This window comes from Dysidea avara, chromosome 6 (genome assembly GCF_963678975.1).
Source record: "Dysidea avara chromosome 6, odDysAvar1.4, whole genome shotgun sequence".
Classification (NCBI taxonomy): Eukaryota; Metazoa; Porifera; class Demospongiae; order Dictyoceratida; family Dysideidae; genus Dysidea; species Dysidea avara.
In genome coordinates, this window is record NC_089277.1 from 24,578,496 (window position 1) to 24,718,381 (window position 139,886).

The following is a 139,886-nucleotide window of genomic DNA, read 5'->3' on the forward strand; positions in this document are numbered from 1 at the left end:
GAAAGCAACCCTGTGCCTAGAACCCAGTGAATTATTTGCTTATTACTGTGCGTACTTTTTAACTACATCAACTCTAGATAATATCTAGCTAAGCAGCAAGTTCTATCCTGTTCTTTGTGTGGAGCACGAAATTATAAAAATAGTTTTTGCTTCTCACGAAATATTAAAATCGATATTTCTGTGAAGACAACAATCGTGCCTCCGGTTTCATGGTGTATCTAGCAATGGGATACCACAATGAACATCCCACAATGGTAGGGGGATCGATTTGTAAAACTTGAATTTTCGGATTGCGGACCCTACGATAGGTAATGCCACGCCTAGTAACACAATCTTGGTTGATTAGTAACGATCGAGCACTGAGACCACACCTAAACAATCTATCACGATGACACACCCCGTTACTATTGGCCAAGTTGTACTCATAAAAATAGTGACACACTTCCTGGTAGGTTAAAGGCTGATTTGAGATACTCTAATACAGCATTCACCCTAATAGAACAGTCACACGATGATTATATCAGACCATGTAGTAATTTCACATGCAATTAACTTACAAATTGGGTGATTTGTTCAAGTGCTGGAACGGCTAAAACTTAGCCTTAGAAAATGATACATGGCATTTAATTGCAGAGAATACTTCTAATGTCTTTTAAAGTATTGTAGATGTTAAGAATGGAATTATTAGTGAACAAAATGATTTGTCACCATTAATCACCCACAGAACTCAATACATTACCATAAAAGTTAGTTTGTAATGTACAGGACAGAAAATTGGCTATTTCTCAGGAACACTAAAAGACTGATAAAATTTTAACATAAGATAGATGATCACCCAGTACTTCACATTTAAGCTACAAAACAGAAAATTGACCAATGTGCCAAAAACGTAGGTTTTCCAAGATCAGGTCACATAATTATTAGCTATATGTGACTGAATTCACTAAAAAGGGGTCTTTCACACACATTCAATTATAAACTACACAATTCATACCTTCAGTTAGGAAAAAGCTATAATATTATTGACTTGAAATTTGGTCGGTGGTGAACACAAGTAAAGATTATAAACTGATATTTGTCAGCCCGAACCTGTGAGACAACTACTAATTCAGGGAGTAACAGTTTTGACATCCCAATGGCTTGAAGTCTAGACAAGTGCCTAAAGAGTTTCCTCTGCTTTACCTGATGCAATTAATAGTAGCCATTATGTTATAATGCCACCATTACCACTGTTCCCTTATACCTTCATGATGACAATGTAAAGTTTCACACTGCCTATCATCTGTTATCTATACAGATAGCATTACATAAGCTGGAAGTCTGACATGACTATGTATACAATACAATTACTTCACCAACTTTAAACTTCTGTCTTGGCTTCTGTATATGTACATTTTGTTATGTCTGCTTAGATTAAGACTGGAGATATTATATCATTTCCTTCTGTTGCTGTTTTTGTGGAAAAATTACTTGTCAATGTGATAAAGGTGTAGATTAATATACAGTGTTATGTTGTGTGCACACACAAAATATACTAACACTGATTTCATCAACAGCCAAGAGCTTCATGCTGTTGAAGTATCACTTGTTTGTATACAGTTGATTCAACTGGGTGACTATATGTAAGATCCTACTAGATAACATTATATGTAATTTATAGATCTTGATCTTTGCCAATAAATTTAACTTCAGTGATTCTGACTTATGTAAAAAGAGAGTACTGGATATGGTTGTAAATTATTAACACTTTACAGTGACCAGCACTGAAGGTCTACAGCAACATGTGCTGCAGCCTTAGGATTACCTAACCTAATTTCAAGGACTTAGATTTAATGACTTAACGTATAGCTGGAAAGGTGTAACAGAAAAGGGGCCAAAGTAAGGAAAAAAATCCCTCCAACCCCAGGATTCGAACTGCAGGTCACCCAATGTCTAGTCGGGGCCACACTCAGTTTTCCTCCAGGAGGGATGGATTTTCTTCCTTAAACCTAAAGTATTTATTATTAACACTTTGTAGTGACCAGCACTGAAGGTCTACAGCAACATGTGCTGCAATATTGCCACAGCAAAGAATGCTATTTTTCCAATTTATGGAACCTTCTGATTCAGAATTAAGCATAAGCTTTTAGTCATGTTGTGCTGTTCAACTGTACAATAAACCTCTGTGTGTGTGTGTGTGTGTGTGTGTGTGTGTGTGTGTGTGTGTGTGTGTGTGTGTGTGTGTGTGTGTGCTGTGTGTTATGTGTGTGTGTGTGTGTGTGTGTGTGTATGTGTGTACTATTATAGAGTGGAATAATAATGAGACTAATACGTATGATACTTATCATTGTAGTTAATAATATTGACTTCAACCAGTGTTTGGTGAGCAATTATATACTTGATTGTCATGAATTGTAGTTTTTTTCTAAGCACAGCAACAAGGCTACGGTGAAAGGATAAATTTTGTGATGGTATAAATTTTGTTCTTGTAACTCAATGCACTAACGTATTCTTGTCTGTAATACATGTCATGTTAAATTTAGCTAAGTGCAATTCTGTACAATTTTATCAGACAGACTCAGCAGTGAGTATAATTATTTTAGCGATGCAGTGAAGCACACTGCCTGTGGACCATCGCTATGTCTTTGCACTGTTAAAAGTTTTTTTTTTTTAATTCTATGTATTATACAGTACACAAATACAATTACTGTGTTACAAAATTACATGATCATTATATAATAAATAAATGTATTATCACAGTTAATAAAAGTGTCTATTTTGACTCATTTGTGACTAATGCTGTTAAACACATTTTTTACAACACTCCTTTTCGCACAGATTGTATTGTTGTAATGGAGTTAGTTTAAATTGTGCCAGTAAAACTTTACATTTATCACAGCATTCTTTGGGGCATGACCCTAAACCATCCAAATGACAATATTCTTTTTTGCATACTTCTAAAACTGGGCATTTGGGACTACATCTTTGAAATATACTTGGTTTTCCAATTGGGCATCTTTCAGCAGGTAGTGTTTCATTTCCCAGTTTACATTCTATCCTTCTTCTTTGTGTGCCATCACAAAGAGCGCTACACTGTGAGAATAAGTACATAGCTTTATATATGTGTGTGTGTTTGTGTGTGCGTGTGCGTGCGTGCGTGCGTGCGTGCGTGTGTGTGTGCATGCATGCGTGTGTGTGTGTGTGTGTGCGTGTGTATTTACCTGACTCCATTCAAGTCCCTTCCACTCTGGTTGACATCCTTCATTCTTGTAGCAATCTTGGACGTATGGTGGTTTTGTGGCTGGATCACACTTAATGAAGTGATGTTCAAATGATGTCTTTCCTTCATAAACACAATATATATTTCTGTATTGTTTACCACGTTCATTGCATACAGCTACACACTACATAAGAAGAAATACAATATACAATATTCAACTAGTGATATACTTACTTCAAACCAGTCTGATGCAATCCACGTTCCTTCACAGTGAGGTCCTTGGCAAGTTCTATTTTTTTCAAGCTGGTAATGGATATTTTGTAGGCAAACATCGTAATCGACTATCCTTCCATAGTTTGCACAGCTTACGTTCCTGGTCTGGAAACCTTTACCACATCTCACAGAGCACTATACAGATAAGTATTATATAGTTTATCAGTGTGTGTGTGTATGTAGTGAGCATAGTAGTGTGCTGATTACATCTATGGTATGTATGCAGTCAAAAAACGTACACTGGTCCAACTAGACTCGACCCACATATATTCATAATGACAGCCATCTCCAGTGCATGTACTTTTAACTTTGTGCTCTGTCAACATACTACAATCAAGTTTGCTTATTGGCTTTCCACTACCATCTGTACAAATTGCATTACTTCCTTTCTCACACTCAGCAGAGCACTAAAGATAAGAAAAATGTAGTTTTCATGGAATGGAAAAATTATAGTGTAGCATACACTGCACAATGCAATCTCTTTCAAGCCAACAGTTGTCACAATTAAGGTGATAATTGCAAAATTATTTAACTTACAACACAATCGCCATCAACACATACACCACCAGTCAGACAAGGTGTCCCATCTACCACTAAACCTTTCTTTACGGGATGTTGTCTTGGTGAACTACACATTAGTTTGCAGGGATCACTTGCATTAATGAATGACATCATCTTCTCTCCAAACGTGTTGCATTGCTCACTTCTAAAGTCATCATCACCACCTGCACATTTCTGCATACAAAATCAAACAAACTCAATTACATTTTATCATTATATGCAGTACATCTTAAAGGCTGTACATAGGATGTGTCCATCAACCAACACTGTACATTATATTTTTGGTAATTGAAATTATGCATCTGTAAAGAAACCTATACAGACATGATTTTATTTCCTACCAAGAAATCAATTGTTGCATGACTGGATTAGCCAATTGTTATGCATATTGCTGTTACAACTGCAAGCAACATTAAAACTTGATAGGAGTTAATGATTGCAGTAAATCTTCAGGGTACAAAGTATCTAACAAAACTTTACCTTCACATTGCAAACTTTAAATTCCCTCTTCGTTCCATCACAGTTAGCATTTCTAAGAGTATTGCAGTAATATAGTTTATCGCAACACATCTAACGTGCTTTGCATTGATGTTAGCTTACTGGCATGGAATGGATCTTTGCATTATTCCTACACCACAGGTACGGGAACAAGCACTCCACTCGCTACTTAATGTCTAGAAGAGCAACAAGTTATGCATTTCCAATCACAATGTTGCTTACCATGCCAACGAAAGTGATCAGAATGCCAAAAATTAGCAGCTGTTTGCAATGCTCCATCTTCTTTATGTACATTTGAACTTGCTGAATAAATGGTGTCATGGCTAAGTGTTCACATATTTATACTGTCACAAACAGGAAATCTAGTAAACGTTGCTTAGCTATAGTCAAGATTCATGGACTATTTACAAATTACATACTAAACCACAACACTGTTGTAGTATGGTTTACTCACACTCTTTCAAGTGCAGTACTTAATATGGCTTACTAGTGCTTGTACTGAAATTATGTGATTGTCCATGCCATTGTCCATACCACTGTCTATATTACATAAGCTATAAAGCCCGATCCAGCTGAGTAGCCCAGACACTATGAAGATTGAAGAAATTACTTTTAGTGTCAGACAGTGTATTCAGAATCAATACAGATGATTGACTATTATCTGTATTTGTGACCGGGCCTGCGAAAACAGGACATGTGGGCACAAACTACACCTGGTCATGCTACAGGTCATATCTCAGTATTGGAACATAATAATTGCATTCTGTAACTTACATCATAAAGCCAAGTACATACTTACTTACTAAGAGCTGAAAATTGCATTGTTATAGCATAATGGTATTAAAAGTTATGGGTGATGGAAGTTTGAAAAAGTAGGCAATAATCATGTGCCCACATGCCCTATTTTCACAGGCCCAGTCACATTTTATCTATATTAGTGAAAGATATGTATACACGCCATGGCCAGACATAGACAGTCAGTAGTGGGTCTGGGAAAATACATATAAGTGTCTAACTAGACACCATTTAACGAACTATTATACTCATTATAGGCACTGAAGGCAATTGTCCCAATTAAGGTAAGCAAGTTCACATCACTACCAAAGAAGTATACCATAAAATGACTTTTCCATGAAAAGTTAAATCACCCCCCTTGGAATGTATGTACCATGAAAGTCATTTCATGGTATGCCATGGGTTGTTTTATGGGCCATGAAATGCCTATAGTTATGCACATCAGAATTTCATGGCATTTTCATGGCACTGTAGCTATACAGATTTCATGGGTGCAGCACTCATGAAAAGTTTAAATTAATGGGGAAAACCATGTGGATTTTCCATGATTCATGGCAACTTCATATGCTGTATCTGGTAGTGCATGAATCCTTCCTCCTCCTTAACAACTACCCAAGAACTTCAAAAAATTCTACATGATTTTTTTCTACTGTATTACTGAAATTGTTGATGTTGATAGTTGAAGAATGTAGCAGTTAGTTATAGTTAGTTTATGGAGTCAAAACAAAACTTATGTTGTGGAATATGTGTATAGCAGTGTATGTTTGAATGACAAGATACTATATTATAAAGAGGATCATTTAAAAAGGAAATTAAAACTCATATTTGTACATTGTGTGTAAACTTTAATTACAAACAGGATAATATATAAACACAGACATTCAGTTATTTAAAATCTCTGATATGTACTTTGGTATAATAGTTCCTCATCCAAACATTGTTACCAAATGGTATTGCTATGCTTGTTCACTGACCATAGCTTTACAAGACTGACACCACAAGGTGTTACAATTATATACTAGTTTAGAGAACAATGCCATAAAAAAAATGATAGTTACACTACTCAGAATCATTGCTTATATACTCTAAACAATAAATTGTGAATTTTGCTAGCTACAGTATGTACAAAACATGACCAGTATACAGTAGACCAATTTTTTTGGTTTTTTCTCTTCTGTAGGAGCCAGACTCAAGATGCTTGTTCTTGTGATGGAGGTTTGTTTACTCTGTATAAGCTAACTAGAGAGCTATACATATATAGCTTTATGTTAGTGAATAGTTGAAATGAATGGACCACATCAACCTACCTTCATTCCCCATCACAATATTGATCCCAATTTAAGGTACACGATTCTGCAATTTAATCAATTATTTTTTATGAAGTTGTTACATGTATAATGGGCCAATGTAATCCACATGTAATTTGTGACATGTAGTAACAATGCAAATTATTGTAACACCTGCTATCTAGTGTACGCAACCTAGCAACAACTACATTAGCTAAGTACTGCATATAAAAATAATAATTAATTTCAGACATCACTAATTAAACTGTAGTCATGATTACTTGTCTAGTAAAGTAAGCATGCACAAAGCATATGTGTAGTACCATTATCTTAATGACCATGTACCTATATACATGCATTGTGTGTATATACTATATACATTGTGTTATGTCTGTTTTGATTAGTTTGATTAGATTGTTTTTCCTCTGTTGCTACATGTATTGCTAAGTGATGACATCCAGTGAGAAAGGCATTTTGATTGTGTGCGTGTGCTGCACAGAGGCGTAGCTAAGGGGGGGCATTTGCCCCCCCATCACTAAATGATCTTTTTTTTTAAACCTTCGTCACAAGTTTACCAGTATTAAACTGACACGCAAATGACTGTAAATTATGTACACTACTACGCGGTATCACCAGGGGCTGCTAGTGAATGCGCACACACAACATTCAACTCGCTCGCGAATCCATCGAACGAAAATATTAGACACATACTTCTATATTTAGCCTAGATTACTCGCGTGATAGAACATTTTTGAATCTAAAAAGAGTGACCTGCTTCTCCACGGCAGGAGTCACAACTCAAAGGGGACCAGATGACGCTATGAACCTACTGTCTACGAGGTGATAAAGTGGTAGCTAAATAAATGTACCAAGTTTATTTTATCGAGTCGATCACACTGGACCTTTGTACGTACGGCAGTGCAGTCTGTTTTTACTTAGTCAGTCAGGTGGATCAGTCAAGCTTACAAGTTCTGCTAGCAAGACAGGTGGGATTTCGTGCAATACATGGCATTTGAATTTCGCTGAGTGAAGTGAGTGAATACGTCATCCTGTCAGCAGTGTGCTAGGGCTGCAGCACAGGCTGTGGCTAATGTAAAGTAACCTGTATTTGCACTAAAGTATTAGCTCTACCGGACTGTGGATGAATTTGTTGGAGTACAGTTGTGGCACGTGCGATGATGCTCGACGAATATAGCTACCTCGATTGGAAGCAGTCTGTACTGAAATGGTTACGTAGCTAGTTATTTAAGCTGTAATAATACAACAGTATGTTGGCTAGCCCACCATTGGGTCATTAGCCTTTTTTGCAATTATGAATGATTTTGAGTGTTTCGTGGGGGCATGCCTGCCCCTCCATTACCTTCTGGCTAGCTACGCCCCTGCGTGTGCATGGGTTTTATGGTTTAGCAGCTGCTTCATGATATAGCTACCTCATCTTGCAATCATCCTGTAGTTACACAGTGTGGGAGGGTCATCAGAATCTATCCTGGTTGGCTCTATAAAATATGATTGACCAGCAACAATGTTTTCACCTGATGGCTATTCATAAACTAGAATCACTGTGTATAGCTCACAGATGCAAACATCAGACTCATACAGATAAATCACCTGAAGCAAATAACAACTCTATTATTTGCTAGTATGTCAAATGTGTGGAAAAGGTACCTTTCACAAATCCGGTCACATATTCTATATAATTATCATGGTGAATTTAAATCAATAATTCAACATGCAGCTGGGTGTACGATAGGTCTAAAAATTAAACCAACTTGTTTTTATGACTTGCTGTGCTGATACAAAGTCACAATCTTGTATGACATATTTGTGTCAATGTTAACAGTTATGTTTATTAAAAGGTTTGTGGGCAACATGTGTCCACAGAAGATGTACTGGTGCACACAAACTTATGACGTCATCTAGTGATTTCCTCAGTTATTCATTCCCCAAAGTAGTGTACTGTAAAAGATTTACTTTTACTTGTTCAGTGTTGCTACGTATGCTTTTAGCTTGTGTACAGTGTACTGTGATTAGGAAATAAATAATAGAACTCAGTGTGGTCACTGTGGTGGAATGGTGGTATGTATAGCTAGACTACTATTAGCCATGCTGTGTATGTCCACAGGTGTAACCATTAATTGGTTTCCCAAATATTATAAATTCTTTATCATATATCCTAATAACTTTTATATACTTGCAGTATCATCAAAAAATTTTTAGAAGCAATTCTCTACACAATTATGCACCAGGCTAGTAATATCAACAGGATGGTCATTCAATAATCTGCTTAGATTTGTGATGTAATTAAAATTGCATAATGGGTAAATCAATGTATAAATTTTATTGCAATAGATGCACACTGTTTCTCTACAACTTTAGAATTTTGCTAGAAAGCTACATATTTAGGCACAATTAAAAAGAAAAAAGTTGAGGAGAAAATATTATTGTATGGTGGATGAAATACTGTCGTGGGAATATACATAGGTGGCTTGTTATAATACATTCTTATAAGGATCTGTATTTATAAAGTGGGCTTAGAGGTTAGTGATCCAATCAAAATGCATAGTTGTTTCCATTCATCTAAAAATTAATTTCAACTAAAACTACAAAAAAAATGTATGGTAAAAACTAATTGGTGCCAAAACCAAGGGGTAAACACATGATAATTAAACTTTTTACATACACCTTCCTATTGTATCTTGGTAATGTGTAGTTGCTCAAATTGTATAGTGCATGCCACCCAGTGTGTTGCCACGCTGATTAGTATGTTGAGTACATATTACTACTACACTGTACACTAAAAACAGTCAAGCTGTACTTCACCGTTTAATATTGAAACACTGTGGTAGACATCACAAAAATATAATAAAAATGTGTAACATACATAACTTTAAAAGCATGTGCTGTAGCATGCATAAGTAAACTAAAATTTAAAAAAAATTAAATGCATTGGCATTTTATTCATTTTTATTCTATTTATAGAGATTCTTCTGCAACACTGATCACCGGCTGTTCCACACTATCATATGTGACAAACTCATGAGTCTCAACAAATTGATCATCTTTTGTCAGGGATTGATCATCAACATCACCACCAACAAGATCATTCATTTTACTACAGATCAGCCTATCATCATCAACATTGTCATTGATGGATGGATCATCATCAACAATAATATCGTTACTGAGTTCTAAAGCTTTGTGTTCTGGAGGACAACACCTCGACTCACAGCATAGTGAGCACCCATACTGTTGTACCAGTAGCCAATACTGAACACTGACTCATCTGCACCTCCTTCAGGAGCCACTGCCACATTGTTCATGACTAGACCAGTTAAAATGATCACCAATCCTCCAATGTAGAATATTGAGAACTGCACATGGAAAAGAAAATCCTATAAATACCTGTACATATACACAATACATGCTACTGTAGTATATAAATTTACTGGTAAAGTGAGTAGCAAAATGCATAATATTTATCACGCAAAACAATTCTCATAGCAGCACAATGGTAACCGTGATAAGAGTTACTGAGTAGAAATATGTTTAAACTCCTCACCAGTGCATGTTGTTGCATGGAGTTATAGTGGAAAAGTGAACATGTTTTTCTACAATGTTCACTACTATTGATGTTGTAGATTCGAACTATGCACATATGATAGCAGCATAATATGTTTTACTCAAGATACACACTAACGGCATGCTATTTTGGTGGTAGTAAATTATCTCTTTTGTGACATTACATTAGGTGATTTTCTCTCAAAATACTGAGCTTGATTTTAAGGTTCTTCACACTTGTTCACATTTATGTAAAAGTATGATACCCATACGTGACTGGATATGCAATAACCCATGCACGCATTTTTCGAATTCCTGTTTATTATTATCTACGTGCTTAGCCAAGTGCATGTTCTGGCAAAGTTTCAACCTCATAACTTAGGGAGTTACAGTCCTACAAAGTAGCAGCAACAGAAAAACTGATTTTTACATCAAGTATAGGGAAAATAAACTGCAGGTGCTTACTAAAATGGTTGTAACTTATGAGTAAAATGACATCATGGAGTTGAAATTTCCACTATCATGTTCACCATGAGTAGGGAAATCAATTACTGGGTCCTTGTATCACCTTCTTTACTACATACAAAGGTAATAGTAGTAAAGAAAACTTTATCACGTACTATCGTTTCAACATGACACAAAAAAATGATCATAACTTCTGTATCCTTGAGTATACTTTATCTTTATCATTGTTACTGAGCAGACAGTACAGCTGATATGCTCAGGAAAAAAAAAGAAGGAGATCACAAAATGAATTTAGCTACGTAGTTACAAAAAATACAGTTATCAAGTTCCAAACAATGTTTGCAGTTCTGCTGAAAAAGAGTCAGTTTTGTTGCACTCAATTATGGTAGATGGTAAGTTGTTCCAATCCTTAATTGATCTAGAGAAAAAACTCCTTTGGTGTGAATAGGTGGATGAGTTTGGTAGAATGAAACGATGAGGGTGATATAGTCTGGTGGATCTTGTCATTGACTACAAGATGCACTAGTCTGGTGGATCTTATACTGCAATTTGTGGGGCTGTAACTCCAAAAGTTATTGACATATGAGGCAGAAACTTTGCCAGATCATACACTTGCCTAAGTAGATTACAAATATTTAATAATCAAGAATAATGCATGATTATGTCAGATTTTTGCAGATATATCAGTATCACATATCAGTATACGAATTCAGTATTATGTGACTGGATCTGCAAAATCCAACACAATTGCACAAGCCAAGAAAGAGCCTAACAATAAATCTCTAGATATCTTCCTACTCAGAAGGTACTTGAAAATCTTTGTTCATTAGCAACAACAGAAAAATCGATTTGTACAGGAAAATAAATTACAGGTGCTTACTAAAACGGTTGTAACTTGCGAACGCAGTGACATACAAAGTTGAAATTTGTACCATTGTGTTCACCCTGAATAGGGAAATCGGTTGCTGGGTAAGTTTTCCTTGTATCATCTTTCTTCACTACATACAGTACAAAGGCGAATTCAGTGAAGAAAGATTAATTGCATTTAACATGCTAACTTGAGCACATGCAAACATACCACGCCACATTACTGCATGCTTTCCTACACAAACCACCCTTCCACCACACCAAGCTCTATAACATTACAGCCCGACATATTATAACAACACATCACTTTACAGACCAGTATACAGACATATATGCACATATGCACACAACTCTTTGGGGAGATAGGGCAACTGAGGTATGTTACCCCAGCCTAAATAGGCAATGAGTATGTGTTATCACTGTCACAGCAAAACTTTACATAATGTATCCAGTATTACTTACATCAGCCCCAGCAGCAGCAACATTAATTTCAGCAACCACATTGCAAGCATACAATGATTAGCACATAGTATCACTTCGACCGGGTATACATAACTTACATATCCTTTGTCTAATGCAATGAAACAAAAAAAAATTGAACTCCTTTTGAGTAGGCAAATAAGATGATACGCAAGTTTTAATTGTTAGACCCATTCTTCACTAAGAACAAACATTCAAAAAAATTACAGAACTGTTTAATTATATGCAAGCATGTCACCCATTGTACTCAATGTTTTAACTGTAAAATATAGGCTTATATGATTATGTTAGTTTTAGCAGATATTAAAGCATCAAGCTTTGTTTTTAGCATACTGTGTAAAATGAAAAACGTAACTGGCACAATAGGGTAGATGTACTGCTATTGTATATATAAGATCAAGTAACACATGGTAGCCAAACTTCAATAACCCCAATAGACAGAATAAGTCATTTTAAAACATTCAGTCCAATATGTGTGTGACTCTGTGTATACATGATAGTAGAACCTGTAAGTAGAGCTACTAAAGCACTGCTGTGAGTGCTATACATCAAACATAGCATGTAAAAAGTGGGAGAGAGACGAAGATAGTACAAGAGTGCTATATTTCATCGTGAGACCACTTTTTGAGTGCTATATGTGACATATAGCACAAGCCTAGGTAGTGCTTTAACTGTTATAGAGAACCGTCACACACGAAACAATTAGGAACTCATGGAGTGCTCGCTCCTGAAATTAAATACCCTTGGTAAAATAGGCATTTTGTCTGTGTTGCCTCTGCATTATAACATTGTCCTGGACTTGGATGAGTCTAGTACCTTTCGTAATGGCAAAAAGTTTTCATTTGTGGTACTAATAAGCATATTTCTATGGCATCATCCGTTTATGTCAGAAAAACTTAGCAAGAATGTTCACTGCTGCTAACCACAAGCTACCATCATCGACGTCTTCAAGTATGTCTAAATCAAATCCAGTGGTTCTAATCGCACAGGTTGGGTTGGAAGTTCTATAACTACCTGGTATAGAACTGTGCACTACCCAATATAGAACAGTTGTGCTCTGTATGGCTATTATAGGAACTGTTTTTGTACTTTTATCCTCCCATGTAAGGTTCTTTATAGTATAAGGGAAGACTAGGAATTTTAAGTTCAATTAGGGATCAAGAATAAAAAAGTAGTAGGGAAACAAGGAATGTTGCCTACACCTGCAAATATACTAATGGACATTTATTCCCTAATTCATCTACTTTTTTCTATGATTCCTAATCAAACTTAACATTCCTAATACTTGTTTGTTTACTATTTTATAACATTATTATGACTGGTGAGCCCACACTTACCACATCAAAAGAAAGGATGGCACCAGAGTTAATATTTCATCTGAACACATGCCCCAGCTATCAATTACTGACTCAAAAGTGAAGTGGCCATTACACTTCGCTAGCTTTCAGCTATGTTCAGCCTGTTTCAAGTGAAGAACACTTGGAGAAGTGCCTCTGCAATCAATCTGTTTACCATGGAAAATATGAATGATTCCCATTTACAAATGTAGGGAAGCCATTCCACTACCTTGGGCTGTCAGCAAACAATGGGACACAAAGGAGGACAAAGGTAAGTCCATGATGCATGTATTGTACTGGGACACAAGGAGGACAAAGGTAAATCTATTATGCATGTATTGTATAAGTACTGGGGTGTGCAAAAAGACAATTTTCAGGATAAAGAGACATCAATCAAGCTTGTAGCCTTAGCCATTAGCAAGCAGTGTTGGGCAAGTTACTTTTTAAAAGTAACTAGTTACATATTACTTGCAACTGAACTATTTAGTTACAGTTACATATTACATATTACCCATAAAATAAAGTAACTGTAATAATATTACATATTATATTACTTTGTGTCCATAGCCTTAAGCTGTCACGTGTGAAACTACCACCTTATCACGTGACACGATTGCGTTGTTGGACAATGTGCAAGTCTTGATATAAGTAAGTAGCTGGTGAATAAGCCTCATTTAGTAGGCTTCATTACTTCGTTGTGGTTAGGCGTTACTCAGTGGGTTACTAACGAAATTAGTGACTTACTTTTAGTAATAATATTACGTAATATTAGATTCGTTACAGTAACTATATTACTTAGGTAACGCGTTACATTTGCAAGTAGAGTAACTTGAGTTATATTACCTGTTTTTATAGCGTAATTCGTTATATTACTTTGTTACCACAAAAGTAATAATATTACGTAACGCGTTACATAAGTAGCGCGTTACTCCCGACACTGTTAGCAAGTTATGCTATCCTGAAAGTATCAGGCAGGCTGGCAGGCATCCAGGCTGGCAGGCATCCAGGCTGGCAGGCATCCAGGCTGGCAGGCATCCAGGCAAGCAGGCAAAGTAGTTAGTCAGTAGAAAATTCCATAGATTTTTAAAACAAATTTGTAACAATCAATTGGAAGCATTTAGGGTTGCACTTTTGGGCCTGAATACACCTAACCAATACTGCCAAGGTGCCAGGATGGCATTGTGATACTGGCTTTTGGATGATATTTTTGGCCACAAAACCCCAAGCTTCCTAATAAAGAACTTTCATATCCCAGACATTGTTTCACTACACATATGAGTGCCTATGCTTGTATTGGTCTAGAGAGTTGGGACCAACTTAAACTGCTCACTGTGAAAATTTGCAAATCCACCAAAGTTAAGTTTTATCCCTACATTTACCTTGCAGGTAGAAGTATAATTAAGGTATTTTGAACAAAGGAATGATGGTGGTCTTGTTTACATCTATTACATCATATACAAATGTGTATGGCACACACATCCTGATATTTGAACTCTTCATGAGCAGGCATATAAGATGGTGTAAAGTTTTAATTCATTTGAGACTTACTTTCCTGAGTGATGGTTTAGCATATTTTGTCTTCATAGTTTCACTTATTTATTTAAAAGTATGGTTGAGCAAACTGTGTGGTTTTTCTATGATGGCCACATGATATGCTCACATAGCAACATTATAGTTAACACTGTACAGTGCTCCCTCAATTATTCAACCTATAATTACCCAAACACTCAGTTATACGAGTAGTAGAAATGACTGTTCTATTAGGGTATTTTGTCTAAAGTGTGCATTCTATATAGTAATTGAACAGGGCTCTGTATATAAATGGATGGGTTTCAATTATTCAAACTGTTTGATTATTTGAACACGTCTTGGTATCAAGGAGGTCAGGGAGCACTGTATAAAGTATACATGTCTGTATGTAATGACATACAGACAATATACAGTAATTTTGCATGGACAGTGAATACATATGTACACGATGTACTACACAATATGTAGCATGTAATATGCACACATACAAATACATACTTACGTACATACCTTATCATCAAAAAAGAAGACTGCAAACAGGACACTATAAGCAATGAAGGTTAAAATAGACAAGTTGGTGACCACAGCTGATGATGTTATTATTGTGATGCAGGGCCGTAGCCAGACTTTTATCTGGGTAGGTTCTTTTAGAAGAAAAGTGGACCTTTTCATATGACATGATTCAGATTATATTGTGGTGTGCGCACCCAGCATGCGAAGCGTGCTGAAACTAGGGGGGTCTGGGGGCATGCCCCCCCAGGAAATGTTTTGAAAATAGATACTAAAAGGTTGGATTTAGTGGCATTTCAGTCAATAAAAATAACAATTTTGTTAGGTAAGCTGAAGACCAGCTGTATGGATGATATCTGGAAAAATATCTCTACTGCTACTATAATAATTATACCATCTGCACATGCTTGTGTCTAAATATAATATATTGGAATGTCACAGTTAATAAGAATGGGAAAGATTGAGCACTCTCCCATGATCAACAGGGGCAGTGTAGCAGAACAAAGGGTGTCTTAAACAATGAAATTTACACATTGCATGGAGTTGAAGCATGGATGCTATTCGTGGGCTCTGCATGGAGAGACTTGTCCACCAAAATCTTATATTTTAATGAAAGCTCGGTTTAGACAATCTATTAAGTAGCTTTTAAAAGAAAATGTAATTGTGACTGTTATATTAGAGTGATTGTTCTATTAGAGCGGTTGACTGCTCTATTAGAGTATCTCGATCTTGCAATGCATTTAATACAAGCACTGAATGAGTTACTCGGGGCACTTAATTTAGCTTTTTATTAGTGGTATCTAGTAAACTGTGGCTAATGGACTTTTGCTCCTGAAAATTTGGACTTGTATACTAAATTTGTGAACCTTTTTCAGGGGCGTAGCCAGGATTTTTTGAAGGAGAGTTCCAGCACCAGCTTTGAGTTACTAGAAGCAGGGGTCTGGGGGCGCAGCCCCCAGCCGCTGAGAGACTTTCAATATTTTAATAAATCAAAACTCAGCAAATTGCTATATTTTATGCAAAAAGGACATTAATTATGATGCATTAAGTGCCCCTGGGATGATGGTAGTACTAGATAAAGTCACCTAGTGGAAACAGACAGCATAACACATAGAGACACATATAGTAATCTGTAAGTGATGGTTATATCTCACTGTGGTATAGGAGCCATGAATCCACTGATACGAATGACAATCAAAACAATATAACTATACAAATATGCATAGCATGAATTCATTTTGCATAACACAAGTGATAAATTACTGGAGCTCTATATCTTTAAACACTGCACACCAAAGCTATAGCAGTATAAGGTCATGCTAAGTTTTGCATTTAATGTTGGAATGTCTGAAAAACTTCATAATATGGACATGGATATTTAAATGCATGTTCTATTAGAGTTAACTGACTGCTCTATTAGAGTATATACCTGACTGCTCTATTAGAGTATGTCGATCTTTTTAACAATTTTTGAAGAGGGCTCATGTTACCTCTGTAAATCCTTCCCTCAGAGATGAATGTAAGTTTTATCAATTGTTTTGCTGTGCCATTACACTATATTGCTCACTCATTTGTCCTGCCACACTAAATGGTATGTTAGGATCCTGCTTGCAGAAGTCTAAATTTTACAGGGGGGGTTGTTATTGTTATTGTTATTATCTACTTTACCAGTTAGGCACTGGAGGGTGTACACAGAAGGCAGAGCCTGTTCGAGGGGTTCCGGCCCCCCCCTCCCTACGCCCCTGTTTTTGGTTAAATTATGGATCTATTTACTGAAATTGTGGACCTTTTTTCCAAGAGGGCGGTTCTTCAGAACCCCCGAACCCCCCCTGGCTACGGGCCTGCAGTAGAGAGTTCATCTAGATCAGCTACAAACAAGTTACTTTAGACAATGTTCTGCTACAAGTAAGTCACTCTGTAGAGAGTTCAGCTACAAACAAGTCACTCTGTAGTACAAACAAGTCACTGTGTAGCTGGAGAGTTCAGCAACCAATCAAAAAACCACTCTGTAAAGAGTTCAGCTATACAAACATGTTATAGTTCTATAGAGAAAGTTATAACTCTATAGAGAGATCAGCTAGAAACAAGTCATCTAGTAGAGAGATCAGCTAGAAGACATCACGTTATAGAGAGTTACGTAAGCTACAAAGAAACCACCATGTAGAGAGTTAAGCTGCAAACAAATCAACCTGTAGAGAATTCAGCCACCCTGTAGAGAGTTCAGCTAGAAACAATGAGATTTTCAGCTACAGTTCAGTTATGTAAGAAGTCACCTTATTAACTACAGTATGTGATAATCATCATTCAATGTTAAATATACAAATATTTCATCAGACAAAAGCTATACACACAATTACTTCCTTTCTTTCACAATTCCTTACAAGTTAAAAGGAAGTAGCATCAAAGCCACATGGCCAGCGTTGTGGCTTGCAATACAAAAAGAAGTGGTATCTAAACCAAAACAGCCAAGCTGTAAAAAGAAAGTGCGGCCCCCAAAAAGGCCAAGGTGAAAAAAGATGTGAAATCCAAGGTGACGGACAAGAAATGGCTGTGATGGTAGGTTAATGGCAAAAATTTTAATTACGACAATTCAGGTGAATTTGGTGCCAAATCCTAGTGGAGGAGGCAACACAAATTCACCTGAATTGTCGTAATTAAATGTTTTGCCATTAACCTACCATCACAGCCATTTCTTGGCCGCCACCTTGGATTTCACATCTTTATTCACTTTGGGGGCCGCACTCTTTTTTTACAGCTTGGCTGTTTTGGTTTAGATTCAATTATCAACTACACAATTCATAGCTTCAGTTAGGAAAAAGCTATATGTGACAGGGCCTGCAAAAACAGGACATATGACCACAAAATACACCCTGTCACTTTACAGGTTGTGTCTCAGTACTGGAAACGTATATTTCCATTCTGTAACTTGCATCATGATGCCAATTAAATACTTTCTAAGAGCTGAAAGTTGCAGTGCCATAGTGTAATTGTACAACAGTTATGAGACTAGGCAAAAATCATATGCCCGCATGCCCTATTTTTGCAGGCCTGGTTACATAATATTATTGACTTGAAATTTGGTGAGTGGTGAACGCCAGCAAAGATTTGAAACTGATATTTGTCAGCTTGTATGAGTAGCTTGTAGAGTGTGTGTACAGTCATGGCCAGTGAGCACAGAAATGCCATCAACAGGTACGTAGTTTTACTTGTCTAGACAGCTTTTCTTTCACCGTAGGTCTGCTGATGCAGTACAAAAGCGAAAAGTAGTTGAAGTAAATTCTATTACACTATGAACCTGTGAGACAGCTATTAATTCAGGGAGTAACAGTTTTGATATCCTAATGGCTTGAAGTCTACACAAATGCCTAAAGAGCTTCCTCTGCTTTACCTGATGCAATTAATAGTAGCCATTATGTTATAATGCTACCATTACTGCTGTTCCCTTATACCTTCATGATGACAATGTAAAGCGTTACACTGCTTACAAGTTATCTATACAGATAGCATTACATAAGCTGGAAGTCTGACATGACTATGTATACAATACAATTACTTCACCAATTTTAAACTTCTGTCTTGGCTTCTGTATACATTTTGTTATGTCTGTTTAGATTAAGACTATTATATCACTTCCCTCTGTTGCTGTTTTTGAGGAAAAAAATAACTTGTCAATGTGATAAAGGTGCAGATTAATACTATTATACAGTATTATGTTGTGTGTACACACAAAATGTACTAACACTGATTTCATCAACAGCCAAGAGCTTCATGCTGTTGAAGTATCACTTGTTAGTGTACAGTTGATTCAACTGGGTGACTATATGTAAGATCCTACTATAGTGTAGATACCATTATAATTATGTAATTTATAGATCTTGATCTTTGCCAATGGATTCAACTTCAGTGATTTTGGATTATGTAAAAAGAGAGTATTGGATATGTATAATGGAGTTGTAAATATTGCCACAGCAAAGAATGCTATTTTTCCAATTTATGGAACCTTCTGATTCAGAATTAAGCATAAGCTTTTAGTCATGCTGTGCTGTTCAACTGTACAATAAACCTGTGTGTGTGTGTGTGTGTGTGTGTGTGTGTGTGTGTGTGTGTGTGTGTGTGTGTGTGTGTGTGTGTGTGTGTGTGTGTGTGTGTGTGTGTGTGTGTGTGTGTGTGTGTGTGTGTGTTTGTTATGTGTGTGTGTGTGTCAGCGTTGAAACCGGGTCGGGTCATCCGGGTCACATTTTCTCGGGGTCATCCGGGTCTGGCATTTATCCGGGATTGGATCACGTGAGAAACGAAATTGTTCGTTTGACGACGTGGAAACTTATAAACGCTATCGCGAGCTCTTTCGTAAGCCACGCCCACTTATCGCATTACCAACATACGCTCAGCCACGCCCATTTGCTAGTTTTTTTGTTTTTTTTAAGATTAGAACATACAAATAAACAGTTAAACAATTAAATCAAAAACTGAGTCTCTGATTGCACCAAGGCCACAGGAGCACTTTTGATGTAAAGTATGTAGCACGAAACTGCGGGTATCTATGGTGAGAGGTAGCTATTGTCAGTAGGTGAAGACTTTCTTTTTTTTTTTTTTTTTTTGGTCTTCAACCTACAGCTAGGCTGAAGTTGCAATATTTAGTCAACACGAATCGAACGCTCAAAATGTAGACTCGTTCGCTCGCTCGAGACTAGCCGAAACACGTCTCGACTTTAATTAATCCGGGTCGATCCGGGTCACATCCGGGTCAGTGGGTCATCCGGGTCAGCAGTCATGAGTGACCCGGTTTCGACGTTGGTGTGTTGTGTGTTGTGTGTGTGTGTTGTGTTGTGTGTGTGTGTGTTTTGTTATGTGTGTGTGTGTTGTGTGTGTGTCACAGTGTGTGTCTGTGTGTTTTTGTTATGTGTGTGTGTGTGTGCGTGCATGCGTGCATTATGTGTGTTAATTGTGACTATTAAAGAGTGGGATAATAATGAGACTTATGTATGATACTTATCATTGTAGTTAATAATACTGACTTCAATCAGTGTTTGGTGAACGATTTTATACTTGATTGTCATGAATTGTGTTTTTTTCTAAGCATAGCAGCAAGGCCACGGTGAAAGGATAAATTTTGTGATGGTATAAATTTTGTTCTTGTAACTTAATGCACTACTGTATTCTTGTCTGTAATACATGTCATGTTAAATTTAGCTAAGTGCAATTCTGTGCAATTTTATCAGACAGACTCAGCAGTGAGTATAATTAATTTAGCCATGCAGTGAAGCACACTGCCTGTGGACCTACGCTATGTCTTGCACTGTTAAAGTTTTGTGTTTTTAATTCTATGTATTATTAACGCATATACAGTACACAAATACTATTACTGTGTTACAAAACTACATGATCATTTTATAATAAATAAATGTATTATCACTGACAGTTAATAAAAGTGTCTGCTTTATTCATTTGTGATTAATGCTGTTAAACACATTTTTTACAACACTCTTTTTCACACAGATTGTATCGTTGTAATGAAGTGAGTCTAAATTGTGCCAGTGAAACTTTACATTTATTACAGCATTCTTTGGGGCATGACCCTAAACCATCCAGATGACAATGCTCTTTTTTGCATACTTCTAAAACTGGGCATTCAGGACTACATCTTTGAAATATACTGGGTTTTCCAATTGGACATCTTTCAGCAGGTAGTGTTTCATTTCCCAGTTTACATTCTATCCTTCTTCTTTGTGTGCCATCACAAAGAGCACTACACTGTGAGAACAAGTACATAGCTATATTTGTGTGTGTCTGTGTTTGTGTGCGTGTGTGTGTGTGTGTGTGAGTGTGTCTGTGTCTGTGTGTGTATTTACCTGACTCCATTCTAGTCCCTTCCACTCTGGTTGACATCCTTCACTCTTGTAGCAATCTTGTACATATGGTGGTTTTGTGGCTGGATCACACTTTATGTAGTGATATTCAGATGATGTCTTTCCTTCATAAACACAATGTATGTTTCTGTATTGTTTACCACGTTCATTGCATACAGCTACACACTACATAGGAAGAATACAATATACAATATACAATATTCGACTAGTATACTTACTTCAAACCAGTCTGATGCAACCCATATTCCTTCACAGTGAGGTCCTTGGCAAGTTCTATTTATTTCAAGCTGGTAATGGATATTTTGTAGGCAAATATTGTAATCCACTATCCTTCCATAGTTTGCACAGCTCACGTTCCTGGTCTGGAAACCTTTACCACATCTCACAGAACACTATACAGATAAGTATTATATAGTTTATCAGTGTGTGTGTATGTAGTGAGCATAGTAGTGTGCTGATTACATCATTCTATGGTATGTATGCAGTCAAAAAACTTACACTGGTCCAACTAGACTCGACCCACATATATTCATAATGACAGCCATCTCCAGTGCATGTACTTTTATCTTTGTGCTCTGTCAACATACTACAATCAAGTTTGCTTATTGGTTTTCCACTACCATCTGTACAAATTGCATTACTTCCTTTCTCACACTCAGCAGAGCACTAAAGATAAGAAAAATGTAGTTTTCATGGAATGGAGAAATTATAGTGTAGCATACACTGCACAATGCAATCTCTTTCAAGCCAACAGTTGTCACAATTAAGGTGATAATTGCAAAATTATTTAACTTACAACACAATCGCCATCAACACATACACCACCAGTCAGACAAGGTGTCCCATCTACCACTAAACCTTTCTTTACGGGATGTTGTCTTGGTGAACTACACATTAGTTTGCAGGGATCGCTTTCATTAATGAATGACATCATCTTCTCTCCAAACGTGTTGCATTGCTCACTTCTAAAGTCATCATCACCACCTGCACATTTCTGCATACAAAATCAAACAAACTCAATTACATTTTATCATTATATGCAGTACATCTTAAAGGCTGTACATAGGATGTGTCCATCAACCAACACTGTACATTATATGTTTGGTAATTGAAATTATGCATCTGTAAAGAAACCTATACAGACATGATTTTATTTCCTACCAAGAAATCAATTGTTGCATGACTGGATTAGCCAATTGTTATGCATATTGCTGTTACAACTGCAAGCAACATTAAAACTTGATATGAGTTAATGATTGCAGTAAATCTTCAGGGTACAAAGTACCTAACAAAACTTTACCTTCACATTGCAAACTTTAAATTCCCTCTTCGTTCCATCACAGCTAGCATTTCTAAGAGTATTGCAGTAATATAGTTAATCACAACACATCTAACGTGCTTTGCATTGATGTTAGCTTACTGGCATGGAATGGATCTCTGCATTATTCCTACACCACAGGTACGGGAACAAGCACTCCACTCGCTACCTAATGTCTAGAAGAGCAACAAGTTATACATTTCCAATCACAATGTTGCTTACCATGCCAACGAAAGTGATCAGAATGCCAAAAATTAGCAGCTGTTTGCAATGCTCCATCTTCTTTATGTACATTTGAACTTGCTGAATAAATGGTGTCATGGCTAAGTGTTCACATATTTATACTGTCACAAACAGGAAATCTAGTAAACGTTGCTTGGCTATAATCAAGATTCATGGGCTATTTACAAGCACGTCAAATTACATACTAATCCACAACACTGTTGTAGTATGGTTTACTCACACTCTTTCAAGTGCAGTACTTAATATAGTTTACTAGTGCTTGTACTGAAATTATGTGATTATCCATACCACTGTCCATACCACATAAGCTATAAAGCCTGATCCAGCTGAGTAGTCCAGATACTATGAAGATTGAAGAAATTCCTTTTTAGTGTCAGACAGTGTATTCAGAATCAATACAGATGATTGACTATTATCTGTATTTGTGACCGGGCCTGCGAAAACAGGACATGTTGGCACAAACTACACCTGGTCATGCTACAGGTCATATATCAGTACTGGAACATAATAATTGCATTCTGTAACTTACATCATAAAGCCAAGTACGTACTTACCTACTAAGAGCTGAAAATTGCATTGTTATAGCATAATGGTATTAAAAGTTATGGGTGATGGAAATTTGAAAAAGTAGGCAATAATCATGTGTCCACATGCCCTATTTTCACAGGCCCAGTCACATTTTATCTATATTAGTGAAAGGTATGTATACACGCCATGGCCAGACATAGACAGTCAGTAGTGGGCCTGGGAAAATACATATAAGTGTCTAACTAGACACCGTTTAACGAACTATTATACTCATTATAGGCACTGAAGGCAATTGTCCCAATTAAGGTAAGCAAGTTCACATCACTACCAAAGAAGTATACCATAAAATGACTTTTCCATGAAAAGTCAAATCACCCCCATGGAATGTATGTACCATGAAAGTCATTTCATGGTATGCCATGGGTTGTTTTATGGGCCATGAAATGCCTATAGTTATGCACATCAGAATTTCATGGCATTTTCATGGCACTGTAGCTATACAGATTTCATGGGTGCAGCACTCATGAAAAGTTTAAATTAATTGGAAAACCATGTGGATTTTCCATGATTCATGGCAACTTTATATGCTGTATCTGGTAGTGCATGAATCCTTCCTCCTCCTTAACAACTACCCAAGAACTTCAAAAAGTTCTACAAGATTTTTTTCTACTGTATTACTGAAATTGTTGATGTTGATAGTTGAAGAATGTAGCAGTTAGTTATAGTTAGTTTATTTAGTCAAAACAAAACTTATGTTGTGGAATATGTGTATAGCAGTGTATGTTTGAATGACAAGATACTATCTTTTAAAGAGGATCATTTTAAAAGGAAATTAAAACTCATATTTGTACATTGTGTGTAAACTTTAATTACAAACAGGATATATAAACACAGACATTCAGTTATTTAAAATCTCTGATATGTACTTTGGTATAATAGTTCCTCATCCAAACATTGTTACCAAATGGTATTGCTATGCTTGTTCACTAACCATAGCTTTACAAGACAGACACCACAAGGTGTTACAATTATATACTAGTTTAGAGAACAATGCCATAAAAAAATGATAGTTACACTAGTCAGAATCATTGCTGATATACTCTAAACAATAAATTGTGAATGTTGCTAGCTACAGTATGTACAACACATGACCAGTATACAGTAGACCATTTTTTTTGGGTTTTTTCTCTTCTGTAGGAGCCAGACTCAAGATGCTTGTTCTTGTGATGGAGGTTTGTTTACCCTGTATAAGCTAACTAGAGAGCTATACATATATAGCTTTATGTTAGTGAATAGTTGAAATGAATGGACCACATCAACCTACCTTCATTCCCCATCACAATATTGATCCCAATTTAAGGTACATGATTCTGCAATTTAATCAATTTTTTTATGAAGTTGTTACATGTATAGTGGGCCAATGTAATCCACATGTAATTTGTGACATGTAGTGACAATGCAAGTTATTGTAACACCTGCTATCTAGTGTACGCAACCTAGCAACAACTACATTAGCTAAGTACTGCCTATAAAAATAATAATTAATTTCAGACATCACTAATTATTGTAGTCATGGTTACTTGTCTAGTAAAGTGAGCATGCACAAAGCATATGTGTAGTACCATTATCTTAATGACCATGTACCTATATACATGCATTGTGGTTATATACTATATACACTGTGTTATGTCTGTTTTGATTAGTTTGATTAGATCGTTTTTCCTCTGTTGCTACATGTATTGCTAAGTGATGACATCCAGTGAGAAAGGCATTTTGATTGTGTGCGTGTGCATGGGTTTTATGGTTTAGCAGTTGCTTCATGATATAGCTACCTCATCTTGCAATCATCCTGTAGTTACACAGTGTGGGAGGGTCATCAGAATCTATCCTGGTTGGCTCTATAAAATATGATTGACCAGCAACAATGTTTTCACCTGATGGCTATTCATAAACTAGAATCACTGTGTATAGCTCACAGATGCAAACATCAGACTCATACAGATAAATCACCTGAAGCAAATAACAACTCTATTATTTCATTGCACCTATAATTGGTAGATGGCAGAGGGGATGGTGTATGCAGTAGAGAGTGTCTTAAATGTACCTATCATATGCACACATACAATAGTTCTTAGATGATCAATACAATAGTTCTTAGATGAAATTCATTATATCATCACAAGAAGTTAGCATGGGTGTAGAAGATAAACCAACTTTAGACATGTACCAACCTGTTTATTGTACATGTGACCGGATTTACGGAAAGGTACCTTTTTCACACACAAAACTTGACCCATTTTTTTGGATTTTAAAGCATCATACCTTTTTTGATCATGGCATATAATTGCTTGAAATTTTCAATGAATGTAGCTACAGTATCTGGCTACATTTTAATACTAAAAGCAAGTAATTGGTATAAGGAGTCAAATGTTACATCATTTTGTTTGCTGGTGTATATGTCAAATGTGTGGAAAAGGTACCTTTCACAAATCCGGTCACATATTCTATATAATTATCATAATTATCATGGTGAATTTAAATCAATAATTCAACATGCAGCTGGGTGTACGATAGGTCTAAAAATTAAACCAACTTGTTTTTATGACTTGCTGTGCTGATACAAAGTCACAATCTTGTATGACATATTTGTGTCAATGTTAACAGTTATGTTTATTAAAAGGTTTGTGGGCAACATGTGTCCACAGAAGATGTACTGGTACACACAAACTTATGACGTCATCTAGTGATTTCCTCAGTTATTCATTCCCCAAAGTAGTGTACTGTAAAAGATTTACTTTTACTTGTTCAGTGTTGCTACGTATGCTTTTAGCTTGTGTACAGTGTACTGTGATTAGGAAATAAATAATAGAACTCAGTGTGGTCACTGTGGTGGAATGGTGGTATGTATAGCTAGACTACTATTAGCCATGCTGTGTATGTCCACAGGTGTAACCATTAATTGGTTTCCCAAATAGTATAAATTCTTTATTATATATCCTAATAACTTTTATATACTTGCAGTATCATCACAAAATTTTTAGAAGCAATTCTCTACACAATTATGCACCAGGCTAGTAATATCAACGGGATGGTCATTCAATAATCTGCTTAGATTTGTGATGTAATTAAAATTGCATAATGGGTAAATCAATGTATAAATTTTATTGCTATAGATGCACACTGTTTCTCTACAACTTTAGAATTTTGCTACAAAGCTACATATTTAGGCACAATTAAAAAGAAAAAAATTGAGGAGAAAATATTATTGTATGGTGGATGAAATACTGTTGTGGGAATATACATAGGTGGCTTGTTATAATACATCCTTATAAGGAATTCTGTATTTATAAAGTGGGCTTAGAGGTTAGTGATCCAATCAAAATGCATAGTTGTTTCCATTCATCTAAAAATTAATTTCAACTAAAACTACAAAAAAATGTATGGCAAAAACTAATTGGTGCCAAAACCAAGGGGTAAACACATGATAATTAAACTTTTTACATACACCTTCCTATTGTATCTTATCAATGTGTAGTTGCTCAAATTGTATAGTGCATGCCACCCAGTGTGTTTCCACGCTGATTAGTATGTTGAGTACATATTACTACTACACTGTACACTAAAAACAGTCAAGCTGTACTTCACCGTTCAATATTGCTGCAGACCTTCAGTGCTGGTCACTGTAAAGCATTAATACAATAATACAATATTGAAACACTGTGGTAGACATCACAAAAATATAATAACATGCATAACTTTAAAAGCATGTGCTGTAGCATGCATAAGTAAACTAAAATTTTAAAAAATTAAATGCATTGGCATTTTATTCATTTTTATTCTATTTAAAGAGATTCTTCTGTAACACTGATCACCGGCTGTTCCACACTATCATATGTGACAAACTCATGAGTTTCAACAAATTGATCATCTTTTGTCAGGGATTGATCATCAACATCACCACCAACAAGATCATTCATTTTACTACAGATCAGCCTATCATCATCAACATTGTCATTGATGGATGGATCATCATCAACAATAATATCGTTACTGAGTTCTAAAGCTTTGTGTTCTGGAGGACAACACCTCCACTCACAGAATAGTGAGTACCCATAGTTGTACCAGTAGCCAATACTGAACACTGACTCATCTGCACCTCCTTCAGGTGCCACTGCCACATTGTTCATGACTAGACCAGTTAAAAATAATCACCAATCCTCCAATGTAGAATATTGAGAACTGCACATGGAAAAGAAAGTCATATAAATACCTGTACATATACACAATACATGGTACTGTAGTATATAAATTTACTGGTAAAGTGAGTAGCAAAGTGGATAAATATTTATCACACAAAACAAATCTCATAGCAGCACAATGGTAACCGTGATAAGAGTTACTGAGTAGAAATGCGTTTAAACTCCTCACCAGTGCATGTTGTTGCATGGAGTTATAGTGGAAAAGTGTACATGTTTTTCTACAATGTTCACTACTATTGATGTTGTAGATTCGAACTATGTACATATGATAGCAGCATAATATGTTTTACCCAAGATACACACTAACGGCATACTATTTTGGTGGTAGTAAATTATCTCTTTTGTGACATTAGATTAGGTGATTTTCTCTCAAAATACTGAGCTTGATTTTAAGGTTCTTCACACTTGCTCACATTTATGTAAAAGTATGATACCCACACGTGACCGGATATGCAATAACCCATGCACGCATTTTTCGAATTCCTGTTTATTATTATCTACGTGCTTAGCCAAGTGCATGTTCTGGCAAAGTTTCAGCCTCATAACTTAGGGAGTTACAGTCCTACAAAAGTAGCAACAACAGAAAGACTGATTTATACAGCAAGTATAGGGAAAATAAACTGCAGGTGCTTACTAAAATGGTTGCAACTTATGAGTAAATGACATTATGGAGTTGACATTTCCACTATCATGTTCACCAAGAGTAAGACAATCAATTACTGGGTCCTTGTATCACCTTTCTTTACTACATACAAAGGCAGAATTAGTAAAGAAAACTTGATCACATACTATTGTTTCAACATGACACAAAAATGACCACAACTTCTGTATCCTTGAGTATACTTTATCTTTATCATTGTTACTGAGCAGACAGCTCAGCTGATATGCTCAGGAAAAAAAAGAAGGAGATCACAAAATGAATTTAGCTACGTAGTTACAAAAAATACAGTTATCAAGTTCCAAACAATGTTTGCAGTTCTGCTGAAAAAGAATCAATATCATTGCACTCAATTATGGTAGATGGTAAGTTGTTCCAATACTTAATTGATCTGGAGAAAAAACTCCTTTGGTGTGAATAGGTGGATGAGTTTGGTAGAATGAAACGATGCGGGTGATATAGTCTGGTGGATCTTGCCATTGACTACAAGATTCACTAGTCTGGTGGATCTTATACTGCAATTTGTGGGGCTGTAACTCCAAACATTATTGACATATGAGGCAGAAACTTTGCCAGATCATACACTTGCCTAAGTAGATTATAAATATTTAATAATCAAGAATAATGCATGATTATGTCAGATTTTTGCAGATATATCAGTATCACATATCAGTACACGAATTCAGTATTATGTGACTGGATCTGCAAAATCCGAAACAATTGCACAAGCCAAGAAAGAGCCTAACAATAAATCTCTAGATATCTTCCTACTCAGAAGGCACTTGAAAATCTTTGTTCATTAGAAAAATCGATTTGTACAGGAAAAGAAATTACAGGTGCTTACTAAAACGGTTGTAACTTGCGAACGCAGTGACATACAGAGTTGAAACTTGTTCCATTGTGTTCACCCTAAATAGGGAAATCGGTTGCTGGGTAAGTTTGCCTTGTATCATCTTTCTTCACTACATACAGTACAAAGGTGAATTCAGTGAAGAAAGATTAATTGCATTTAACATGCTAACTTGAGCACATGCAAACATACCACGCCACATTATTGCATACTTTCCTACACAAACCACCCTTCCACCACACCAAGCTCTATAACATTACAGCCCGACATATTATAACAACACATCACTTTGCAGACCAGTATACAGACATATATACGTACATATACACACAACTCTTTGGGGAGATACAGGGGCTGATTCAGGGGGGGGGGGGCTTTGGGGGCTGAAGCCCCCCCTTCACTTTTAGGCTTTACTTGATCAATATACTGAGTATTATAATGACATTTTGTCTTAGCATAATTAGATGATCACTAATAATACAAATACTCATAAAACCACCTTATAAACATCTTTCCAAGGTATTATCAGTGGATTTATGCTAAAGTTTATGCAACAAGGACCCGGATCAGCATTGCAGGTGTACAAGATCGAGATACTCTAATAGAGCAGTCAGCTAACTAGCTCTAATAGAACATTCACTGGAAGCATAATTATAGTTGGTTCTGTTATGGAATTTTTCCAGATCTACCTGCACCTATACATACAATGAAGTGCATTTGGTCTGTTTAAGGGCTTCATTCATCTACTTGTGTAGTTAATATGTATGGCAATACTTAATCCAGGTAGACAATTTCCATTGAAAATGCTCTCAGATTCAATCTTGTATTGTTCAAATTTCAAAATTTTCCACTTTCAACATTATTATTCTAACATGCACCCATTAAGTGTTGTGCAATTGTGAGAGGGTGCATCGTGTACTTGGTTGTCTGTACCTACCCAAATGGCTTTTCCATTAACAAAGTGCTTTAGAGATCCATACCTTAGTAATCTAAAGGCAGTATATAAAATATCTACAGGCAGAAAATATCATGAATTTTATGTGGAAATGTCTCCACATTGCAGTATTTTTGCATCTATATTTCAAACTTTTCCTGGGGGGGGGGGGGGGGGGGCATGCCCCCAGACCCCCCTAGTTCCAGCATGTTTTGCACACCTCTACCCAAGAAATTAGTACCTTGAATTAGCCCCCCCCCCCCCCCCCCCCCCCTTTTATAAATCCTAGATCCGCCCCTGAGATAGGGCAACTGAGGTATGTTACCCCAGCCCAAATAGGCAATGAGTATGTGTTATCACTGTCACAGCAAAACTTTACATAATGTATCCAGTATTACTTACATCAGCCCCAGCAGCAGCAACATTAATTTCAGTAACCACATTGCAAGCATACAATGATTAGCACATAGTATCACTTCGACCGGGTATACATAACTTACATATCCTTTGTCTAATGCAATGAAACGAAACAAAATTTGAACTCCTCTTGAGTAGACAAATAAGATGATACCCAAGTTTTAATTGTTAGACTTATTCTTCACTAAGAACAATCATTCAAAAAAATTACAGAACTGTTTAATTATATGCAAGCATGTCACCCATTGTACTCAATGTTTTAACTGTAAAATATAGGCTTATATGATTATGTTAGTTTTAGCAGATATTAAGCATCAAGCTTTGTTTTTAGCATACTGTGTAAAATGAAAAACGTAACTGGCACAATAAGGTACGTAGATGTGCTGCTATTGTATATATAAGATCAAATAACACATGGTAGCCAAACTTCAATAAACCCCAATAGACAGAATAAGTCATTTTAAAACATTCAGTCCAATATGTATGTGACTCTGTGTATACATGATAGTAGAACCTGTAAGTAGAGCTACTAAAGCACTGATAGTACAAGAGTGCTATATTATATAGCGAGACCACTTTTTGAGTGCTATATGTGACATATAGCACAAGCCTAGGTAGTGCTTTAACTGTTATAGAGAACTGTCATACACGAAACAATTAGAAACTCATGGAGTGCTCCTGAAATTAAATACCTTCGGTAAAATAGGCATTTTGTCTGTGTTTCCCCTGCATTATAATAATGTTCTGGACTTGGATGAGTCTAGTACCTTTTGCAATGGCAAAAAGTTTTCAATTGTGGTACTAATAAGCATATTTCCATGGAATCATCCGTTTATGTCAGCAAAACTTAGCAAGAATGTTCACTGCTGCTAACCACAAGTTACCATCATCGAAGTCTTCAAGTATGTCTAGATCAAATCCAGTGGTTCTAATCGCACAGGTTGGGTTGGAAGCTCTATAACTACCTGGTATAGAACTGTGTACTACCCAATATAAAAGAGTTGTGTTCTGTTACAGTATGGCTATTATAAGAACTGTTTTTGTACTTTGATCCTCCCATACAAGATTCTTTATAGTATTACAAGTACATATAAGTGAAGACTAGGAATTTTAAGTTCGATTAGGGATCATAGAATAAAAAGTAGTAGGGAAACAAGGAATGTTGCCTACACCTGCAAATATACTAATGGACATTTAATCCTTAATTCATCTACTTTTTTCTATGATTCCTAATCAAACTTAACATTCCTAATACTTGTTTGTTTACTATTTTATAACATTATTATGACTGGTGAACCCACACTTACCACATCAAAAGGAAGGATGGCACCAGAGTTAAATATTTTCATCTGGACACGTGCTCCAGCTATCAATTACTGACTCAAAAGTGAAGTGGCCATTACACTTCGCTTTCAGCTATGTTCAGCCTGTTTCAAGTGAAGAACACTTGGAGAAGTGCCTCTGCAATCAATCCGCTTACCACGGAAAATATGAATGATTCCCATTTATAAATGTAGGGAAGCCATTCCACTACTTTGGGCTGTCAGCAAAAAATGGGACACAAAGGAGGACAAAGGTAAGTCCATGATGCATGTATTGTATTGGGACACAAAGGAGGACAAAGGTAAATCTATTATGTGTGTATTGAATAAGTACTGGGGTATGCAAAAAGACAATTCTTGGGATAAAGAGACATCAAACTGTGAAAAAATCAAGCTTGTAGCCTTAGCCGTTAGCAATTTATGCTATCATGAAAGTATCGGGCAGGCTGGCAGGCATCCAGGCAAGTAGGCAAGGCAGTTAGTCAGTAGAAAATTCCATTGATTTTTTTAAAAAAATTGTAACAATCAATTGGAAGCATTTAGGGTCGCATTTTTGGGCTTGGTTACACCTAACCAATACTGGCAAGGTGCCAGGATGGCATTGTGATACTGGCTTTTGGATGACATTTTTGGCCACAAAAACCCAAGCCTCCTAATAAAGAACTGTCATATCCCAGACATTGTTTCACTACAAATATGCATGCCTATGCTTGTACTGGCGTACAGAGTTGGGACCAACTTAAACTGCTCACTGTGAAAATTTGCAAATCCACCAAGGTTAAGTTTTAGCCCTACATTTACTTTGCAGATACAAGTATCTAATCCAAAACAACCAAGCTGTAAAAAAAGTGTGCGGCCCTCAAAAAGGCTATGGTGAAAAAAGATGTGAAATCCAATGTGGCGGCCAAGAAATGGCTGTGATGGTAGGTTAATGGTAAACATTTTAATAACGACAATTCAGGTGAATTTTTGTGCCACTTCCATAGCCTTTTTGAAGGCCGCACACTTTTTTTACAGCTTGACTGTTTTGGATTAGAGCGCACACTTTTTTTACAGCTTGACTGTTTTGGATTAGATTTCAAGCCGGCCATAGGCCGGCTTTGGGACTTTTTTAACCTATCTTTTTTTCTTCACCACAGGAAGAAGAAAAGATGAAGTAGATGTACTTTAAATATTTCATCAGTAAATGTATAAATTATATTTATAATACATATATTGATTACAGAAATCTCCATGGTGGTTTCTTTGTAACTGAACACTCTACAAGGTGATTTCTTCTAGATGCTCTCTCTACAGGGTGAATTGTTTGTAGCTGAACGAAGGTGATTTCTTCTAGCTGATCTCTCTACAGGGTGATTTGTTTGTAGCTGAATTCTGTACAGGCGATTTGTTTGCAGCTGAGCTCTTTACAGAATGGTTTCTTTGTAGCTGAACTCTCTACAAGGTAACTTCTTCTAACTGATCTTTCTACAGGGCAATTTGTTTGTGGCAGAATTTTATACAGGGTAATTTCTTTGCAGCTGAACTCTCCACATGGTGGTTTCTTTGTAGCTGAACTCTCTACAAGGTAATTTCTTCTAGCTGATCTCTCTACAGGGAGATCTGTTTGTAGCCGAACTATCTACAAGGTAACTCCTTCTAGCTGATCTCTCTACAGGGTGATTTGTTCGTAGCTGACTTCTGTACAGGTGATTTGTTTGCAGCTGAGCTCTTTACAAAATGGTTTCTTTGTAGCTGAACTCTCTATAAGGTAACTTTTCTAGCTGATGTCTCTACAAGGTCACTAGTTTGTAGCTGAACTCTCTACATGGTGGCTTCTTTGTAACTGAACTTTCTACAAGGTGACTTCTTCTAGCTGATCTTTCTACAGGGTGATTTGTTTGTAGCTAAACTCTCTACAAGGTAACTTCTTCTAGCTGATCTCTCTACAGGGAGATTTGTTTGTAGCTGAACTCTCTACAGGTGATTTGTTTGAAGCTGAACTCTCTAAATGATGGTTTCTTTGTAGCTGAACTCTCTACAAGTTAACTTCTTCAAGCTGATCTCTCTTCAGGGTGATTTGTTTGTAGCTGAACTATCTACAAGATAACTTCTTCTAGCTGATCTCTCTACATGGTGATTTGTTTGTAGCTGAATTCTGTATAGGTGATTTGTTTGCAGCTGAGCTCTTTAAATAATGGTTTCTTTGTAGCTGAATTCTCTACAAGGTAACTTCTTCTATCTGATGTCTTTACAGGGTCACTAGTTTGTAGCTGAATTCTCTACATGGTGGTTTCTTTGTAACTGAACTCTCTACAAGGTAACTTTTTCTAGCTGATCTTTCTACAGGGTGATTTGTTTGTAGCTGAATTCTGTACAGGTGATTTGTTTTCAGCTGAGCTCTTTAAAGAATGGTTTCTTTGTAGCTGAACTCTCTACAAGGTAACTTCTTCTAGCTGATGTCTCTACAAGGTCACTAGTTTGTAGCTGAGCTCTCTACATGGTGGTTTCTTTGTAACTGAACTCTCTACAAAGTGACTTCTTCTAGCTGATCTTTCTACAGGGTGATTTGTTTGTAGCTGAACTCTCTACAAGGTAACTTCTTCTAGCTGATCTCTCTACAGGGAGATTTGTTTGTAGCTGAACTCTCTACATGATGGTTTCTTTGTAGCTGAACTCTCTACAAGGTAACTTCTTCTAGCTAATCTCTCTACAGGGAGATTTGTTTGTAGCTGAACTCTCTACATGGTGGTTTCTTTGTAGCTGAACTCTACAAGGTGATTTCTTCTAGCTGAACTATCTCTTTCCATAGTTGCATGAACTCCCTACAAGGTAACTTCTTCTAGCTGATCTTTCTACAGGGTGACTTGTGTGTAGCTGATCTCTATACAGGTTTCTTGTTTCTAGCTGATCTCTTGAATTCTCTTCAGGGTGACTGCTCTATTAGGATGACTGCTCTATTAGAATATCTCGATCTCGCACTTGCTGCACCAAGTTGGATTTCGTGTTATAACTCCGTGGCTTTAAGTCTGATTCTTCTACACCATTGATGAGCCTTTCTAAGATGATACTCCATCTGTACAACGATTTTCAAAGCATTAACCCAAGCGGTTTATCTGGTAGGCGTGGCAAGCAGTCGTTTTTTTTTTATTAGCTAATCTCGATTGCGTAATTGTTACACACTGTTGGTTTTTTCGTTGTATCTTCCTGGTTTTTAGCTCGATTTCTTTCAAACCACAACAGGTTTGAGGTTCAATAGTTACCCTATTCACCCACCGATTTTCAGCTTCTTCCCATACGCGGTTTACTCTGTAGGCGTGACAACATATTGGTGTTATTTTTCGTGAATAATCGCTCATAACTCTTTGCCTGTTTATCGTATTCTAGCCAAAGTTGGTACCGAGATGCGCCTTTATATCCTTCTTATGTGTGCCAAATTTCAAGGCAATCGGATATAGCGTTCGAGTTTTATAGCAGTTTTTGTAAGTGTGCGACAAGAAAAAGAAAAATAAGAAGAAAAAAAAACCCGAAGAAACTGAGCCAATTTTTGAAGTCGCATATCTCGGGAACGCGCGAAGCGATTTCGGTCAAATTTGGAATGTGGAGTGCTGCAGTTGGAGGGCATATCCATAGCAAAAATCGTCTTGTTTCATCAAGGAAGCACAGAGCTACGTAGGTGCGAAAATTGCGTTTTCTTTCTTCCTGTCAATATACTCACGGGTGTTACGCACCGGCTTCTTGGGCCGCACGACACACTACCGTGTGTCTTGATAATTAAGGTATTCTGAGCAAAGGAATGATGGTGGTCTTGTTTATGTCTATCGTATCATATACAAATGTGTAAGGCACACACATCCTGATATTTGAACTCTTCATGAGCAGGCAAATAAGATGGTGTATATAGTATTAGTCCATTTAAGACTTGCTTTCCTGAGTAATGGTTGAGCATATTTTGTCTTCATAGTTTCACTTATTTATTTAAAAGTATGGTTGTGCAAACTGTGTGGTTTTTCTATGATGGCCACATGATATGCTCACATAGCAAAATTATAGTTAACACTGTACAGTGCTCCCTCAATTATTCAACCTATAATTACCCAAACACTCAGTTATACGAGTAGTAGAAATGACTGTTCTATTAGAGTATTTTGTCTAAGGTGTGCATTCTATAGAGTAATTGAACAGGGCTCTGTATATAAATGGATTAGCTTCAATTATTCAAACTGTTTGATTATTTGAACACGTCTTGGTACCAAGGAGGTCAGGGAGCACTGTATAAAGTATGCATGTCTGTATGTAATGACATACAGATAATATACAGTAGTTTTGCATGGACAGTGAATACATATGTACACGATGTACTGCACAGTATGTAACATGTAATATGCACACATACAAATACATACTTACGTACATACCTTATGAGATGGGGAAAGCAACATAGAAGATTGTGTTACAAGCATGATGGCCAAGGAAGTATAGCACTAAAAAACAAAATTGATGACATGACCACAATAGTATACAAGATGGTAGCACTATGAGGGAACTTTCAAGCAAAATGGCAACCAAAAGATGCTGTTGTTATAGGTAATTATAGAAATACTTTACAAGACAAAACACACCTTCATAGAACAGGCTTACTTACAGGGTTCCTAACATCAAATCTAGTGGTAAAAGTAAACTGCTACAAAAGCGCCAATATTAATTTTGGATTTTAAAGCGCCTGCCTACCTGCCTGCTAAACCACATTTGAGTGGCTAGAGGCTAAACAATACACCATGCAGCCTCCATTTTATGCAACAATAACAAGGCATGTGTCTGAGTTTCAGACAAATATCCACTTTCTGTATTGTGTCTTTACCAGTTATCTTCAATTCTTCTTTATGTAATAAAACTTTACCAAGGCACAAATTTGTAATACTGTAGGTGTGTCTCCATTATCTGAATTCACTGGGCCTGAGGTGTGTTCGGATAGTGAAAAGGTTTGGATAATAAAGCCCATACAATAATATCAAGAGTTAACAATAGGTGAGGGAGAGTGTCTAACGCTGCATAGGCCTATGAAAAATGATCCTGAGAAATTCTTTCAGATGTGAAAAATGTTCACACAGGCAGAGCAAGGAAATGTGATAATTTCACTGAGAGAACAAAGAAATGTGATGATTGAAACAATCTTCACCTATGGAGAATACTACAAATTACAGAGTTTTACAGAAAAAATCCCTTTGGATTTCTCAGGATCATTTTTTACAGGCCTATGCAGTGTTAGACACTTTCCCTCCACTATTATTATAACTGTTGTTAATATAGAGTTAATATACTCTAATAGAACATGCAAGTTAGGCAAAATACTCTAATAGAACAGTCACTCCACGACTTTGATTCTGATTTATTTGAAGCACTTATGCTACTAAAGTAAAAGTAGACAGCAGCTTTGATCTTATAATGATCAACTTTGCTAAGCAAAATGCTGGCATAATAGGACAAAACTTAAAATGCATACTTGAGAACATTGAAAGGAGCTATGGCATAAATATACCAAAACAACACAATAATGAAGCCAAGATGTGTGTAATCCCTCCTCAGAGTTTTCACAAAAAATGTCATTGGCGATCAAGATACTGTATTAATAATAGCAGTCATTAATGGAATTTACTCTAATAGAACATTTATTTATTGTAAAGATACCATACTGATAGGCCGGCATAGCAAATATTTTTAGCTAGGGGGGGCTCTACTTAGAGCAAAAAAAAAAAAAGGTCAACACCTGCTAAGAATGGCTGTCCTCCACTACACAATATAAATTGTATCACTGATAAAGCCACAACTTCATAGTTTGCTACACTGTTTCTCTGAATATTGTGACTACTTTAGGCCCCTATTTGGTGATTATTAGTTTCTCATCCACCGCCCGCATCCTTCTTAAGCTACCGCATGGTAAGCCATTATTTACTCTGCGCATGCTCAGAAGAACACGTGATACCAAACTGTTATAAATTTTGTTGATGAACGCTACAATGCGCTATATATCACCAGGAGAACTGTTGTTTTCCTTAGCAAATTGCTGCAGTGCCAGTTGCAATCGTGCTCTATCGACTTCATCAAAGTAGGCTTTCAGTTAACTGTCGAAAAACAGTTGGTGATCACGAAAAGTAGAATCAGCTGGTGAAGGAAATGTTTGTAGTAAGAAAGAAAGACAATTTGGACAAGGTCTGTACATCAGTGTGTTAATATCAAGACACACGGTAGTGTGTCGTGCGGCTCAAGAAGCCGGCGCGTAACACCCGTGAGTATATTGACAGGAAGAAAGAAAACGCAATTTTCGCACCTACGTAGCTCTGTGCTTCCTTGATGAAACAAGACGATTTTTGCTGTGGACATTCCCTCCAACTGCAGTACTCCACATTCCAAATTTTAGCGAAATCGCTTCGCGCGTTCCCGAGATATTCGACTTCAAAAATTGGCTCAGTTTCTTCTTATTTTTTTTTTCTTATTTTTTTTCTTTTTCTTGTCGCACACTTACAAAAACTGCTATAAAACTCGAACGCCATATCCGATTGCCTTGAAATTTGGCACACAGAAGGGGATATAAAGGCGCATCTCGGTACCAACTTTGGCTGCAATACGATAAACAGGCAAAGAGTTATGAGCGATTATTCACGAAAAATAACACCAATATGTTGTCACGTCTACAGAGTAAACCGCGTATGGGAAGAAGCTGAAAATCGGTGGGTGAATAGGTTAACTATTGAACCTCAAACCTTTTGTGGTTTGAAAGAAATCGAGCTAAAAACCAGGAAGATACAACGAAAAAACCAACAGTGTGTAACAATTACGCAATCGAGATCAGCTAATAAAAAAACGACTGCTTGCCACGCCTACCAGATAAACCGCTTAGGGTAATGCTTTGAAAATTGTTGTACAGATGGAGTAATCATCTTAGAAAGGCTCATCAATGGTGTAGAAGAATCAGACTTAAAGCCACGGAGTTATAACACGAAATCCAACTTAGTGCGGCAAGTGCGAGATCGAGATACTCTAATAGAGCAGTCATTCTAATAGAGCAGTCACCCTGAAGAGAATTCAAGAGATCAGCTAGAAATAAGAAACCTGTATAGAGATCAGCTACACACAAGTCACCCTGTAGAGAGATCAGCTAGAAGAAGTTACCTTGTAGGGAGTTCATGCAACTATGGAAAGAGATAGTTCAGCTAGAAAAAATCACCTTGTAGAGTTCAGCTACAAAGAAACCACCATGTAGAAAGTTCAGCTACAAACAAATCGCCCTGTGGAGAGATCAATAGAAGAAGTTACCTTGCAAAGAGTTCAGCTACAAAGAAACCATCATGTAGAGAGTTCAGCTACAAACAAATCTCCCTGTAGAGAGATTAGCTAGAAGAAGTTACCTTGTAGAGAGTTCAGCTACAAAGAAACCATCATGTAGAGAGTTCAGCTACAAACAAATCTCCCTGTAGAGAGATCAGCTAGAAGAAGTTACCTTGTAGAGAGTTCGGCTTCAAACAAATCACACTGTAGAAAGATCAGCTAGAAGAGGTCACCTTGTAGAGACTTCAGTTACAAAAAAAACCACTACTTAGAGAGCTCAGCTACAAACTAGTGACCTTGTAGAGACATCAGCTAGAAGAAGGTACCTTGTAGAGAGTTCAGCTACAAAGAAACCATTTTTTAAAGAGCTCAGCTACAAACAAATCACCTGTAAAGAATTCAGCTACAAATAAATCACCCTGTAGAAAGATGAGCTAGAAAAAGTTACCTTGTAGAGAGTTCAGCTACAAAGAAACCATTATTTAAAGAGCTCAGCTGCAAACAAATCACCTATACAGAATTCAGCTACAAACAAATCACCATGCAGAGAGATCAGCTAGAAGAAGTTAACTTGTAGAGAGTTCAGCTACAAAGAAACCATCATTTAGAGAGTTCAGCTTCAAACAAATCACCTGTAGAGAGTTCAGCTACAAACAAATCTCCCTGTAGAGAGATCAGCTAGAAGAAGTTACCTTGTAGAGAGTTCAGCTACAAACAAATCACCCTGTAGAGAGATCAGCTAGAAGAAGTTACCTTGTAGAGAGTTCAGCTACAAAGAAACCACCATGTAGAGAGTTCAGCTGCAAAGAAATCACCCTGTAGAAAATTCTGCCATGAACAAATTGCCCTGTAGAAAGATCAGTTAGAAGAAGTTACCTTGTAGAGAGTTCAGCTACAAAGAAACCATTCTGTAAAGAGCTCAGCTGCAAACAAATCACCTGTACAGAATTCAGCTACAAACAAATCACCCTGTAGAGAGATCAGCTAGAAGAAGTTACCTTGTAGAGAGTTCAGCTACAAAGAAACCACCATATAGAGAGTTTAGCTGCAAAGAAATCACCCTGTAGAAAATTCTGCCAAAAACAAATTGCCCTGTAGAAAGATCAGTTAGAAGAAGTTACCTTTTAGAGAGTTCAGCTACAAAGAAACCATTCTGTAAAGAGCTCAGCTGCAAACAAATCACCTGTACAGAATTCATCTACAAACAAATCACCCTGTAGAGAGATCAGCTAGAAGAAGTTAACTTGTAGAGAGTTCAGCTACAAAGAAACCATCATTTAAAAAGTTCAGCTTCAAACAAATCACCTGTAGAGAGTTCAGTTACAAACAAATCTCCCTGTATAGAGATCAGCTAGAAGAAGTTACCTTGTAGAGAGTGAAGCTACAAACAAATCACCCTATTGAAAGATCAGCTAGAAGAAGTCAACTTGTAGAAAGTTCAGTTACAAAGAAACCACCATGTAGAGAGTTCAGCTAAAAACTAGCCACCTTGTAGAGACATCAGCTAGAAAAGTTACCTTGTAGAGAGTTCAGCTACAAAGAAACCATTCTGTAAAGAGCTCAGCTGCAAACAAATCACCTGTACAGAATTCAGCTACAAACAAATCACCCTGTAGAGAGATCAGCTAGAAGAAATTACCTTGTAGATAGTTCAGCTACAAACAAATCACCCTGTATAAAGATCAGTTAGAAGAAGTTACTTTGTAGAGAGTTCAGCTACAAAGAAACCATTTTGTAAAGAGCTCAGCTGCAAACAAATCACCTGTACAGAACTCAGCTACAAACAAATCACCCTGTAGAGAGATCAGCTAGAAGAAATTACCTTGTAGATAGTTCAGCTACAAACAAATCACCCTGTAGAAAGATCAGTTAGAAGAAGTTACCTTTTAGAGAGTTCAGCTACAAAGAAACCATTTTGTAAAGAGCTCAGCTGCAAACAAATCACCTGTACAGAATTCAGCTACAAACAAATCACCCTGTAGAGAGATCAGCTAGAAGAAATTACCTTGTTGATAGTTCAGCTACAAACAAATCACGCTGTAGGAAGATCAGTTAGAAGAAGTTACTTTGTAGAGAGTTCAGCTACAAAGAAACCATTTTGTAAAGAGCTCAGCTGCAAACACATTGCCTGTACAGAATTCAGCTACGAACAAATCACCCTGTAGAGAGATCAGCTAGAAGAAGTTACCTTGTAGATAGTTCAGCTACAAACAAATCTCCCTGTAGAGAGATCAGCTAGAAGAAATTGCCTTGTAGAGAGTTCAGCTACAAAGAAACCATCATGTGGAGAGTTCAGCTGCAAAGAAATCACCACTGCCCAAATTTCAAGGCAATAGCTCTTTCCAATCTGAAGTTATCAATTGTCAAAGTTGGCAAATTGGATGTGTGTGGAAGGCCCCTTTTTGCAAATCCGGTCACATATGTATTATATATATAATTTGTACATTTACTGATAAAATATTTAAAGTATATCTACTTCATCTTTACTTCTTCCTGTAGTAAAGAAAAAAAACATAGGTTAAAAAAGTTCCAAAGCTGGCCATAGGCCGGCTTTGGGGTATACAAATACAAAAAGAAATGAAATCTAATCCAAAACAGCCAAGCTGTAAAGAAAGTGTGCAGTCCTCAGAAAGGCTATGGTGAAAAAAGATGTGAAATCCAAGGTGGCGGCCAAGAAATGGCTGTGATGGTAGGTTAATGGTAAAAATTTTAATAACGACAATTCAGGTGAATTTTTGTGCCGCTTCACAAAATTTACCTGAATTGTCATTATTAAAATTTTTACCATTAACCTACCATCACAGCCATTTCTTGGCCGCCACCTTGGATTTTACATCTTTTTTCACCATAGCCTTTCTGAGGGCCGCACACTTTTTTTACAGCTTGGCTGTTTTGGATTAGATTATAAAATAATGGCACATGATAAGGCCACTCCAATTGGTAATTATGTTTCTGGTCCACCGCCCGCGTCCTTTTTGCAGAATGTGAAATTTCAGAAATACATGAGTAAAATGTCCGCATCAGCTTTTTGAAAAACTTGGATTTCAGAAACAAATATTGGGCTACAACAAGTATGCTAATTCTAACTATCTGAGTGTCTTTTATCAGTGAAAACCTGCAAGAAATGGGCAGAGTGTATAGTACGGATCGATATACTCTAATAGAACAGTCAGTAAATCACAAAAATACTCTAATTGAGCAGTCACTACATTGTTGCTTTGTTGCTGAATTTCGCCCGACCGCACCTAAAACTGATTTTCAAAGGACCAGAAACATAATTACCAATTGGAGTGGCCTAATGGTAATACCCTCCCGCTCGCATCATAATAATTAGAAAGGCTGGATGAGAAACTAATAATCACCGAATAGGGGCCTTATTAGAGTAACTTACTGCTCTATTATATGTACTGCATTGTAATGTGTCCCTCCGGGCAAGGAAGAACGGCTGTAGCCGATTGCTCGGAGGTTAAATATATAAATCAAATCATATTAGAGTAGCTAGCTATCTCGATCATTTTTACAATCAGAAAATCGTAAGGTTGGTAGGTTTGAGATACTCTAATACAGCATTCACCCTAATAGAACAGTCATGCGCTCTATGCTATAACAAAAAACCAAACTAGTCTATTAAATTTATTTTTAATATAAAAAGGATCCAAGCAATAAAAGTAAAATATCTATATTGAAAATGTTTTCGATCAAAGACTTTTCAATAAAATGTTTTATTTTCACAAACCAAGGTAGTGTCCTTCTTTAGTAATCACTGTTAGTGGTAACTGCTGGTCATGACCCATACTGTGGTCATTACTAAGACTTGTGCCTATTGCATGTGGTTTGATCATTACACATTTCCATGTACTATAGTATGCTTTTCAATTTTCCTATCAAAATTAATAGGCATAGGGCACGGGTAGCTGAATTCTCTACAGAGTGACTTTTTGTAGCTGAACTTTCTACAGGGTGACTTGTTTATAGCTGAACTCTCTCCAGTGTGACTTATAATGTTCTGCATGGATCTCTATAGCTCTCTACAGAGTGACTTGCTTGTAGCTGAATTGTCTATAAGATTAACTGTTTGTAGCTGAACTCCCTACAGAATAATTTGCAATGTAATATAATCTAAAACAAAACAGCCAAGCTGTAAAAATAGAGTGCGGCCCCCAAAAAGGCCAAGATGAAAAAAAGATGTGAAATCCAAGGTGGCGGCCAAGAAATGGCTGTGATGGTAGATTAATGGCAAAAATTTTAGTTACGACAATTCAGGTGAATTTGCGTTGCCTCCTCCACTAGGATTCGGCACCAAATTCACCTGAATTGTCGTAATTAAAATTTTGCCATTAACCTACCATCACAGCCATTACTTGGCCACCACCTTGGATTTCACATCTTATTCCATTTTGGGGGGCACACTCTTTTTTTACAGCTTGGCTGTTTTTGTTTAGATATCACTTCTTTTTGTATTACATGCCACAAAGCTGGCCATAAACTAGCTTTGGTGCTTCCTTTTAACTTGTTTTCTTCTTTACAGCGGGAATTGTGGAACAAAGGAAGTAATTGTGTGTATAGCTTTTGTCTGATTAAATATTTGTATATTTAACATCGAATGGTGATTATCACATACTGTAGTTAATAAGGTGACTTCTTACAGTACATAACTGAACTGTAGCTGAGTCTCTCATTGTTTGTAGCTGAACTCTTTTCAGGGTGATTTGTTTCTAGTTGAACTCTCTACATGGTTATTTGTTTGCAGCTGAACTCTCTACATGGTGGTTTCTTTGTAGCTATGAACTCTCTACAAGGTGACTTGTTCTAGTTGAACTCTCTGCAGAGTGGCCGAACTCTCTACAGGGTGATTTATTTGCAACTGAACTCTCTAAATATGATTTATTTCTAGCTGATCTCTCTATAGCGTAACTCTATTGTAGCTGAACTCTCTGCAGGATGGTTTGATTGGTTTCTTTATAGCTGATCTCTCTACAAGGTGACTTGTTCTAGCTGAACTCTCTACAGGGTGGCTGAACTCTCTACAGGGTGATTTATTTGCAACTGAACTCTCTACAATATGATTTATTTCTAGGTGATCTCTCTATAGGGTAACTTGATTGTAGCTGAACTCTCTGCAGGATGGTTATTTTGTAGCTGATCTCTCTACAGGGTGACTTGTTTCTAGCTGATCTCTCTACAGGGTGATTTGTTTGCAGCTGAACTCTCTACATGGCGGTTTCTTTGTAGCTGAACTCTCTACAAGGTTATTTGTTCTAGCTGAACTCTCTACAGGGTGGCTGAACTCTCTACAGTGTGATTTATTTGCAACTGAACTCTCTACAGTAATTATGATTTATTTCTAGCTGATCTCTCTATAGTGTAATGTGATTGTAGCTGAACTCTCTACAGGATGGTTTCATTGTAGCTGATCTCTCTACACGGTGACTAGTTTCTATCTGAACTCTCTATAAGTTATCTGTTTGTAATTGAACTCTCTACAGGATGGTTTCTTTGTAGCTGATCTCTCTACAGGGTGACTTGTTTCTAGCTGATCTCTGGATGACTTGTTTCTAGCTGATCTCTCTACACTGTGACTTGTTTCTAGCTGAACTCTCTATAGGGTTACTTGTTTATAATTGAACTCTCTACAGGATGGTTTCTTTGTAGCTGCTCTCTCTATGTGGTAAATTGTTCCTGGCTGAACTCTCTACAGATGATTTGTTTGCAGCTGAACTCTCTACAGGGTAGTTCCTTTGTAGCTGAACTCTCTACAAGGTGATTTCTTCTAGCTGATCTCTCTACAGGGTGATCTGTTCGTAGTTGAACTCTCTACAGGGTGATTTGTTTACAGCTGAACTCTTTATATGATGGTTTCTTTGTAGCTGAACTCTGTATATGGTAACTTCTTCTAGCTGATCTCTATACAGGGTGACTTGTTTGTAGCTGAACTATCTGCAGGGTGATTTGTTTGTAGTTGAACTCTCTACAAGGTGATCCTTCTAGCTGATCTCTCTACAGGATGACTTTTCTAGCTGAACTCTCTACAGGGTGATCTGTTCATAGCTGAACTCTCTACAGGGTGATTTGTTTCCAGCTGAACTCTCTACATGGTGGTTTCTTTGTAACTGAACTCTCTATAAGGTGATGTCTTGTAGCTGATCTCTCTACTGGATGACTAATTGCTTCTAGCTGATCTCTCTATAGAGTTATAACTTTCTCTATAGAGTTGTAACATGTTTGTATACCTGAACTCTTTACAGAGTGGTTTTTTGATTGGTTGCTGAACTCTCCAGCTACATGGTGACTTGTTTGTACTACAGAGTGACTTGTTTGTAGCTGAACTCTCTACAGAGTGACTTAATTGTAGCTGAATTCTCTACAGAGTGACTTGTTGTAGCTGAACTCTCTACAAGGTGACTTGTTTATAGCTGAATTCTCTTCAGTGTGACTTATAATGTTCTGAATCTCTATAGCAACATATTTGTAACTGATCTAGATGAACTCTCTACTGGGTAGCCTTTTTGTAGCTAAATCCTCTACGCAGTGACTTGTTTGTAGCTGAATTCTCTACAGAGTGACTTGTTGTAGCTGAACTCTCTACAAGGTGACTTGTTTATAGCTGAATTCTCTTCAGTGTGACTTACGTTCTGAATCTCTACAGCAACATATTTGGAGCTGATCTCTCTACAGGGTAACTTACTTGCAGCTGAATTGTCTATAAGAGTAACTTTTTGTAGCTGAACTCCCTACAGAATAACTTGCAATGTAATATAATTCTATAATGGAGTAAGGTATAGACGTAGCTGAATGCTCTATTAGGGTGACTGTTCTATTAGAGTATCTCGATCTCGCATATGCTACACATAGTTTGCTTTGGAATCATAACTCAGTGGTTTGTAATCCGATTCTTCTGTACTACTGCAAGGGCTTTCTATGATAATTTATATTCCAGCTACACACCGATTTTCAGCTCATTGCTCTAAGCGGTTTATCTGGTAGGCGTGAAAACTAATAGTTTTTTTTATTCATAAAAATCGATCGCGTGAATGTGACACAGGTAGGGTTTTGTGCCGTATCTCGATGGCCTTTAACTGGATTTCTTTAAAACCACAAAAAAGCACGCCTACGATAGTTACTCCATCTACATAGCAATTTTCAGCTCATTCCTTCAAGCGGTTTACCCCAGGGGCAGGTTACTGGGGTTTCCAGAAGCCCCTCTGAAATAGCGCGCGCCCCTACGATTCGTCTAGGTGATAAAAATTACAGAGAGTTATAAATATTTTATTATAATCATGGCTTTTCTATTGGCAAAACTTCATACTTTAAGTTTTACCTCTGAAATCACCTTCACAGCGTTTGCTACCCTTTTTTTTTTTTTTTTTTGGTCTTCAACTTGCAGCTAGGCTGAAGTTGTAATTCCAGACAACCAGAAACCCCCTCTGAAAATTTCTAGATCCGCCCCTGTACTCTGTGGGCGTGACAGACCTTCGACCTTATTTTACGCAAATAATCGGTCATAACTCCGTGAATATTCATCGGATTCCTACTAAACTTGATACTGAGATTCGCCTTAATGAGCCCTTTAAGTGTGCCAAATTTCAGCCCAATTGGAGTACGCATTCGTGTTTTATGGCGGATTTTGCAAAGTGCGAAAAGAAGGGGGAAAACGAAAAAACCCAAACTTTGGCCGCTCGTATCTCGGAAATGGCAGAAGCGATTTTCTTCAAATTTGGAATGTGGACTCCCCTACCTAACCGCTACAAAGGTGTGAAAATCGCGTTTAATTTCTTCCTGTTAATATACTCATGGTGTGGCGCGCCGGCTTCTTGGGCCGCACGACACATTACCGTGTGACTTGATGCTACTGCTATAATACATTTGTTCTCCCCATTCTAGAATATGCCAGTACAGTGTGGTCCCCATACCATGAACATAACATCTATAATTTAGAAATGGTACAGAGAAGAGCAGCAAGGTTTGTGATGAATAACTATAATAGAACAGCTAGTGTGACAGAAATGTTGAACAGTTTACAATGGCACAGATTGGAGAAGTGAAGAAATAATTTGAGAGCCTCACAAAAGTATAAAATAACGGTGTTTCTAGAGCTCCGGCAGCCGGAGGTGGTTTGCCAATGCTACAGCTCCGTCACTCCATCACGTGATGTGATACTTCAACACGCGGTATTTCAGTTGAACTATAGACTGGGCCGCCTGTCGCCTGTACCTGTATCGTGCTGTGTGGTTTAAATGGAAGAAAGTGACTCTGAGCGGGAGGGAGTGTTAGGGACTGTTGAAGAAGAGTGTGACAGCGTAAACTTTGTTCTTGGTGAGAAGTTTTCGTCTTACGAGCAGCTGAAGGAGAAGATTACTGCGTACCAACAAGGGAATGATGTCCAGTTAGCCTACACTGACTCGCGGACGCTGGATGCTGCTCGGAAAAGAGCACCGAAGAGAATACAGAAAACAAATGAAAAATTACATTATTATTCTTTGCACCTTACGTGCAATCTTGGTGGAAAGCCGTTCCACAGCAAAGGATCTGGCAAGAGACCTTGTCACAGGTATAGCAACTAAATGGTCAAAACTTATTTAGCTGATGATACTACGTATAATATTATGTGCAGCACGATTAAGCAGAATTGCAAAGCTTGTATAAAGCTTAACTTAAGTGAAGATGGCCAGTACCTGGAGATCACAGACGTCTGCAATACTCACAATCATGAAGTCAGCAAGGTACAGTATGCTAGAAATTAATTACATCATGCATTGGGCTATTTCTATTACGTGTGTACATGTAATTTTTTTTCTAACAGGCTATTTATGATCATTTACCCCGACAACGAAAGTTGACACCATCTGAACGGAATGAAGCTGCTGAATTGTTAAAATTAAGGGTGAACAATAAGCTACTTCAGCAGCACCTATCACAATCAACTGGGAAGATTGTTACCCTAAGAGATATCAGCAATATAAAGCACTCAATACGGAAAATGGATGGAAATGATTTGGAAAAATTGTCTTCTTATCTGAAGGCAATAGAAGGTAAAACATTTTGTGTAACTGAGTAATGTACATCACCAAATATTTTATTTATTGTGCATTGCAAGTATTCCTCATTTTCGCACAAACCTAATTTTACAGTATTAAATCGATACAATGGGTGAAATATTTGTGAAATATTTGTGAACAATAAAAATTGTGTAAATTTATTGAACACTTGTTTTCATGATGAAGAAAGGTGCTAAGTGCAAAAACATATTTCCCAAAGTTTAAAAAAATCTTTGTTTACTATCATCAATGTTCCCAAAGATATGAAAGATATGAGCATTAGTATGCTCCATGTTCAATAAGCCATTCACTCTCACTTTTTTCAAATTTTACCCTTGTAGTGCTGAAAGGCATAAATTACTTATTAATTTTATGAGAAAGTAACAGTGAAAGTCTTGTTTATTGTACTCGTAAGTTGTGACTGTTGAACTAGGCACATGCAATTTATTTTCAAGTTCCATTTTGTCACTGTACAAATCAATCTTTCTGTTTTTACCAGTTTTCTTTGAACGTTCTTAGTTTACAGGCTGAAACTTTGGTTGACCATTCCTATGTAGATAAATATGTAATTGAAATGGAGTTAAAAATGCAGATCCGGTCTTATATAGCAGCAGTACTTCTTTGAGCACATAACATAGTTATCTCATATGCACTTGCATAATCAAGACTCACGGTAGTGAGTCGCGCGGCCAGTAAATCAGAAACGCGCGCCGCAGACAATAAATGACACGACCACTATGTGAGGATTTTACAAGAACGAACGTTGTCAAATTTGGCCTTCCTGTAATCCACCCGTCACTTACGCTATCCCTCTGAAACTCTGGAGTTGAACTCATCGTGTCACTAGTAACTACCACACAAGCAGTGAAGCAAATCCATGCCAATTGTTTCGTGATCGAGGTTGCCGACATCAAAGGGGAAGTTTCATTTTTTTTATTGTTTTTTATTTTTATCACATGCGGTTAGACGCAACTGCAGGTGTACGCCTTGCGTTCCTTTGTGCATTCCGAACATTGATCGCCCTGTTATCGCTTCAGTATTCACTCAATTGCAATCACCTCATTCACATCATCGATTTCACCATACATGATTACCCTACAGTCGTGATTTCAGCACCAAACGAAGTTTCAGTCGTCCTCAGTCGACCTAGAGGCCAAATACAAATCCCAGATTGTTGTTTTCCGCAATACTCGCTTGGCATGTAGGGCAATGTGTCTTTAAACTGTTCTGAAAGTTTCGTTCAGATTGAAACATTTGTTTTCGAGAATGGCTAGTTTGAAATTTGAATTTAGTCGCCCCCACGTCATTTGCTCTCTAAGAATTTTACTCGGAATTTAAAGAATGACGCAGAGCACAACTGCGGTCACTGGGTATTGATGAACTGGCGCTCTATGTAGTTAATCAGTACATATAGTTACCAAGAAGTGTGCTGCCATAGATTATAGTCCATAGATATAATCTATGGTGCTGCATACCATCCTTTGTTTTGAAATTAGTCGCCCCCACATAATTTATCATCTAAGGGCGCGGCTTAAAGAATGACACAAGAGTACAACTGCGGTTGCCAGTTGTTGACACAAGCTGTGAGTAATTAGCACATGTAGCTAGCTTAAAAGGAAGTGTGCAAAATCGCCTAATACAATTGTCACCATGCATTACTGCATTTTATAGCACCCCCACACAAAATTACACATGTATTTACAACATACAGAGGAGACACATGAATACCAAACACTTTTCACCACAATAATGTAAGAATTGTACAATAATGACTGTAATATAACTGCTATGCAAATGTTTTCCAGTGGCCCGCCATGGTAGCAAGTCTCACATGACGGCATGTATATTCATCCAAACACAATGGGAGTAACGAGTAAGTATGATGACAACAAGTTGGTATGACTCCATTTGTAGAATCCAGATGAGTGGGTGTGGTTCCAGTATGTCTAAACAGTTAACAAACATTCCTGTTATAAATACGTGCTAGAATTGCAATATAATAGTATAGTATATAAATGCAATAATACACAGTCTCCATTGCATCACGATCAAACGACACTAAGTGGAGGATATTGTTGCATCTCTAGTATGTACACTCTATCAGTACAACCTATCTTAATGGCCACTAGTATAGAAAGACAACCACTCTTGAAAAGCCAATTCCAATTGAGAATTTATACACTGTTACCTGCTGAATGAGTGAAGGTGGCAATAAACAAGTTCCACCGTAATTTATACACGAGATATGATCCTGTATATTCTGTCAGTGGATGAGATCCACTTGGCCAGGACAAAATGTGACTCAAGTGCCCTGGATGATCCATACTCAACCAACTTATGACCCAGTGGCACAATGGAACTAACTATTTATAGAGAATACAATTATATTTATTTCTAAGATGTGTGGATGTGTGGAGACATTACAACACATTACATGTACATACAAGACATGCTACGTACTGTTTTAGCATTTGAAGTCACCACATTATACACATACCAGTCAACAATGCTTCATAGTGCCCATCAGTAAACCTGAAGAAAAGTTACGAAAAATAAAAATTCACATAAGTACAATGAAACCTCATTAATATGGCAGGCTGTGGGACCAAAAAATTTGGCCTGAATAACAAGGTGGCCTTATTAATGAGGTCATAAGTAATGCTTAGCTATATTTGGGACCTACTAGAGGTGGCCAATATAATGAGGTGGTCTTATTAAAGAGGTGGCCACTAAGTGAGGTTTCACTGTACATATAGTTCACAATATTGTGAACAATATTAATGGTTAACAATATACACTGAAACCTGCAGGTCACTTCTTGTGGAAGATTGCTCTCTACACAAAATGACACATTCAGAGATTGTATTTAGATGAATGATACAGTAACGCATTGTGACTTCAATACTCGTGATGTGTCACTGCTAGGCAGCAACCATATACACGGCACTGCCACATCGCACTTGCTCGCACACACAATTTTGCTAAAGATTTTACAAATTGATAATTAAGGGGTGTGGCAACTAGCTGTTTCGTTCGCAAGACTGTGTGGCAGCTGTTTCCCTTCTGTACAAGTGGCCACCAAGACAGGTCCACTGTGGATGAAAGCCAGGCATTAGATATTTGGTATTTCATGTGTTGAAGACATTCCAGGGCTTCTGGTAGTCTCAAATCTCACCATAGTTTAACTCAGGCAGTGTTGTGGTCACCACTAAACTACTGGAATGCTGTGTTATGTTCATCTTATGCTTGGCTACTATATTGTAGAACTAAAATGGATACTCTGAAAATATATCCGATGGATAATGACTTCATCACTTTCTTCATCAGGAGCTTATAAGGACCAATAGTGAAACTTTTTACACTTGGGGCTGACAGTCAACTGCCTATGTCTGAAGCAGTGCTTTTGGTGCTCTAACAGATTGGCTGCCCCCTTGCTGCCAGCACTCACTGTCTCATACGCTGTCATACACTAAATCCATCTCTATAGCCAGTTAGAACAGCATGCTTCTTACCTTTTTTAAGGCTGCATAATGCAGCCACCTCTTTAAAAGGCAAGGTCAGAAAATTTTGTCCCTACGGCCTGAATAATGACCAGTTTTCACTGTACTACTAGTGATTGGTGATCATGGGGGAATATTTATTAAGATACTAAGATATACAAACGCTACAACCTATAAATATAGCAGTAAATTTTTTACCCTGGTCCAATGTCTCGTAATAATCGTGACTTTGTGAGAGACTCTACTGTGACAAATACATGTTTATCATGATATGTGCTAATCGCCTCTTTACAATTAAGTTTTACAACACAAATACATGTATAGTTAAACTCACCAATTGCAACTAAATCTCTTCAACACGAAAAGACAAGTAATGAGACAACCTTGGAGACAACAGCCGCACAGGCCTATTCTGGTGCGTTTATTTAGTAGTAATATAAATTTTAAAGGCGTTTATTTACAACAGGACATAATTACGCACCCCTCTATTGTCTCTGTACATACTTGCCTATTCTTTACTATTCTCATTTCATTTCACAAGATCTCTTGGCAGGGGCGTAGCTTCTTCACTTGAATTAGTCAATGCTTGAAGTAGATCGAGATACTGTAATAGAACAGTCACATTTCTACAAGTGCCATATTTTTATATTGTAAAGTCTGTAAGTAGCTAGTAATTTAAACTATACAATCCGATGCTAAGCAGAAGTTGTAACTATGCTAAATATTGATTGCTGTGTTACAGCTGTTTTGTTACTGCTCTAATAGAGTATCTTGATCGTTTCAATGCAGTACAAGATGAAAGGCAAAGTGTTGTTAAGGGTTTACTAGTTAAAATGGATGTTAGTTGACTGCAGTTGCATGCCACTAACAGGGCCGTCCAGAGAAATTAGAGGGCCCAGGGAAAAGAGTTAAAGAGGGGCCCAGGGGAAAGGAAGGGTATAGATCCTGATTGCTCTATTAGAGTATATCGATCTTTCTTTAAACAGGTATTCAAGTGGCCCCTTTCGGGCTGTGGTAGGGGGCAAAATACCCCAGTTACCACCAATGTGGGCGGCCCTGGCCACTAAAATTACAGTTATATTTTAATATTCTGTCACTGTAATCTGGGGTTTCTGTCAAAACCATGGAAACTCACCCACTGTTATCAACAGTGCATTGCTTATTCTAACAAAAAGTATTGAAATCCCATCCAAAAACAGCTTATAGCTGTAAAAAAAGTGCGCGTCCAAGTAAAGCAGAGTTAACTGCGACAAAAAGTAATGATATCATAATGCGGCCATGTGCGAAGTGTGCAAGTATATTAGCTAATCAGATAATACAATGTTATTGTTAAAGTGTTAATGAGAACTATGTGATGCTGCTAGTTTTTAAGTGCGTGAGCATCTTCATAAATGCCACATAAATTTAAGTCTCAATAAAGCAATGTGTATAGATTCTCTGATAGTAATAAATAGTTTGAGTTTGGCCGCCTTTCCTGTATACAGCAATGTTACGAACAAAGGAAAGGTGGCCAAACTCAAACTATTTATTACTATCAGAGAATCTATACACATTGCTTTATTGAGAATTAAATTTATGTGGCATTTATGAAGATGCTCACACACTTAAAAACTAGCAGCATCACATAGTTCTCATTAACACTTTAACAATAACATTGTATTATCTGATTAGCTAATATTAATTTTACAACTTGCACACTTCGCACATGGCCGCATTATGATATCATTACTTTTTGTCGCAGTTAACTCTGCTTTACTTGGACGCGCACTTTTTTTACAGCTATAAGCTGTTTTTGGATGGGATACATATTATGTGCATGCATACTTAAATGCAGAAGTAATAGAGGGGTGTGTAAGCACCCTTCTATATCTCCTCTAACAGACTGGAAACTGACTTACTAATGGACTAGAAACTTGCCTTAAATATATATGTATATATGCACTACTTAACTGCATGTGTAGTTGTCTTAAAACAATATCAATTGCAGTTATGCTAACCTCTGAACACAATCTTGAAGAGTGCTTGAACTAATATAGGATGCAGATTCAAGGCTGCCAGGCTTCCCAGGTACAGTCATGGATTTTTCTCCTTTCTGCAACTTTTCAAATACACTTAATATAACATCTTAAACAGGCTGTAGGACCAGGTGTCCTACAAACCTTCAGTTGCACTTGTGCTGTAAAGCCTTAAAAGAAATAAATAACCCCTGCACTTGAAACTAGTTTGAAATCCAGTGGTTAGAAGTAGTATACTCATCATGTTATGGCTGTAAACCTGTTGCAGTGACGTGTAATCCAAGAAACAAGCTTGGAAGATACCATCAATTATATGCTTTAGTACATATTATTTGGATTTTTATTCAAATTAACTGCTGCAATTATTGCTTTTGCAAGTCCCACACACCTGCACATGCCTACATACACACACACACACACACACACACACACACACACACACACACACACACACACACACACACACACACACACACACACACACACACACACACACACACACACACACACACACATTGAACGCCACAGGTGTGAGTGCTTTTTGCATGCCATATGTACAATAATTCGTTGTTTTAATTTTCATCGATACAGCCAGCGATGAAAATCTTTTGACGACAAACTTTTCCTGTTTTACGGTAATACAGTATGTGTTGTATGTGTGTGCATGTTTGTGTATAGTATGTGTATTGTGTGTGTGTGTGTGTGAAATAGTGTAATCAGTAAATTACCAGGGGTGGTATTAGAACTGTGGTACAAACTTGCAAAACATTTATCACAATCTGATTGCATCCACAGAGTTACAAAGTATTAGGTTACCTAGTAAAATGCGAAAGAGTTGAAGACCTAAAGGAGCTGACAAGACTGTTATTGGTCTCCCTAGAAAGAAGTCCAGAGGAAACAGGCCTGTGTCATTCCTATACAAAGGTGCTAAGCAAAAGGAACTTGGTATGTATGTTAAATAACCTGTGTGGATCTTGGAAGATGTTTTCATTTTTAGTGATTTTAACCTGGTTTGTTGATCTACAAATTGCAAAGGACGCCATAGATGGGAGCCGAATAATAGAAGAGGATGATGTAGAAATGAGACCTGAGATGGTTTCATCATCATGCACTGATGAAAATGTCTGCTTAGATATGTGCAGGAAGTATTGCACCCGGGAAGCATGGGCAGCTATTAACAGTGTAGTATCTATAATTCAAGCCAATCCCACATTGTATTGTGGAAGATGCACAAGGGAGATAATTTACGATGAACAGAATTCAATTGTTTGTGAAAGCTGCTTAGTATGGTACCACTTTATTTGTGTTGGTCTCAAAAGATCACCGAAGAGGAGAGTATGGATATGCCGCTCATGCTTTGAAGAATCTGCTGACCAATAGGTAGCCCAAGATTATTTCACGAAGTAGTCAAACATTAATTAATTTAAGAAATTTCTTCTTTGCTGTACTGTTATAGTTCAAATGATCAATTCTGTACTATAAAAGGTGCAGCCAGTAAATGACAACTAAAAATAATAATCACTTTCCTGGTATATAGACAATATACAGAATGTGTGCATACTGTAGATATGTGTGTATACAATGGAACTTGTGGACACTTTACAGAATTGGGATGTAAAACTTTGGAGTTGGATCTGTTGACTCCATTTTTCTTGATGTGGAGAATTTGTTAAAAAGTTGGTTTCACTATTTCAAATATTGATCTTTTGACTACAGGGTACCCTCAAATTTAATCTTGAAAGGCTTGATTCTCCTTGTTTTGAGAATGGTCTTATAGCAGCAACACTGATACATCAAACTATATAGTAGTATACTATAATCTGGCTTCACCCAATGATCACGACTCAGCCTAGCTTGATAATTAGTCTGGCAGCTATTTAACCATGCAAGTTCCCTCTACATTCAGAGGAACATGTTGCTGTAGACCTTCAGTGCTGGTCACTGTAAAGTGTTAATAATAAATAAAATAATAAAAGATTTGTTAACCAGACTTTTCAACTTGCACTGCATGAGTAGTCAGGGGCGTAGCTAGTCAGAAGGTGATGGAGAGGCAGGCATGCCCCCACGAAACACTCAAAATCATTCATGATTGCAAAAAAAAGGCTAATGACTGAATGGGGGGCAGTGGCAATTCTAGACCTGACCAACAGGGGGGGCCCGGTAGGGAACAGCATAACTATTGTTGTTTGGCTATAGTATAAAGTAGAATTTTCTGGGGGTGCAACCCCCAAAAGCTGCAGGATTTTTGCAATTTAAAGGCTTGAAAACAGCCTAAAATTTATTCTAAAAACATGAAAAATGCTAAAAATAACAATGCCAATCTATACAGCAACTTTTCCCCAAGATTTTTTAAAAGTTATTTTTTAACAGGGGGGGCATGGCCCTCCCTGCCCCCCCCCCTTAGAATCGCCTATGATGGGGGGGCTAGCCAACATATGGTGTTGTATTATTACAGCTTAAATAACTAGCTACGTAACTATTTTAGTACTGACTGCTTCCAATGAGCCTTATCCGAAATTACGTCACAGACATAAAATGGCCGCTGTAGTGTGGGGACGTTTGTAAAATTTGTATGGGCGACTATGGGAAGAAAATTTTTGAACGGAGATATCTCAGCCAAGAAGGAAGATATCGAACTCTAACTAGTGGGTACGGCTATAAGACAATACAGTAAGAGCGTAAAAGCGATTTTCGGTTGATTTTCAAAACAACGCTAGATTCCTATTTCAGCTAATTTATAACCATATCTGCTGGTTAGAGATCGATACCTTCCGTCTTGACTGAGATATTCTCGTTCAAAAATTTTCTCCCCATAGTCGCCCATACAAAATTTACGAACGTCCCCACACTATAGCGGCCATTTTTGTGTCTGTGACGTAATTTCGGATAAGGCTCATCGAGGTAACTATATTCGTCGAGCATCATCGCACGTGCCACAACTGTACTCCAACTAGTCTCGTGCCCAGACCCCACCCACTGCGTTGAGTAGGGTCTGGTGACTTACGCAATGTTTTTGGGCCCGCCGCCATATTGTTTACGCATTTGTATCCATAGCTATAGTCGGCCATTTTTCTAGTTCCAGCCTATCAAATCGCGTTGTACCTGAATCAAGGCGTCCGATTGGTAAGAAAAGAAAAATGGCGTAGGGCCCAAAACTCCTGCAAATGTCACCAGACCCTATTCAACGCAGTGGGTGGGGTCTGGGCACGAGACTATACTCCAACAAATTCATCCACAGTCCGGTAGAGCTAATACTTTAGTGCAAATACAAGTTACTTTACGTTAGCCACAGCCTGTGCTGCAGTCCTAGCACACTGCTGACAGGATGACGTATTCACTCACTTCACTCGGCGAAATTCAAATGCCATGTATTGCACGAAATCCCACCTGTCTTGCTAGCAGAACTTGTAAGCTTGACTGATCCACCTGACTGACTGACAAAGTAAAAACAGACTGCACTGCCGTACGTACAAACGTCAAGTGTGATCGCTTCGATAAAATAAACTTGGTACATTTATTTAGCTAACACTTTATCACCTCGTAGGCAGCAGGTTCGTAGCGTCATCTGGCCTCCTTTGTCACTTGTGAGTTGTGACTCCTTCTGCGGAGAAGCGGGTCACTCTTTTTAGATTCAAAACTGTTCTATCACGCGAGTAATCTAGGCTAAATATAGAAGTATGTCTCTAATATTTTCGTTTGATGGATTCACGAGCGAGTTGAATGTTGTGTGTGCGCGTTCACTAGCAACCCCTGGTGATACCGCGTAGTAGTGGACATAATTTACAGTCATTTGCGTGTCAGTTTAATACCGGTAAACTTGTGACGAAGGTTTTTAAAAAATCATTTAGTGATGGGGGCAAATGCTCCCCCTTTCCCTCCTTAGCTACGCCTCTGTGAGTAGTTACTAATGATGACGATCTGTAGCTAATTTGAAGTGGATCACCACACTTCATTGTTCATGAGGAGTACCTATAACACTAAAAACACGGACTTAAAAATCCAGTGGACACTTTCCGGCTCCCCTGTAGAAAACCAGTCACTTTTCAGTCCTCCGCTAGCTTTATTCCGGTACTTTCTTCCACTTCAATGGATCAAGCTGGCCTCAAGTACGAAGTATTGGTGGTCTTCAACTGAAAGTACGCAGCACTATTGGTGCTAAGGCTACTAATACGGCGCCCCGCTTAATATCTATGGCACGTGATGAACTGACGGAGCTGTAGCATTGGCAAACCACCTCCGGCTGCCGGAGCTCTAGACACATCGATAAAATAATTAATGACATGGTAGATATTAATGTGTACCAACAGTTTAGACCAAGCAACACCACAAATAGAAGTCACCATCAAAGATTTCTGCAGTTGCCAACAAGGGTAGGTGCTTATATGAACTCCTTCTTTCCTTTTACAATAAAATTATGGAACCAACTATAGATGATCATATTATCCAAGCTCCATCTCTTGATTTATTTAACAATTATTTAATTTGTAAATAAGTAGCTAACTACATATATATGTACGAATATACTCATGATTGAGTTTGTACATTAACAAATATATATATATATATAATGGAGTAAGTTATAAACGTAGCTGAATGCTCTATTTGGGTGACTGTTCTATTAGAGTATCACGATCTCGCATTTGCTACACGTAGTTGGCTTTCGAATCATAACTCAGTGGTTTGTACTCCGATTTTTCTGTACTATACTGCAAGGACTTTCTATGATAATTATTCAAGCTACCCACCGATTTTTGGCTCATTGCTCTAAGCGGTTTATCTGGTAGGCGTGAAAAGTAATAGTTTTTTATTAATAAAAGTCGATCACGTAATTGTGACACAGGTTAGGTTTTGTGCCATGTCTCGATAGCCTTTGACTGGATTCCTTTCAAACCACAAAAAGGCACTCCTACGATAGTTACTCCATTTACATATCAATTTTCAGCTCATTCCTTCAAGCGGTTTATCCTGTGGGCGTGACAGACCTTCGACCTTATTTTACGCAAATAATCGGTTATAACTACGTAGATGTTCATAGGATTCCTACCAAACTTGGTACTGAGATTCGCCTTAATGAGCCCTTTAAGTGTGCCAAATTGCAGCCCGATTGGAGTACGTATTCGTGTTTTATGGCGGATTTTGCGAAGTGTGCGAAAAGAAATAGAAGAAAAAAACCTTAACTTTGACCGCTCGTATCTCGGAAATGGCTGGAGCGATATTCTTCAAATTTGGAATGTGGTCTCCCCTACCTAGCTGGAACGTCTATAGCAAATTTGGTTTCAATTGGATAAGGGATCACGGAGCTACAAAAGTGTGAAAATCGCGTTTTCTTTCTTCCTGTAAATATACTCAGGGTGTGGCGCGCCGGCTTCTTGGTGTCTTGATATTATTATTATTTTTATTTATTATTATTAGCACTTTACAGTGACCAGCACTGAAGGTTTGACAGCAACATGTGCTGCAGCCTTAGGATTACCTAACCTAATTACAGGGACTTAATGACTTGACTTACTGACTGACTGATAAGGTGTAACAGAAAAGGGGCCAAAGTAAGGAATATTCATAGTTAATTTTGGAAATAAAAAAATCATGATGAACACACGTACATACTGAAAACTACAACATACTACTACTTATTACCTAACTAATATCCCATTTGATTTGTATACTAACTTTGCAACATATTCCAGTACAAGAAATTATCATCCTTTTAACCTCCTATCATTGCAAGCATCAAAGACCTCATATCAGTCCTCATTTTTTCCAGCAACAATTTCACTTTGGAATGATTTACCTAACCTAGCTAAAGACTCTAATTCACTTGAAGTATTTAAATCTATAATTAAATTATAATTTACTTATTGTATTGAATTATTATTATTATTTTTTTTTTTGTGATTTGTCTGTACATTTTTCTTCATTTCTGAAGTTGTACAGTATAGGTAAATAAAATAAATAATAAAACTATATACTTATTACTACCTATACGTACTTAACTTAACCAATGTCAAAGTCAGGAAATTCGTCCTCAGCAGTAAGCGAATACTGGCGGAGTATCATTTTTGATAGTTAATTTTTGTTTATTTCATTTAATTTATGAATGTATATGTATGTAATTGAATGGGCGTACAGGCTCTAAGCCTCAACCCAAATCACATCATAATAAAAAAATGAAGTATTTTGGATGGTAAGAATGGAATTAGCTATTAGTAAACAAAATGATTGTCGCCACTAACCACTCACAGAACTCAATACATTACTATAAAAGTTAGTTTGTAATATACAGGACAGAAAATTGGCTATTTCTCAGGAACGCTAAAAGATATTAAGCTGAAATTTTAACATAAGATAGATGATCACCCAGTACTTTACATTTAAGCTACAAAACAGAAAATTGACCAATGTGCCAAAAATGTAGGTTTTCCAAGATCAGGTCACATATTAGCTATCAGTAGTGTGACTGAACTTGCTAAAAAGGTGTCTTTCACACACATTCAATTATCAACTACACAATTCATAGCTTCAGGTAGGAAAAAGCTATATGTGACAGGGCCTGCAAAAACAGGACATGTGGGCACAAACTACATCCCATCACTTTACAGATCTTATCTCAGTACTGGAAATTTATATTTCCATTCTGTAACTTGCATCATGATGCCAATTAAATGCTTACTAAGAGCTGAAAATCGCAGTGCCATAGCATAATTGTACAACAGTTATGAGTGATGAAACATTGCAAAAATCATATGCTCACATGTCCTATTTTCGCAGGCCTGGTTACATAATATTATTGACTTGAAATTTGGTCAGTGGTGAACACCAGCAAAGATTTGAAACTGATATTTGCCAGCTTGTATGAGTAGCTTGTAGAGTGTGTGTACAGTAATGGCCAGTGAATACAGAAATGCCATCAACAGGTATAGTTTTACTTGTCTAGACAACTTTTCTTCAACCGTAGGTCGGCTGATGCAGTACAAAAGCAAAAAGTAGTTGAAGTAAATTCTATTACACTAGGAACCTGTGAAACAGCTATTAATTCAGGAAGTAACAGTCCTAATGGCTTGAAGTCTAGACAAGTGCCTAAAGAGCTTCCTCTGCTTTACCTGGTGCAATTAATAGTAGCCATTATGTTTTAATGTCATCACTACCGCTGTTCCCTTATACCTTCATGATGACAATGTTAAGTTTTACACTGCTTACAAGTTATCTATACAGACAGCATTACATAAGCTGGAAGTCTGACATGACTATGTATACAATACAATTACTTCACCAATTTTAAACTTCTGTCTTGGCTTCTGTATACATTTTGTTATGTCTGTTTAGATTAAGACTGTTATATCACTTCCCTCTGTTGCTGTTTTTGAGGAAAAAAATAACTTTTCAATGTGATAAAGGTGTAGATTAATATACAGTATTATGTTGTGTGTACACACAAAATGTACTAACACTGATTTCATCAACACCCAAGAGCTTCATGCTGTTGAAGTATCACTTGTTAGTGTACAGTTGATTCAACTGGGTGACTATATGTATGATCCTACTAGATAACATTATATGTAATTTATAGATCTTGATCTTTGCCAATGGATTCAACTTCAGTGATTTTGGATTATGTAAAAAGAGAGTATTGGATATGGTTGTAAATATTGCCACAGCAAAGAATGCTATTTTTCCAATTTATGGAACCTTCTGATTCAGAATTAAGCATAAACTTTTAGTCATGTTGTGCTGTTCAACTGTACAATAAACCTGTGTGTGTGTGTGTGTGTGTGTGTGTGTGTATGTTATGTGCGTGTGTGTTATGTGTGTGTGTGTGTGTGTGTGTGTGTGTGTGTGTGTGTGTGTGTGTGTGTGTGTGTGTGTACTATCATAGAGTGGAATAATAATGAGACTAATACGTATGATACTTATCATTGTAGTTAATAATATTGACTTCAACCAGTGTTTGGTGAGCAATTATATACTTGATTGTCATGAATTGTAGTTTTTTCTAAGCACACCAGCAAGGCTACGGTGAAAGGATAAATTTCGTGATGGTATAAATTTTGTTCTTGTAACTTAATGCACTGCCGTATTCTTATCTGTAATACATGTCATGTTAAATTTAGCTAAGTGCAATTCTGTGCAATTTTATCAGACAGACTCAGCAGTGAGTATAATTATTTTAGCCATGCAGTGAAGCACACTGCCTGTGGACCAACGCTATGTCTTGCACTGTTAAAGTTTTTTTAAATTCTATGTATTATTGACTCATATACAGTACACAAGTACTATTACTGTGTTACAAAACTACATGATAATTTTATAATAAATAAATGTATTATCACAGTTAATAAAAGTGTCTACTTTGACTCATTTGTGATTAATGCTGTTAAACACATTTTTTACAACACTCCTTTTCGCACAGATTGTATCGTTGTAATGAAGTGAGTCTAAATTGTGCCAGTGAAACTTCACATTTATTACAGCATTCTTTGGGGCATGACCCTAAACCATCCAGATGACAATACTCTTTCTTGCATACTTCTAAAACTGGGCATTTGGGGCTACATCTTTGAAATATACTTGGTTTTCCAATTGGGCATCTTTCAGCAGGTAGTGTTTCATTTCCCAGTTTACATTCTATCCTTCTTCTTTGTGTGCCATCACAAAGAGCACTACACTGTGAGAACAAGTACATAGCTATATTTGTTTGTGTATGTTTGTGTGCATGTGTGTGTGAGTGTGGGTGTGTGTGTGTGTGTGTGTATTTACCTGACTCCATTCTAGTCCCTTCCACTCTGGTTGACATCCTTCACTCTTGTAGCAATCTTGTACATATGGTGGTTTTGTGGCTGGATCACACTTTATGTAGTGATATTCAGATGATGTCTTTCCTTCATAAACACAATGTATATTTCTGTATTGTTTACCACGTTCATTGCATACAGCTACACACTACATAGGAAGAATACAATATACAATATACAATATTCGACTAGTATACTTACTTCAAACCAGTCTGATGCAACCCATGTTCCTTCACAGTGAGGTCCTTGGCAAGTTCTATTTATTTCAAGCTGGTAATGGATATTTTGTAGGCAAATATTGTAATCCACTATCCTTCCATAGTTTGCACAGCTCACGTTCCTGGTCTGGAAACCTTTACCACATCTCACAGAACACTATACAGATAAGTATTATATAGTTTATCAGTGTGTGTGTATGTAGTGAGCATAGTAGTGTGCTGATTACATCATTCTATGGTATGTATGCAGTCAAAAAACTTACACTGGTCCAACTAGACTCGACCCACATATATTCATAATGACAGCCATCTCCAGTGCATGTACTTTTATCTTTGTGCTCTGTCAACATACTACAATCAAGTTTGCTTATTGGTTTTCCACTACCATCTGTACAAATTGCATTACTTCCTTTCTCACACTCAGCAGAGCACTAAAGATAAGAAAAATGTAGTTTTCATGGAATGGAGAAATTATAGTGTAGCATACACTGCACAATGCAATCTCTTTCAAGCCAACAGTTGTCACAGTTAAGGTGATAATTGCAAAATTATTTAACTTACAACACAATCGCCATCAACACATACACCACCAGTCAGACAAGGTGTCCCATCTACCACTAAACCTTTCTTTATGGGATGTTGTCTTGGTGAACTACACATTAGTTTGCAGGGATCGCTTTCATTAATGAATGACGTCATCTTCTCTCCAAACGTGTTGCATTGCTCACTTCTGAAGTCATCATCACCACCTGGACATTTCTGCATACAAAATCAAACAAACCCAAATTACATTTTATCATTATATGCAGTAGGCTGTATTTAGGATGTGTCCATTAACTAACACTGTACATTATTTGTTTGGTAATTGAAACCATGCATCTGTAAAGAAACCTATTATACAGACATGATTTTATTTCCTACCAAGAAATCAATTGTTGCATGACTGGATTAACCAATTGTTATGCATATTGCTGTTACAACTGCAAGCAACATTAAAACTTGATATGAGTTAATGATTGCAGTAAATCTTCAGGGTACAAAGTACCTAACAAAACCTTACCTTCACATTGCAAACTTTAAATTCCCTCTTTGTTCCATCACAGCTAGCATTTCTAAGAGTATTGCAGTAATATGGTTTATCACAACACATCTAACGTGCTTTGCATTGATGTTAGCTTACTGGCACGGAGTGGATCTCTGCATTATTCCTACACCACAGGTACGGGAACAAGCACTCCACTCGCTACCTAATGTCTAGAAGAGCAACAAGTTATGCATTTCCAATCACAATGTTGCTTACCATGCCAACAAATGTGATCAGAATGCTAAAAATTAGCAGCTGTTTGCAATACTCCATCTTCTTTATGCACATTTGAACTTGCTGAATAAATGGTGTCATGGCTAAGTGTTCACATATTTATACTGTCACAAACAGGAAATCTAGTAAACGTTGCTTGGCTATAATCAAGATTCATGGGCTATTTACAAGCACGTCAAATTACATACTAATCCACAACACTGTTGTAGTATGGTTTACTCACACTCTTTCAAGTGCAGTACTTAATATAGTTTACTAGTGCTTGTACTGAAATTATGTGATTATCCATACCATTGTCCATACCACATAAGCTACAGTATAAAGCCCGATCCAGCTGAGTAGTCCAGATACTATGAAGATTGAAGAAATTACTTTTTAGTGTCAGACAGTGTATTCAGAATCAATACAGATGATTGACTATTATCTGTATTTGTGACCGGGCCTGCGAAAACAGGACATGTGGGCACAAACTACACCTGGTCATGCTACAGGTCATATATCAGTATTGGAACATAATAATTGCATTCTGTAACTTACATCATAAAGCCAAGTACGTACTTACCTACTAAGAGCTGAAAATTGCATTGCTATAGCATAATGGTATTAAAAGTTATGGGTGATGGAAATTTGAAAAAGTAGGCAATAATCATGTGCCCACATGCCCTATTTTCACAGGCCCAGTCACATTTTATCTATATTAGTGAAAGGTATGTATACACAACTTGGCCAGACATAGACAGTCAGTAGTGGGTCTGGGAAAATACATATGTGTCTAACTAGACACCATTTAACAAACTATTATACTCATTATAGGCACTGAAGGCAATTGTCCAAATTAAGGTAAAGTAAGTTCACATCACTACCAAAAAAGTATGCCATAAAATGACTTTTTCCATGAAAAGTTAAATCACCCCCATGGAATGTATGTACCATGAAAGTCATTTCATGGTATGCCATGGTTTGTTTTATGGGCCATGAAATGCCTATAATTATGCACATCAGAATTTCATGGCATTTTCATGGCACTGTAGCTATACAGATTTCATGGGTGCAGCACTCATGAAAAGTTTAAATTAATGGGGAAAACCATGTGGATTTTCCATGATTCATGGCAACTTCATATGCTGTATCTGGTAGTGCATGAATCCTTCCTCCTCCTTAACAACTACCCAAGAACTTTAAAAAGTTCTACATGATTTTTTCTACTGTATTACTAAAATTGTTGATGTTGATAGTTGAAGAATGTAGCAGTTAGTTATAGTTAGTTTATGGAGTCAAAACAAAACTTATGTTGTGGAATATGTGTATAGCAGTGTATGTTTGAATGACAAGATACTATATTTTAAAGAGGATCATTTTAAAAGGAAATTAAAACTCATATTTGTATATATAGCTACATTGTGTGTAAACTTTAATTACAAACAGGATAATATATAAACACAGACATTCAATATTTAAAATCTCTGACATGTACTTTGGTATAATAGTTCCTCATCCAAACATTGTTACCAAATGGTATTGCTATACTTGTTCACTGACCATAGCTTTACAAGACAAACACCACAAGGTGTTACAAGTACAGGTTCAGAGAACAATGTCATAAAAATATAATGATGTATATTTGCTAACTAGACAGGTATACATATATAGCTGAATTGTAGTGAATAATTGAAATGCATGTATATACCACATCAACCTAGCTTCATTATTCCCCACAATATTGATCCCGATTTAAGTACATGATTCTGCAATTTAATCAATTATTTTTTATGAAGTTGTTACATGCCATAGTGGGCCAATGTAATCCACATGTAATTTGTGACATGTAGTGACAATGCAAATTGTTGCAACACCTGCTACCTAGTGTACTCAACCTAGCAACAACTATATTAGCTAAGTACTGCATATAAAAATAATAATTAATTTCAGACATAACTAAACCTGTAGTCATGGTTACTTGTCGAGTAAAGTAAGCATGCACAAAACATATGCATGGTACCATCATCTTAATGGCCATGTACCTACATACATTGTGTGTATATACTATAATTATACACTGTACATTGTGTTATGTCTGTTTTGATTAGTTTGATTAGGTTATCATTTCCTTTGCTGCTACATGTGGTACTAAGTGATGGCATCCAGTGAGAAAGGTATGTGTGGGTGCGTGTGTGTGCGTGGGTACTGGTAATATGATTTAGCATCTGTTTCATGAAATAGCCACCTCATATTGCAAGTTACACAGTGTGGGAGACTCATCAGAATCTATCCTGGTTAGCTCTATAAATATGATTGACAATGTTTTCACCTGATGGCTCTAGAATCACTATATATGTATAGCTCACAGCTGCAAACATCAGACTCATACAGATAGATCACAACTCTATTATTTTAATGTACCTATAATTGGTTGATGGCAGAGTGGATGGTGTACACAGTAGAGAGTGCCTTAAATGTACCTATCATATGTACACATAGAATAGTTCTTAGATGAAATATATACATTTTATCACAAGAAGTTAACATGGGTGTAGAAGATAAACCAGCTTTAGACATGTACCAACCTGTTTACTGTAGTTTCTATGTAGTTATCATATCTGGTGAATTTAAATCAATAATTCAACATGCAGCTGTTGCTGTGCTGATACAAAGTTGCAATATTGTATGATTTATTTGTGTCAATATCAATAGTTATGTTTATTAAAGGGTTTGTGGGCAACATGTGCCCACAAGCCACAGAAGATGTACTGGTACACAAGCTTTATGAATTCATCTAGTGATTTCCTCAGTTCTTCATTCCCCAAAGTAGTGTACTGTAAAAGAATTTACTTTTACTTGTTCAGTGTTGTTACGTTATGTATGCTTTTTAGCTTGTATACAGTGTTCTGTGATTAGGAAATTACGATAGAGCATGGTGTGCTGGAATAGTGGTATGTATAGCTAGACTAATATTAGCCATGCTGTGTATGTCTACAGGTGTAATTAACCCTTAATTGGTTTCCCAAATATTATAAATTCTTTATCCAAACAATTACACCACTTGCTTTATATCCTAATAACTTTTGTATACTTGCAAGTATCATCACAAAATTTTTAGCAGCACTTCTCTACATACAGTAATTATGCACCAGGCTGGTAATATCAACGGGATGGTCATTGACTAATCTAATTAGATTTGTGATGTAATTAAAGTTGCATAATGAGGTAAATCAATGTGTAAAATTGATTGCAGTAGATGTACACTGTTTATTTACAACTTTTAGAATTTTGCTAGAAAGCTATTTTAGGCACAAGCAGAAAAAAATTTAAATTTCGAGGAGAAAATGTTACTGTATGGTAGATGAAATACTGTCATGATGTGGGAATATACATAGACAGTTTGTTATAATACATCCTTATAAGGAATTCTGTATTTCTAAAGTGAGCTTAGAGATTATTGATCCAATGAAATGTATAGCTGTTCCATTCAATTCAACTAAAAATAAATATCATCTAAAGGTCAAAAATGTATGGCAAAAATTGTTGGTGGGAAACCAAGGGGTGAATATATGATAATGAAATCTTTTATATACATACACCTCCCCATTGCATCTTGGCAATGTGTAGCTACTCAAATTGTATAGTGCATGCACCCAGTGTGGCACACATGTGGCCATGCTGATTAGTATGTTAAGTACATATTACTACTACGCTGTAAACTAAAAATGCTCAAGCTGTATTTCACCATTTAATATTGAAACAGAAGTAGACTCACAAAAATATAATAAAAATGTGTAACATGGATAACCATTTAAAGCATGTAACATGCATAAGCAAAATAAAATTTAAAAAAATAAAATGCATTGGCATTTTATTCATTTTTATTCTATTTAAAGAGATTCTTCTGCAACACTGATCACTGGCTGTTCCACATTATCATATGTGACAAACTCATGAGTCTCAACAAACTGATCATCTTTTGTCAGGGATTGATCATCTACATCACCACTGACAAGATCATTCATTTTACTACAGATCAGCCTATCATCATCAACATTGTCATTGATGGATGGATCATCATCAACAATAATATCGTCACTGAGTTCTACAGCTTTGTCTTCTGGAGGACAACACCTCCACTCACAGCATAGTGAGCACCAATAGTTGTGCCAGTAGCCAATACTGAACACTGACTCATCTGCGCCTCCTTCAGGTGCCACTACCACATTGTACATGACTAGACCAGTTAAAATGATCACCAATCCTCCAATGTAGAATATTGAGAACTGCACATGGAAAAGAAAGTCAAATAAATACCTGTACATGTACATAATACATGTAAGTACATAAATTCACTGGTAAAGTGAGTAGCAAAATGGATAAATATTTATCACACAAAACAAATCTCATAGCAGCACAATGGTAACCGTGATAAGAGTTACTGAGTAGAAATGCGTTTAAACTCCTCACCAGTGTATGTTGTTGCATGGAGTTATAGTGGCAAAGTGTTTTCTACAATGTTCACTACTATTGATGTTGTAGATTTGAACTACATACAGTATGGTAGCAGCATACGTATTATGTTTTACTCAAGATACACATTAACGGAATAGGATTTTGGTGGTAGTAAATGATCTCTTGTGTGACATTAGATTAGGCGATTTTTCTCTCAAAATACTGAGCTTGATTTTAAGGCTCTTTGCTACACACTTGCTCACATTTATGTAAAAGATGATACCCATGTGTGACAGGATCTGAAAAAAAACCAACACAATCATGTATTTTTCGAATTCCTGTTTATTATAATCTACATACTTAATCTACATACTTTAGCAAAGTTTCAACCTCATAACTTATGAAGTTACAAGTAGCAACAACAGAAAAACTGATTTGTACGTCAAGTATAGGGAAAATAAACTGCAGGTGCTTACTAACATGGTTGTAACTTATGAGTAAAATGACATTATGGAGTTGAAATTTCCACTATCATGTTCACCATGAGTATGACAATAAATTACTGGGTCCTTGTATCACCTTCTTTACCACATACAAAGGCAAAATTAATAAAGAAAACTTGATCACGTGCTATCGTTTCAATGTGACACAAAAAAATGACCATAACTTGAGTATAGTGCAATTTGTGGGGCTGTAACTCCAAAAGTTATTGGCATATGAGGCAGGAACTTTGCCAGATCACACACTTACTTAAGTAGATTACAAATATTTAATGATCAAGAATTTGAAAATGCATGATTATGTTGGGTTTTCGCAGATATATCAGTATATCACATATATACTAGCTATTTAAAAATTCAAAAATTTTAAAAGGAAGTAGGGGTTGATATACACGCTACAAAAAGTAAGGAAACAAGCTCAAAATGTTACAGCTGAAATGAGAAATGATCCAGTAGTAAAAAGTAAGGAAACAAGATTAGACGACTCTTGCTAAAATGAGACACACTTTAATCCCTACTTTAATCCCTACTTTTGGCTAATTTGATGGTTTCATTTCAAGATGCTAGCCAAAAGTAGGCATTAAAGTGTGTCTCATTTTAGCAAGAGTCATCTAATCTTGTTTCCTTACTTTTTACTACTGGATCATTTCTCATTTCAGCTGTAACATTTTTGAGCTTGTTTCCTTACTTTTTGTAGCGTGTATATCAACCCCTACTTCCTTTTGAAATTTTTAGTTTTTTAAATAGCTAGTTTGTTTACTTTTTTGTCTAGCTAGCTAGCTAGTTATATTATCCTATTTTTATTTTCCATATAGTATAAATATCACTTGAAGCAACTATCTTTTACCTTCGTACGCAATAAGCGCCTTTAAAAATAATCATCGTCTTGTCTTTCAAAACTATTACAGCAGCTGTTTAAGGCTTCAGCTGCATTTCTAATGGCCTAAATGTTGATGATTTTGCAGTAAAACATCGCTGGAGAGTCCACCATTATAAGAGTGGAACCCTTGCTTTTAGAAAGTCTGGATCCTGAAAATGGATCCGCCCCTAAAAGACATTATTAGCTAGCTATCTCACAAAAAGCTAAACTGGTAATTAAAACTATATAAAACGACTACCCAGCATTAACAAATGCTAGAGACAACTCCTTGGGTACTACACCCGTTCACCCTCATCTTACATTATGCACACTTCATTAAAACCATGTGTTTGGGTTGTGGTGCGCGCCGCAACTATTAATTATCCTTGGATAAGAACAAAGAAGCGGACGAATGATGAAAGCAAACAGCATGGTACAGTGGACAGAACGTAATCGGAACAACAGATTCGTGAATCCACCGTCATTACCTTGACTGTCTGAAATTTCTGGAGCCGTACACCTAGCGCTACTGGGTCTTACAGCAGGCAGGCTGGCAGACGAAATGTAGGTGAATTTTGAAATTTGTAAAACTCACTGTACATCGAAACATTTGACTTTTCGCTTCGTTTACCCAAAGTACAGCATCATTATAACGGTACTAATGTATTCCAGGTAGTTTTTTCGGGTAAAACTTATTGCAAGGCCATTTTTTAAGGTGTGAAAATCCACGAAACCATATGATTTCTTACCAAACCCTACTATACAGTACGATGTATATATCAGTACACAAATTCAGTATAATGTGACCGGATCTGCAAAATTCGACACAATTGCACAAGCCAAGAAAGGGCCTAACAATAAATCCCTTCTTATTTGCCTACTCAAAAGGCATGTGAAAATATTTGTTGATTAGCAACAACAGAAAAATCAATTTGTACAGCAAGTATAGAAAAAATAAATTACAGGTGCTCACTAAAATGGTTGTAACTTATGAACGCAGTGACATACAGAGTTGAAACTTTCACCATCGTGTTCACCCTGAATAGGGAAACCAATTGCTGGGTAAGTTTTCCTTGCATCATCTTTCTTTATTACATACAGTACAAAGGTGAATTAAGATCAGTCACATACTATCACTTCGACCGGATATACATAACTTACATATCCTTTGTCTAATGCAATGAAACGAAAAAAATTGAACTGCTCTTGAGTAGGCAAATAAGATGATACCCAGGTTTTAATTTCTTCACTAAGCATTCAAAAAAATTACAGAACTGTTTAATTATATGCAAGTATGTCACCCATTGTAATCAATGCTTTATACTGTAAAATTTAGGCTTGTGTGGTTATGTCAGTTTTAGCAGATACTAGTAAGCATCAAGCTTCGTTTTCAGCATACTGTGTAAAATGTAAAACATAACTGGCACAATAGGGCAAATATGCTGCTATTTTATGTATAGGATCAAATAACACGTGGTAGCCAAACTTCCAACAGACAGAATAAGTCGATTTAAAACATTCAGTCCGATATGTGTGTGACTCTGTATATACATGATAGTAGAACCTGTAAGTAGAGCTACTAAAGCACTGCTGTGAGTGCTATACGTCAAACATAGTACGTAAAAAGTGGAAGAGAGACAAAGATAGCACGAGAGTGCTATATTTCATCTCGAGACAACTTTTTGAGTGCTATATGTGATGTATAGCACAAGCCTAGGCAGTGCTTTAACTGTTATAGAGAACCATCACACATGAAACAATTAGAAACTCGTGAGCGCTCCTGAAATTAAATACCTTCGGTAAAATAGGCATTTTGTCTGTGTTCCCCTGCATTATAATATAGCTATTATAGGATTATTTTTGTGCTTTGATCCTCCCATACAAGGTTCTTTATAGTATTACAAATATAAGGGAAAACTAGGAATTTTAATCTCAATAAGGGATCATAGAACAAAAAGTAGGGAAACAAGGAATGTTGCCTACACCTGCAAATATACTAATGGACATTTATTCCCTAATTCAGCTACTTTTTTCTATGATTCCTAATCAAACTTAACATTCCTAATACTTGTTTGTTTACTATTTTATAACATTATTATGACTGGTGAGCCCACACTTACCACATCAAAAGAAAGGATGGCACCAGAGTTAATATTTTCATCTGAACACGTGCCCCAGCTATCAATTACTGACTCAAAAGTGAAGTGGCCATAATGCTTCACTTTCAGCTATGTTCAGCTCGTTACTCAGTACTTAACAAAGAACAGTAGGAGAAGTGACTCTACTATCAATCCAGTCACCACAAAAACAAGGACAACTTGTGTGCTCAAACTATCAATTACTGAAGTGCCTAGGTAGTGGCCGTTATGCTTCCCTTTCAACTATTATTCAGCCTGTTTCAAATGAAGAGCAATAGGAGAAGTGTCTCTGCAATCAATCCACTCACCACGGAAAATATGAATGATTCCCATTTACAAATGTAGGGAAGCTATTACATTACATTTTTCTGTCAGAAAAAAACGGTGCACAAAGGAGGACAAAGGTAAGTCCATGGTGCATGTATTGTACTGGGACACAAGGAGGACAAAGGTAAAACTATTATACGTGTTACGGTGCATTGTATGCACTGTGGTATGCAAACAGGCATGTCTCGGGACAAAGAAACATCAAACTGTGAAAAAATCAAGCTTGTAGCCTTAGCCGTTATCGAGATACGCTATCCTGAAAGTATCAGGCAGGTTGGCAGGCATCCAAGCAGGCAGACAAGGCAGTTAGTCAGTAGAAAATTCCATTGAATATATATTTTTAAATTTTGTAACAATCTATTGGAAGCATTTAGGGCTGTACTGAAGGCACTTTTGGGCTTGGTTAGACCTAATCAATACTGCCAAGCTGCCTGGATGGCATTGTGATACTGGTTTTTGGATAATAGTTTTTGGCCACAAAAACCCTAACCTCCACAATCACTAATATACAGAACTGTCATACCCCAGACATCGTTTCAATTAATTCCCTACAAGTACGCCTACGCTTGTATTGGTCTACAGAATTGGGACTGACTTAAACTGCTCACTGTGAAAATTTGAAAATCCACCAAGGTTAAGTTTTAGTCTTACATTTACCTTGCAGATACAAGTATAATTAAGGTATTTTAAACAAAGAAATGATGATGGTCTTGTTTACGTCTATCACATCATATACAAATGCGCATGGCACACATGTCCTGATATTTGAACTCTTCATGAGCAGGCATATAAGATGGTGTAAAGTTTTAATTCATTTGAGACTTACTTTCCTGAGTGATGGTTTAGCATATTTTGTCTTCATAGTTTCACTTATTTATTTAAAAGTATGGTTGAGCAAACTGTGTGGTTTTTCTATGATGGCCACATGATATGCTCACATAGCAAAATTATAGTTAACACTGTACAGTGCTCCCTCAATTATTCAACCTATAATTACCCAAACACTCAGTTATATGAGCAGTAGAAATGACTGTTCTATTAGAGTATTTTGTCTAAGGTGTGCATTCTATTAGAGTAATTAAACAGGGCTCTGTATATAAATGAATGGGCTTTGATTACTCAAACTGTTTGATTATCTGAACATGTACTGGTACCAAGGAGGTCAGGGAGCACTGTATAAAGTATACATGTATGTGTGTAATGACATACAGGTGATATACAGTAGTTTTGCATGTACAGTGATTATGTATATATATGATGTACTGCACAGTATGTCCATGTAAGATGAACACATACAAATACATACTTATGTACATACCTTATCACCAAAAAAGAAGACTGCAAACAGGACACTATAAGCAATGGAGGTTAAAATAGACAAGCTGGTGACCACAGCTGATGATATCATTATTGAGATGGGGAAAGCAACATAGAAGAGTGTGTCACAAGCATGATAACCAAGGAAGTATAGCACTACAAAACAAAATTGATGACATGACCACAATAGTATACAAGATGGTACCACTACGAGGGAACTTTCAAGCAAAATGGCATCCAAAAGATGCTGTTGTTATAGGTAATTATAGAGATACTTTACAACACAAAACACACCTTCTTCATAGAACAGGCTTACTTACAGGGTACCTAACATCAAATCTAGTGGTTTAAAATAAACTGTTACAAAAGCACCAATATTAATTTTAGATTTAACCCTCTCACCACCACAACTGCCATATGGCGGTTTCAATATATAGACGCCCATAGCATCACATTCTAAGCACTCTATAACTTCAGTTAAGCATTTTGGCAGCTCCTGCGCTTATCCTGTAGCGGCCACACCCTTACGTAAATGGGAACAGGGATAACTGGTCTCTCATGTACTATCATGCAATTACACGATGCAATCATGTACTTTCAGAATGTTGATAACAAGCATTGTAGAAGATAATGGCACTATAATTATACTAATGAAGAGAAACAGCAAGGAGAAGGAATAGGCCATCATTATTATATTGCTTGTTTCCTGTCACCTAGTAGAGCAAAACTGATGCAGGCGAGAGGTGATTATTGATTGTTATTATACAGTTGACTCTTGGACTTTGAGTATGAATGCTCTATTAGAGTATTTCAATCTTGAAAGGTCGCAAAGACTGTGTACCCATGCACCCTGTTGAACAAGAGTGCGAGGTCTCCAGCCCTTTAGTTACTCTATATATGCACAGCTAATACATTTACCTTAACACTTGGTCATCCTATGCCTCCTTCTGTCTTTATGTAGTGCATTCACGTGATCTATAATCAAATAATGAAAATTTGATGCGGGTACTTAAAAATTGATGTGGGCGGGGACGGGAAACAAGGAATAAAATAATGATGGCCTTATATAGGTTGGAGTGGCATGTTGCTACCTTTTTACACTTCGAAACAGTGATCTCGTATCTGTATGTGCATGCGCACTTGCTCAATTGCTGGAAAACCAGACTTAGTGATCATCGCTTCAACTGTAAACAGGTTAGCGATGTTTATTGTGTTATTATAAACAGTACTAGCCTGTAAACTAGTGAAATTTCACGTTTGGTTTCACTTAGGCTAATTTTTTACACTTTGAAGTTAAATGATGGCTTTGTAGCTGTTCTTATGTAAACAGCAACTCGATAATCAAATTCCTTGTTCTATAGTGAGTAAATTGATATATATTTTTATATGGTATGGTGTGTAAGTTATAGCAATTTAGAAGCACAAGATTGGAGGCCTCTACAAATTTGGCGGTAAGGGGGTTAAAAGTGCCTACCTACCTGCCTGCCAAACTACATTTCAATGGCTAGAGACTAAACAACATATAATTCAGCTTCCATTTTATGCAACAATAACAATGCATGTTCTTTAGAGTTTCACACAAATATCCACTTTCTGTATTGTACCATTTATCTTCAATTCAATGAAACATTACCAGGCACAAATTTGTAATACTGTAGGTGTGTTTCCATTATCTTAAATTCATTGGGCCCAAGGTCTGTTTGGATAGTGAAAAGTTCGGATAATAAAGCCCATACATTAATATACAGAGTTAAAATACTCTAATAGAACAGTCACTCCACACCTTGGATTCTGATTTATTTGAAGCATTTATGCTACTAAAGTAAAAGTAGACAGCAGCTTTGATCGTATAATGATCGATTTCACTAAGCAAAATGCTGGCATAATAGGACAAAACTTAAAATGCGCACTTGAGAAAATTGAAAGCAACTATGGCATAAATATACCAAAATAAAGCAATGATCAAGCCAAGATGTGTGTGATCCCACTTCAGAGTTTTTCAGAAAAACATCATTGGCAATCAAGATACTCTAATACAGTCATTAATGGAATTTACTCTAATAGAACATTTATTGTAAAGATACAAAAAAAAACAAATTAGACCAGGATGTGCTATGTTAATAAATTCAAGTTAAATACAATACTTCTGGCAAAATAATGAGCAAAATAGACAAAAAAAAATTGCTGAAAAGAAAATAAAAAAATATAAAATACTGATCCCTAGGCTGACACGTACACATGTACTTATAGGCCACCAACTCTGACTTATGAAACTTCAAAGCTTTGTAAAGTTCATTAATGACAGTAAAATAAAATGTCAGTGGCTTGTTGCCAGGACAGCTGAGTGGCAATGACATAATGTTGCAACTCAGTATTCAATAGCTACGTGAATTGGAAGGATAATCAAAGGCTTGTGCATATACACACTACAAGAAACATTAATAATAACTTGTACACCTAAGCACATTGTGCACTACCAGTGTGACTAGTAACAAGTGTCATGTTATATATTATTCCATACACAATTCAAAGCATTAATATCAGTAGTACTGTTTAAGTAGGGATCCCCTACAAATGACGCTTGCCACTTAAAACTCTGCCTTTAAAAATCATCCTAGAAACATCTTACGCGATGAAAATTACCTTTATGGAATAGTATTAGTTCATCTGACATCAAAATACAGCATTAAGAAAACACTTACAGGCAGCTGGATATAAAATCACTGAAACTCGAATCTTCGTCTGACTTCCAGCCTGACCACAGTCACTGGCCAAATGAAGCAGTGCACGGCCACCATTTTACGCCACAATAACAAACTCACCAGTGGGACATGCCTTTGGGGTTCCAATGAGTGTGTGTCCTCTGCACCTTGTCTTTCCTTTTATCTTCAATCAGCTTAGTCTTCTTCCTTCTCCATGCAATGAAACCATATTGCGGCATTAATTTTTCCTGTCAACACTTTCCTTGAGCAGCATAATAGATGCCGTAAACTTATTGAAATGTTTATACTCAGCAGATACCTGTAACTTCACAATAGGTAATGCCACGCCTATTAACACAATCTTGTAACGATCGAGCACTGAGACCACACCTCTTAACAATCACAATGACACACCCCGTTACTATTGGCCAAGCTGTACTCATAAAAATAGTGACACACTTCCTGGTAGGTTAAAGGCTGGTTTGAGATACTCTAATACAGCAGTCCCACTAATAGAACAGTCACACATATATAGTTCTATGCTATAGCAAAAAAAAGTAGTATATTAAAATAAAGTAGGGATCCAAGCAATAAAAGTAGTGAAACAAGAGATGAATGATGGTATTACAGCATAGCTCAGTGGGAAATCCCTACTTTTGGCATTGAACAAAATGATTGTGTTATAACTTTCCAATCTAGGGATTTTCCAACCGAGCTATACTGTAATACCATCATTCATCTCTTGTTTCAATACTTTTTAGTGCTGGATCCCTACTTCATTTTTAAATTGATAATTTTTAAACACTAGTGTAATAGATAACATGAGGTGAAGAAGCCGAGTGCTACATTAGCATCACACTGAAGTGCCAAGTACTATATTTATCTTGGAGTACTACAAATAGTATAATTTTTTCTATATATGTATAGCACTTGTATAAATGTTTTTAAACCAGGAATTCTGCTGTTTTGAAATTAGATTGAAAAAATCATGTGTCTGTGTATCTGTCCACACACCAATATGTGAGTAAAGTTATAATAAGAACACTTGTTACTAGCTAAACATGGTAGCAGGAACAAAGAAGTACTTGACATGAAAGTGGCCATTATCTGTAACACAATGCTCTGTAAACTGTGTAGCCATTGGTACTGGTTAAAGAACACTCAAGCATAAAACAGCTTAGAAGACAATGCGAGGTAAACTAAAGTTCATGTCTTGCATTCTTTGAGAACACTCACACAATATGATGTACTTTGTTGTTAGCACAACCTTCATTGTGATGTGCTCAAAAATGTGACCGGATCTCAACACAATCGTGCAAGCCTAAATATAAGCACTGGACACAATGACTGAAACACTTGCACATTATTAAATAAAATTCCATAAATTTTTATAAACGCTTTGTACTTAGTGAAGAAAAGGCCTAACAACAAAAACCTGGATATCATCTTATTCACCTACTCAAGAGATGTTCGAAACTCTTTGTTTCATTACAGTAGACCCAAGGATATGCAAATTATGGGCATGTGTTTATGCAACGTCAAAATGATAGCACGTGATTGATTTTTCTGTACATATTTAGCTTTTGAAGGAAGGTGATAAAACTGTTTTAGTACACGCCTGAAATATATTTTCCCAATACAGTACTTGCTGAACAAATTGATTTTGCTACTTTATAGGGCTATAGCTTACAAAATTATTGGCATATGAGGTTGAAACTTTGCCAGGGTACACTTGGCTAAGTAGATTGTAAATAATTAATAAACAGGAATTGAAAAATGTATGATTGTGTCGGTTTTTTGCAGATCTGGTCACAAATGTTACAGAATTTTTTAAATAATTATGCTGTATATTTAACCTATCATATTTAATGCATAATTAGGCTAGCATAAACATGAGGGATTCTTGCAAATCCAGTCACATACATTTATGTCCTTATGTAAACCAACTGCTTACCTGATTGTAAATCCCATTCCATTTCAACCAATTTTACTCGATCCAAAATACTTCTACATAGTATTCACACAAAGACACATAAATACTTATTTGAATAAATATTGCATTATGCATTCTTACAGTTGGATGCCTGTAATAACAGCTCCACTAAATGACAACATAGCCATGAACTCTAAAACAGACAATGTTCCTTTAATCATGAACTCTTGACCAACACTAAGAACAGCATACGAGAATCCTGCACAAACACAGATCATATCTCCAAGAAATGGATTTTCATTCCCTTTCAGAGAGCAGAAATATTGCAATAAAAAAATTATATGCGAAAATACATGTCTTGTTACTAAGTAGTAGCCAATCAATATTATCACTATACCCAAGGTCATGCATCGAGCAATTGAAGGTCCACTGAAATGGAAAATTCACTTGCCATTTTATTGAATACATAGGTTGTGCACAAAAACACCAATTTAATAATTCAATTATGTTGCTATACCGAGATATTAAGCTATGAAGTCTAGTTGTGTCACATTGTGATGTAAGACAAAGAACTGGAAATACTGTTATTACACACTTTGTAATGGGAAAGGTAGATAAACAGCTAACGTGCAAGTGGCAATACCGAGCTCTCCTTTTTAACTTCATAGTGTTCCAAGATTGCTTGAACGTTCTGCTGGAAAACAATAGCGGAGTTGTTCTGTAGCAGCTCGGCCTGTACGCTTTGCACTATCAAAGCTCACGCTTCATTATGCTTCACTGAAGTAAGATTAGTTTGATTTGTTTACAAAACTGGGTTAGCAGTACTATGAAACAAACAATAGTATCTATATTACACTTCCCTGAGTTGCTTTTCCGCCTGGTAGGGATAATGCCTTGCCAGTGGTGCCATCGCAATTGTTTTTCATTGTGTTTCTCTACCTCCATCCACTGTATTGGACCCTTCAGTGTATTCTAAACATCTAAGAAATAAACTTAGACGTGTTTCAACCACTGTACTGTTGATTTACAGTCCCTTTAACAGGCATTCTCGAGCGCTTTCACCACAAGACCAGCATAAATTCACTTACTATCTCCCGTTGACTTGTATCTGGTTGCAGTACAAGTTCTTACCATGTTATGCTAGATATGACATGAAACTAAATCGAACCTAGCTGTACATGGACGCTTCTGTCGCTTTAATGGCACCTCATGTGTACTGAAGTTTCTTTGTCTGATGCATTATGACATAATAAGAAACCACAACACACTAAAATGTGTTATATCTAAAATAACATGTACCAACCTATCCCACTAGTAGCAAGGATTGATAGTAGCCAGAGTGTATTTTACCATTTCAGTGGACCTTTAAAGTATGCATAAATTATTTATTTATGTAGCACACAGTTTTACCCAATTTATCTTTCAAAAAATTCAAATTATAAGTATGTCAAGTTGAGCTGGATCCTGAAAAACAGCTAAAAATGAAAAGTGGATTTTTTCTCAAGAGAATTAACATTTCAGCCAACCAGGTGATTAGCGATGACAGTAAAAGTGTCATCAACAGACACGCGTGGTTTAGCCCCATTACAAGTTCAGGAAAGGGTTGTAATGAATATCACACTTTTATGGCTTCTCATAGGAATGTATGGTGGACATTTTGATTGAACATAAATATTACATCAGACATTTGAACAAAAAGATTTTAGTGGGTCAAGCAGTACTACAAATGAGCAAAATTTTAAGATTGTGTGTAATTGGATCCATGAGTTATTGAGGATCCAGCTCATGCGTACATACTATAGTTGGGTTTTCCCTTAGTTATATATACAGTATATATAAATGCTGTACTTTGATGATATCTTTTAATACAACCACATGAAATTGTTGATATGTGACAGACTTTTGGAAAATCACCCATATGGGCACGCGTGAAATAATAATTTTCACGTTTAGTGGGTTGCTAATAAGAGCAGGGAACAGTTTTGAAAATACGTATTTCAGGAATTTTCTTGTAATTTAAAATATTGAGAATGACTTAAAACCATCAACAAGTAGATTTACAGTATAAAATATTTTAGGTATCAAATGTGCCCATATGGACGATTTTCCAAAATTCGGTCACATAATTATGTAGATAAACTGAATATAAATAATTGTTGTCCTTGCCATACTGATGAATTTCAAATTGAGCTAGAAATATGAAGAATGTGCCATGCTATGAGTATGCATGTATGCATAGGTGACCCAGTCTGGGAAAACCGGTCTTATCGCCTGTTTAAAAGCATCGAGAAATGCCGGTTTTAAGTATTCAGTGTGTTGTAGCTTGCCAATAGATGAAGCTACGTGTACCAAATTTTCACATGTTTTACACCAATTCCTTACCTTCAGTCTAAAAGCATTCATTGTACTAGTAGCGAACAGCTAAGTTTTCCGGAATTTTAGATAGATTTTAAACTGGGGTTGACTGTATCAGGAAGCTTCAAAAGGGGTGGGAGGTGGGGCGAAAAGAGGGCAAGGAGCTGTTTAAAACATTAAAGAGGGATAAATTAGGTCACGTTATGGGCTATTCAGGTCAAGGACATTTACAGCACAGGTGTTTATTCAACACCACGGAGCTGCACAGCCACATACATCCATCTCCAGGCTGGCCAGAGCTCCATTAGGATCCCAGGCTGCTTGTACAGATCGCCACTGTGCTTGGGAAAAGCAGCCAGCAAAAGCAGACCACTCAAGTTTATAGCTGAATTTGATAATAAAATTTTCATGTAACTTTGTGTTCTTGGTGAACAATCAAATCTACTGTCATGGGCGATAAGACCGGTTTTTCCAGACCCAGTCACATATGTATTATAAGTGTAGACATTTGTCTATGCATTTGTGATTACACAAGAACACAAATATATGTGTCAGGTAAGTATATACCTCCATCACTGTCTGAATTGAAATCTTCCAGTATCACCATGACCATACCTGCACAACTGATTAACATTGAAGCATAGTGGATCATTTTGAATTTTGTTTTCATCACAAACAGTGAGATAACTGCAACAAATCCTGTGATAGAGGCATTGGCAATTGCCTGAGTGTAAAATGATAACCACAATGGTAATATACTGTTATGGAAAATGTGAGTAAATACATTAGGCATTGTACATTGAACAATTGCTGTATATGCATGTTGATGCGAACAGTTACTCTACTAGGGCCGTCATGTCTGATTTTCAAATACTCAGTAACTATGTACAACAGACAGATGCTAAAACATGTTGGGCTGAGCTGTCTGTTATATAAATTTTTAAACATTTCACTTTCTTTGTGAAAGGGTCTAACAATAAAAACCTGGATATCATCTTACTTGCCTACTCAAGAGGAGTTCAAAGATCTTTGTGTTGTTGCAGTAGATTAATGAATACTTAATTGATCGTGCATTTGTTTACATCATGTGCAAAGCAATCATACACGATCAATCTTCTTCACAGATTTCATCTCTGTATGTAGTGAAGAAATGTGATACAAGGAAAAACTTACCCAGCATGAATTACCCTATTCATGGTGAACATGATGTTGCAAGTTTCAACTCCGTATATTGTTGCATTCGTAGGTTACAACTGTTCTTGTAAGTGTCCTGTAATTTATCATACAGTACGACAGTTGTCATATTGTATAGTAGGGACCACAAAGGAGTAGGCGTGGCCCAAGAAATAACATCACCAAAAACCAGCCTCAATTTTCCCTGAAGATGATGAGGCAGTATTGGTCAGGTAAAACTAAGCCCAAACAAGCCTTCAGATCGACCCGAAACGCTTTCAACATGTTGCTACAGAAGTCTTTAAAAATTATTTAACGGAATTTTCTACTGACTGACTGAGTAACTGACAGACTAATGCCTTCAGATAAGCATAACTCGATAACGGCTAGGGCTACGGGCTTGACTTTTTCACCGTTCGACGTCGCTTTGACCCAAGAGGTGCCTTTTGACATACCACACTATACGTACAATGCATTCTTCATGGACTTACCAGTGTCCTCCTTTGTGTCCCATTCATCTTTACTGACAGCGAAAAGTGTCGATTTGGCGGTAGCATGTGATGGCTTTCCTTCGTAACGGAAATTGTCCGTATTTTTCACAGTGGCTATTTTGATTGCTGAGGTGCTTTTCGAACAGTGCTTGATTCGTACTGCTGTGTAATGGGTTGAACATAGCCGAAAACGAAGTGTAATGTATACTTCACTTTTCAGATGATAATTGATATAACTGGGGCGTGCGGCACCATTTCTTTCGGTATGCATGGATTGCAGAGGTGCTTTTTGAACAGTTCTTGATCCGAAATGCTGTGTAACGGGTTGAACATAGCTGACAAAGAAGCGTAATGGATACTTCACTTTTCAGACGATGAGAAGCGCACAGCGCCATTACAGATGCGGAATGTGTGGGTTCACCAGTCATAATAATTAAGTACACAGAAAAATTTGGAATTTTCAACTAGAGTAGGGACCATAGCACATCGATAAAAAGTACTGAAACAAGCTGGAGTAGTGCACGATATTAAATCACAGTAAAACAATAAGAAGTTTTATATCCCTACTGTGCTCAAGATACTATAATGGAAATGCACAGTAGGGATATAACACTTCTTATTGTTTTACTGTGATTTAATATCGTGCACTACTCCAGCTTGTTTCAGTACTTTTTATCGATGTGCTATGGTCCCTACTCTAGTTGAAAATTCTAAATTTTTTGTGTATTTTTCCTGTACTTGCAAAACAAATCAATCTTTCTGTTGTTGCTGCTTTGTAGGGCTAAATCCCAAAAGTGATTGGCATAATAAAGTTCGCCACATACACTTGGCTATGTAGATTATAAATATTTAATAAAGAATTATAAAAATGTGCCATTATGCAGATCCGGTCACATAATTATACTGATCACAGGGAAAACAGTAAATGCAGGACATGATTGGCAAAGGGAAGTAGTATTTCCTGAGATCTACTTATCAAATGAAAGCATACAGATTAAGACCAAACAGAATAGCTATTAATATTATAACAAAGAAGGGAGGGTGTTAAAGTCATCAAACTGCTACTGAAAGTGCAATATCAACACCTCATAAAATAGATATTCCTTCCTCACCATGTCCACTACCTACCATCAATCGATGCTTGTACAACATATATATGCATCAACCACCTAGTTGGGGCTCTTTAATTGGCAACATGTGTAGTGTGTTCATTATGTTAGCGCATGAGTTCATCCTAAAATGCGCTGGCACTGGAATAATGCTTCCTATTACATACAAATAGGTTCAAAACATGCCAGCATAAAAAGGACATACCTAATCATTCTGCACATATAATGAATTCCATGTTTTTTAATGGAACTACTGAACTACACTATACATAGATACATGCATAAGAGTAATATTGTTAGCTATGTATAATTATAATTTAGTTATCACATGACAATACATACACATAGGTAACCTGATTGCTTGCCACAGAAGTGTACTTAAAAGCCAGAGTCTGTAAGTATGTACCATACACATCGGCCATTCCAAGAAAGATAAACTTCCACCAGTGTTTTTTAATCTTGTCCACAAAACCTGGTTTATAGGCTACATATGGTAAAACTGTAGCACTCAGAATGTAATATGCTCCAGCAGTTAAAGTGGAGGAGATGTCTTTACCAGTGTGATCATTCAACAAAGTGGTGAACACCCCAAGGCCTGTCACTGTTAGAGAAACTGCTTGACCCGCCATTAGCACAAGTATAAACTTCCTAAGGAGGTAACACAGTAACTGTAATAAACAAGATCTACTAACTGTACACTAATATAAGTAAAAATCAGTTAGCTACTAACTCTCAACAAAACCTCTTCAAGTTGTATGCTAATGAATGGCAGCAATTCCAAAAACTGATATTTTAGACCTTGTGTTAATTGGCTACTGACTTGAACCCACCAGACCTGTGCTACAACACACCCTTACCAAGTCACCACAATGAGATTGTCAGACAGGGACTCATATTGTTTTGAAGCTGGTAAAAGCAGCTGGAATATGCCAGCATTAGACAAGACTGCAGATTGGTGCAGAAATAATTAGCTGATGTATTGTGTCATTATCTCCAATTGTGATTTTATGTTTTATAAAGTCAATGGTTATTGGATCGGACGGGTCGGATGTACGATTGAAAAAACACTACCATGGGGTGGCCCGCCAAATAGAAAAAAATTGTTGTCTAACAATCAAGTCATGTGATACTTAGTTTAGAGAGAGATCTTGTTTTGTTAAGACAAATTACAACTTAAGTACAGGGGTCTAGACTCAGGGTACCATGCACTGGGCGGACCCTGGCAAGACTTCCACTATTAAATTATGATAAAAATATAATAACTATAGCATACAGAAAAGTTCAGTTTAGGCAAACCGATAGGTCCTAGTCCGAGGAGGCTCTAAAATTAAAAATCCTGTATGAGCAGGAGACAGCAATGCGAGCAGCCTGCTCAAACAGGGATCTTATAGTCTTCTTTGCCACTTCACAAGCATTGGCTACTTGGGCAATTGTGTCTGGTATAAAATGGCTTAAACAAACAATCTCAATGGAAAAGAGATTAACAGATAAGCTGCAGAAAGCTGCCGAAGGTCATTATTGTAAACAGCTATACCGGTCTTCCTTCTGAGCTCTAGCAGCCAAAAGATGTTGCCGGGTATATATTGGTGGGAATAGTTAGTCAGCATTGAAGTGCTGTTGGCGTCCATGAACGGGAACCTGTAGGAAATGAATCATGTCTCCAGGTATACCTGCCTTGATCAAGAGCAACAGGACATCCAGTCAAGATATGGTTTGTTGTGGGCTGGGGAGCTTGACAAAGGGCACATTTACGGCTGGTAAACATCATAGACTACCCAAATCTAAACTGTTGCTTCCTCCAGTCACGTCAACTTATGTAGCTACTCAAAGTGGAGTTTGCATAGTCTTGCTTGCCAGCCAGCCTGTCTTTTGTCATTTGGTGGGGATCAAGATTATAATGACGAAAGATAAATACAGGCTGGCTGGCGAGGCAGGTAAACCGACACCGCTTATTTTTCAAAGATCATGCGCCTGGCTACACCGGCAGTTGCCCAATCTGGCATAGCCAGATCCTTGCTCCGCTAACGCCAGACTAAGTGAGCACTAATTAAAGGTATTGATGAGGGCGTCACCCTATAGTGAAGCACATACAGTACACATCAGAACAACAAAATCGTGTACCATATTCTTTTCTTGACTGCAGTTATAGTTAGGGCCATACACGATTGACCGGCACACCAATGAGGCTAATTAGCAGTGACAGTCAAATTTAATTAGCGACACACCCACTCTTATGTGACGTCACCTCCGCGACCTCTGGCGTTGTATAATTTTATCCAGTTATGGTAGCCTTGCATATAAGTCTTACTGTACGCAGCTGCACACCATGAAACTGTTGTAAACCAGAACTTAATGTGGCTAACTGACTTGTGACTGAGTCAACACAGACCACATCACTGAACTGAATTCAAAAGGTTTTCTAGAATAATCTCTTCTTGAATTTAGCTACCCACCCTTTAACAAAGAAGAAAGTATAAGAAAATAAACGACAGTCTAAGTGTACCTATAAACATATAATGTTTTAAAATCTAATCATGCACCACCCATCAAATGGAGGATAGCTACCAGGCTAGCTTTGGCATGTGTGCAGACTATTGGATCGACTCTTATAAATTTTCCTTTTCCCTCTCAGTAATTAGAGTTTGGAAACCCCATCCCCGCTTAATTGACTCCCCCACCTTAGATGAGCTTTGCACTACTATCACATCTGAGCACTACAATCTTTTTGATTTCTGCACACTAGTAATGCACCTATCAATGTATTGCCCCACCCCCCCTCCCCCCGGGCATATATGGGGCTATAGTGGGGATTTGACACAGCCGAATGTCAAATGCCCCATAGCAGGGCCATAGGTTTTTATATACTATTATGATTATGGTTATTACTGAAAACACAGTTACAAACTGATACTTGTATGTTCAGGTAAGGAAAAACATTACAAATCACATAGGTAAGAGTCAGTTATAATTTATCTAAAAATACTTGTAGAGATTGGGATTCTATTGTGTCAGTTGGTAAATTGTTCCACTCGTGGATAGATTTGGGGTAATAGCTAAATTTATAATGATCTGTTCTAGCAAGCGGAATCTCAAAATGGAAGGGGTGGTAGTGGCGGGTAGGATATGTGGTGTTAGTGAAGTGATTTGGGTATCTATGGTAGGGCAAACCTATTGTGTCAAATCCCCACTGTTGGCCCCAGTTGCAACACGGGGATTTACTCGGGATTTGACATAGCATAGAAAGTGACAACAACAAAAATACTTGGGCGCTTAATGAATGATCGTTAAATGCCCCATAGTGGGGCAACAGTTTTGTGTCAATCCCCCCTGTAAAGCCCCACTTACATCCGGGGGTGGGGGGCAACACAATGATAGGTGCATAACTACGGCAAACCTAAAGTTGTCATGATCACCTCGAACAATTGTCACCCATGTATGAATGTCTATAGACACATGTAAAACTAAATTTGATATAAAACTCAAAACTGTATGGATGATGAAGTATTTCCAAGTTATAATAACCATGCAACTCAGTACATGATTGTCTAACATACTATCTAGTAGCTTAGTAGACTGATGTTTGATACTTGAAGACCACATAATAAAACTAGCTATAGTTCAGTGCTTGATTACCCGGTAACAAGCAACTCATGTAGGTTTGGGCTTTCCTACTCAAAAATATCACCCCAAATATTAGCCTCATTTTCCTTCAAAAACACCTATAGGCATAATCAAATCTGATCATATATAATAATTATTATTATATTGCCTCCAGAGTGACTCTGAACGCTTCCTACAGGAGGTTCTTAGCATTTATAAATAAACACATCAATAAATAAATTAAATAAATATGACTGAGCTTTCTACTGCTTTAGCCAATCATATAACTCAACTCTATACATAATGTTAATGGCTACTGTAACTAGCCAGCTTTCTTGGTTTCTTTTCATTACTTCAACCCAAGACATATACCTTTTCACCAACTGCAGCAGCTTCAATACATACAACATGGACATATGTACATGGCTATTATTATTTTATAATTATTATTATACAGGAATTAAAAAGGCAAAACCTGTAAATCCCGATCCTATGTTACAATAAATCTATGCTAAACATAATGTCATTGTTCAAGTTGTCAAACAGCTTCTTGAATTCATCAGTTGATTGAGCCTCCACAATACCACTACAAAGGGAGTTCCAGATGTTCACTACACAGTGATAAAAATAATTCTGTCAAACTTCTCTAAAAGCAAATTGCTTGAACAGTTTACAAGAGTGCCCTCTAATTGCTGTCCATACTCTTGTAAAAAAAGTAGTTTCATCCACATTTAGATGTCCATTTATGTTATAGGTCATGATCATGTCGCCACAAAGTCTCCGATACTTTAAAGTTGATAATTTGAGGCATTTTAGACGTTCTTCATAAGGTAGATGTTTGATAGATGGTACCAGCCTTGTTGCATCTCTTTGGACTACTTATTTCTTTTTATTAACTATTGCAGCATACACATCATGGCTCTAGTGGTATAATTTCCTTAGTGTTAGTGTGACTGGGAGAGGAACTTAATGTACTGTTCTTCATTTGTAACTGTAATGGGTACAACATAGTGAGCCTGAAACTGAAGCAGAATGGCCACTTTACTATTCAGTAATTGACAGCTGGGGTATGTTTTCACTCAGTTACAATTTCCATACTGCGACTGGATTAATTGCAGTGGTGCTTTTTGTACTGTTCTTCATTTGTAACAATGTATAAAGGATGGAATACAGCTGAAGTGAAATGGTCACTTTGCATTTCACTGATTCATATTCGTGCCACATGCACATATAAGTTGCAAATTAATTCTTATAATGATGCATCTGTTCCTTTAATCACCAGTAACAAATTTAGAAAGTAAACCAATAAGTATAAAGAAAAATTAGACATTGAATAGGGATCATAGAAATAAAAAGCAGTGTGGTCAACTTTACTTGTCTAGAGGACATCAGTCAATTACGACAAAGGTGCCATTTCCACACAAAAAAATGACTATATTTTTTGCTTTTATCATCTGCTTTAAATTGCTTGTAAATTTCAATGAGTGACAGTACGTATTTGGATCCAAAGATGAAATTTGCCAGTACAGGAAATCAAATATTGTATATTGCAATTACTTGCAGCTGCATGCAGGCATCTGAGAAAGGTGCCTTTTCACACATCCAATCACGTAAGCGCAATGAAGTGTGTTCACAATTCATTCTATATTTTCAAATTTTATTTTTGCTCTTTGCTTTTGATATCCCATATATATAATTATACTGTAGCTATTCTCAAATGTTTACATGCTGGCTAAATTTTATGGGTTCGTAAGAACAGATTACAGATCTAGACTCAAGCTTACCTCATTATGTAAATGAACATGTCACATGATCTTACCTATATTTAGGCACCAGCCTATTTTTACCCATGACTGTATGTATGCCAAATGTACAGTGTTCAATAATTCACCTAATTATATTCATAACATTATGCTAATATTTATGAAGACTCTATATTTCTTACTTAAAATTTTGCACTTTCTGAATAAATAAAATAAATTTTAGCTTGAGCTTGCTGTGGAAAAGTACCCTAATACAATTGTTATAGCAAGAGTTACTAACTGTTTGATTACGATAAACGATATAATCCCAATAATGAAACACTGCCATAGGGTATACCTTTACAAGCACAGTTTTGTGTAATAACAAGTGTTTAAGGCTTGGAAAAAACAGATTTACTACAGCTGATTGTGACATTACTCCCAACAGTACTAGTACCATTTGCCTGCTTTTAATATCCAATACAATAGTCTACGGAGATTTATATACTATTATCTTGAGATATCAATAATAGAAAATTCATTATCTTTATCATGATAATGACATAAGTATCATAATAATCATGTTATTGTTATTATTGCACAGCCCTATTCCAGCCCTATTCTAGCCCAGCCCTATTGCACAGCCCTATTCTAGCCCAGCCCTATTGCACAGCCCTATTCCATTATTGCATGGCCATGCACTATTTTAAACATTTAATTGGCTTTGTAATGCAAATTGAATGATGATGTACTATTTCAGCAATGAGATATGTTACCTATGTGATAGGGTGTAGTTCATCAGTTTTGGGCCACTAGCCTAGTACTAAAAACTGTACTGTACGTACTCCATTACTTTCAATTTTTTGGTACTTCCATTTTTGCAACAGCACTGTTATAGAGTAAAATGAATGTCTAGTCCATGAAAAGTTAATTATGTTTCTAGTTCCCTTCCTGGTCATTTTTTTTGCTGAATTAATTGCACAATCATCATAAATTAATTATAATTATGCAATAATTTATAATATTTTATTATCTGTTGAAAGGTTTTCATGTCTTGTAAATGCCTACCACAGGTGTAATGCAGTCACTATTTTTATGGCACCTAAGGTGTTACCATAACACTTCTGCTTTACCGGTGCGGTCACCTGGTCAATTTTGGGGAAATGGTAGGACCAGAAACATATTGTTAACTTTGCATGGCCTTAGCTTAAGAAATTTCAAACACAGTATTATAAAACAAAGTAATATATATCAGGGCTTCATTTAGGGGTGGGGGGTTACTTGACAAAATATTGCCTTAAATTTTAGCAAAAGTTCAAATGAAAGTCTGAGATACACTGTTGCCCCCCTTACTTGCTCTTGAGTCATTTTTTAAATGAAGGTCTGTAACATAATTAAAACATAACCAATTGTTTGATGCCAAGTCTGCATGTAGCTTAATATTATTGCTTTATAATGCAAAAATAAACAAAAAATCAATTAAATGCTTTTACTTACTTGTACATAGCTATAAATAAATTAATTTACTTTCACCATAGCGTGACTGTCGGGAGATAACAATAGTGGATATAGACAGTGTAATATTATGTATATACAAACATTAAACTTCTGAACCAAAAGAAATGTTGTAAATCATTTTGCTATAATAATTGTTATGATTATAGTGTTTCTTCTGATACACTTATCAATGGCTGTTTGGCATGGCATTATCATAAGTGATGAATGGGTGTGTCTCAAAACGTTGATCATCTTTTGTCATGGACTGATCATCGACATTACCACTGGTGAGATCATCAAGTTTATTACTGGGCAACTGATCATGATTAGCAAATATATTATCACTGACTGAATTATTGTCATTGTCACTGAGTTCTACAGTTTTGTATTTGGGAGGACAACACCTCCACTCACAGAATAGTGAGTGTCCATAGTTGTACCAGTAGCCAATACTGAACACTGACTGGTCTGTACCTCCTTCAGGTGCCACTATCACATTGTACATGACTAGACCAGTTAGAATAATCACTAATCCTCCAACGTAGAATAATGAGAACTGCACATGCAAAATATACATAACTATATACCTGTATACAAACACAAATATAGATACACACATGCTGGCATGTCAAAAACATTCACTGGCAAATATTCTCAAGGCAGCAAAAGGCAGAAAAATTCTATGCTTGAAACAATTTAGCAATTTTCATAGCAGCACAATTGTCATTATACAGTGAGTTGTAATTACTGGTGGTCTACAGGAGCTGATCGAGCATATATTATACTGTATGGTGCAGTGGCCATGTCAATACATATACACACATACATATACCGTATAGCTGGAAAGTTTGGTGGGAGGAAACTTTTGGCAAATTTTCCATGATAGGATTTTGGTTAGAAAAAAGTTTGGCAAATTTAGTAGTGCTGACAACCAATTTGGCAGATTTTAGTTTGGAGAAACACTGCTCACTTGCCAAATTTGCCCCAAACTTTCCGGCTATATGGTACACACACACACACACACACACACACACACACACACACACACACACACACACACACACACACACACACACACACACACACACACACACACACACACACACACACACACACACACACATATAATGTACCTTATCACCAAAAAAGAAGACTGCTAACAAGACACTATAAGCAATGGAGGTTAAAGTAGACAAGCTGGTGACCATAGCTGATGATGTTATTATTGAAATGGGGAAAGCAACATAGAAGAGTGTGCCAGAAGCAAGATAACCAAGGAAGTATAGCACTACAAAACAAAAATGATATAACATGACCACGTTAGTTTATATAATAATATGTATACAATTATACAGTCTTTTAATAAAAAATTGTGTTTGGGACCAACACTGTAAAAGGATACGTACTACACACAAAATGAATTTACTATAGGTACTGCATGGTACAGGTAATCATGGATAGTAATGTGTCCCCCCTTTAACATCTATGGAGTAATCATGTAAGTAGTCTGTGCAACGGTGTAAGTCCACATGTACACAGATATGTAACATACAACTGTTTGGAAATCTTTTAAGGCCTTCACAACAATCTAAAAGTGTTGTAATGTTACGTATATGTGGAACGAGGAGCAGTTGAAGCAAATTTTTTCAGAGCCTGTCAATCATTACCAACTGTAGAAGATCTCTGGTAGATGAAACAAAGCTAAACACCATTCAAAGACTTGTGATTCTGCAAAGACTATAGCAGTATACTAAAACCACACTCAGCTGTCAGTAGTTGTAGTGATTCTATGATATGTGCTGAAATCACATGATGATATTTTGAGATTCAATTTGTACTGTGTGTGATCAGAGTATATTAGTGTTTTGATGATGCTACTATCCTAAGGATATCCTGAAAGCTTTTGTTCAGGATACCAAAATAGTAAAATCACTAACCATTTCATGGTGTGGCCAATTGTGTAAGGAATGAGAAGATTATCTACAAGAGCTACATAGTTGCAGTGGTCCCTCCATTATTCAAACTCACTGGGCCCTAGGTGAGTAGGTGTGCTTGAATAATGGAAAAGTTTGAATAAACAGTGCCCATACATACAGAGTTCAGCTAAAATACTCTAATAGAACAGTCACCTCCATAGTTCGGATATCAGAACGTTTGGATATTCGATGGCTAGATAATGGAGGGAACACTGTATTAGTGATATGCATCACGACTCTGCAGGTTTTCGTGTTTACACAAAATTCTGACACTACCTTATATCACTATGAAAATTGTATGAGACTATCAGTGGCGGAGGAAGTAGTTGATATGAGGGGGGGTTACTGAGGCACTACATTGTCTCTGGTTTAGTAAGGTGAGACCAAAGAAAAAAAAAAAGGTCACAGCCAGCTGACAATAGCTGCCCACCTCACCAGCTACACATTTATAGCTGATAAACTACATAAAATTCCTTACATAGCTCGCTACACATTGCTCTGATACTGTGACTGCTTTATTAGAGTGACTACCCTATTAGAGTATCTCGATCTTTATCACTGTTTTCAGCCCACTCCAAGAAGGATAATTTCGGCATGATATCATTCTGAGGGGGGGGGGCTAAGCCCCCTAGCCCCCCCTTCTGCCTATGGAGACTACATACTAATATATAGCGGGAGAATATCTGCACTTCACAATTACTTTCATGTACACATGTGTACAGCAATATGCACATGCTTAATTAATGTATATCAAACATTTTCATACCTGACTTTAAATCCCATTCCATTTCAACCAGATTTACTCGATCCAAAATACTTCTATACATGTGAATGCACATAAGTTACTTGCATGAAATTATATTGCAATACACATTCTTACAGTTGAATTCCTGTAATGATCGCTCCACTAAATGACAACATAGCAATAAACTCTAACACAGACAATGTTGTTTTTATCATGTACTCTTGACCAACACTAAGAATAGCATAAGAAAGTCCTGCACAAACACAGATCATATCTCCAAGAAATGGATTTTTGTTCCCTTTAAGAGAGTAGAAATGTTGTAACAAATTATTATATGCATAGGCTGAGCACCATATATGTACTCAAAAATAGAATTGTGAAATTATAATGCATGTTAACACGCTAATATTAGATGGATGGCTTATATAAATTGATCTTTGTGCAAATTTCTCTGAAAATTATAAGTGCAAGCATTTAATAAGATAGAAGACGATCAGAGAATGGAATGCACTACCAATACCACTGATAGAAATGGACAATTTAACTAAATTTTCAGAGGCCATAATCAGGGGCGTAGCTAGCCAGACGGTGGTGGGGGGGCAGGCACCCCCCACAAAACACTCGACATTGTTCACAATTGCACAAAAGGCTAATGACCCAATGATGGGCTAGCCAACATATGGTGTTGTATTATTACAGCTTATGTAACTAGCTACATAACTACTTCATTACTGATTGCTACCAGTTATCACTTATCAATGGAAATATTTTCGTCAAGCATCATCGCACGTGCCACAACTGTACTCCAACAAATTCGTCCACAAACATTGTGTCACAGTTACCTACGTCAGCCACAGTCTGTGCTGCAGTCCTAGCACTAGAGTTGCACCGATAATCGGTTGAATTATCGGTAACAACCGATATTAGCTAATTTTACAAGTATCGGTATCGGCAACGAAGCGGAAATAACTTGCCGGTTAACCGAAACCCACAATCAATCGTTAAGTTGATGACAATGAACAGGTGAAAGTAAAGAAGGTGGTGAATGTAGCAGTAAGTGGTTTGTTGTAACTGTTTTGTAACTATTTGAGTTTGTTTGTTTGCACAAGTGTGGTTGCAAGGCTATAGTAGGCTGTGTATATTTATCGGCCGCCCACGCAATTAGTTGATCACTCTTCACAAAGGGTCTGTAGTCCCACTAAAACACTGTTTGATTAGCTGTTTTATAACTACTTGGCTTCCTTTTCCATGAAAGGAGATAGTAGCAAAACTGTAAAACATTGTAAAAGTCGGCCGCCCACGTAATTAATTACATTGATTACATTATCATTACAAATGCAGTTTATACGCATAAACTTTAGGTGATTTTCTGCTCCTCCTCCTCTGTTCTGAAGAAATGAAGAATATCGGTAAATATCGGCATATCGGTTAAAGGAATAGGCAAATAATCGGTATCGGCAAATGTGAAAAAATGCATATCGGTGCAACTCTACCTAGCACACTGGCATAGTATGACGAACTCACTGATTTCAGCCGGCGAAATTCAAACGCCATGTATTGGCATGAAATCCCAACTCTATACCTTTCCTGTTAGCAGAATTTGTAAGCTTGTGACGGATCATCTGACTGACTGACAAAGTGAAAAAAATTAAACTGGCATGCCACTACACTGTACGAAGATCCAGTGTGATTAACTCGGCTCGGGAAAATAAAGTTGGACCATTTAACACTTTATCACATCGTAGGTTTGTAGCATCATTGTATATCACTTGTCACTTCTGAGTTGCGACTCTTGCGAAGTCACTTTGAGCGGGTCATCTGTCTAGATTCAAAAAATGTACTATCACGTGAGTAGTGTTGGCTTAATATAGAATTGTGTCTAATATTTTCGCTCTGTGAAGACATAGTGTCTACACGGGGGAACCCCTGGGGATTCGAGTGTACCTTTTTTTAGCGCATCGTTTTATTAATTGCTTGTAACGCGCAAGAAATCATGGTATTATTATCGCCATTCACAAACGCGTTGAATATTGTGTGCACTCGTGTAGTAGCGCACAAACAGTAATTTGGGATGCGTGTCAGTTACTGGAAAGCTTGTGATGGAAGTTTTAAAAAATGTCACTTAGTGATGGGAGGGGCAAATGCCTCCCCTTGCCCCCCCCCCCCCCCCCCCCCCCCCTCTTGGCTACACCACTGGCCATAATTGAATGTCTGTAATGTATTTACTTGTACCTTGTAGGGCCTAATCAGCCTTGGCTGTCTGCCCTATTTAACCAATAATAATAATAATAGATGTTTGCACATCTGATACACATCTGTATAATTTATGTGACCCAGTCTGAAAAAAGGGATCTTATATCCTTTCCCAATTGTCACATTTGACTAATCATAACTCCTCATGTTTTCATCCTATAACCTTCATATTATACCAAGCCATAGTACTATATACTATATTAAGGGTATAAGGCGACCACATTTCAGGGTGATACCGCATTCACAAGGATAGTTACAGGTTGCCAAGTGCATGCAATTGAAAAGGCAATAAATAAGACACCTTTTCGCAGACTGGGTCACATATGATGAGAAAAGGAGTCTTCCACACACATCCAATTTACCAGCTTTGACAAAAATCATAGAAACACATTGGAAAATTGAAATTTGGTTAGTAGTGAGCACCAACACACCTGATTGGATAGTGAAAATATGTTTCGTGATTAAGTTATGACTTTCCAAGTTCATAGAATTGGATTTGTGTGGAAGACCCTTTTTCATAAATCTGGTCACATATGCATGTCTTCACTAGCTGATATAAGTATTTGTGGCTATGTGTGTATCTCTATGCAGCTGTGTATTTGATACACACATATACCTCCATCATCACTGTGTGAATTGAAATCCTCCAGTATCACCATGACCATACCTGCACAACTGATCAACATTGAAGCATAGTGGATCATTTTGAATTTTGCTTTCATTACAAACAGTGAGGTAACTGCAACAAATCCTGTGATAGAGGCATTGGCGATTGCCTGAATTTTGAGGAAAAACCCACATGGGTAATACATTACACAATAATTTGAAATGACAGACCTATACTGCATAATCATGTAAGCAATGCTTTTAGTATTTCATATACTGGAAATTCATCAACTACTAGTGTAATAAAAATTTATTAGGGGCATGCAATACTTTGTTTAGATCCTTGAGAGGTGTGGCCACAGCACTAATAATATTGTAAGAGGTGTAGTAACATGTTCTGATTGCTTAAAGGGGAATGGCCCATTGCAATCATTTTATAAGCCCGGCTTAGCTGCTACCCAATACTATAAAGGATACAACAGTCCATTAAGTGTCTTCATACAGTACGATAGTACTGTATAGTAGGGACCACAAAGGTTTGGGTGTGTCCCATGAAAAAACATAACCCAAAACCAGCCTCACTTTTCCTTGACGACAATGAGGCAGTATTGGTTAGGTAAAACTAAGCCTAAACAAGCCTTCAGACTGACCAGAAATGCTATCAACAAGTTGCTACGGAGTTTAAAATATACATAATTTTCTACTGACTGACTAAGTAATTGACTGGGTAACTGACTGACTGATTCCTTCAGACAAGCATAGCTTGACAACAGCTAAGGCTACAAGCTTGATTTTTTCACTGTTCGACATCGCTTCAACGCCTTTTGGCATACTGCAGTACATACAATGCATTCTTCATGGACTTACCAGTGTCCCCATTTGTCTCTCATTCATCTTTGCTGACAGCGAAAGGTGATGATTTGGCTTTAGCGCATGATGGCTTCCTTTTGTAACAGAAATGTCTGTATTTTTTATGACTACTTTGATTGCAGAGGTGCTTTTTGAACAGTTCTTGATTCGTAATGCTGTGTAACGGGTTGAACATAGCTGACAGTGAAGCATAATGAATACTTCACTTTCAGACAATAATTGATAGCTGGGGAGTGTGATGCCATTTCTTTCTTTTGATGCAGTATGCATGGGTTTATAATTTTATTTTACAAAAACGGTTAACAAACAAGTACACAAAAAATTGGAATTTTTAAACTGCAGTAGGGACCATAGCACATCGATAAAAAGTACTGAAACAAGCTGGAGTAGTGCACGATATTAAATCACAGTAAACAATAAGAAGTGTTATATCCCTACTGTGCATTTCCATTATGGTCTTAAGCACAGTGGGGATATAACACTTCTTAATGTTTTACTGTGATTTGATATTGTTCACTACTCCAGTTTGTTTCAGTACTTTTTATCGATGTGCTATGGTCTCTACTCTAGTTGTAAATTCAATTTTTTTGTGTACTTGTAGCATTTTAGCACTACCCATCTAAATATGCTCCTTCAAGGAAAGTGTCAATATGTAAAATTGTCACCTTGGTATGGTTTCCTGGCATGAAGAAGAAGACAATCATTTAATTGAAGATAAAAGGAATGGCAAGGCAACATTTGTCAGAACCACAAACTATTGTTGTGGTATAAAATGGTGTACTGTATGTGCCCTGCTTCATTTGGCTCTTAGCCTTGCGAAAGTGGTCAGGCAGGCAGTGGTTTTAAAGATTCTATATACGGCTGCCTGTAAGTGTTTTCTTGTTTTTAATGGAATGACTAATCCATAAAAGTGATTTTGTTACGTACTGTATGATATTTTTTATGATGGTTTTTTAGACATGGAATATTTAGTGGCATGCACCTGTCAATTTTAGGAGGAAACTCTACTAAACAGTACTACCATACTGCTTGATGTTATACTGCACGTACATCTATGCATAATTGTGAATTTATACTGATGTGTAACTGTGTTCTTTACACAAGTGTATATAGGTATGATTGTAAATTTAAGCAGTGCTCATAATAGTCATAAATCAGGTCTATTATACACTACACTCAACATTACGCATTCAAAATCAAGAGCGTTTGTTCAGAATCTAGTACTTTTCCTGTTTTTCCTTTCCTGTAAGTGACTTCATCACCTATCTAGTGTTGGAAATGTAAATTTCAGCTAAGAAATAATAAGTAAAACAATTATATGTGACCGGATTTCACATAACAAGGCTTCCACACACACAAAATCAAACTTACGTTTTTACCAGAAATGGATTGCTGGCCTAATACACTATCACATTCCACACTGTACTTCCTTCAGGACTGGAAAGTCTGGTTTCTGTGGCAGCTTTCTTCCGACCCTGTCAAAGCCACGAGTGGGAGATTGGCGCCATTGAATAGCCATGGCTTTGTGATAATGGTGTGTAGTGAGCTGGGACTTCACAGAGAGCTCACCAATAGTGTTCTCGGTCAATTTGGAGTGATTTGAGGGCCATGGAGAGCCCAAACTTGGCCTCTGGATTCCAATCGTCTTCTTACTCCATTTTATACCTGTATATTAAGACCACCATCCACCCCCACCCTCCCACCCTATTACTATCACCTGTGATATTATTACTCACTCGAGAAAAGCTGCCCAAAACAGGGCTAATTTTGGGTATCAGAAATGTATACACCCACTCAGTGATAGCTAGTAAATAGATGCATACTTGGTGCAAATTTTGTTTGCACAGCTGTAGGCACTGGGAAGTTATTACACAATGATTACTTAAAATCGCCATATCTCCTAACGAAGTTTTGTGCGTCGAAGCCGGGTTTTGTCAAATTCAGTCACATATATTCTACACATAGAATGTTCTAGAACAAGCTTGATCCATTGTACGCAGATCTATGAAATTCTAGATTTAACCCTTGAAGGCACATAAAAAATACAAAAAACGTATGATGTTTGCTTTGGAAACAAAACTGTTACATACTCACAGATATTAACAGTAAAGCAGCAGTCAGTATGGTTTCCCCACTTGTTTCACAGTCTTCTTCGCTCAATAATATGTCCACAAGAATTGTCATGAGCTTACTTGAGAGCTTGGCTCATAAAGATGACAACAAGGCGACCAATCTAGGGTGATTTGCTGAAAGCGACACTGCTTGAACAGTGCCACAGTGGGCCACACAAATTTGTGGATCAACAAATAAACATTCCAAATTGACAGAATTCACAAACCTCAGGGTTCTTCTTTAAAACATTAGGTGAATTACATCCCTGTGTTTAAATCATCACACAAAGCTTGGCAAATGAACGTCACAGTTAATTAATGAAACTTGTACACCATTTTATTCTTAACAATGCGAGCATTTTGAAATCTAAATTACAAGTCCACATGACTTTTCGTATAATGAGTTATCCATCAATGAACATCAATAGCCACTGTAGTGGTTTATGCGGATACAATGCATATGTTTTATAAAGCGTTATGTGGCTTTAAGGAGATTTATAAGGTAGAAATTAAGTGAGCTGAGCAGATGACAACAGCAGTTCAGAGGTTAAGAGTTACGCATGGATTTAAACCCTGAACAAGTTCATTTTTTCACTTTTATGTACAATTTTCATTGCAGCCATTGTTTAATTTCACATTTCCCCACAGGCTATGAAGGCTGCAACCCTTTTTCATAGCTTGGCTGTTTTTGTGTGGATAGTATATTAGGACAACAATCCATAAAATGTGAGTTTGATTTTGTATGCATGGAAGCTGGGTTTCTCAAATACAGACGCAGTTTTTGTTCTTGAGACCTTACATGATATGAATACACAATACAGTGGAACCTGTTAATCAGGGCACTTGAAAATGAGGATGTCTGCCTAATGTGGACACTCGGTAATGGTCCCAACTTACTTATCTGTTAGCACGGAAACTAACCTAGGACAACTTTATAAACAGGATACTTCTACAGTAGGTGTCCTTTATACAGAGGTTTCACTGTACACACATACATGACACCATAAATCAAGCCTCATGTACTGTATATTTGAATCAAGTTAACATAAATACGATATATGTAGGCAGATAACATACCTGATTGCTTGCCAAAGAAGTGTACCTGAAAGCCAGTGTCTGTAAGTATGTTCCATACACATCAGCCAGTCCAAGAAAAATAAATTTCCACCAGTGTTGTTTGATCTTGTCCATAAAACCTGGTTTATAGGCTATGTATGGTCCAACTGTTGCACTCAGAATGTAATAAGCTCCAGCAGTTAGTGTAGAAGAAACCTCTTTCCCAGTGTGATCATGTAACAAGGTGGCAAACACTCCAAGGCCTGTCACTGTTAATGAAACTGCTTGACCAGCCAGCAGCACAAGTATAAACTTTCTAAGTAAATAAAGCATAGTGTTATGAAACGACCTGCATTTAGGAAAACAAACTCTCATCTATATAGTTATTTTGAGTTATATATGCTAACGAATGATCCTGTAATAGTTCCAACAACAAGAGTGATTCTATTACTAGATACAAATTTGAACTACTGTTACAGCTGTAAATTTCAACCATTACTATCACTAATTGTGACCGGATCTGCAAAAAGGGGTCTTATAGCATTAAAATTTCCAAGTATGATGAGTCATACCTCATCATGTGTTTAACCCATTGTCTTATAATTACATCCAGGAATAATGCTATGTTGGGAGTGTAAGGTGACCAAATTTCAGGCTGGTACCATATATACAAAAGTCAAGTTATGGATTACCAAGTACATGCAATTAGAAAGGCTATTTTTGCAGATCCAGTCACAATTAAACTTGAAGTAAAGTGTGTCCACCAACAAGTAAGTTACAACATATCCCATACATTTACAATTGGGTGATTATGTGTTGGCATGTGCAGTATCAAACAGTATGATAGTACTGTTTAAAAAGGATCCCCCAAAGTGATGTGCACACTCCAAAATTCTGCCTTTAAAAAGCATTTTATGCGACGAAAAGCTTCTTTCTTTACAAAAGAGTTCTGTTAAATTCAAACACAGAACTATAAAAATATGGATATTGATTTTTTTTTTAAATTACCAAAACCCATAATTTTATTCTGCCTATACTTACCTTCCTGACCGCAGTCGCAAAGTTACAGGCTAAACGATACATCCTATAGCCACCATTTTAGTTCTTGGACATTGGACAACATCTGTTCACCTCTTTAATGGTTAGGGAATGCGGGAATAATACGTATAATACTTACATAATTATTATGTGTGAGAATCAGGTATTTTGTTGGCACTGTGAAGCAATTATAAAACATACATTTAGATGATCTATATAGTAATTAATTGGCATTACATACGTAATATTATGCTTGGCTTTTGCATCAGCTACTGCAACAGTTATGTAGCTGTTACTCTAATTCAATTACAGTTATAAATATTTAGCTTGAAGGTAGACTATGTATTATACTACCACCCAACACATTACAGTACGAGCACTACTGGCTAGCTACATGAATAACCACAGGAACCAATTGTACCTAACTTTAAAAACATTGTGTTTGTTGGTGTGGATAAAAATAAAATTTAGACAATTAAGGGTTTGAAAAAATTCATAAAAGTTGAGGAGAATCAATTATGGGACCCCAAAGTACCATATGAATCCAGGATCTGATCTACATCGTTACCAGATATCCATCTTCCTCAGCGGCGGAGAAAGTAGTTGATATGAGGGGGGGCTCCGCTGAGCTGACCCAGACTTATTTCTATAGTTTGGTAAGGTGAGACCAAAAAAAAAAAAAAGGTCACAACCAACTGACAAGAGCTTTCCACCTCACCAGCTACCATTTCTAGCTGATAAACTACATAAAAATCCTTACATAGCTCGCTACACACTGACTACTTTATTAGAGTGACTGCTCTATTAGAGTATCTCGATCTTTATCACGGTTTTCAGCCCCACTCCAAGAAAGATAATTTTGGTGTGATATCATTCTGAGGGGGGCTAAGCCTTCCCTCAGCAGATCGAAGGGAGCTTTAGCCCCCTAGCCCCCCCCCCCCCTTTCCGCCGCCTATGATCTTCCTATTTGTAGCTGTGAACTAAGAAAATTACATAATAATATTATTATATAACTGGGTGATGAAGAAACCAAGCTGAATCATGCTAACCAAGGTTTGCCGGTTAAAAATTTTCATTGCCTGCATGAAGGCAAGTTTTTGGTAAGTTAGAGGCAAGCTAGGTTTCCCTCTCCAACTCTAGCATGCCTCCAACTTAGGTCATTTACCTGTTTCCCATCCTGGCCAAACAAACTTTGCCATGTGGGCAGGCTGCAAATTTCATTATTCCATTATGCTAACTACTACACATGAACAAAACTACACATGCTTTGTACTTATTACACAACTAAAAGGTGGGTAATTCATATTAACTACCACTTCAGCTGCATCTGCAGCATTTTACATATATGGTCCAACTAAGAACAGTCTTACTGCAGCATTTATCATAAACAGTCAGGTTAACCAGCACACTCGCTTGTGCTATGTGTTCCCTTGTGTCTAATTAAGAATCCAGACTAATGCACCTATTAATGTATTGCCCCACCACCCCCCTCGGGCACAAGTGGGGCTTTACAGGGGAATTGACATGAAACTTACTGCCCCACTATGGGGCATTTGACAATCATTCATTAAGCGCCCAAGTATTTTTGTTGTAACTTTCAATGCTAGTGTCAAATCCCTGTGTTGCAACTGGGACCAACAGTAGGGATTTGACACGATAGGTTTGCCCTACTATGGGGCATTTGACATTTGGCTGTGTCAAATCCCCACTATAGCCCTATATATGCCCAAGGGGGGGGTAGTGGGGCAACACTTTGATAGGTGCATAAAGCATTCATGTAATACTTATGCCAGTTCATATGGAATAATGGAATTTTCTGGCTTGACAAAAAAAAACATGCAATGGGAATAGGAAATCAAGTTGTAGTGGCCTTACCCTTACACAAAACAATAGTGTGCTTGATATGTAGCTATTTGAGTTATGATAGGTGATTGCCGGACAGATTAATATTACTTGTCTGGCAGCCAGATGAAGTATTCAGACCCACACACAAAAGTCCCACCCAAACACAAAAAGAAAAAAGTTGGTCTGGTCTATGCGAGACTAGTTATGTATGACTAGCTAAATATTATAGAGAAATGATTCATTGTAGTGTTTACAGGGCACTGTCTAGTCCATCACACAGTCAGCTAGTAGTGGGTTAGAGATCAGGGGTTCACTTTTATCTACAAAGCAACAGCATTCAGCATACATTGCGTTACATTAAAAGTGTCAACATTTGTTGGCTACAATACTGAGTAGTAGTACTGTATGTTCAGGGTTTTAGCTAGTTAGCACTCTAATTTATCAACTAGTAAAGTCCAAACATCTAAAGAAGCTAAAGGTTGTTTGTTTTTAAAGGGAGACTGCTTCAGTATAAGAATACTGCTTTTTGGCAGTGCCCTCAACAAACATACATACATACATACATACAATTAATAAAATAGACTATATCTACCTAAACATATACAGTTAGTATAATGACTGATACAGAGTTTTGAATTGCTAGAGTTTCCTTGTTGCATATAAAAGAGGATCTAATGAGTTCCATACATGTCTGTGTTCCTTGGAAATAGAAAATGTGTTTGGCTAATGTAGTTTGCACTTTCAGAATGAATAAACAGTGAACATTTCGACTGGCACGTCCAGTAATGTCAACAGCATAGCAAAATGTATCATTCAGATAAGATGGTGATAAATTATGTAATATTTTATTGCCGTATGAAAACGTCTTCATTCTGTAAGGGTCACACACACAGAAAGATTGGTGCTGGATGGTGGACTATTGAACTTCGAATGAAGCCTCTCCAAATGTTTGAAATGTTACACAGATGATGGTGTCCATACTACATCACAATAACCCAGTATGGGTAATACGAAAACATGATTTAATTTAGAAAGAAGGTCAGCAGGCAAGAGACGTAAACAGTATAAGCAATGTATCCTAGAGTAAACCCTTTGAAGAACATTTGCTCTATGTTGATATGCCAAGTTAGAAGTTGATCAATATATATGAAGACCAAGATACCTGACTGAGGAGACACGGGAAAATCGCTTACCATCAACATTAACACACAAATCATTATTTCTCAGCTTTTGACGAGAAGCAATTAACATAACATTAGATTTCTTTATACTAAGGGTCAGAAGATTGACACAGAGCCATGAATTTTACAGATTCACATATCTTCACAGCATTGTGTAAGTCATTAATATAAATACTAAACAACAAATTAAAGCACCCCGGACCCCTGTAACACGCCAAAATGTATCTCGCCCCACATAGAAGATACTCCCTGTATAACCTGCTGCTTGCGGCTTGACAATGTCAGTAAACCAAACCAGCGAGTGTTCTAATACGCCATAACAAGCCAACTTTGACAATAATATGTCATGATTGACACAATCAAAAGCCTTCGATATATCTAAAAAAGCTGCAGCAGTGAAGTTAGCTACTTTCATCGCCAGGAATCAGTAGCTAGCGAACATCTAAAAGAACATCTTGTGTTGAGTAGTGTGGACGAAATCCGGACTATCGTTCATATAGCTAATAAGTTGTGTTCAGTCTAATAAACAATTGATCGTAAACTACTCGCTCCAAAACTAATTTGGATAAAACTGGAATCGGTCTAAAAATTGGTCGACTCAGCACTCTCCTTATTGCCAGATATATGGTGGGCGTGTCATCCAGTTCCGCGTGATAGGTTCAAAACACATAATAATGAACAATAAAACGCTACACTATACCGTATTCTTCTCTTGACAACAGCTTTAGTTAGGGCCATGTACGATTGGTCCGCAGCACGTCGAAGAGCGGAGTGTAACTGCTATAAGTAATCCATCTCAAAAGGTCGACCCCAGAAGTAGAAAACGTAATTAGTGCCACACCCAATCACGTTTTTTTATTTATTTTTCCCAATCACGTGCTTTACCATAGTTACGTATATTAGGGATCATGGAGGTTTAGGCAATATCAGCCTATAAATGTCTTCAAACCAACCCCAACTAGCTAGCCAGTCTTCCAACAAGTTTCTATGAAATTTTATTTTATTATTTAGCTGAATTTTCTACTGCCTGACTAACTAACTGATGCCTCCAGCTAAGCCAGCATAACTTGACTATAGGCTTCAATTCTTTAATGCTGCTTTGTCCAGAGACATGCCTTTGTGCCAACCGCAGTGCATACACCTGTAGAATACATAGCATGCATCATGGCTAGACTTACCTTTATACTCCTTTCTGTCCCACTTTTTTTTTCTCTGACAATGCAAGGTGTCAATTTGCGATAGCACAATCCAGCTTCCTTGTGTAGCTATCAAGTATTTTCCATAGCAACTTTCACTGTTCTTCAGTTTGTTGTGTATACAAGTGGAACATAGCCAATAATGGCCACTTTACCTTTCAGCAATTGATTGTTTAGGCATGCATTCAGATGCAAAATTATTTTTATGGCATGCCTGGCACCATTCTCTCTGTTAATGTGGTATGCACTGAATCGGTATAGTCATAATTATGTTATAAAAATGGAAACAAAAAAAATTTAAGTAGAAGGAAAAATTAGGGGAATTCTAAGTTGGATTAGGGATCAATGAAAAATGAAACAAGAGAGGTTATCTATACCTGCATAAAGGACTTTTAATTCCTAATTCACTAAATTCAGTCATAGTAATAGACTGAAGTTATACGGATTAAAGTCCATTACTATATCTGCAGGTGTAAACAGCCTTTCTTGTTTCACTATGTTTTTCTTTGATCCCTATTATATTTCCTAATTTTTCCTTCAATATACTTGTTGTTTTACCACAGCATTTCATCACACTATATACATAATTCTGTTTATTGAGTTAGCCATATCCCACATCCAGTAATTATTGTATGAACACCCTGTAGCTAGCTAGACTGCAAAACTGTTTTTAAACATTATCTTTAAAATTTTATCTTTTTCTTGCAAAATGCACCTAGTCACTGTTTTGCAGTGTCATGCACTTCTCTAAAAGTCCACCTATTTTGCTAGCATTTTGTTTACTGCTTTTACTAGCCTATTAGGCACATCCCTGACTTTTAAAAATTATCCCTAAACCACAATTCAACACTGAAGTGGATAGCTAAGTTTTAACTTCCTAAGAAAAACAACCAAAAATCTGGAGCAGTACACTACAAATAGCCCACCATATATACGCAGAACTTGCACTTTTTTCTAACTGTAGCTAGCTGCATCATGAAATCTGAAGTTAACATGTGTTCAATTGCCATGTACACCTAGCAGGTATGAGCAGTGTACACCCCCCTGGGTGCAATGGACAATACCATTACTTATTATTGCGTACTGTATAATGTGTACAGATACAAATCACTGCATGGCTGTGTAATATACATGTACTGTAGTTTCCTAGCTATGCACACCACCCTTCGACCACACCAAGCTCTATTGCCTGCTTTACACTAGCCAACTAACACTTTCAGACATTTTTAACAAACCATGGAGTGAATTTAATTAGGGCTAAAACGAATATACCGAATATTCGAATTCGTATTCGATTCGACTTCGTTCGAAGGAATTATTGAATTCGAAACATCGAAATTACAGTAAAGATGGCGGACACTAGTAATGAGGAATCTTTGTCAGTCTCTACAACATCAGACACTGGACTAGAGATGTACCAATATTGCAATAATCGGATTGGTGATCGCGATCGGTTGCTGATTTGCCTTCCATATTCAGTAATAATGGGCACAAACGCTCTATGAATCGGCTATTAGTTTGCATGGCCAGCTATCAAAAGCCTTTTTACTCGCTACAAACAAACAGAAAGCCTCTCTACACTATTCTATAAAACGCTAAGTTACGAGAAGCCATACGACTGCGCGTGTGAGTACTGCTATTAGTGTTAAAGTATTCTTACCCAGAACAGTAGCTGTTAGCTGCACTTTAAGAATAAAAAAACTGCACTACATGAAAACTAAAGTGATCACCTGTGTATTACAGCCATCTTGGTAACTAGTCAAAATACGGAGTAATCCGGACAAGGGAGCATGTATCATAGTAAAATATTTGTGGTGCCTAATTGTCTGGGTTGTGTAATAGAGGCCACACCACCATAAGTAGTTGTGCAATATAGTAAAATTATATCACTTCTCTTTTCTCAATGCTACAAATCATTAGAATATACATCATTTAGTAGCTACACCTGTAGTTCTATTTGATTTACGAATATACAATAATTCAATTGGTATATAATCAGTATCAGCTCTTTTAGGTACAAAATTAATCAGATATCAATACAGCTGAAAAATCTTTATCGATACACCTCTAGTAGCTACATCATCAGACACTTTTACTTCATTTCAAAAGCTGCCTATATACTGTATCAAATTTTAATGATGTTTTACAATTGAATACAAATAATAAGAAATAACACATATACACTGTATAAGAGTATTACACTATATGTGACCAGATTTGCGAAAAGGTACCTTTTCCACACATTTTATATACCAGCAAACAAAATGATGTAACATTTGAATCCTTACACTGATTAACTTGCACCTGGTATCAAAATGCAGCCAGATACTATAGCTACACTCATGGAAAAGTTCAGGCAATGGTATGCTATGATTAAAAAGTTATGATGCTTCAAAGTTCAAAAAATGGGTCAAATTGTGTGTGTGAAAAAGGTACCTTTTCGCAAATCCGGTCACATATATAGAATATTCTATTATTCGTTCTTGACTAAAAATATTCGTTCTCTTTCATTTAGAATATTCGTTTTAGCCCTAAATTTAATGACACTAAACAATTAACACTCGTTAATTTGGGTAAAGGAGAAATTAATGCGGAAATCATTGGGCAGGGGTATTAAGCTTCTGCACACGCAAAGTAGATAAACATTGCATTTGTATTTATGGTACAATGGATTAAACGTGTAACAATGAAGCAAACAAGTCTTACAAGAAGTCACTTTTTAGCTAAATTATGTATTTGATTTATTGCATACAACCACAGATCCTTTACACAGTAAAGGATCTACGATACAACTTAATTGTGTACCAATACTACCTACAGTATGCTAACTCTGTCTTTAGTCAGTATTGAAGACCACAAGTCTCTAATGTCATTTAGTATTGGGACCTGTGGTTTGTTTTTGTCTGAAATGAAGTTCCAATTACTGAACTATAGATGGAACAAATACAGGCAGTGTTTGTACATGAGTTTTTCTGTGTTAAAGGTAGTTGCTCTGGGCTGGTCCCCTGGATATATCAGTAACCCTGTCTGTCCAATAATGCACCTATCAATGTCAAGCCCCACCCCTGGGATTCTCATATACCTACTAGGGATTCGACATCTAGATCTTTCCTGGGCTTTTGACAGCAGCAGTTTGCTGAACCAAAAATTGTTTTAATAGGTACATCAAATCCCCTATAGAAACCCCTCTTTTGAGGTAGGGACATAGTGGGGTTTTGATAAGCTTCTCAACCCCAGTGCTTGGGAATTTGACACTAGACTTTGTCAATTCCCCTGTATTCCCCCACTATACTTGGGGGAGGGGAATGACATTGATGGGTGCATAATAATGATAATAAAGAATAAATGAAAGCCATACCAGTTAGCAGCAATGCACCGGTTAAGCCATTGTGTTAATTTTAGTATAAGTAATTTAATTTTGTTTTGTACAAGTAAATAACTCTTCATACATCTGGTACCTATTATGGGTAAGTTAAAGCACTGAGCATAACGCCAGCATACAACGTGCAATTTTTATGCATTGGATAATGGATATCAGAGAAGCCGATTGCTACTGAATCAAGAATGGTAAAACAGCACTGAGGGAGGCAGCTCCTTAACTCTTAAAAAACATGCAACTGTCACTCACTCACACACCCAAGTGACCCAACTTTAATTATCATACCAGTATGATCATGCGGTAGTGGCTTGGCTATCCCAATGTCTCTACATACACCATTTACTATGAAACTGTATGGTACATAGATTTTTGCATATTACAGTGTTACCCCACTTAGGGTTAATTACATATAATGCAATTTGCATGGTGCACATTGGGATAGTGTAATAAAACAAGCAAACACAGCAGATTTACAGTTATGTACTTGTAAAGGTGAGAGTAGCTAAAGATTGAGATACTCTAATAGAACAGTCACCACATGTTGAAAGATCCATTCAAAAATACATTTTAATTGATGCTTTAATAAAAAAATCAAAATGTAATTTCCTAAGAGCATGATTGAAACATAATGGGACACAACTGAGCACAATTGGAGCACAAAATAGAGACAATGTAAAGTATTGTTCAAAACCATATTACTATTAGGCAATTCCAAAAGCATAATAGCCTTAGGCCTATCCAAATTTCCCTCAAATTTTCCTCGATTCCCTATCACATTTACCTGACTGTTGTTATTTGTTATGCACACAGGTGTTGGGGAGAGCACAGATAATCTATGTTCATATGTAAAATTAATGAAATTAAAGCATCACAGGCACATCATGTACCAGTTGTATGTGATTTCGCCATAGCAAAATCACGTACACCTGTTACAGCAATCATTTACTGTTATAAATAGCAGCATTTGTGGTGGTATGTGAGTAATGATTATATGCAGAAGGGACCTACACTCAATGCATAAAGGGGTATAGCTAAATGATCACCTTGTATATGAAATAGTATCCTCTCTACAATGTAGTAAATTGTGGCTAAAAGCTAGCATGCTGTGCAGTATGTCTAGGTTACAATAATACTATGAGTCTGTGGAGGAGATCATTACCAGTATAAACTGTACATGGAACCCCCTTGCATTGGCTCTGCCACTGTGAATAAGGGAAGGATGTTGCAAGCAAACCTTTTCCATGACAAGTATGACTGAAAAATATTTTGATTTGATATTGAAGTATATGTAATAATTATGAGGAGCGAATCACTTTCTTTTATTATTCACTCTATCGGTAAAGTTTGCAATATTTAATTATGCACAGCAAAGTATGTATAAATGTATTGTTACTGACAAGTACGCATGTTTATATGTCAGTACAATTATATACATCAGTTTATGTACATCCAGGATCCTTGGCACATTGGATGGTTAATCTTCACCTATTAAAGGTTCTCTAAAGTCAGTATAGACAAAGGTAACCTCTGGAATCTCCAATGCATTGGTATCATTGTAACTGTGTTCTTGTTTTAAGTATTGATTTTTCACAATGTTACTCCAAGTATTTATCACCTTATTCTTTAGTTTTCTGCAAGGAGTTACAAATGTTAACACGTGATAAACTATTACGATAACAAACTGAATGAATGACAGCCCAACCAGTACATTTACTGTGATAACATTTAGTGTTTCACTTCTATTCAATATGAGTGCCACACAAATCACAACATAGTTGTAGAGTAGCAGTAACTCTTGTAAGTTATTTAGTTTATTATTGTCAGGCTGGATACGACTATGAATTATAGCCATGGTAAGGATTATAATACAACTTAGTGTGATGCTTAAAGTCCTACCCACAACAATGAGCATGATCATGACACTTCTGATCAGTAGTTGTATTCCAATCCAGTAAGAATATTGACTCTTCAGTGATCCTTGAAAAGCATCTATCAATGGCTTAAAACGTGTAACTATGTTAAACCTCATCAGAGACTTGGTGAACAGTAATACCACATTGAGTGTTAGCAGCAAAATAAACAATACGAGACATACAGTAAATAACAATAAATACTTCCATCCAAATAGTGGAAGAGTTACATCACAACCCCATACAATTGTAACAGCATTATCTGGTACGGTAATTATTTTAGCATAAAAGAATATTGTACCAATGACCTGCAGTATACTCGTGTAAGTAAGTACAAACAAGGTTACTAGTACTGGTAGTGCTCGGTTAAACGTTAACCGATAAAGTTTGGTGGAGTAGCGACTACCTATAGTAAAGAACAATATTATGATCATCAAATAAAAAGGGTACACTAACTGCAACCACTTTTTAGCATACATATCCATTCCATTGTAGAAACACATCTCGAAACATGATCTGAGATTAGTAATAGACATGTAAACAGAAAGTGGTGTTATCAGTCTTTCTTGAATATGGAAATATAAATTGTTTAATATGTACATGATGTTGACATAGAAAATTATTCCATTAATAGTTCCTGTTGTCACTGTAAAATTAAGAAAAAAGAGAATGAAAACTAAGAGCAAACCAGTGAAAAGTATAAAAACAATAAAAAACAAGTTCCAATTGGAACACTTTTTACACTGTCTTGACCCAAACACTACGCTGTAGTTTTTTTCGCACACTGAGCAAAGCAGACCAGTTCTATGTGGCTGACATTGAACATCTGGATAACGCAAATTCATCCATGTTATGCCTTTTTGGCAATATTCAATAGGACAAATTGTTGATATATTGTACTTGTGTGCTGAACTTTCTGATTGAATTCCTGAAATGTAAATATTAGACACTCGTCTCACCGTTTGATAACAAATCATACAGTCATTGATGTAGTTACTAACGTGAGGGTCACAGCCACATATTCCTTTGTTAAGTGCAAATCCTAATGGACAAGAGAGGAGGCTAACATTGAAAGTATCATAATCAGTAAACAGGTTTGGTTGTGCTGAAAGAAGTAACTGACATTCTCTTATTGGTTGGTCTAAATTTACAGCGATAGTAAAATGTACATTTTTTGTTTGATTGCGATTAAACACATGTTTCACAGTATCAGAATCACCAATTTTACAGATGGACTTTGGCATATTATCACTACATGTTTCAGCATACAAGATACCAATATCTTCAGTATTGTAAGGGAGGCACAAATCCACAGTCAAATTTTGTCCAGGATATATAGGGCCTAATTGATCAAAATTGCAATCATGTTTCAAAAATTGTGGGCTATAACAAACCGTACTGTGTAAACTTAACTGATGTTGCAAAGTGTTATTCTTCAGTCTTATATTAACAACTTTGTTGTGTACGGAAAAAGGAGTGGAATTTTGAAATTCTGAATTTTTAGTCCAATTACACTGTGACGTTAATTTATTAATTGAGTCAACTTTTTTAACCAATTCAGCATCAGGCGAGTCTTTATAGTCAAAGAACAGATTAATATGAAAATCTTCAGGCTTGCTATTATCTGGTAGATAATACTGAAATAAACAATATGGGTAAGGGTGGTTTAAGGTGGTAACTACTTTAATCATTTCATTACGCACTATATTGTTTCTAAATGTTAAGTTGGCATTACCCAACAGAACCAAGAAAGATAATTCAGGGTGCAAGTTAAAAATCTGATTCACATCGTTATCTTCAAATAATGTACAATTTGAGAAATTTAATAGTGATGATGATGACCGAATAATTTCAATGGCATTATTATTGATAAATCTTGTAGATCCATTGAAGTGCACTTGAGCATCTGATAATAAAAGAAGTTGGTAGTTATTATTATAACTGATATCAGTTTGTCCAGTAAAATGTAATTGTCCATTTATTAATGAAATCAGTTCGTAAGCAATTGTTGCAAAAATTTTAGTAATTCCATTAAGCCTCATTTGTGCATCTGAGAGTGAAATAAGTTGAGAAGCATAATTTTTTGTAAATGTAGTATTACCATTAAATTGAATTTGTCCATTTGTTAATAATATTAAACTATCAGAATATTCAATATCATTGTATTGTACAATAAAGTAACCCTCAGTGGAAATTGAGATGGAGTAATGATGATTCAACTTTGGAAAATCAGATACATGCATCACTCTCAATAAAGCGAGAATGTTTCCTTCAAAAAGCACATTGGTAAGCACGATATCTAGCTTAAATTCTGAACACTTTGATGAACTTGCAAGCAGCAAAATTGAATTACTTCCATTGGCTAATGCATGGGTGTTGTATAAAAATGAAACCTGAACAAATGTCACAGTAACTCGTGGGTAATATTTGGTTGAATTATTAATACTAGTGAAGTTATCTGAATAATGAAATTCAAGGAAGTGTGATAGAATACTAAAATTGACAACACAGTTATGAAACTTAATCCTGCTTTGTGATGAAGAATCAACTTCAATTTGTATAACACTGTTGTAAGTTTCTACAGAACTGAATGAGGCATTACTGATGGAAATGTAAGCATTGAAATGGTATATTAGAATTTTAATCATACTCTTTTTAGCAATACAGATGTGTGGTTGACTATGATCAATTAGTTTGAAGTCATTAATGCTGAAATAGATGTCTTCTTCACTTATTACACGTCCATCATAACTCCAGTGTATTGCCAAACTGTATGCAATAGTAGGTAAAGTGTAAAGGTCATCTTTAGTTATGGTAACTGTGACATTATTAAGTGAGTTGTTTCCTATCACATTGTAACCTACTATAGCATACCCTACTGGGTCAAAAATGATTACATTGACAACTTGTAAATGAATACAAGAATCAAAAAATATGCTTGCCCAGTAGTAATCTTGTACAACACCATATCCTGATCTTTTGGTCAACAATCCTACAGAGCTTCCACATTGATCAAAGATTAAAGTTTGTATTAGCAAGTTAACCACATTGTAGAAATGTATGTGATGGTGTGGTAAGCAATTAATTACACTTCCAGGTACAACAGAGCCATCGCTACTTCCTTTACCAATCATAGACAAGTTAGCAACATTCTGCACAGTCAAATCACCTTTACTATGGAAGTAATTTCCTTCACCAAAAACAAATATGGAATTGGACTTGAAAAACAAATCACTGTGGTTAATGAAGAACTGCAGTGTATGACAAGTCTCAGATGGCTGCTCTTTGCACACATCATCAGGTTGAACATGATAGACATTGTGAGTTGCAAATGTAACTGTCAGTAGTCCAATAAACAAGTATGGCTATACAGTTAAAAATGGAACATGTTAATCAGGACACTTACAAATAAGAACACCTGTGTAACCTGGACACTTGATAATGGTCCTAAAGCATCCCTTAGCACATAGCAGACTTAGCAAATCAGTACACCTTGATAATCAGGACACTTTGATTGGTCCCAAGCTATAGACCATAATATAATAGCTACAATATTTGCATAACATTGCATGCAGTTTATGTTGTAGGAAGCCTATACATGTTATTTAAATACTGTATGCATTCCAAATAAACAAACATAGTGATTGAAACATGACCGATGATTACATGATTGTGTATACATATATGCATAGGTTGTTTTGTGGACATGTTTTATAACAGCTATTTCACTATGTATGTACCTTGTACTTCCTTCATCATGACTGAACACATTGTGAATTATCAGAACAGCAAAACATAAGTTAGACTACTTCACTACACAAGAAATACCACTATCATGACAACAAACATGTTATACTGAATATTTGGATAATGAAACTAAAAACACAAGACAGAATGCTGCATTCATATGAACAAGATAAACATCAGTTAGACCATTGCTGCAATGTATGTTGTGTATGTATACAGTATATACTTATACACAAACAATTGCTTATCTGCATCATCAACAAATGTGCTACAGTATATTGAATCCTTTAAATACTGAAACTCTGATTCAAGCATGAGGCCATAGTTTCATATAAACAAGACATTTTACTAACACACACACGCACACACACACGCACGCACACACACTACACACAATAAACACACTACGCACAATACACACACACACACGTTCACACACACAATATTGTATACTGCATGCTTGGAAGTTGAGGTATGTGTATCATTATTCTAGTGAAAAAATAATTTAAAACAATTAAAAGATAGCAAATAGAGAAAGAAAACCAAGAAACAAGAGCCAAACAAGTCAGAATGTTAAACTGCTCTAGGACTACAATGGAACATGTCAAGTGCTTTAAAGCCTAACACTTGAAATTGTCACACACGGATCTTTGTATTTGGACTCATGGTACATATGTACCACATATTGTTAGACAATTAGAAAAGTTTGAAAAGTATGCTGAAATTGCTGCTACGGAACCCCATGCATTATGATGCATGTTCTTGCTAAGATTAATACATGTAGCTGGCTACATGCATGTATTTAGCTATTCTTAACTAAATGCTGCAAATAACAATTTTAAACTGCAGCTGCCATTACAAGAAAGAAGGAGATTACAATGTAACCATAAAGTCTCTTCTACTGGTGTGTGATACTGCATGGACTGCATTGGATGAAATGAGATCAATAATCCTTAAACCAATCCAACACTGAAGTGCAGTGTAGCGAAGTTTAAACTTTCTTAGGAAAACAACCAAAAATCTGGACCAGCTTAACACTAATAGTCCCATCATATCTGCAAAGCTTACAATTTGTCAACTGTGGCTACATCATTTGATTTTGGAAACCCAGTCTTATGAAATACATAAAAATTCACACTATATGTGTCACCGCTAAAGCACTTATGCACATAGTAAAATATTTCACATAATTTGTTGTAATTTAAGGTACTGACTAGTGATTTTATTCAGACACTGTAAAGCTGATTGGAAGTTTAAAATGCCTTATTTTAATACTAACTGATTTTCCAACAGTCAGTCACAAATCTAAAGTTATTCATGCTAATCAGTGCAGCAACACCCTTGGCCATGTACACCTGACAGGTATGAGCAGTGTATATCCATTGAGTAAAATGGACAATACCATCGCTGCATTTGGTATCAGAGAAGCTGATCACAATCAAGAATATTAAAATATTTTTGAGAGGCAGTTCCTTAACTCTTGAAATAAGCAATTATCACTCATTCACAGCCTGCTACACCAGGATAATTATGTGAAACTTGTTTGACTATCCCAATGTCTCTACATGTACCACTGTAATTGACTAAGAACATAAATGAGGACACAACTGATCACAATTGGAACAAAATAGAGAAAAATTAGAGTCACAGTATTGCTCAAAAGTATAAGCAACATCATAAACATAATAGACTCAGGCCTATCCCAATTGCCTCCAATTTTCCTCAGTTCCCTGCCTATCACACTTACCTGACTGTTGTTTATGCACACAGATCTTGGAGCAACACAGATAATTAATGCTCATATGTAATTTAAATTATTATAGTTTCATGGGCACATGGCGAAATCACATACAGCAGCTGAGCAATCATTTACAGTTATGAATAGCAGCAGTTGTGGTGACTTGTGAGTAAAGTGATTCATATGTTAAAGAGTTCAGTTATGAATTCAAGCTCACACGCAATGCACAAAAGGGCATAGCTAAATGATCATGCACCTTGTGTGTGAAATAGTTTCTACAATGTGACTAACAGCTCCTGTAGCCTAGCTGCTGTATGTCTAGCTTATAATAATACCACGAGCCTTTGTAGGAGAGTATTACCAGTACAGACTGTACATGAAACCCCCTTGGATCTGTCACTGTTTATATGGTAAGGTTGTTGTTGTTGCAAGTAAACCTTTTCCATGACAGGTATGACTGATCTGATATTGAAGTATGGTATCCCTGACTCCTCACCTAAAATAGAAAATGTGTGTAGCTACATATATATAGAATGAAACTTTATTTTATTATTCACTCTAGGCATGGTGTGTAGTATAATATTAAATTTTACCTTGCACAGCAAAGTATAAACTCATTGCGAGTACACATGTATATTGTCAGCATAATTGCATATAACGACACCAGTTTACATCAGTATTATTATTATGTTTCTTTAGCACATTGGATAGCTAGTCTTCACCAATCAAAGGTTCTCTAAAGTCAGTATAGGCAAAGCCAACCTCTGGAATCTCTAATGCAGTGGTATCATTGGGTTTGTGCTCTTGTTGATTTTTCACAATACTACTCCAAGCATTTAATACCTTATTCTTCAGCTTTCTGCAAGGAGTTACAAATTTTAATACATGATAAACTATTATCATAGCAAACTGAATGAATGACAGACCAACCAGTACATTTACTGTGATAACATTTAGTGTTTCACTTCCATTCAGTATGAGTGCCACACATATCACAACATAGTTGTAGAGTAGCAGTAACTCTTGTAAGTTATTTAGTTTATTATTGTCAGGCTGGATACGACTATGAATTATAGCCATGGTAAGGATTATAATACAACTTAGTGTGATGCTTAAAGTTCTGCCGAGAATGAGAAGCACAATCATGACACTTCTGATCAGTAATTGTATTCCAATCCAGTAAGAATATTGACTCTTCAGTGATCCTTGAAAAGCATCTATTAGTGGCTTAAAACGTGCAACTATGTTAAACCTCATCAGAGACTTGGTGAATAGTAGCACCACATTGAGCGCTAGCAGCGAAATAAACAATACAATACACACAATAAATAACAGTAAATACTTCCATCCAAATAGTGGAAGAGTTGCATCACAAACCCATACATATGTAACAGAATTATCTGGCACAGTAATCACTTTAGTATAAAAGAATATTGTGGCAATGACCTGCAGCATGCTGGTGTAAGAAAGCATAAACAAGGTTGCTAGTACTGGTAGTGCTCTGTTAAATGTTAACCGGTAAAGCTTGATGGAGTAACGACTGCCGATTGTAAAGAACAGCATTATGACCATCAAATAAAAAGGGTACACTAACTGTAACCACTTTTTAGCATATATATCCATTCCATTGTAGAAACACATCTCAAAACATGATGTCAGATTAGTAATAGATATGTAAACAGAAAGTGGTGTTATCAGTCTATCTTGTATATGGAAATAAGAATTGTTTATGTACATGATGTTATCATAGAAAATTATTCCATTAATAGTTCCTGTTGTCACTGTAAAATTAAGAAAAAAAAGAAAGAAAACTAAGAGCAAACCAGTGAAATGTATAAAGGTAATAAAAAGCAAGTGCCAGTTTGTACACTTTTTACACTGTCTTGACCCAAACACCATACTGTAGTTTCTTTCACACACTGAGCACAGTAGACCAGTTCTGTGTGACTGACATTGAGCATCTGGATTGTGTAAGTTTATCCTTGTTGTGTCTTGTAGACAATAGTTAATAGGACACATTGTTGATATATTATACTTATGAGTTGAACTTTCAGATTCAATTCCTGAGATGTACACATTAGACAGTCGTCTCACTGTTTGATAACAAATTTTACAGTCACTTTTTGCTAAGATGAGGGTCACAGTTACAGATTCCTTTGTTAAGTGCAAACCCTAATGGACAAGGAAGAAGACTAACATTAAAGGTGTCATAATAAGTGAACAAGTTTGGCTGTGCTGAAAGAAGTAACTGGCATCTGTCATTCTTGGTTGGTTTAAATTTGCAGCAATAGTGAAATACACTTTCTTTACTTGATTGCGATTAAATACATGTTTCACACTGTCAGAATCAGAGATTTTAGATATGGAGGTTGGCATATTAGAACTGCGTGTTTCAGCATACAAGATCTCCACATCTTCAGCATTGTAAGGCAGACACAAATCCACAGTCAAATTTTGTCCAGGATATATTGGACCTAACCGATCATCATTGCAATCATATTCTAAGGATTGCTGGCAGGAACAAACTGTACTGTGCTTACTTAGCTGATATGATAAAGTGTCATTCATGAGTCTTATATTGATGATCTTGCTGTGGACAGCAAAAGAAGTGGAATCTTGAAATGCCGCCTCATAAGTTCAATTACACTGTAATGTTAATTTGTTTATTGAGTCAATTTCTCTAAATAATTCAGCATCAGGTGAGTCTATATAATCGAACAACAAATTAATCTGAAAATCTTCAGGTTTGTTATTTTCTGGTACATAATACTGAAACAAACAATACGGGTAAGGATGGTTGTATATGGTGACTACTTTAATGATTTCATCCCTCACTATGTTGTTGCTAAAGGTTACATTAGCATTACCCAGCAACACCAGATAAGATAATTTAGGATACAAAGTTATAATCTGCATAACATCATTACCTCCAAATAATGTGCTATTTGAGAAATATAATAGTGATGATGTCGATTGGATAATCTCAATGGCATCGTTGTTAGTAAATCTTGTGGATCCATTATAGTATGCCTGAGCATCTGACAATAACAGAAGCTCATAATCATTGTTAGAATTGAATTGAGTTTCTCCAAAAACTTGCAATTCCCCACTTATTGGATTCAATGAATACAAAAATTGACACTTTGTATCAATTTTTGTATTCAATGAATGGCAATGAGTGTATAAGCACTTGTTTGGAAGATTCTACTGATTCCATTAAACTCGATTTGAGCATCTATAAGCAAAATAAGTTTAGAAGCACAATTTTTAGAAAAGTTGGTAATACCATTAAATTGAATTTGTACATTTCCCAATAGTATTAAACTACCACGATATTCAATATTATTGTCTTGCACAATATAATGTCCCTTGGTGGAAATTGAAACAGCATAATGATTATTAAACTTTTGCGAATCTGATATCACTCTCACTAATTCCAGCTTATTTCCTTGAAACAGTACATTCGTAAATTTGATATCTAGCTTTAGCTGTAAACATTTTGATGAAGTGGTTAGCTGTATAATTGAGTTACTATCATTGATCAAAGCATAGATGTTGTATAAAATTGAAATCTCAACAAATGTCACAGTAATTCGTGGGTGGTATTTGGTTGAATCAGTGGTACTGGAGCAGTTATCTGTATAATGAAAGTCAAGGAAATGTGATAGAACATTCATTATGACAATGTAATTGCGGAAATTAATCCTACTATGTAATGAAGAGTCAACATCAATCTGTATTATGCTGTTGTAAGTTTCTATGTGTCCGAATAAGGCATTATCAATGGATATAAATGCATTGAATTGGTATACTAGTATTTGAATCATACTTCTATCAGCAAAGCAGATGAGTGGCTCATGATAATCAATTATCATAAAGTTATTAACGTTGAAATAGACTTCTTTCAATTTCATATCACTTCCATCATAACTCCAGTGTATTGCCAAACTGCATGCAATAGAAAGTAAAGTGTAAAAATATTCTTTAGTGATGATGAGTTAGAAATTTTCAAGTGAGCTATTTCCTATCACGTTGTGACCTACTATAGCATAACCTATCGGATCATAAATGACCACATTTATAACTTGTAAATGAATGCAATAATTGAAAAATATGCTCGCCCAGTAATAATGTTGATAAACACCATATCCTGATCTTTGAGTAAACAATCCTAAATAGCTGCCACATTCATCAAAGGTTAAATTTTTAATTAGCAAGTTAACCACATTGTAAAAATGCATGTGATTGTGCGATAAGCACCTGATTACACTTTTTGGTGGGAGAGAGTCATTGGTACTTCCTGTACCAATCAGTGACAAGTCAGTGAAATTCTGCACTATCAAATCACTTTCACTGTGAAAGTATTCTCCTTCAGCAAAAAGAAACATGGCATTGGATGTGAAGAACAAATCACTGTAGATAGCAAAGAACTGCAATGTATGGCAAATTTCAGATGACTGCTGATTACATGTATCATCAGGTTGAACATGATAGACATTGTGAGAAGCACGTGTAACTGTCAGTACTCCAGTAAGCACAGCAAAGAGTATGGCTACAGCAACATAATATATTATACAGTCACATATAATAATAGCTGTAACATACATACTGTGTATAATGTGCTGTAAGTACATGCATGGGATTGTGACATAGCTACAGCATTACTCATTATTACTGACCATCTTTTGTACACTGTATGTGGCTTGCTTACACACTATAGAAATGTGTGCACATATATAATCACACTTGTACATGTGTAAATGTATCACAACAGCCACTATAGTATGTACAAGTTGAGCTGGATCCTTGAAAACATTTAATAACTTACAGATGCAATTCATTTGTAGCACTGCAAAAATATCTCAAAATCTGTCTGACACAATATTTACAGTCAATCCAAATTTTCACCAAACATTTCCTATAGGGAAGCCATAAAATGCAGCGTCCATTACAGGCCTTTCCTGAACTTGTAATGGAGCCAAACCATACATGTCTGTTGTTAACACCTCTGCTGTCACCACTATTCATCTGGTTGACTGAAATGTTAACTCTCAAGAAAAATCCACTTATAATTTTTAGCTGTTTTTCAGGATCCAGCTCAACTTGTACGTACTATAACTATAGCTATACCTTGTAATTCCCTAATCTTGCACACGCTGTAATCTATCAGAACAGCATGTACACGTTAGTTTAAGGTACAGTTATTATGCTGCACAAGTAATGCCGTTATGATGTTATATTGAATTCATTGGGTGTAGAAACTACAAACATACAGATAGAATTCAGTCATAGTTTCATATAAACAAGTACATCATGATCAGCCAAAGCAATGTGTAATATTATATAATTATGCACAGTGTATACAACATACTAACACCTGCAATTCCTTCAAGCATGATCAACAAACATGAGGTCAGACGCACATTGTATGTCCATCCTGTTGAGGTATTATGTATGTACAGTACTTGTGCCTTGTTATGTATGCATAAACCTGTGGCATTTCATGCACACATGTGTATGATGTGAAACCAGAGATTGGGTGACCTGCAGTTCGAATCCTGGGTTGGAGGGATTTTTTCCTTACTTTGGCCCCTTTTCTGTTTCACCTTATCAGCTATAAGTCATTGAAGTCTCAGTCCTTGTAATCATTGTTAGGTTAGGCAATCCTAAGGCTGCAGCACATGTTGCTGTCAGACCTTCACTTCAGTGCTGGTCATTAATAATAATAATAATAACATAACCATGCAATATGGTTAAATTTTATTACTTAAAATGATGTAGCTAATCACTTATGATATCTTAATAATTATTGTAAGTCTACACCAACTCTAACAATGTAGTATGTACAGCTATTAATGGAGGTTTGTGGTTCATAAGTTGTTGTCAGACCTTCAGTGCTGGTAACTGTAAAGAAGTAATAACAATAACTAGCTAACTGAGGATGGGGCATTATTGTACAGACAGGATTTATACCACTATGGTTTGCACTTAGTGAATCCATAGTAAAGGAACCCAGGAGTGTCTGCTTACAAAATATTGTTAATTAATGTCAAAGATTACATCCTGTGAATCACCCCCTGGCTATTGAGTAAAAATCATCACTGTCACTGATCCCTGCAACTAGTATTTAATAAAGGCCATGTACTATGATATTTACTACAATGCATGCACAATTTAGATATAAGCTGCATATATTGTGCACAAAAGTAGCTACTATATTTAAACATCTATAAAATAATTATGCTCTTCCAATACTCATCCTGCAGATACCTGCTCATATACACCAACTACTCTGCATGGTGCATTACCTTATTCCAAGCCCTGGATCTGCCCCTGCTAGCCATATACTGCACATTACAAAAGAGCTAGGAATGATATTCTTAGAAATTGTATCATTTGGTGAATCACAGTTTAACTGTAGACAAATCCCTTGCTGCTTGATGTTCTGTTATTAAAATGTAGTACCACTAGTTTCAAAGTTCAAATGCAAACTGCACCACCCTGAAAAGCTGGCATGATCAGCTTTTCAGGGTGGTGCAGTTTGCATTTGAACTTTGAAACTAGTGGTACTGCACTTTAATAACTATTATTATTACATTATGTACTTTCAACTCTTATTACGTAACTCTGCCACTTAGAAAATACAGCAGCATATACCCTTATACTGTATGTATGTATGTATGTATGTATGTATGTATGTATGTATGTATGTATGTATGTATGTATGTATGTATGTATGTATGTATGTATGTATGTATGTATGTATGTATGTATGTACGTACACTGTTAAAAATAAAGAGTAACCAACACTCTGAGAGTTCCCAGTGTAGGGAGGATTTAACACCCCATGAAGAGTAACCAACACTCTGAAGAGAATAACCATTACTCTGAAGAGTAAGTGACACCAGTGGCGATTCTAGACCTGACCTACAGGGGGGGCCCAGTAGGGAACAACATAACTATTGTTGTTTGGCTATAGTATAAAGTAGAATTTCAGGGGGGTCTGGGGGTGCAACCCCCAGAAGCTGCAGGATTTTTGCAATTTAAAGGCTTGAAAACAGCCTAAAATTTGTTCTAAAAACATGAAAAATTCTGAAAATAACAATGCCAATCTATACAGCAACTTTTCCCCAAGACTTTTTAAAAGTTATTTTTTAACAGGGGGGGCCTTGGCCCCCCCTGGCCCCCCCTTAGAATCGCCTATGAGTGACACCACCTTCAGAGCATGTGTTGCTCCCCAGTTATTGCTTTGGAGTAATGGTTACTCTCTAGGGGTGTTAAATCCTCCCTACACTGGGAACTCCTTGAGAGTTGTGGTTACTCTTCATTTTAACAGTGTATGTATGTATGTATGTATGTATGTATGTACACTTAGCTACATATACACTGACTGGTATATACCACCAAGAGTACATAACTTTCTTTTAGATTTGGTATTATGCTCTTGCTGCCACAGCATGGGCAAAATTTAATTGATGGTTTAATTACTTATATATAGGGGCACAAGAGACCTGAATGGGTCAAGATAAAACGGTATTTCTACTAGGAGAAAAGTGGAACTCTTTGGTACACAATATATATTCGTTCTCATAATTAAAACTTCAGTTGATATAGCTTGATGAATAAAGGACACTGACATTCTAAGACTCTAAGAAACACTTTAAAATTAGACTACCTATGTTAACTTATTTAACAAAGTGTATACTTTGTAAGGAATGTATTTACCTAGAATTTTTTTATAGATAAATCTTGTTTAATGCATGTGATCAGTACTTTGAAAAGTCAAATTAAGCAGTTCTTTTAGAGCTGTGACTGTTCTATAAGAATATTGACTGTTCTATTAAGAGTGCCTTTCTCTACACAAGCTTTTTTGTCCCAATTTCTTCATAGTATACAGTTTAACACATGACATAACTGTTGCTTTCTATTTACCCATTGCTTCAATATATGTGAAGCTTTTTATACTATGAATGTCATCCCCATGATCCATGCAAGCAGAGCAAAAAATAACCCTCCCCCCCAAGATTTGCCTATGGCTACAATATATAGTTGGCTGTACAGGACTCCACACTTAATTATACAATCACAGGAACCTTGAGGGATGGTGAAACTTGGTTTCCCATGTCTAACACTTTCTATAAATTATATAGACAATGACTTACTTAAGCCTCCTCAGCAACCTTAGCTACACGCTCATATAACAATATAAGGTTTATCAGTTAGGCACTGATTGTCATTTAGTTTGATGCCAGGGGTGCAATTGCTACTGTGATGGTTTTGAATTTTAAACACTCAGGTTATACCGTTTTCTAGTTGAAGCTGACTAAATGTCTATGATGTTGCTGATGTAATCTATTCTTTGTGATAGCTACGTATAGCTATCTAAACCAAAACAGCCAAGCTGTAAAAAAGAGTGCGGCCCCCAAAAAGGCCAGGGTGAAAGATGTGAAATCCAAGGTAGCGGCTCAAGAAATGGCTGTGATGGTAGGTTAATGGCAAAAAATTTTATTACGACAATTCAGGCGAATTTGTGATTCGGCACCAAATTCACCTGAATTGTCGTAATTAAAATTTTTGCCATTTATAACCTACCATCACAGCCATTTCTTGGCCGCCACCTTGGATTTCACATCTTTTTTCACCCTGGCCTTTTGGGGGGCTAGCGCTGCACTCTCTTTTTTACAGCTTGGCTGTTTTGGTTTAGATATCACTTCTTTTTGTATTGCAAGCCACAAAGCCGGCCATAAACTGGCTTTAGTGCTTCCTTTTATAATAACTTTTTTTTTTCTTTACTGCAGGAATTGAGGAACAAAAGAAGCAATTGTGTGTATAGCATCTTCTCTGATTAAATATTTGTATTGTTATGCACTTGTCAATTTCATGCCCCACCCCCGGGGAGGGTGGGGGGATACAGGGGATTTGACAAATCGTGGTGTCAAATTCCCCACTACTGGGGAAAAATCAGCTGTAAATCCCCACTACGTCCCCATGCACCCCCTAGTAGGCCTAAGGGGATTTGACAACACCTCAAGGATGACTAAGCGCATGTTTCATGCATGTGACTAGTGGTCTACACCTGTAGCTATTAAAATTATAGTGAGTGCGATTTTATCGTTTAGAAATGTAACTACCGAAAATCGGTCAGTGAATTGGACAACTGTCAATTGCCCCAGGGGTGAGGACAAGAAGCAATGTCAAATCCCCACTTGGGGTGTAGGGACGCCCGGGGGTGGTGGGGTGGGGCATGAAATTGACAAGTGTATTAACACTGTAAACCTTGCTGTAAACTGAATCCCATCCAAAAACAGCTTATAGCTGTAAAAAAAGTGCGCGTCCAAGTAAAGCAGAGTTAACTGCGACAAAAAGTAATGATATCATAATGCGGCCATGTGCGAGGTGTGCAAGTTGTAATATTAGCTAATCAGATAATACAATGTTATTGTTAAAGTGTTAATGAGAACTATGTGATGCTGCTAGTTTTGAAGTGTGTGAGCATCTTCATAAATGCCACATAAATTTAATTCTCAATAAAGCAATGTGTATAGATTCTCTGATAGTAATAAATAGTTTGAGTTTGGCCGCCTTTCCTGTATACAGCAATGCTACGAACAAAGGAAAGGTGGCCAAACTCAAACTATTTATTACTATCAGAGAATCTATACACATTGCTTTATTGAGAATTAAATTTATGTGGCATTTATGAAGATGCTCACACACTTCAAAACTAGCAGCATCACATAGTTCTCATTAACACTTTAACAATAACATTGTATTATCTGATTAGCTAATATTACAACTTGCACACCTCGCACATGGCCGCATTATGATATCATTACTTTTTGTCGCAGTTAACTCTGCTTTACTTGGACGCGCACTTTTTTTACAGCTATAAGCTGTTTTTGGATGGGATTTCAATACTTTTTGTTAGAATAAGCAATGCACTGTTGATAACAGTAGGTGAGTCAGTAGTTTCCATGGTTTTGACAGAAACCCCAGATTACAGTGACAGATTATTAAAATATAACTGTAATTTTAGTGGCCAGGGCCGCCCACATTGGGGGTAACTGGGGTATTTTTCCCCCTACCACAGCCTGAAAGGGGCCACTTGAATACCTGTTTAAAGAAAGATCGATATACTCTAATAGAGCAGTCAGGATCTAGACCCTTCCTTGCCCCTGGGCCCCTCTTTAACTCTTTTCCCTGGGCCCTCTAATTTCTCTGGACGACCCTGTTAGTGGCATGCAACTGCAGTCAACTAACACCCATTTTAACTAGTAAACCCTTAACAACACTTTGCCTTTCATCTTGTACTGCATTGAAACGATCAAGATACTCTATTAGAGCAGTCACAAAACAGCTGTAACACAGCCATAGGCGGCGGAAAGGGGGGGGGGGGGGGGGGGGGGGCTTAGCCCCCCCTTAGAATGATATCACACCGAAATTATCTTTCTTGGAGTGGGGCTGAAAACCGTGATAAAGATCGAGATACTCTAATAGAGCAGTCACTCTAATAAAGTATTCAGTGTGTAGCGAGCTATGTAAGGATTTTTATGTAGTTTATCAGCTAGAAATGGTAGCTGGTGAGGTGGAAGCTCTTGTCAGTTGGTTGCGACCTTTTTTTTTTTTTTTTTTTTTTTTTTTTTGGTCTCACCTTACTAAACTATAGAAATAAGTCTGGGTCAGCCCAGCCCCCCTCATATCAACTACTTGCTCCACCGCTGAACACAGCAATCAATATTTAGCATAGTTACAACTTCTGCTTAGCATCGGATTGTATAGTTTAAATTACTAGCTACTTACAGACTTTACAATATAAAAATATGGCACCTGTAGAAATGTGACTGTTTTATTAGAGTATCTCGATCTACTTCAAGCATTGACTAATTCAAGTGAAGAAGCTACGCCCCTGCCAAGAGATCTTGTGAAATGAAATGAGAAAAGGCAAGTATGTACAGAGACAATAGAGGGGCGCGTAATTATGTCCTGTTGTAAATAAACGCCTTTAAAATTTATATTACTACTAAATAAACGCACCAGAATAGGCTTGTGTGGCTGTTGTCTCCAAGGTTGTCTCATTATTTGTCTTTTCGTGTTGAAGGGATTTAGTCGCAATTGGTGAGTTTAACTATACATGTATTTGTGTTGTAAAACTTAATTGTAAAAAGGCGATTAGCACATATCATGATAAACATGTATTTGTCACAGTAGAGTCTCTCACGAAGTCACGATTATTATGAGACATTGGACCAGGGTAAAAAATTTACTGCTATATTTAGAGGTTGTAGCGTTTGTATATCTTAGTATCTTAATAAATAATCCCCCATGATCACTAATCACTAATAGTACAGTGAAAACTGGTCATTATTCAGGCCGTAGGGACAAAATTTTCTAACCTTGCCTTTTAAAGAGGTGGCTGCATTATGCGGCCTTAAAAAAAGGTAAGAAGCATGCTGTTCTAACTGGCTATAGAGATGGATTTAGTGTATGACAGCGTATGAGACAGTGAGTGCTGGCAGCAAGGGGGCAGCCAATCTGTTAGAGCACCAAAAGCACTGCTTCAGACATAGGCAGTTGACTGTCAGCCCCAAGTGTAAAAAGTTTCACTGTTGGTCCTTATAAGCTCCTGATGAAGAAAGTGATGAAGTCATTATCCATAGGATATATTTTTCAGAGTATCCATTTCAGTTCTACAATATAGTAGCCAAGCATAAGATGAACATAACACAGCATTCCAGTAGTTTAGTGGTGACCACAACACTGCCTGAGTTAAACTGTGGTGAGATTTGAGACTACCAGAAGCCCTGGAATGTCTTCAACACATGAAATACCAAATATCTAATGCCTGGCTTTCATCCACAGTGGACCTGTCTTGGTGGCCACTTGTACAGAAGGGAAACAGCTAGTTGCCACACCCCTTAATTATCAATTTGTAAAATCGTTAGCAAAATTGTGTGTGCGAGCAAGTGCGATGTGGCAGTGCCGTGTATATGGTTGCTGCCTAGCAGTGACACATCACGAGTATTGAAGTCACAATGCGTTACTGTATCATCCATCTAAATACAATCTCTGAATGTGTCATTTTGTGTAGAGAGCAATCTTCCACAAGAAGTGACCTGCAGGTTTCAGTGTATATTGTTAACCATTAATATTGTTCACAATATTGTGAACTATATGTACAGTGAAACCTCACTTAGTGGCCACCTCTTTAATAAGACCACCTCATTATATTGGCCACCTCTAGTAGGTCCCAAATATAGCTAAGCATTACTTATGACCTCATTAATAAGGCCACCTTGTTATTCAGGCCAAATTTTTTGGTCCCACAGCCTGCCATATTAATGAGGTTTCATTGTACTTATGTGAATTTTTATTTTTTGTAACTTTTCTTCAGGTTTACTGATGGGCACTATGAAGCATTGTTGACTGGTACGTGTATAATGTGGTGACTTGAAATGCTAAAACAGTACGTAGCGTGTCTTGTATGTACATGTAATGTGTTGTAATGTGTCCACACATCCACACATCTTAGAAATAAATGTAATTGTATTCTCTATAAATAGTCAGTTCCATTGTGCCACTGGGTCATAAGTTGGTTGAGTATGGATCATCCAGGGCACTTGAGTCACATTTTGTCCTGGCCAAGTGGATCTCATCCACTGACAGAATATACAGGATCAGATCACGTGTATAAATTACGGTGGAACTTGTTTATTGCCACCTTCACTCATTCAGCAGGTAACAGTGTATAAATTCTCAATTGGAATTGGCTTTTCAAGAGTGGTTGTCTTTCTATACTAGTGGCCATTAAGATAGGTTGTACTGATAGAGTGTACATACTAGAGATGCAACAATATCCTCCACTTAGTGTCGTTTGATAGTGATGCAATGGAGACTATGTATTATTGCATTTAAATACTATACTATTATATTGCAACTCTAGCACGTATTTATAACAGGAATGTTTGTTAACCGTTTAGACATACTGGAGCCACACCCACTCATCTGGATTCTACAAATGGAGTCATACCAACTTGTTGTCATCATACTCACTCGTTACTCCCATTGTGTTTGGATGAATATACATGCCGTCATGTGAGACTTGCTACCATGGCGGGCCACTGGAAAACATTTGCATAGCAGTTATATTACAGTCATTATTGTACAATTCTTACATTATTGTTGTGAAAAGTGTTTGGTATTCATGTGTCTCCTCTGTATGTTGTAATTACATGTGTAATTTTGTGTGGGGGTGCTATAAAATGCAATAATGCATGGTGACAATTGTATTAGGCGATTTTGCACACTTCCTTTTAAGCTAGCTACATGTGCTAATTACTCACAGCTTGTGTCAACAACTGGTAACCGCAGTTGTACTCTTGTGTCATTCTTTAAGCCGCGCCCTTAGAGGACAAATTATGTGGGGGCGACTAATTTCAAAACGAAGGATGGTATGCAGCACCATAGATTAGCTATATCTATGGACTATAATCTATGGCAGCACACTTCTTGGTGGCTATATGTACTGATTAACTACACAGAGCGCCAGTTCATCAATACCCAGAGACCGCAGTTGTGCTCTGCGTCATTCTTTAAATTCCGAGTAAAATTCTTAGAGAGCAAATGACGTGGGGGCGACTAAATTCAAATTTCAAACTAGCCATTCTCGAAAACAAATGTTTCAATCTGAACGAAACTTTCAGAACAGTTTAAAGACACATTGCCCTACATGCCAAGCGAGTATTGCGGAAAACAACAATCTGGGATTTGTATTTGGCCTCTAGGTCGACTGAGGACGACTGAAACTTCGTTTGGTGCTGAAATCACGACTGTAGGGTAATCATGTATGGTGAAATCGATGATGTGAATCTTGAGGTGATTGAGTGAATACTGAAGCGATAACAGGGCGATCAATGTTCGGAATGCACAAAGGAACGCAAGGCATACACCTGCGGTTGCGTCTAACCGCATGCGATAAAAAAAAAAATAAAATAAAAAATGAAACGTCCCCTTTCATGTCGGCAATCTCGATCACGAAACAATCGGCATGGATTTGCTTCACTGCTTGTGTGGTAGTTACTAGTGACACGATGAGTTCAACTCCAGAGTTTCAGAGGGATAGCGTAAGTGACGGGTGGATTACAGGAAGGCCAAATTTGAGAACGTTCGTTCTTGTAAAATCCTCACGTAGTGGTCGCGTCATTTATTGTCTGCGGCGCGCGTTTCTGCTTTACTGGCCGCGCGACTCACTACCGTGAGTCTTGATTGTAGCTGAAAAAAATGATAAGTTAAAAGCTACAATGTAAACTCACAGCAGCTACGTGGAACCAAAACCCACTGACTGATTTTAAATTACAAGCTTACCGGCTTAGTTATCACATAACTACTCTTAACTCAACGAATCGAACGCTCAAAACGTAGTCTCGCTCGTTCGAGACTACCCGAAACATAGCTATTATCGCACGCCTTGGCTTTAATTAATCCGGGTCTGACTCGGATTGCTATCCGGGTCAGTGGGTCATCCGGGTCAGCAGTAGTGACCCGGTTTCAACGTTGGTGCACCCATAACTACATAACTAGCTACATGTCCTCATTCTATTTAGTTACATTTTCATGAGGATGCATGTATGTATAGCTAATACAGCCAACATATGATATAGCAGAAGGATGTGCGATGGGTCTGTATATACGTACTATACATACATTATATTATACAGTCAGATTTTCTGCACATTCATTATCTATTGAACAAGCAGTAGTATAAATAACAGCACAGTTGCTTGAAAATTATAAAGGAACTTTGGTACTTAGATTTTGCTCAGATGAATCAGACTGCATCATTAATTCTTTGGATGGTAGTTATGTATCTATGATGGAAGTGCAAGGTACGTATATGTACTAGACACAGTCAATGATTAAAAGTATCGACATGGCCTCATGTAGCTCTTGTATGCCATGAAACTTATGTTCAATTCCAAATTAGGAATCTATTGTAATAGTGAATTTTGTAGACAAAACTAGTATCACATGGACACTTAACTAAGTGCTTGGAATACAAATAGTATGACTGTTATACTGTACATATAGTTCTGGTGTCAAAGTACATACAAATGATACAATATGTGTCAGCTTTATGGAGCTATATGTACATCATGTAGCGATACCTACATACATTATTAACAGCTGATACTTATTTTGTGTATTTATATAGTTATTCTTAACATTGTACTGACAATTTCTGGAGCACTAAAGTTGGCAACCACTGGAATTGGTGCTCATCATGTTTACAGTGTTCAGCCTGATGACATGTTATGTGTGCAGCCATCATGTCATCAGTTAAAGTACTTGGTTGAGAACAGTCATTTGTACTTCATCTCGAATACAACATTTTACTTTGCTGAAGGAGAATACCACCATGTTCATGGTGATTTAATAGTTCAAAATGTCAGTAACTTTTCCCTCATTGGTACACCAAATACCAGTGACCCTGCCTCACCTGCAAGTGTCATCAAATGTTTACCAGAACATTCCATATATTTCTACAATGTGGCTAATCTTCTAGTAAAGGATCTAAAATTTCAAAGCTGTGGTGGTTTGCTTTCTAACCACAATAACAACACACAAGAAATTCAATGGGCAGCACTTTTGTTTCAGTTCTGTACTAATTTGAAAATAGTAAATGTTTATATTTACAACCCAGTGGGATATGGAATATCAGCCCATAGTGTGATAGGAAACAACAGCCTTGAAAATGTCACAGTAATAATGGGCAGAAATAATGCGGCTCTTGATATGTGTAGTTATGGAGCAAAATGGAGTTATAGAAATTTGAATGGTGACTTTATGGAAATAAATAAGATTATTGTCACTATTGATAACATCATGATGAAACAACTTAACATATCACTTGCTTGTGTAGAGGTAAATTCAGATAAGCACATTCTTGACCTTGAATTATACAAACACAAAGTACAGTTTACTATAAAAAATTCCAATTTTTCTATACTAAATGGCACAATTTTAAATGTGAAGGTTTTATCTGCATTACACAGTCACATCAACATTAATCAATGTAGCTTTATTCAAAACAGTGCACACCAACTCATCAGTTTCCAGTACATCCTGTCTTACATTGGCGTGACTAAAGACCACTCAAGACTTGATGTTACTTTCCATGAAACTGTATTTTCACACAACAAATATTCTGATTACTTGGAAGACATTGCTAACGCATCTGTTCTAAAGTTTCAGGTGTCTTCGAAAAATCACCAGTTAAATTTAACTTATGATCACACACTCAGCATTACTTTCAATGATACTATATTTTATGGAAATCAGTTAGCTTTGTTGCAAGTGGTAGCACCTGATCCCCTGACTCCAAATCACTCATCTGTACACATGGTGGTTTCTACTGAAGGCTACTACATCGCAGAAGCTAACAGACAACAAACCAGATTAATATCACTAACAAATGGACACCTTTACTTTAATGGAATCACCAAATTTATTAACAACACTGCAAATGAAGTAGTGTATCTATCTTCCTCAATGTTACACTTCTCAAACACCACAGTGTTTGATAATAACACATGTAAACAATTAATTTCTCTAAACTGTAAACTGTGTTATTTAATGCTGACAGGCAGAGCCAACATAACATTCTCCAATAACGCAGCATTCGATCAACTAATACATGTTCCCATTAGAAATAATCAACCTTACCCTTATTGTATATTTCAGTACTACTCACCAATACACAATGGATACAATGATTTTCAGATTAGCATGTTGCATAACGATGTTGATGTTGAGTTAATCTCGGACACTGTCTTCCAGTTAACATCACATTGCAAATGGGCTTTTGGAGCAGCATTTCAGAACATGAATCCATCAGTTGTAAACAGTGAAATCATTGACTTTGGATACAAGAATGCTACATCCTATCAATTAGGTACTCACACCACAGTCTGTTATTGTCCATCATCATCACATTACAATTGTAGTGTTGATCAATTAGGTCCTGTATATCCTGGTGAAAATTTGACTGTGGATTTATGTCTACCTTACAACAATGAAGAAATTGGTATCTTGTACATTGATACGTGTAATGACAATTTACCACAATCAGCTTGTATCATGAATGACCACAAAAGTGCAAAACATGTATTTCATTACAAGGAAAGAAACAGTTTGGATTTTGCCATAGCCTCAGCACAGCCAGCAGTTTGTGAACTATTCCTAACAGCTCAACCAAACTTGTTTATCTTTTATGAAGCATTTTATGTCCACCTTCTGCCATGTCCATTAGGATTTACATTACAACATGGAATTTGTGACTGTGATCCTGATCTTAGAAAATACATTGATGAGTGTATGATAAGTAGTCAAACAGTGAGAAGACTTTCCAATACTTATATATTGGGTATTAACTCAACCAAACAGTACAAGGTGTCCACTGATTGTCCCACCTACTATTGCCTACAAGGTACAACATGGATTAATTTACACCATCCAGATGATCAATGTCAACCTCACAGAACTGGTTTGCTGTGCTCACAATGTACAGAAGGGTACAGTGTAGTGTTTGGGTCCAGCCGTTGTAAGAAATGTTCAAATGTTCACTTATTGTATTTACTCTACTTCATGTTCACTGGCTTGCTTTTAATCTTCCTTCTTTTTCTCTTCAACTTAACTGTGACAAATGGACCAATTAATAGTTTTATTTTCTATGTTAACATTGTTAGGCTAAGTAGTTCTGCCATGCATTTACCAGACAGACTGGTATCACCTTTACTGGCTTACATTTACATTGCTAATATTGAGACATACGTTGAAAGATGTTTGTATGATGGAATGGACATGTATGCTAAAAAGTTCATTGCGCTCACATACCCACTATACTTTTTACTGATTGCTACTACCTTAATACTAGGCAGTCGTTACTCTACCAAACTGCATCGGTTAACATTTAACAGAGCACTACCAGTACTTGCAACCTTGTTTGTGCTTACCTACACCACCATGTTGTATGTCATAGCTAGCACACCTTTGTACACTACAATCATCACTATACCAAGTCACAGTTCCAAGAATCTTTGGTTACTTGATCCAACTATTCCACTATTTGGATGGAAGTTTTCACTTTTGATTAGTGTATGCTTGTTGTTGTTTCTGTTTCTGTTAATGTTCAATGTCATATTGTTGTTTACTAAACCACTGATGAGATTCAAAATAATACATCGATTCAAGCCATTGATAGATGCTTTTCAAGGATCATTCAAAAGTCACTATTACTACTGGATTGGAATACAACTATTGATCAGAAATATCATTGCATTGCTTTCTGTTTTGGAAGAAGCCATCAGTCTTACAATAAGTTGCATTATAATTGTAACTGTGGCTATCATTCATGGGTACATTCAGCCAAACAAGAGCAAAATAGTAAATTTTCAGGAGTCATTACTTTTATACAACTTTATTACACTGTGTATATTCCTTATATTCAACAGAAGTGAAACACTGAACGTTATCATGATAAATGTGGTGGTTGGTCTGTCATTTCTCCACTGTGCATTAATTCTAGTTTATCATGTGTTCACCTTTCTAATCACCATCCGTTGTACCAATGTAACAAAACCTATAACCAATGTATGGAATTATGTAGAGAATAAAATTTTCTACAGGAGGCAAAGGCAAATTAGTGATGAAAGTTATAACATACATCCAGAAGTGGGTATCAACCTTGTTGACTTTCGAGAACCATTGATAGGGGAAGATTAACAACCTACAGCATCTTTGAACTGTACAAGATTCTATTTTGGGATGCTTACAAAGTAATGTTGTACATACACACATAACATTATTCACATGTATGCACACACTGTAAAATAATGCATTATACTCATTATGTGTTTATAGTTACGTATTACATGCATATACTAATTGTTTTTGTGTATATAGGGCACTGTTTGATTTAGTGTATGACATGATATCACATTTACTTTGAAGTTTCTGGTCTGTTAGCATGATGATTTGCACATCATAATGAATTGTCACCAATAATGATCATAAAGTTTAACGTCTGATAAGAATTATGAATCTTATAGGTTTAAAAGTGAAATGTCAGGTGAATTCTAAACGATGATGGTACATGTGTAACTGTGCATATACACAGTAGCACATTTTGAGCAGAATATCTTATGCATCCACCCAATTGCAATGTATCTCACAGTGTATCTTTGCACTAGTAAGTACTGTACAGTATACATACACAGAATAATATAAGGTGGGGAAGCCATGCCACTTCATGTACAGTTTATGTGAGGGGGCATAGGAAAAGGGACCTATCAAGACACACGGTAGTGTGTCGTGCGGCCCAAGAAGCCGACGCGCAACACCCGTGAGTATATTGACAGGAAGAAAGAAAACGCAATTTTCGCACCTCCGTAGCTCTGTGATGCCTTGATGAAACAAGACGATTTTTGCTGTGGACATTCCCTCCACCTTCAGTACTCCACATTCCAAATTTAAGCGAAATCGCTTCAAGCGTTCCCGAGATATGCGACTTTAAAAATTGGCTTAGTTTCTTCGGTTTTTTTTTCTTCTCTTTTCGCACACTTACAAAAACTGCTATAAAACGCTAACGCAATATCCGATTGCCTTGAAATTTGGCACACAGACGGGGGGGTATAACGGCGCATCACTGTACCAACTTTGGCTGGAATACGATAAACAGCAAAAGAGTTATGAGCGATTATTCACGAAACATAACACCAATATGTTGTCACGCCTACAGGGTAAACCGCGTATGGGAAGAAGCTGAAAATTGGTGGGTGAATAGGTTAACTATTGAACCTCAAACCTTTTGTGGTTTGAAAGAAATCGAGCTAAAAACCAGGAAGATACAATGAAAAAACCAACAGTGTGTAACAATTACGCAATCGAGATTAGCTAATAAAAACTACTATACTTGCCACGCCTACCAGATAAACCGCTTGGGGTAATGCTTTGAAAATCGCTGTATAGATGGAGCAATCATCTTAGAAAGGCTCTTCAATGGCGTAGAAGAATCAGACTTAAAGCCACGGAGTTATAACACGAAATCCAACTTGGTGCAGCAAGTGCGAGATCGAGATACTCTAATAGAGCAGTCACCCTAATAGAGCAGTCGCCCTGAAGAGAATTCAAGAGATCAGCAAGAAACAAGTAACCTGTATACAGATCAGCTACAAACAATTCACCCTGTAGAGAGATCAGCTAAAAGAAGTTACCTTGTAGGGAGTTCATGCAACTATGGAAAGAGATAGTTCAGCTAGAAGAAATCACCTTGTAGAGTTCAGCTACTAAGAAACTACCATGTAGAGAGTTCAGTTACAAACAAATCGCCCTGTAGAGAGATCAATAGAAGAAATTACCTTGTAAATAGTTCAGCTACAAAGAAACCATCATGTAGAGAGTTCAGCTACAAACAAATCTCCCTGTAGAGAGATCAGCTAGAAGAAGTTTCCTTGTAGAGAGTTCAGCTACAAACAAATCACCCTCTAGAAAAATCAGCTAGAAGAAGTCACCTTGTAGAGACTTCAGTTACAAAGAAACCATCATGTAGAGAGTTCAGCTACAAACTAGTGACGTTGTAGAGACATCAGCTAAAAGAAGTTACCTTATAGAGAGATCAGCTACTGAGAAATCATCATGTAGAGAGTTCAGCTACAAACAAAACTCCCTGTAGAGAGATCAGCTAGAAGAAATTACCTTGTAGAGAGTTCAGCTACAAACAACTCACCCTGTAGAAAAATCAGCTAGAAGAAGTTACCTTGTGGATAGTTCAACTACAAAGAAACCATCATGTAGAGAGTTCAGCTGCAAAGCAATCACCTGTAGAGAGTTTGGCTACAAACAAATCTCTTTGTAGAGAGATCAGCTAGAAGAAGTTTCCTTGTAGAGAGTTCAGCTACAAACAACTCACCCTGTAGAAAAATCAGCTAGAAGAAGTTACCTTGTGGATAGTTCAACTACAAAGAAACCATCATGTAGAGAGTTCAGCTGCAAAGAAATCACCCTGTAGAAAATTCAGCCACAAACAAATTGCCATGTAGAAAGATCAGCTAGAAGAAGTTTCCTTGTAGAGAGTTCAGCTACAAACAACTCACCCTGTAGAAAAATCAGCTAGAAGAAGTTACCTTGTGGATAGTTCAACTACAAAGAAACCATCATGTAGAGAGTTCAGCTGCAAAGAAACCATCATGTAGAGAGTTCAGCTGCAAACAAATCACCTGTAGAGAGTTCAGCTACAAACAAATTTCCCTGTAGAAAGATCAGCCAGAAGAAGTCACCTTGTAGAGAGTTCAGCTACAAAGAAACCATCATGTAGAGAGTTCAGCTGCAAACAATCACCTGTAGAGAGTTCAGCTACAAACAAATCTCCCTGTAGAAAGATCAGCTAGAAGAAGTTTCCTTGTAGAGAGTTCAGCTACAAACAAATCACCCAGTAGAAGGATCAGCTAGAAGAAGTTACCTTGTGGAGAGTTCAGCTACAAAGAAACCATCATGTAGAGAGTTCAGCTGCAAACAAATCACCTGTAGAGAGTTCAGCTACAAACAAATCTCCCTGTAGAGAGATCAGCTAGAAGAAGTTACCTTGTAGAGAGTTCAGCTACAAAGAAACCATCATGTAGAGAGTTCAGCTACAAACAAAACTCCCTGTAGAGAGATCAGCTAGAAGAAATTACCTTGTAAAGAGTTCAGCTACAAAGAAACCACCATGTAGAGAGTTCAGCTGCAAAGAAATCACCTATAGAGAGTTTGGCTACAAACAAATCTCCCTGTAGAAAGATCAGCTAGAATATCAGCTAAAAGAAGTTACCTTGTGGAGAGTTCAGCTATAAAGAAACCATCATGTAGAGAGTTCAGCTGCAAACAAATCACCTGTAGAGAGTTCAGCTACAAACAAATTTCCCTGTAGAGAGATCAGCTAGAAGAAGTTTCCTTGTAGAGAGTTCAGCTACAAACAAATCACCTAGTAGAAAGATCAGCTAGAAGAAGTTACCTTGTAGAGAGTTCAGCTACAAAGAAACTATCATGTAGAGAGTTCAGCTGCAAACAAATCACCTGTAGAGAGTTCAGCTACAAACAAAACTCCCTGTAGAGAGATCAGCTAGAAGAAATTACCTTGTGGAGAGTTCAGCTACAAAGAAACCACCATGTAGAGAATTCAGCTGCAAAGAAATCACCTGCAGAGAGTTTTGCTACAAACAAATCTCTCTGTAGAGAGATCAGCTAGAAGAAGTTTCCTTGTAGAGAGTTCAGCTACAAACAACTCACCCTGTAGAAAGATCAGCTAGAAGGAGTTACCTTGTGGAGAGTTCAGCTACAAAGAAACCATCATGTAGAGAGTTCAGCTGCAAACAAATCACCTGTAGAGAGTTCAGCTACAAACAAATCACCCTGTAGAGAGATCAGCTAGAAGAAATTACCTTGTAGAGAGTTCAGTTACAAAGAAACCACCATGTAGAGAGTTCAGCTTCAAAGAAATCACCCTGTAGAAAATTCAGCCACAAACGAATTGCCCTGTAGAAAGACCAGTTAGAAGAAGTTATAATTACCTTGTAGAGAGTTCAGCTACAAAGAAACCATTCTGTAAAGAGCTCAGCTGCAAACAAATCACCTGCACAGAATTCAGCTACAAACAAATCACCCTGTAGAGAGATCATCTAGAAGAAGTTACCTTGTAGATAGTTCAGCTACAAACAAATCACCCTATAGAGAGATCAGCTAGAAAAAGTTACCTTGTAGATTATTCAGCTACAAACAATTCACCCTGTAGAGATAGCAGCAAGAAGAAGTCACCTTGTAGAGTGTTCAGTTACAAAGAAACCACCATGGAGAGTTCTGTAATAAATATATGTATTATATACTGTATATATATATATATATATGTATATGTTATACTACAGATATCATGGTATTCGAAATATATACCAAAAGATATACAAACTTAGAAAAGATGTTATAGTGCGAGGCGAAGCCTCGCACTATGGCACCCTTTCCTAAATATGTATATCTTTTGGTATATATTTCGAATACCATAATATCTGTAGTATAATATGTTAATACAACATCTCGTCTCCCACTTGGAAGCAGTAACAGCAATTTCTAATGTTTTTACACCATTATTATTACTGGTAAGTAATTCCTTGTGATTAGCATGCTCAAGGAGTATGCATATGTGTTGCTGCCTGCAATCTTCTTGAATATCGGTCCAACAATCCATAGCAACTGTTGCTAGGCAACAAAATGTAAACCTGACCTAGTTACATGTTTTTGGTGGTTGCTTAGCAACCGTTGCTATGGTGTCAAAATCATTTCTAAAATCAGTAGTGGTTACCTAGCAACGGTTGCTAGGCAACAATGTTGTTGCTAGGTAACAGGTATTGGTTACTATGGTACCACTAGTTGTCAAGTCGGACTGTACAAACAACTAAACACTATCATAAAAAAATTTTAGCCATCAGATGCGTATATCAAATGTACAAGTGATATACTGATTCTATTGGCTAGTTTGCTGTAGTATATCAAAAATATACCACAAGCTGCTATTGGAGTTTTCTACAGGACACGATATTGATGTTGTATTAGTACTAGTAATAGCATGGTAGCAGTGAAATTTGGGTATAAATATCACGAGTGTTTGTATTGGAAATGGTGATAAATTTCACGAGGCGAAGCCGAGTGAAATTTACCATTTCCAATACAACAAGAGTGTATTTATCCAAATTTCACTGCTACCCAGCTATTCCCAGTTAATACCATACTCGCTGCATATGCTGCATTAGCTTTGCTATGTACGCAATTTGTCACTATGTACTAAAGACTCGTCGACACTAATTGGCGCTACATTGTTACATAAATTCTAGCCAATGAAATTGCAATTACAACTTTTCACTGCTGTCAGTGAAATACGGGATAAATTTCACTGTTACTATTGAGACTTTTGTACGGCAGTGAATACAGTATGGTATATTAATACCATACCTGTTTCACTGCCCGTACAAAAGTCTCAATAGTAGCAGTGAAATTATCCCGTATTTCACTGACAGCAGTGAAAAAGTTGTATTGCAATTCATTGGC

At 36.8% G+C, this 139,886-nt stretch overlaps 6 protein-coding genes and 1 long non-coding RNA gene across 10 annotated transcripts; 2 read left to right on the top strand and 5 right to left on the bottom strand.

Moving 5' to 3' along the window:
- Window positions 1–2,702: 2,702 nt before the first annotated feature.
- Window positions 2,703–4,811, bottom strand: LOC136258958 (A disintegrin and metalloproteinase with thrombospondin motifs 17-like). Its single transcript, XM_066052352.1, has 8 exons — window positions 4,754–4,811; window positions 4,634–4,707; window positions 4,514–4,565; window positions 4,010–4,207; window positions 3,712–3,879; window positions 3,434–3,607; window positions 3,201–3,383; window positions 2,703–3,072 (listed from the first exon to the last, which is right to left on the bottom strand). Exons 1-8 carry the CDS (start codon window positions 4,808–4,810, stop codon window positions 2,782–2,784), a joined length of 1,197 nt encoding a protein of 398 aa, XP_065908424.1. The 5' UTR covers window position 4,811; the 3' UTR covers window positions 2,703–2,781.
- Window positions 4,812–20,678: 15,867 nt separating this feature from the next.
- On the bottom strand, window positions 20,679–22,865 carry LOC136259346 (A disintegrin and metalloproteinase with thrombospondin motifs 17-like). The gene is made up of 8 exons (XM_066052841.1): window positions 22,767–22,865; window positions 22,647–22,720; window positions 22,527–22,578; window positions 22,023–22,220; window positions 21,725–21,892; window positions 21,445–21,618; window positions 21,209–21,391; window positions 20,679–21,110 (listed from the first exon to the last, which is right to left on the bottom strand). The coding sequence occupies exons 1-8, from the start codon at window positions 22,863–22,865 to the stop codon at window positions 20,820–20,822; spliced, it is 1,239 nt and encodes a 412-aa protein (XP_065908913.1). The 3' UTR covers window positions 20,679–20,819.
- A 24,429-nt stretch (window positions 22,866–47,294) lies between these two features.
- LOC136259347 (uncharacterized) lies at window positions 47,295–107,518 on the top strand. Its single transcript, XM_066052843.1, has 4 exons — window positions 47,295–47,608; window positions 47,672–47,780; window positions 47,861–48,089; window positions 107,505–107,518. The coding sequence occupies exons 1-4, from the start codon at window positions 47,295–47,297 to the stop codon at window positions 107,516–107,518; spliced, it is 666 nt and encodes a 221-aa protein (XP_065908915.1).
- On the bottom strand, window positions 61,866–63,982 carry LOC136259339 (ADAMTS-like protein 2). Its single transcript, XM_066052834.1, has 7 exons — window positions 63,918–63,982; window positions 63,678–63,871; window positions 63,179–63,376; window positions 62,881–63,048; window positions 62,601–62,774; window positions 62,365–62,547; window positions 61,866–62,272 (listed from the first exon to the last, which is right to left on the bottom strand). Exons 2-7 carry the CDS (start codon window positions 63,765–63,767, stop codon window positions 61,982–61,984), a joined length of 1,104 nt encoding a protein of 367 aa, XP_065908906.1. The 5' UTR covers window positions 63,768–63,871; window positions 63,918–63,982; the 3' UTR covers window positions 61,866–61,981.
- Window positions 67,650–85,528, bottom strand: LOC136257576 (solute carrier family 35 member F2-like). Of its 3 annotated transcripts, none has more exons than XM_066050810.1 (8): window positions 85,395–85,528; window positions 83,830–83,921; window positions 83,627–83,757; window positions 81,068–81,224; window positions 78,287–78,449; window positions 78,167–78,219; window positions 73,512–73,666; window positions 67,650–68,200 (listed from the first exon to the last, which is right to left on the bottom strand). In XM_066050810.1, exons 1-8 carry the CDS (start codon window positions 85,430–85,432, stop codon window positions 67,805–67,807), a joined length of 1,185 nt encoding a protein of 394 aa, XP_065906882.1. In that variant the 5' UTR covers window positions 85,433–85,528; the 3' UTR covers window positions 67,650–67,804. The 3 variants fall into 3 exon arrangements, with proteins under 3 accessions (XP_065906882.1, XP_065906881.1, XP_065906880.1); XM_066050809.1 differs by having other exon boundaries at window positions 83,627–83,772; XM_066050808.1 differs by having other exon boundaries at window positions 83,627–83,921.
- LOC136257577 (solute carrier family 35 member F2-like) lies at window positions 90,156–104,628 on the bottom strand. The gene is made up of 7 exons (XM_066050811.1): window positions 104,494–104,628; window positions 99,751–100,045; window positions 95,703–95,862; window positions 92,969–93,131; window positions 92,855–92,907; window positions 91,246–91,400; window positions 90,156–90,668 (listed from the first exon to the last, which is right to left on the bottom strand). Exons 1-7 carry the CDS (start codon window positions 104,529–104,531, stop codon window positions 90,300–90,302), a joined length of 1,233 nt encoding a protein of 410 aa, XP_065906883.1. The 5' UTR covers window positions 104,532–104,628; the 3' UTR covers window positions 90,156–90,299.
- A 19,087-nt stretch (window positions 107,519–126,605) lies between the features above and the next one.
- LOC136258227 (uncharacterized) lies at window positions 126,606–129,044 on the top strand. 2 transcript variants are annotated; one of them, XR_010702621.1, is made up of 3 exons: window positions 126,612–126,878; window positions 128,155–128,226; window positions 128,741–129,044. It is a non-coding gene; the product is annotated as an uncharacterized lncRNA (long non-coding RNA). The 2 variants fall into 2 exon arrangements; XR_010702620.1 differs by having other exon boundaries at window positions 126,606–126,878; window positions 128,155–129,044.
- Window positions 129,045–139,886: the final 10,842 nt, after the last annotated feature.

Coding starts and splice junctions, on each gene's coding strand:
- LOC136258958 (XM_066052352.1), bottom strand. CDS start 4,810: ATGGAGCATTGCAAACAGCTGCTAATTTTTGGCATTCTGATCACTTTC. Junction 4,708..4,753: donor TGATCACTTTCGTTGGCATG/GTAAGCAACATT, acceptor TTGCTCTTCTAG/ACATTAAGTAGCGAGTGGAG. Junction 3,384..3,433: donor TTGCATCAGACTGGTTTGAA/GTAAGTATATCA, acceptor CTTCTTATGTAG/TGTGTAGCTGTATGCAATGA.
- LOC136259346 (XM_066052841.1), bottom strand. CDS start 22,865: ATGACACCATTTATTCAGCAAGTTCAAATGTACATAAAGAAGATGGAG. Junction 22,721..22,766: donor TGATCACTTTCGTTGGCATG/GTAAGCAACATT, acceptor TTGCTCTTCTAG/ACATTAGGTAGCGAGTGGAG. Junction 22,579..22,646: donor CAGAGATCCATTCCATGCCA/GTAAGCTAACAT, acceptor CAATACTCTTAG/AAATGCTAGCTGTGATGGAA.
- LOC136259347 (XM_066052843.1), top strand. CDS start 47,295: ATGGAAGAAAGTGACTCTGAGCGGGAGGGAGTGTTAGGGACTGTTGAA. Junction 47,609..47,671: donor GGCAAGAGACCTTGTCACAG/GTATAGCAACTA, acceptor TATTATGTGCAG/CACGATTAAGCAGAATTGCA. Junction 47,781..47,860: donor ACAATCATGAAGTCAGCAAG/GTACAGTATGCT, acceptor TTTTTCTAACAG/GCTATTTATGATCATTTACC.
- LOC136259339 (XM_066052834.1), bottom strand. CDS start 63,767: ATGTGTTGTGATAAACCATATTACTGCAATACTCTTAGAAATGCTAGC. Junction 63,049..63,178: donor GTGTTGATGGCGATTGTGTT/GTAAGTTAAATA, acceptor TCTTATCTTTAG/TGCTCTGCTGAGTGTGAGAA. Junction 62,775..62,880: donor TCGAGTCTAGTTGGACCAGT/GTAAGTTTTTTG, acceptor TTATCTGTATAG/TGTTCTGTGAGATGTGGTAA.
- LOC136257576 (XM_066050808.1), bottom strand. CDS start 85,432: ATGGCCCTAACTATAACTGCAGTCAAGAAAAGAATATG. Junction 78,220..78,286: donor GTTATTACAGGCATCCAACT/GTAAGAATGCAT, acceptor AATACTATGTAG/AAGTATTTTGGATCGAGTAA. Junction 73,667..78,166: donor GGAATGGGATTTACAATCAG/GTAAGCAGTTGG, acceptor TTTGTTTTGTAG/TGCTATACTTCCTTGGTTAT.
- LOC136257577 (XM_066050811.1), bottom strand. CDS start 104,531: ATGGCCCTAACTAAAGCTGTTGTCAAGAGAAGAATACG. Junction 93,132..95,702: donor TTCACACAGTGATGATGGAG/GTATATGTGTGT, acceptor ACTCTCTTAAAG/GGAACAAAAATCCATTTCTT. Junction 92,908..92,968: donor ATCATTACAGGAATTCAACT/GTAAGAATGTGT, acceptor TCACATGTATAG/AAGTATTTTGGATCGAGTAA.